Here is a 144,179-nt window from a genome sequence, read left to right as displayed (position 1 = left end):
GGGAACATGTAGCCTGAAGAAGAGGGCAGGGCAGGATTACAGAAGCACCATTTAGATCAGTTTAAACTACGGTGGAGATGCAAACCACACCCACAGCCATCCCCACACACAGCAGTGACACGGAGAATTCAGTAAACTGTCCAGGAAGAGCAGAGGAAAGCATTTAACCGTCTCATTAAAAAAACAAAACAAAAACCCCGAAAGAAATCAGTTGTGCTGGTTTTAAGTCTATAAGTCTTAAATTTGAACAAAAAGAAGCAGGGAATAGAAAGAGAGGGAGAGTGCATGAGCAGGAAAGAGTGAGTGCATGTGAGAGAACGGAAAACAAAGAAGGTTTTAGAGTGGATTAGGCTTTAGTTAACATATTTACTTATAAAAAGAACTTTCATATTTTACATTGGAAACCAAGTACTAATAAGCAAGAGATCACGACTAATAATTCAGAATTACAATATAAAAAAATTAAAACTTTACATTTATTCAATATGAAAGTTTTAAAGCTCTTAATAATCTGTGAAGAATCAATTTCAACAGGACTATTAAAATGTGCAGTTTCTACAGCTGATGTATGTGACTAACTGATAAGCTAAGTTTAGAACCATGGTGTTTAGACCTTATAATGCATGAAACAGAAGTCTCTTTATTCTACTTCACGCATGTCAACTTAATTTTCAGAGCCAGTCATAAATGATGAACTAAAGCAGTGAATTTAAGGCAGCCTATATAACAGACTGGTGCTTCTCCAGCACTGTGCTTTCCTCCCTGCTAACCTGATGAGACAGTGGTGCTGCAACCATCCTCTTTTCACCCAAGATCCCTGAAGTACGGATCACTGTCTTCCCATCTCTTCTTCACCTGCTTCCATCCCAGAAATCTTCAATTGGTCCTACCAGTGCAGCATATCTGCTCTACTTTGGCACTGTGCAAATGGCTCTCCCTCCTTCCCCCAGCTTTGGAGGAGAAGAAAAAGACAAAACAGCACAAAATGAGAATGCAATGCCCAGCAAGTACCAATAATTTGGTATTCCAGCTATACTGAACAGCAGCATCACCACAGCACCCATATACTAGACATCAAGACATACAGCTGCAAAACATCATATATACTTAGAAGCCTGCATAATAGTAGGAAAAACATACCAACAGTTTGAAGCAGTGGAATCATATGAAAGGGAAAATAGATCTTTGCCCATTAAAAACCACATACAACTGTGCCGAGAGGGAAAAAATTTATTGGTCCTTTAGATTTCCAATGATTGCTTGTATTACGTTCAGCAAATTCATTCAAATATTACATACAAAGGATATCTTTTCTTCATTTGCAATGTTAGAGCTAGCTTAACATTCAGTGGAAATGTAAGGAATAAAAGCAAAAAAAGATAATCTTCAAATTATTAGTGAAATACATGATTTTTTTTTTTTTCCTATTTCAGCAAAACACTTGCAAAGAACTGGGTTCTGTGCTCAGTACCCATCTTCCACGAAGACGACTCTCGCATACTCACAGAAGGCACTTGAAATTCCTGGAAGTTAGGGTGTCAGGAAGAGGAGGGATCAGCTATCACTTGGATAACAATAAGCTCATTTTTAATAAGTGCAATACTAGTATAAATTCAAACAGCCACAAAGCATTAAGATACAAAAAACTTAGCTCGACATGCTAACTAAAGGGCTGCAAAGCTGGAGTACAACAAATCCTTCATGTCAGTGTCACCATTAGTCATCATCTCCGCCACAGAGGAGCAGGAGTGCTTTCCTGTAGTCCCCAGATGTATCTTTCTGTTAATATAACAGACCAGTCACCATGAGTCACAACCACAGAAATGTGAAGAAAAGCAGCAGCCAAGGAGGACTCCAACAGATTATACATTTGTCCCACCCACAGGAAATCCACTTGGATGACTCTCCACTCAGGAATGACGCAAGGAAATTCTCTGTCTCTTATGTTAGAGCTATATTTACACAGACAGACTTTCAGAAACACAAAAACCCTCCGAAAGCTTCACTGGGACTGAGCTACCCATTGCATATTAGAATGCATTCGTCTGCAAGTGAGAAAGTCCAAACAAAGGGGAAGCCCAAAGCAGCACCAAAAGCAACAACCTTTAAACGTCCAAAGTGCACCTGCCATCACTTAGAAAGGCCCCAGCCCTGCTCCCTGTAACTAATGGGAAGCTCTGCTACTAATCCCACAGGACAGCTGTATGGACCCGATTGACAGTGTCAAAAGCAACTCCACCCAGCCTAATTAAGAGAGCATAATGTCAGGAATGATAACAGAAATTCATAAAAAGCAGCATTTAAAAATAAAACAAAATATCCCCCAAAAAATTCCTAGGAAAAAGAAGCATTTTGGCTTCCACTTTGCAGCAACAGCTGGCTCTGGATTTCTTGCTGGCTCTTTCCCTTCCTGCTCCTTCCCATCCACTCAAAGGACATTATGATTCAGACTGATTCCACAGCGAAATGCTTTCCACTTTGAAATGGTGCAAAAGGTTCCACACCACAATCCAAGATTTAAACTTCAACCTCGTGATAATTCAGACTCCCAACCCCAATATTATTTCTCTGGAGCCAGCACCCTCTCTGAAGCACTGAAAATCAGAAGGAACCCAGACATGAAAAAGGAAATGAAGCAGTACCTAAAAATGGTGTATGAGTAATTGTAATTTCAGAAAACCACATCTGCTCTCCTAGTGAAGACTGGAAAGAAACCTTTAGCTTTTCATAGGAAGCGTCCCCCACTTAAATGACGCTGTGTGGTACTTCACAAAACTGCAGACCAACCACCACTGCTCTCAGAGCGCACTGTGTTGTCCAGCTCTACTCACATCCACCCCCTCCCATAAAAATAAACAGTGGAAACAAGGACATTACCCCCGTTTTCCCTGACAACAGAACAGTAATTTTACCTGAATCATCTGATGCAATGATTTTGCAAAATTCTTTCTGAATTCTTGTCTAATATCCAACAGATCAATTTCACTTCTTGAAACCATGACTCTGATCAGGGTATCATCATCAGTGCCAGCCCCCTAAAGAGAAAAGTTTAAATAATATTAAAATATGAATTTGTTCTGGACAGATGCTGTAACAAAACAACAAATACAAACAAGCGGGGTGCAACATGAAAGCACCAAGTGCAACAAGTGGTGTCTCAAAACACTTCTGCATTACATTTCTACTCCAAAACAGAGAATATTTGGGACAGTATCACAAGACATTCACACTGCAATGTGGAGAACAGAGGACCGACCATGCAAGGTGCTCTAATCCCTGGACTTCTATGAAGTGCCATATGGTCAGACCTCTTATTTCATGTTTCATCTCACAGGCTTCAACTGTGAATGCCCATATAAATTTAAAATAATCCAGTTCCAAGTTCACACATTAGTATAGCTGATCACCACAATCAGAATCACATGCAAATCACCCTTTCAATGTAGTCTGAGACTGCAGAATTGCAGTCAGTTCTGGAATTGGGTACATAAATCCTAACAATGACTAATACAAAGCATGTAACATGGTACAGCAAGACACAGGCAGAGCAACTCATTCCACAAATTGTCCAGCTGTTCGTTATGAAAGCAAACTTCATAAACCTTTTCCAACCACGCAAACACGCTCCACTCTTTTATCCGTCTTTATTGCTTTAACCATTTTAAGTTCCTGTGCTGGCAAGCTGCGCCAGACTAACATCCTGACCCCTCCTGCTCAGACAAGTCAGACTCCACACAAGCTGAAGCAATACAAATTTTCACATGCTGACCTGCTAATGCACCTCAAGGAAGGACTTGGCAGAGCCCCCACGATCATCTTCAGCCTAACGTCCAGGGTCACTCAATCCTTCGACTGCGTGTAATATTCTTGGATTACATCTAAAAATGCCCTAAAGCTGCTCAAAAGTTATGCCATGAATCCGGTGGTTTCTGAGTAGGATTTGACATTAGAATCCGGTAAAAGCCAGGCTCTGCCCCACCTAATCATGAAAGCAAACTCTGCTCATCGTAGAACTTTGTCATGCCCAACTGATAAATTAGAAGTACAAACTCTTCTGCCAAAGTAATAATTGATGAAGATCCTTCTTATCTGAAGTGCTTAATGATTTTTATTTATATTAAAAAAAGAATAATTGGGGATCTCACCAGCAGACATTAATCAGGCCCCTCGTAATAGAAGCGTACAAGATTCTAAAACCTACAGGAAAAGATTTTCTATTGCATTCTTTACAAAATAAAAATTAATAGATAAATAAGAAAAAAGTAATCCTCCTCATACGGCTCAGCATACTGGTGTAATATTTTTTATTTTCCACCTGAACCTTATTTTACATTGGTATCTATAAAAGCAGTAAAGCAGCTTTTAAAAATTAAGCTATCATTTCATCTCTTTTCACTAATTCTCATGCTGACACCTCATCAATACAACCATCTGGTGACAAACATACTTCAGTGCTTTTCAGCAAGGGGAAGGGAGGAGTTCTTCAGGGGAGCTGCTAACTTGCCTGAAAACAATAGACTACCTACCTCGGTTTTAATTAATATTAGCCATTGTGAGTTAAAAATACAGTTTTCCCTGCTTACCTCTTCCCATCCAAGAGAAGGTGAAGCCACAGAAACACAGCTGTGTCACTAAGGGGATTCCCCTGCAGAATCTTTTGTAGCTGTTTAAGCCTCTTTTTGTCTGATAAGTTTCTTTTCCTTCTCAAAATGGGATGGATAGTCATCAAAACGTGTTTCAAAGCTAACTACACCCTCAGTCTGTAAATACTCATCTCCAAAACAAAGAGCACTAAATCTACACAATCTACATTTTAGTTTTTGGTCATCTTTACTTCCTCAATATATCCACCACCTAAAGACACTGTAGTCTATTTAGCTGAAGGTGCCCAGTGGATCTAGCCAGACATTTTCCAATGTAACCAGACCAAGTCCAAAAACAGCTGATGAGACTGATGTTTCCTGTAAAAGGTTTACGGTCTGACAAACTTACAATGAACTCGAAGTAAAGCTTATGAATCGTTTGTATCCTCTCCCAGATCTGCATTCCCCAAACCTTTTGCAGATGCTTAGTGATACAGTATCCTGTTGGCATTTACAGTGAAAGATGAAATGAAGAACAAGCTAAAGGGAGAGGAATTGTAGCTGGGGGAGATGGAAAGTGATGTATGGAAAAACATGTACATACCTTCATGGAATAATACAGAGTCTCAGCAAAATAGGCAGGCACGCTTCGGATGCATTTCACTGAAAAAAGGCAAAGGATTGAATTACTGATTGTTATTCAATACAGGACAATCTTTCAGTGTCAAGACAAGGCATGTGTTACTGGATCATTCTCTCCAGTGTGGACAATTAAGTATACAGCTGTCCACTAGTCTGTTCCTCTGTTACAACTCTTTAGGTTCTAGGAGCTAGAATGCACCATATATTTCTAATAGAAAAGAGACTTTGCTACTCAAATTCTACTCCCAGTTACAAATCTACTATGACATTGTCCTAAATGAGATGCCAGAAATACAAACAAAGGCAGAGTTTTGGCTCACTTTGATAGAGGTGCACATGACTAAACAGAATGCAGTTCACCACCACCCCTGGCCCAATTCACCCCCCCCACCCCCCATCCCGTCCTCCCCCCCCCATCTATTAAAGGAAGAATAAAGACCTATTCTCTAGATACAAAAGTAGATCCCAGGTGATTAACTTTAAAAAGGAACCATGTTTTCATGCCACTTCCTCTAACAACTGCAATTTAAGGGGGCTGGGGAGTACATGAAGAAGGCCAGTTTTAGATCTATTGAGACTTAATTACCAACTGCCAAAAGCAGCTTCTCCAAATCACCAGAGGTTTCACGGTCAATGGTCTCTTCAATTTGAAAGCCGGAAATAGTCATGTATTTGTCAAACACTGCAAAACAGAAAGTGTGCTTAGTCACTTGTATAGCCAGCATTTCTCCCAGTATCCTCCTCAGTACAGGTTAATGCCATCTGTATCTCATTATCCACAGTTCAAATGCTATTGTCCACTCATTCTTCCCTCTGTGCTATTTTAAATACCTATTTCCTACCAGATTGCAACTATACAGCACATTCCTGTACCTGGGGCGGAACAATGCCATGCACCATGCTGGGGTCAACCAGCTGGAAAGCAGCTGGGCAGAAAAGGAGCTGGGGTCCTGCCGGACACCAGGCTGAACATGAGGCAGCAGCATGCCCTTCTGGCAAAGGTGGCGAATGGTATCCTGGGCTGCATTAGGAGGAGTGTGGCCAGCAGGTCGAGGGAGGTGATCCTTTCCCATCTACCCAGCACTGGTGAGGCCACACCTGGAGTGCAGGGTCCAGTTCTGGGCTCCCCAGTACAAGAGAGATAGGGAGCGACTCAAGCAAGTCAGTGAAGGGCCACTAAGATGATTAAGGGACTGGAGCATCTCTCCTATGAGGAAAGGCTGAGAGAGCTGGGACTGTTCAGCCTGGAGAAAAGAAGGCTCAAGGGAGAATCTCATCAATGTGTACAAATATGTGAAGGGAGGGTGTAAAGAAGACGGAACCCAGGCTCTTTGCAGTGGTGCCCAGTGCCAGGACAAGAGGCAATGGGCACAGAAGGTTCTGTCTGAACATCAGGAAACACTGTTTTCCTGTGCGGGTGACTCAGTACTGGCACAGGTTGTCCAGGGAGGTTGTGGAGTCCTTGGAGATGTGCAAAAGCTGTGTGCATATGGTCCTGGGCAGCCTGCTCTACGTAGCCCTGCTCAAGCAGGGTTGGACAAGATGACCTCCAGAGGTCCCTTCCAACCTCAACCGTTCTGTGATTCTGTGAACACATCCAGTGAAAGGGTGCAGGGAGAAGAGGGAAAGGGAAAGAAGGGAAGTTTTAGGAAATGATAAGCATTTTTCCCAGGGTGCAGCTATCATTTAGCCTGAATCTAAGATCTTGTCTACACTGGGCTACTATATCAAATTAACTTCACACAAACAAACTGTCCGATTGGCAGTCTATTCAAGTCTGTGTTCATAAATATCTGAAAGACCTGAGTTTTCTATGAAATCTTACATTTCTATCATGCTAAGTAAATGTTGGGTGCATCAAAACAAACTTTAGGATTACTTTAATGCAAATAATGGTAAAAAACTAAACAGTAAGATCACAGATCAAATTACCTTTGAAAATCCAAATGAATCCAAAGATTCAAAAAGGAAAACAAAAAGATTGGGGAACCAAAGCAAAACTCACTGGTCATTATTTCCAAGGGCCTAAACAGCTTGGTAAAACAGACTTATGAACAGGTAAGGAGCAGGGAAAAAAATTATTGTCTCTTTATTAACAGCTAATAAAGTATGCACCTATAAAATGGTTGATCTTTTCAGGGCTGGATCTCCATCAGATTAGGATGACTCATAACAGACTCTCAGCATCATTTCTATTGCCATGACCTCTTTAAAAAGGGGGGGGAAAAAAGCACCTGAAAAGAAACACCCCAGCTGTCCCTCAGATCTACAGCACCACTCCTTCAAGAGGAGATCACCACTGCTAGGGAGGAACTGAATTACAGGAAACAAAATTAAATGTATTAAGTAGAGGGAAGAGGTGATTAAAGATTTCTGGGCTTGACAAATGCAGTACCAGAAACAACTTTTCTATCATTTCTACCACCAGCTGGGTAATACTGAGACTTCAGGCAGGAGTTTTCAAGCACACATGAACCATACTACCTACCCCTCCTTAAATGGGAAACGCTTCGGGTTCCCAAAATGGTGATGAACTTTTCTTCATCTGTTCCCCATTTCAGCTCCCCAGCTCTAAACAAAACCTGTTGTAAATTCAAGAGATCAAAACAGCAGCATTTGTTATGTGTCCACACACCCTGTTGAAAAGCTCTATTTGTTTCGCTCTAAGGAGCATTAAACTTACTAACAAGCTATAGTTGGAGGGAAAAAACCAAAATAAAATTGCCAAGTACTGAACTGACCTTAGAAAGAAATAAATGATAAATCCTGAAATTGACTGTGAAAGCATTTACATGAGTAATACTGCTTAAGGCCCTAAAATTGACTGTGCGCATAGTCCTTTTCATAAGCCTGAAATTTTCTGAAGCTGTGATAATACAGGAGAGAAAATCCATTCCCAACACTGCTTTTTCTACCTTTTTTTTTCCTTCCCCTTTTTCAAATCAGACTAGCAAAACTTTATTACATGATGACTCATATCAATGGCAGAATCACGCTAACTTGGCCCAGGAGGAAGTTTTCCAAAAAGGAGGGGAAGATAGATTTAGAAGCTCTCAGAAACAGGATTTGCGGGCTGCTCAATTCTTAGTCATATGAAACCAGATTTTAATCATTGAATCATTTTAGCACATTCATTGCTCTTCAGGCAAGTCTTTCTTCAATGCAGACAGTGATCGAGCCATTAGCAGCATTTAGGAAAGTAAAGCACTTCTAAAAGTTTGAATAAGAAACAAGAGAGGGAAAATGAGAAAGAAAAAAAAATTCAGAAAATGAAATTAGTTCTTTTTACTGACACTCAGAAGTTTTTTTCCAAATTGTGTGCTAAACACCATGTAAGGAGAAAGGTTTGAATATATCGTAGTATATAGTATTTTTTCTCCCTCCTCAGTGAGCAGAGGACAGGCAAACAGGTTACCACCTATATTCAGGCAATCAAATATTTCTTAGAAAAATCCCCACAAACAAATCTGCTGAATAGCAACGCTGTTGGCCATCTGTCTGTCCATATTGTAAAACCTGAATGGGATGTTATGCACTTCCTATTTATGTTTGTCCCACAATCCTATTCAAAACACATTTGTGACTGCTACATGCTCTTTTTAGTATTAATGGTACAGAGTACAAAAGGGTGCGGTAAAAAAAAAAGCTATTAAGGCATTGCAAGGATATTTAGTTCAAATAACATACGCTAAGCTCTTCAAATGAATACCAGCCCTCTCCATCCAGTAGCAAATGTGAAGTCCCAGCACAGCATTTAGAAATGCCAGGAATGCATTTCTTCAGAGATACTAGAAGTTGTGAATGGCATTTTATATGAGCTCTGAGTTTTTACCTGCCTTGCCGCTGTGCAATAGCCAAAATGTACGTCAATTGCATAACTTTAAAAAGTGATACTCACAAAATCCCTCCCAAAAAGTGAAAACTGTCTCCTTCAGGCATTCTCAGAAAAGTCTTGCAAGTTTCCTGCATATTCATACTATCTCATAGTATGAATGCCCATTCCCCAACTGCTTTGAATTAATGTTTAGTAATCATAGACCAAAAAAAATTAAAAATCACCACTGAGTAAAAAGGTTGCCCTCTAATGTATCAAATCCTTCCCAGAATATTTTACTAATCAAGAGAAACATTGGGAAGCCAAAAATAGTCTTACATTTGCACAGTCACATACCTCAATTCTGACCATCTGTACCTGGCAATAATAATTAGAAAATTCTCTGAATCTGTTCCAGCTATGTTAGATGTTGAATGTGAAGATATCAATAAAGAGAAATGTTACAGAACACTTCTCTGTTTGGGTCCCAGCTCAAGCCAAATGTACATAACAAACCACAGAGACCATTTAGAAAACCAGGACTTTTTCAACATTCAGGTATGGTGCCTCCTAAATTTAGATGCTCATTTAAACTCAATTAAAGAGGCCAAAAGGAATCTATCACCTACCAAGGCCTGTGGTTCATGGCTTTCCTCAATTACATAAGCCCAGCTAAAGGCAAGACTGACACAATTTCATGAAACAGTCTAGTTCATGTTTCAAACATTTGCCTCACTAATTTTCAAGCTCCAATTTCCACAGGATTAATTCTAACAGTAGGAGAACAATGCTTTCTGAATTTACATAACAAAGGATAGGCCTGTGCCAGTAAAATACATTTTGCCAGTCTGTCTCTCCATCTTGCCCTGCTATCAGGAGAACGTTTTATTGATCTAGTATTCTGCTTTGCCTCCTTGTCACCTTGAACAATTCATATATTTTCTTTCATCTCTACTGACAATTTATGAGAGGAAAATGTCTAGCCCAGAGTTATTTGAAATAACCAAGAAAAAACATGCATTAAATGAGTTCTGTAATCAAATTGCTGAAATATGGACCATCACTACAACTAAGAAAGCCAACAGCAACCAGCAAGAGACTGCATCAAGGATACCAATTAACTGCTGGTTTTCCTCTTCCTGTCTAGAGCACAGGTTTAGTGATCAGTGACAACGTCATGGACAATACTCACAAAGGGCAATACGTGAGTCCCTAGAAACTCTTTAGAGGCAATCCTTAGACTGTCTTCTGATCACAATAAAGCAGAATATTTGGTGTATTTTCTCTTTTTAGTATTTCACCCTCTATGGAGGTATCACTCACTGAATAGCATTAACATTTCACTACAACATGTATATGACACGTGATACAAAAGGATTGAATTCAGAGAGACTATCAAGCCAGATGTTAAGGAATGAACCGTTAACATCTCTGAGTTTTCCAGCAGTGGGTGTCTCAGCATCACAAAGCCTCAGCAATCATAACTCTCTCTTCCAGTGATCTAATCACTGTTCTAGTCAGGCACCTCATTAAGTAATAAGCAAAACAAGACATGCTTTACACTGAAACGTGAAAGTGCCAAAAATCTTGATCCCAGTGTTTCAGGTTTTGATACTTCTTTTGTCCAGAATGTATAAAAGCACAGGAAAATGTATTGAAAAACACACACACAGAACCTTAACAGTTTCTCTCTCACATTTAAATTCTAGCTGTATACTCTCTTTGCAAGATAACTTGTAGAAATGCCCCAAAACCCAAGTCATTCACCCACCTGAGCATCCTGCTCAACAAGACCCTCATCAACTCTGCCGTCAGGATCTCTATTTGCCTAAAGAGAATTTTGAAAAGTTGTTACACTGAAGAATCAAAAGTTGAATCAAAAAACAACTTATCTGTTATATTGAGCCTGTAAGAGTTACTGCAAGAAGTCAACTCCTAATGCATCTTCTCCAAAATCACCTTGTTTTTTCCCCCTGCTTGCATGTGTCTTTATGAAACAAATGTTCTCTTCTATTGCCTTCACGTAGCAGGCATTCTGCTATACCCATGAGCATCACAGAAGTTTTTCAAATCAGCGATGTGGAAATGACCCATAACAGAGCTCAATACTGACCCTGCAAGTCAGGGGAAGCGACTCAGTTTCAGAACCAATCCTGCCTATCACCAAGTCTATCTAGAATCCCAGCTTAGTAAGCAGACAGTGACAAGTGTACATCAGACAGGAAAACAGAAGTGAAAATTATACACACATGCCTGCACACAAAGAGATACTGACCTGCAGCAGGACTACCAGCAGTCTCTGAAAATAGCCTGATGTTTCTCCTGTGATCTTATCCTCCAAGTTGGCCTCATACTCTGCAAAAGAGCAATACCCATTCACCACCTTACAGACTTCCTCACTATTTGAGGAGAAAGCAAGGAAAAACAAAAAGTTAATTTGACTCACAGACTGTAGAATCATTTATTCATAGAATCACGTATTCTGCTTTCACTTATAACCTAACATTATTGTAAACGAGGTGAAAAGATAGCATCTCACACCTTGTATCAGGTGTGATTATTACTAATTACTAAATTATTACCAATTACTAAAAATCCCCTTTCAGTCAAAGGGAGGAAAATAATGGGTGAAAGAAAGAAATGCATTTGAATGAATTCTAACTATAAAGCATAAAACACCATAACCTGCAGTCATAGCCCCAAAATAAAAACTGTTCTAGTTTACAATCCAAACTCTAGTTTCTTTCAATATGAAGTTTTGCAACCCAGCAGAATGAAATCCCACTTATTGGACACATCCATCAGTTCACAGATAGACCTTATTTGAAAGATGAGCTAAAATCATATTAAGAGAACTGAACAGAGACCCTAGAACTTTATTTTAGACAGAACTTTACCTTGCAGATAAACCTTTTTAATAGTCCGCACTTCCGCAGGTGTTCTGGAGGCAAGAATTTCAGTCAACACTTTCTCATTGGTTCCTGCTCCCTGCAGGGGCACAAGTATAAATCAGTTGATGGAATAACAAAAGGAAAACAAGAATTCCCTTTGACAATCAAAAGCAAGCATCAGCCTATACACTTGGACCAAATAAAGAAAAATTCTTTTCTTCTTTCTGGTATATTGTGGGGGTTTTGGAAAGAATTTCTTCCAGTTCCAGCTTGATCGTTTTCAAAACCAACCCACACCTAATAAGGGCTCACTACTGCAGGATTCAGATGAGCCCTTCCACGTTCAAGAACACCCAGACATGCCTCAGTTCTTCAGTATTACAGTCACTGACATCAAGGTAAGTGAACAAATAGAGTAACAGTTTCCATCTTAGCTCTAGTTCATATACTGTCTTTCATCAACTAGTACACAGATAAACATAGAGCCACCCAGCAATGATCTTTACCCTTCTATGAATCGTGCTATGTTAAACCCACTCTCTCTTTCACGGCAAACAAACACATTTTACAACAGAATTGCTAACCCAGATAGTTTAAGCTGCTGCACTCTAATTACAGCAGGTACAACAGGCACTCTTCCCTTTTACAAGGATAAAATTTACAAAAGCCAAGCCAATATCTTGTTTCCACAAGTCTGAGTCTACTTTGCCTGTAAGAATAAGCCATTGCTCTTTACACTTCCAAAGGAGTCATTTCACAAAAGCAACACTGAAATACAATACTGTGTATTTTTTGCTTCAGCGTGTTATTTACAACCTTTCCTGTAAGGGAAATCCGAATACTAACTGCGTACAAAGATATCCAAAATACAAATCTGCCAGGTTACATGTAATCATTTTCAAAATACAGGTTGTTTCAAGAACATGCCTACTCAACAAGTGAGGCAGGTACAGTTATATTTATTCTAAGTACCAGCAGTGAAAATTGATAGGACAATCTTCAGCACAGACTTAATGCTCTTAGCCAAGTTGTTATCTTGCACTGAAGTCTCTGCTATCGCATCTTCTTTCCTGTTGTTATCCTCCTTAGCTGAACTGCAGCTAGTATCGACATCTTTTCCTGTGCAGACACATTCTTTGAAATCCTATGATCTTGTGTTTAATATCATTTTTCGTGACAAGAACAAAACCACTCTTGTTTCACTATCTCTATTTTCCCTCCTACACCCATCTGTCCTGTCATTTCCCTGTCAGTCTTTGACTCCTAAGTCAATAAAAGGAGCTTGGGAATACATTTTTTTTCTTTTAGTCAGCAAGGCCTTTATCAGTTTCTTTGTCAGGTGCCATCTCCCCTGCCCCCACTGCATATAAAGACATTACAGAAAATTTCCAGGATTAAAGTTTCTGTTGTCCAAGATACTATTTGCTGGGTCATGGGTTCATGAACACTAGCTTGTACAGTTGACTAAAGCCTACACATTAACCAGTTGGTCATCAAGGATCTTGGGAGTTTACGTGTCAGTGTCACCCAACCAAGCACTACCTGACACTAGTCAAGTTCAATGTCCTCTACTTTAATCAACAGGTTCTGTGAATAATCTAGGGACATCCCATTCCTGAATTTCCACAGGCTGATGATATCAGACAGGTGTGACAGAGAAAAAAAAAAATGGACCATACGGAAGAAAACACACTAAAATATCTACACATACAGATTGTAAATTGTTCGTTTATCTGGCCTTCCCAGAAAGGCACTAAATGCATTTAGCTAAAGAGAAATGTTAGAAAGGTAACACTGACGCTATCAAATCTTGCCTCTGTACTACTGGAGGCAGCTTTTAGAACACATTCAGTAATACAGATAATATCCACTCATAATTTTGGTGGACACCAGTTTACAGAAGTACACTAGCCCATCAATTTTGGAGTTGCACTGTAATCCATCAGGGGCAAAACACTCTCTAGCTTAAATAATAAAGAGACATACAAATAACATCACACTTTAATGAAATACCTTGAACTAATTTGCAGCCTATGCATACATCTGTATAGCTATAAAACCTAGGCTGCTCACAGCAGAAAAATCCAGTATCCACCGGACTTCAGCACTGCACTTTAGCAGCAAAAAGAATTTAAAAGCAACATGCACATCTACTCGTACTTCAATCAGAAGGAACAAGTCTTATGCTATGTAGTTTTTAATCTGCATCTACAGTGACACTGTTCTCTTAAGACTACATAGTTTCTCATGAAAATAATTTCACATAAAACGTTATACAGACTAGATTTCTAAACTACCTCTAATGAGTTATTAGGATGAATAAGAAACCAGGCAAAATCATGGCATTAGCAATAATAGCAGGTGCTAGCATAACATTCCTAATTTAAGAAAAAAGAGAAGAAAAAAAGCTACTTCTATTAGCATTCCTCTTACGAACCAAAAGTTCATTCCTAAAAAACAACAAAAGAGCAACAAACATTTCATATAACGTATTAATTCCCTTCCCTCACTCCTCTTACCTTGATGGCATGCTTCAGTGCATGAGCATCAAAAATATATGTTGGTCTCATCAAAGATACCATCAATGTTTCAAATTTGCCGGTAAGTTCTGATTTCAGGTCATCTACAAGATCCTAATGCAGAACAAACAGTGCTGTAATGAACAAGGACTAACCATTTTAAACAGATGCATGTGCGTCTGCAAGCTAGAAGACTCTGGAGACACACCAAAAAGTGCAAGGGACAGGGGGGTTCTTGTTTTAATTGGTACCTGAACTGAAACAAATGTAGCCAAATAAGGCAGAAGAAAAGGATACATGAGCATTTGGAAAACCTGAAATATACTGCAATTTTGATTTTATTTTTTTTTAATATAGAAATTCTTAAAACCCTAGTTGTTCACTGCACTTGCTATTTGAAACAAAGGTTACCCAGCCAGAATATTAAAGGAGCCAACAATGCTGGAAGAAAGAAACAAGCTGTCCTTGCTTTGAACTCACTTATGGCTTTATCTACCAATATATTTGGTTTTGTTCTCTGCTACAGTATTAGGCTGCTTTATTTCTGTCACATTTTCTAGCTCTAGAAAATTCTTTTCCTGCTATCACCTCACCTTGCAGACTTTGCATCAAAATATTTGATAACTCCTTCCATACTGAGAATGAGGTCAGTACTAGAAGCACACTAACAGGAAACTACAGGAGCTTTTGCACAAAAACCCATCTAAGACATATTGGACCGAAATACAGAAAAAGGAAGTAACTTCTTTGTGCTAACCTAAAAGGAATATTCTAACCTAGCCAGCAAGTGAAGATATGGCAGGGTCGGGGAGAGGGGGAGACAGAAGCAAAACCAGATTTTCTTCTAAGGAACCTTTTACAGGGAGCATGATGAATGTGCCTCACAGTTTTAAGTAATCATCATAGGCCACATTCAGCTCATTTCTAGAGGTATTTTTCTTCTTCTCACCCTGCCAAATAAGGTTTTAAAGGCAGATGCAATTTCTTGACGCTGAGCATTGTTTCTGCTGGTAAGGATCTTCAGAATAGTTTCTTCATCAGTCCCTGAAGTTAGAAAGAACAAAGAGTTACAAACACACTCTAAAAAACAAACAGCAGTGGCACAAACTCAAAAGGCAATGAAAGATGCTTTGAAAATAAGTCTACTGACAAACAGCAGAAGCATTTAAATAACAAATGTCACTATACCCCAAGCTGAGCCGCCAGGTTTGGTGTTCTGCTGTTGCAAAAATATGACTGGAGGACCTACGTGTTGCTTGTTCTCCATCAGTGCTCTGTTCTAGACACCACTCCCAGCACCCCAGGCATCAGCTATAACATTTAGTCACAGTCTGTATTCTACATAGAAGCCTTGCCTTTGGGCTCACCAAGGGATTTATTTTAGAATAAACAATCTGCCGACTCCCAGCAAAACTCAGTCCAGTAACCCCAAACACCCCAGAGTACAGAAGTGCGGAGCTATTATCCATTTTATATATGATAGTTTGCAAGGTAGCCCTCACAGCACAGCATCTTACTAGCCCTACTGAATTTGCCAATAGGCTGAGGTGTATCACATTTCCCTTCTTCCCTTCCTTCTGCTTCCTCCTGCAGGTGGTTTCAAAGAAAGTAGCAAATTAGGATTTGTTCTCACAGGGAAGTTTTGGGGCAGAAAGCTACAGTGCGAGTTTAGAGACCACTTGTTAGTCTACATTCATGCTGTGTGCTTGTATTCTTTGTTCACAGTAACTGTAATGTGCTTACACACTTCCAGACTGAGGGGACTGTCGCATATCTTCCAAGCACAGAGCTTCTACTATACTGTCATAACTCTCCACAGTTGTCGCCTGTAAATCCGCAGTCTAGCTTACTGTGCAGTAAAACTCTGCGTGCAGAGAAGCCTGGGGAATATCAATTTTTAATGGGGAATGTGCAAACCACCTTCTTTTTTCCCTTACGCTAACCTAAAAATAACCATCCTTGAGAGCAGCACAGTCAAAACTAGGACACGCCCAGACTTGTGCAGTCCTGCGGTTGTCATTCCATGGCATGTAGACGCACACCCTACCTTCATATGCTAATATAAAAAAATTAGTTCAGAAAGGATGTTTTCAAAGGAGTGAGAGCCCTTTCCTTTTCATAAAATAAATTATTCTTACCCATTCCCTTCATGGCCTTACGAAGAGCTTCTGCATCAGCTCTGGCATCAAAAGGAGAGAAGGCTGTCACGGTGCCTCTCGTGTACTGGAGGGGGAAAAAAGGGGTGGGGGGAAAGGCAAAAAGCCATGAAATAGAAGATAGCATCTTTCAGTTCTCCATACATGAGCTCAGACTAAATTTGAATCCACAATCCAAAAGATGATAGCATTTTTCTTGCAATTGTCTGACTAAATAGCAGTCTGTGGGTATTTAAACACAGCTCACTCAAAAGAAACTACTAAGGTTTTACTCAGCAGTACACCAGCTAAGTTCAGGTATATTTACATAATGGTAGTTTGCAGGATTGGTATTTACAACACTGGAGCCTGAATGCAGGAAAATGACTAAGAAATTATCATTTGTTAAAGTAATTTGGGAAATTATTTGCACAAATCACATATGCTCGAAAAGCTGCACAAAGATCCAAGACACGTTTGGAAATAAGAACTTCCTCTCCTCAAGAAAAACCTACTGGAGCTCTCAACCAGTATCACACTGATTTTTTTCCGTCGTGTTGCAAATGAGACCTACCGAATTCTGCAATGGCTTTCAATTTTTCATCATGTTTCTCTTGACATAAGCAACTTTTTACTCAAGTGATTCAGCTACATTTCTCATAGTAGTTTACAGCTAAAAGGAAGTAACAGTTCAAACATACGGATAAAAGATCAGCCCGTCCAAACAGAAAAATAATTCCACTAGGTTTCCATGGAACATGGCTCTTCAGGGACTTTCTCTCTGGGTCAAACACAAAAGGATATTCATCACCCTTATGGAAAAGTCCTGCCTTTATTTAAACATGACAGTTCAAGAACCTATATGCGTATAGCACAGTAGTTAATTTATAAACTATAAAAAAAAAAAAAAAAAAAAAAAAATCGAGCAATGGCCAAAAGGGGAAACAGCTGGGTTTTGGGAATAGGGAGGTTTTTCTAACAACTGAAAAAGGGAAATTTCTTGTAAGCATCGCTGTACAAAAGTAGTAATCAGTACAGGCAGGGCATTTTTCCACTCTCAAGAAAGAGCATGAAAGGAAGTGCCAAGACACCTACTGAGACTGGCACCAGATTATTTCACAGGCAGCACAGCCATCTGGCCTCTGTGATACAGCCTTTCCCTCAAGTTAGCAATTTCAGCCACACAGTGCTTTGGTTTCAAGTCAATGTACTCATCCAAGAAAGGTCAGCCAGAAGAGCACAGAGAGAAAAGAGCAGGCGAGCACTAACCAGAAACTGCCCTGAAGCACTGCTGCCTCTCAGGCCACCTCTGTGTTACTGCCATCAGAGACTCCCTACCCCTCCCACTGCAGAAGCAATAATGAGTTAGGTTTACCTCTGCTGTATTTCAGCAAATCAGAACACAAAGTATCGTGGTGTTCAATAGCAACAACAAACTTCTTTCTGGTAGACGCTTTTCCAATTGCCATTTCCACGGCAATTCCCCTGAAGCATTCTGCTTTTCCCATTACAAGCAAGTTTTTAGGCAGTACTTTAAATTTAGGCACAGCAATATGTACTTATGCCATTTTCCTAGCTAATTCCAAAGGCTATCGTGAAAAAATCTCAAGGATTGGGACTGAATTTTATAAATTGAATTTAATTTGGTAAAACAGATAAAGACCGAAAAGCCTCTGTATTCCTCCTCCTCCCTTATTACCACGCCAGCCAGCATGGGGTTATTTAAAAGTGTATTTCCTGCTGTTTTGTTTCATATGACCTTAACATAACAATATTACAGAACTACCACAATCCTACTTTGGAAATGACCAACGGTCAACAGGTCTCACAGGCAACAGTTATTGATCTTTAAGGTAAAGTTTTCCTTTGCTTATCTTGTTATAAGCAAGTGGAATTCCCCTTCACAATTCCTAAGTCTTGTGACAACGGCCCAACATTCCTCTGTGGCTGTTTTAGACAACATATGTGTGAACAATAAATGCTAGATTAAATCTACCTCTGCATCATCCTTCTCATTTTTGTTAACTAAGAAGAATCCTTCCGCAATTCTCTTTTCCAAAGCACAGTGTGGAAAGCCTCAACATAGACTAAGCTTGATGAACAGTTCCTGAAACTCTTCTGGTGCAGCTGTAGTCTGAAAGAGTTTTCTTGATCTCTGGGCACCATTTGCATTCCAGGCATTCCCTTCTGACACACAGTGTTGACTGGATTTTGGCCACCTACCTGCCACAATCACCCTCAATCAGTACTTGAGCTGCACCTAGCTTGCAAACCAGAAATATTGCCGCAGCTCTGCCATCCAGCATAATAAAAATCCTTGTCACCTGGGTACCACAAAGACGGCAGCTATAACAGCAGAATCTCCAGCTACATCTGCTGCCCTTGATACTATACGCTGGTGCAAATAGAGCACAACCACCGCAGGGGCTTTTAGTATAAGACAAGCTCGGATACAGCTTTGCAGGCCCGAGTCCAACCTACGGTCTAACTGCCTTCAGAAGCCACATGTGGGCAGATGTGACACTGACAATAGTTGGCCCATCACTGGGAAAGTGTCGAGCCATCCCTAACTTCCACGTCAGAAACCTACTCACCTAGCTTTTTAGAGCACTGCAGTGTGGCCCGGCAATCAGGGTATGGCAGGAAATACTCAGGCACACCATGTTTAACAACCACAAATCCATCTAACACACCCCGCTGTCCAGAAGCACCCTTATCAGTTATTCCAGCCCCAATTTCTCATTTGCAAAATCAATGGACAATGGCAGAGAGCTCTGCAGTGGTAACTAACTCAGTGGCTGTCTCCTCCTTCCCAAACATGGCACCTTTTGGCCAGAGAAAGAGAGGGCAAGCACCTGTTCTAAACCACCACCACTGCCTGAACCACTGAAGTCAACTTTCAGTCACGGAGAATCTGAAATAGGAGCTATGAACCAGACATTTCTAACAAAATAATAGATCCATACAAAAGAGTTTCTGACAAAAGCCAGACACCCGTTTATCAGACAACTCAGCTACAGTTTCAACATTAAGTAGAGTTTAAACTTTATCAAAACAAACTGGTTCTTGCAGTTGGATCACAGCATCACAACTGCTATGCCATCCTGACCTAATACGAAAAACGGTGAACTGAAAGACAACTATTTAACATTTATTTATAAACATCATAACTTTTTATGGAGATAAAATATCTTATTTTTAGTATCTCTAACAATGTTCCTTGCCATTTATGCAAACAGATACACAATAACACTACAGCCTCATAGGTCATTTTTATTTTGGTTAGTAAGTTTCCCACCCAGTAGAACCCAAAGCACATCAATGGAAAGAAGAACATACATAGTCTTTGATATAAATCCTTTTGTAATCTGGAGTGATCCCTTACCAAATAGCAACACCTTACACTGGGCAGTAAAATATAAAGAGAAGCACAACACGCAAGACCTCAACAGAAAGAATATCACAAGATTATAACACCCAAAACCTACCCACATTCTTTTCTTTCTACATTCCCCAATACACTGATTGTTGTTAAGCAATCGTGTAGTGCAAGCGCAATTTGTGATTATACACTAGAAATAAACAGCAGCTTCCATTTTCTCCAGACACCTACCAATGAGACCAACGAAGCTCCTAGACACACAAAATTAGCATGAAGGGGAAAGACAGGCGGGGGGGGGGGGGGGGGGGGGGGGGAAGGAAAAAAAAACCCAAACAACTTCAAAGCAAGAGATGATCTTGCTTTAGAATTTATGCCCCTCTGGATTAGGAAATTAACATTCTCTGTTATTTTTTTAATTCTGCTCTAGCAAAAGTTTGCAGAAGGAGAGGATACAATCTCATCAGGTGAGATGTTTCTAACCAGCACCTCAGAGCTACACTAACTTCTCCCAAGAGACAACTTGGCTTCACAATTTGATGTCATGTGGCCACATATCCTGGCAACAGCATTATCTGTAAGATCAACAATAGCCACTTAACGAGGTTCCTTTTAATTTTTCCCATGAAGCACACAAAACTTCCCACCCACAGGATCCCATGTTTAGCCACTGTTAAATACAATGCATTCATTATCAGCAAACAAAAGACCATACTTGAACTGTTTCAGACTTCTTCTCAGCTACCCTTGCTCCGTACCCACTCACAGCAAGTTCTTACCAGTCAGATATCCCATAGATGAAGAGCTACCCCCTTTCACAATGCTGCTCTGCAGCAACAAAAGTAGCATCTCATCAATTTGCCACTGGAAAGCCCAGTGTCTAGTGCAGAGAAGGTGGTGTGTGAGTTTTGGGTTTTTTTAAGCAGCCATCTGTTTACAAGATGGCACAGGAAAACTGCGGAGTGGTAAGAATGGAAATGGAGAATATTTTCCAACACACAGGTTGACAAACAGAGAAGGTATGCTATTTTCAGAAGGCACAAGAGAGCCCAGAAGGTCACGTGCTAGAATAAGTGAAAGATTGCCTTAAGATTTCTTACACAAGAATAGCCATCTTGCAGATAAAGCACAACACAGTGCTCACTGGTAAACTGAAAGCCTTTGCGGCCATTGAAGACCACACAGAGATCCCAGTTAAAACTGTGCTTTAAACCTAACATCATGTAAGAAATATATAATTATTTCATGACATTCTTACCAAAATTTTAAGGGCAGTAGGATGCAAATTACATTGTGAGTAGATGAATATAGGCACACAGCTGATGCAAATGCACAACTATAAAGACGCCTCTACAAAACACCTCTCTAAGTTTAGTAATGCTTCAGATTGTCCACTTATATGGGAGGAGTAAGCTCTGGTCAGCAGACTATATTCACATCTGCCCCACTAAATTTAAACTCCTGACAAAAAACGGAATTACACAACATCTGCGTTGAACTCTGAGTCAGTACACCATGGAGATACCAAAGATAGGGAGGAGAAAAAGAAAAAAAAAGGAGAGGGGGTGGGACAGAGGGAGAAGAGAAGAGCAAGCAGCAGCAACGCAGGAACCAATGCAGGGACATTTGCAAAAACAGTCAAAAGAACCTGTCCTCACAAGTAACCTCAACAAAGCCAAAGAGCTGCTTAGGACCCTATTCCAAAAAAGCATTTGTACTTTGGAAAGTGAGACACAATCCTCTGAAGCGCTACTGGAGTTGGCGATACTATTCCTGTGCTCCAAGTCACACGTGCACATTGGCAGAACAGGAACTCCAGATACAGCGCACAGTGGCCACACCTTCACCACCAGCAAGCAATCCTTTCCTGGCAGTTTACAAATGGATACACAAAATACTCCCAAATTCAGGAGTAGCAGACCAAAACAGATCAGTCCACAGCACACAAGCACAAAATACTCTTGTTGCTTTCTTTCCAGATTTCTGAATTAGCAAACACAGGGTAGCATTTCCAAGGCATCATCGAGCAGGAAGAGACCGTACCATGTGCATCTATGTGTTAACAAAGACCACTACACAGGCAGACGTGTGAGAAAAGGCAGCTTGTTAGGACAGCAGTGTTCCTCCAAAGAAAGCAGATAAACATGCGCGTGGAGAGACCAGTCTGCACAGCACATTACGGCATGCTGTAGTTTTCCCACAAAATGAATGAACCTTTTTGTCCTGGACGTGGAACACACAAAATCCCTCAGGTCTTTGGGAAGAAAAAACCTTCCTATAACTGAGCCAGAACAAATACTTCAGTGACCAAGACTCCAAAGATAACTTACCTTCCTCAAAGGTTTTATTCTTCAGTGATGTATCTAGACTAAATTGAACTTCAGTACACTGTGCTGTGCAGCCTTTGTGAACTCTGCACCTTTCGTTGTACGTATAAATAACTACTGTCAATTGACACTCGACATTTCATGATTGATAGGCATTTTCATTTCTTACCATTACTTCATGGCGCAACAAAATTTAGAAGAGACACCTGCCATGAAAAGCAGAGCTTACTCTTCAACTTTTTTTTTTATTTTTATAAAATGAATTACAGGCTACAAAGCTTTAATGCTCCCAGTCTTTCATGGCTGCATAATCGCACAGGCAAAGAATACTGCTGAAGTGGAAAGCAGCCCTCTGAACGTGGAAATTGGAGGACAAGGCCTACCTAGTACAAGACCTCATCGTTCCAATGACTTCAACCTACCACCATCCACCACAGTTAGTAACACAGCCCCAAGTGTTACCTCGGGCAGTAGAAAATTCTACTACGTGAAGACAAGAGTATCTGGTTTGCACTAGTGAAGAATGAAATATTCCTTCTACAAAGATCAAGAATTAAAGTTTGTGTCGCTGTGGAATAGACAAGAGAATTGCACATTTCCATGCTTTTACTAAAAGGATGTTACCCTCAAGCCTATAAGCAATGCTACATATACCGTAATAAAAGGCTGTCCAAGCAGATCTGTCTGGTCAGATGCCCTGCACTGGCATGGGGAGGGGTCCCTGTTTTCCTAAGATGCATCCTACAAACCAGGCCTGATGTTTAAAGAAAGAAAAATCCCCTCTTAGTCCCTGAAAAAAAAAAAACCACACCCAAACTTTAAGGATTTAGTGGAATACTATTAAAAACTTTTTTTTTTAAATGAAGTACCCTTTCTTTCTTTTAAAACTATATCCAGACAGAATAGGAGTAAATATTCACAGGAATGTTAAAACACCACTAATCATTCCACCCATTAAGTTAAAATGATGAAACTACTACATTACTGTGCAATGACCCTACCCTTTGTAAAGGCCCTCATACAACTTGATGGCTTTCTCTTCCTACAGCAGTACAAAACCCATAAATAAGCCATTAAACTCTTATTTTACTTTTCAGAGCATATGCATTTGATGCAACTGTAGAAACAAACGCTGGAGTCTGCCCTGTTTTCCAAGCCTTCACCCAGGCTCAAACCACAGTGACAAAAGGGCTGCAAAGGAAAAAAAATACCAGACGAGGTACTTCACAATAGCTTGCAAGGCTTCCAGAAAAATTCAGGTTAGATACGGGAAAGCTGGGGCGAGAGTACCGAGCCCCGAGCCTCCACGGGGCACAGCCACGGCAGTATTTTTTTCTCCTTCCTCTTCCAGTGGAAGAAGCCTCCACCCAGGCACAATATAAACACACGGTACCGAAAACTTGGCCAAATTAGTGGAAACTGGCGGAAAAAAAAAAAAAAAAAAGTTGTGCCTGACGTGCGCCTCACATGATCAGCTGCTTTTCTCGTCCCCCTCCCCTCCGCGTCTCCCCAGGCTTGGGGATGGGTTGATTTAAGGCAGACCGAAAATAAATCACTGAACAGTAAAAGAGACAGATAAGACAAAGATGTCCCGGGACCGGCCGTGGCCGGGCAGGGGCGAGCCCGCCGAGGGGCCGCGGCGGCCGTTAGCCCGTCACGGCGCCCGTTAGCTCGTCACGGCGGCCGTTAGCTCGTCACGGCGGCCGTTAGCTCGTCACGGCGGTGCCGCCGCCCGCCTCACCTTCGCCATCTCTGAGATCCGCCGGGTCGGGGCTGAGTCCGAGTCTGCAAAGAGAGATGCGACAGTGAGCGACAGTGAGCGCCCGCCACGCTCCCCTCCCCGGCGCCCCTCGCTGCGGGGCAGCGCCCTCACCGCAAGCCGGTCCGCCGAGCCGCCGCCGCCGCCCAGAGCTACCGGGAGCACTGAGTAAGGCAGGAGGGAGGGGGCCCCGCTCCGGCTTGCCTCACCCGGGAGCCGGGCCAGGCCCCACCCCAGGCGGGCGGCGAGCCACGGCCGCCTCCCGCGGGCCGCCTGGAGGCCGGACAGGCGGCGGTTTCACCCCGAGGCTTCGAGGCGCACTTAGCGCCGCCGGCCTTCGCGGCCCGGCCGGGGAAGGCAGTACCCGGGCCGAGCTTCTCCTCGCTGGCTACTGAAGGGGCACCCTGCAGGACCGAGCGCGTCTGGTCCCCTACAAGTAAACGCGGCTAGCTCGGAAGGAGCAAAGAGAAAGCCTTCCCTCCAGCCGCTTCACCTCCCTGGGGCTCGTCCCCTTTAGATCATTGCTTTCTCCTCCATCTCTATTATGCCATGGAAGGGTATAATTAGTGCTCTTTTTCTCAGTAATAATAAACCTTTTAAAAGAAAAATTGCATTTGCAGATAGATTGCCTCCAACAGGCGCTCAAGCCCCCTCCTCATGAAATCTGTATAAAAATCAGTTCCCATTAATCTGAGGAGGATCATATCCCATCACTAAAGGACAGTCTGTACTGAATTTTAAAGCAGGCATTTCATTAGCTGATCTAGGTTAGCTTCCACGCAAGCCAGATTAGCAAAATAAGCACAATGTTGGAACAGAATGTAAGGGCTGTAGTTCTAGACTATCAGTACATTTTGGGTGATGATACTCTTTACTTCTCAACATCTTACAGCGGGACCATTTCACTGATCCAGGTATAGAGAAGATACATCCAGTTTGGGAGAGCAATGAGGATGCAGTCTGCATGGCTATTCAACGAGCCTTTTCATCTAAAGCTGAAGACTTGCTCCCCCACCCACACAAATGCAATCCAGCTGCGTGTCAGATGAAAGAAGGAAAAGGGACTGCAACACAAATGGAATTTAGTGTCTTTGCCAAAATAAGACATGAACGTAATCTCGCTACGTGAGCATTTTAACATGTAACGGTCACTTCTGTCTTAAAGTGAGTTGTGTTTACATCAGAAAACACTGACAGAAATGCAGATCGTGATGTAAATTTAAGTATTTAGTCCATCATTTCTTCTTGCCCCAGAAGTGCACATACAGTTCATCAAAAACATGAGATCCACCCAGCTGGCTTCCTTTGCAGGACCGAGGATCAAACAGTTTGCTAAAATGGCCTGATTTACTTATTGAAGTCTAATTTGAATCTAATCCATTGAAGCAGCATTCCACACACGCTCAAAGATGCATGAAGGGAATAGTGAGCTGCTCATAATACACATGTGGAAATGCACATATGGATTAGATGTAGAATAACGATATTTAAGAAAAAATTATGGGTTATGAAATGGTTTAAAAAATAGTGATTGACATTCAAACGGGCTGCTTTTAGTTTAAGCACAGCCTTGCTTACACACACCCACCTCTTTCTGCAAAAGTCAGGTTTTTTTCTCCTTACACATTATATCCAGAGCAGATACAGGCTACGCTGCGATCATGGTTCAAGCTTTACCATCTAGAAAGTGCACACATGCACACACAAAGAAATGCAGTGGGATCTAAATCTGCTCTCTTCAACACACTCCAAAATTCTGTCGATCAGTTTGAGGCACATAAACACAGCGGTAACTGCGTGTTATTGGGTAACATGAAAGCTACAAAAAAGGCTCTATCAGTATCATGTGAACAATTAATAAGGTGTCTAGAAACTAATAAAGCTGTAGTCCTCGTCACTTTGAAATATGTTAATAGAATCTCTCTACTATAGCAAATGGCATACACAAAGATTGGTACATTACCTTTACTGATACAATGTATCTATAAAACTTCACAAATAAAACAAACCCTTGCATAATTTGGAAAAAGGGTGTATATTTGTCTAACACATTATTTAGCAGTTAGCATGTGACCACCCGGAATGCAACTGCACTGCCTCAGAAAGACAGCAGTCCTCCCTCTCCTCATCTCATCTCCCCTCCGCTGCAGCAAGCCCCTCCTGGCTCCCAGCGCTGCAATACAAGCTTTGCATTCTTGGCTTCCTATAATGCCAAGTATAGTTTAAACCAGGCAACGTGACATACAATTTCTGCTAGCTTAATGAAAATGTTGCAAGTGTGTCATGTGTATAATAGCACATTAAGACACAGCGGGGAAAAGCTTGTTTTCTCCCCACCTCTTCTCATACCTTCTGACTTATTAGGATGGATTTTTCTGGATTATAGGATTTTTGTTTCCTATGCCTTATTTAGTAGCCTTACTAATTTCTAGCAACTCTCAAGTTTAAGGAAATTATCCAACAGATGTCTTTAATTCCATTTTTCCCTTTAAACTTTGTGTTGGAGGTTGTGGATTTGGAATCAAAGTAACGCATGCCTTTTGTTCTGCAGTAAGTGTCTCTGTGTACACTTTGCCTCTCATTTCTAGTGGAGGAAGTCTACCTTCTTTCATTTCAAGGTATTTGAAATGGTTTTCCACTCTTCTACCTTTAAGCAGCTTACACACATTAGCTTGTTATTCTAATCTATGTGCACAGTCTTATCCTCAGCCAAACATGAGGTAATGTTCAGTCTATCTAAGGTAACTTGGATTTCTAATCAGTGAAGGACAGGGAAAACAATCTTGGATGTGAGAACAGAGAATATTTTCCTGCTCTGGAGGGGGTCTGAAATATATGATCCAAGATGAACTGCAATGGTAGGAAAAGGTTCAACAGAGGAGAAGAGAACGATCTTGCCAACAGATGAAGTTAGGAGTAAAGTCGACTCTATTCAATCTAAAATGTTATCAATATTTGTTTAAGCAAGCAAATATTTGCATAACTTCATGAAGCAAGGAGGCCTGGGGGGCGAGGGGAAATGTTAGAGTAAAACCATGTGAAAGATTTGCCAGTCCATTTCGCAAGAGCAGATGTTTGAGAATAAAAAAATCTCCTGATCATCACAGAATTTCAGCCTTCACATCGATTTGAATGTAAAGGGAAGAGGTAGAAATAGCTATACCAGCAAATCCAGAATGAACCTGAAGACACAAACATATAACTGGAGGGAAATGCATATTGCACTGACTGCCTTCAGCGGAAACAATTCAAGTTAGGCTAAAACAGTTACAGATGGCGACTCATAAGCATCAGATGCAGGACCTTCATGGTCACCACGGGCAAGTATTTAACCTGACAGCAGCTCTAGTATTCAATAGTGTTCATGCACAAGCCACAAATAAGCCTTCTACATTTAGTATAATTCTTTTTCTCCTTTTTTTTTTTTTTTTAAATGAAGCCAAATTTTCACACAAGGAAAAAAAAACACATTAGGTGAAAGCAGTCCTTCCCCTTTCCAAGCCCCTCCCTGCTCTTTGCATCTTCAAACACTAGCAGAATCATACCAGGATGTAACAGTCTGCTTCCCAGTGCTGCTGCTGGCACAGTGCACTTCCAATCCTTCCTTAACACAGAGCTGCAAACACCTGGAACAATAAAAAGCAATAAAATATGATGAGAAACAGAGTGGCAGTGCCTTAATGATGTATTTAGCTCTGGCACACATTGTGACTTTGCAAGCAGGGCCCTGTCAGTTCCCAATCCGCTTTGAGGCACTGGTCTTGTCCATACAGAGTGAAATTCTGGGGTTGGTCTCAAAGTCACACTTTCAAAGGGAAACAAAACACTGAAATATCACACTGAGGCTGAATGTGCCTTGATTAAGCACTCAGGAAGTGTTCAGCAGCTAGAAAGCCAAGGTAACCTCATAAACACAGATTAGATTAGCAACCTTGCACTTCCTCAGGAGGCAAAGATGGGATTGCATCCATTTGGGGATACACTCTGGGGTCAGTTTTTTGCTCTGGACATACACTGGCTAGTGCTGCTGTGTCACAGCTTACCCCTTCCCTGACCCTAGCGCTTGAAAATGGATTTTAAAGCTACACATCAATCCAAAACTGCATCGTGACAAAAAAATGAGATGATTAATCTGCATCAGGGCTTGCTCACTGTGCATTTCTGTTCCTCCTGACGAGGTGAGGACCTGGGAGACAAGTGGCTAGCCTGAAACCCTACTTTATGGGACTTCACAGCATCTTCCTGCAGAGGAGGTGACAGGAGAGAAGAAAGGAAGACTATCATGGGGACCCATCTCCATTTGTCAAACACTTCTCTACTTTTGGGAGAACACGGGGTTTGTTGCCTCTCAAAGAAGTGCTCCAAAAGCCACCTTTCGTTCTGCAAAGTTATTGCTCTGTATATTGTTTTCCCTTAAAAAAAAAAAGTAATCCAAAACCTCAGTATAACCTGCACCTCTTGGCCTAGGTTCAAGAGCCTGTAGGCAGCATTGCACGTTACATAGGACAAAACTAGTAGGCACACGCTACCCAAAGAAGCATGATCTCAGTAAACCTCACTTCTGTATGAAATTCAGATATGCAAGTAGGTCTAGGCATATTCAGTTAAAATAAATAAGCAAGCAAATTTTCCTTGAGCATGATCACTGTATAAAGTCCAAAATTGCCATCACACCACAGTTACACAACAGAGCTGTTACAGTTGCAGAAGGGAGGCAAAGATTGCATACAAGAATCCTCAGATATGTGAAATAATTAACTTGGTATGGGGTTTCTAACAAGGGCTGGAAAATGTTTTCAGAGTCTGGTTGTAGCACTAAAATGCATCTGCACATTTTTCCAGAAACAATGTAAAAGTCTTAGAGGATTAAAAGTTAGCACAAAAGCAGTTCATTTCAAAAGCATGCCCTCTTGCCGTTGCTGTCAAGAGCAGGCTGCTAGATCACAGAAAGACCAATAACTTCATTTTTTTTTTTTAATTAAATAGAAAGACGGAGGGTTTGCTGTATCAAGACAGTCTTCCAGTGCGTGTCCTCATCTCCTGCCCAAAAGCACCATACATCATTTTGCTACCAATAATATTTCTGAGCTATTATATGACACTACATAGCTACTTTAAGTGCATCACAGAAGAGAAAAAAAGAGCAAGGCCCATATTAAAGGAAAGTTTGCTTCTGCTATGTATCCAACGGCTGCTGAAAAGGGAAAGGTCCTTCAATTTATCTAACAGAGTTGGAGCACAGTAATCACATTAGAGCCCTTTTCACATGATATAGAAAGGCCAAGGACAGTTAGTGTCCTAGTTAAAATATTTTCTCTTAAAAAAAAATCTCATTGCAAAATATTTAGAAAGCATATTGTAGAGGCACTGAAGTGCAATAGGCTTACCAAAGGAGATTTTCAGGCTTGGGAAATTTCACGGAGCAGACAGTTTCCTTATGAAATTATAATGGAAGATCAATCTTAAATGCTTTTCCACACTTTAATGTCTCTTTGGAAGTGAAACAGTCAAAACTGCTTGATGAACCGCAATTCAGAAGCAAAGGTGAGAGAGGAAAAAAAAGAGCAATTTCAAGTTCATGCTTTGATTAATACTGACAGAGAAGAAATCGCTTCTTTTCCAGACTGGGTGCCAGCGGATGGCAATTTCTCAGCGCCTCATTTTGAAGAGAGCTTTGTACTGCACTCTAGCACCTTGGGTGGAAGGTACAAGGCGAACGCTAAGCAGTAACGCTATTAAAATAAGCGAGAAGAGGGGTGGGTGATATTGGTTTACAGGCAGGGTAAAAAGTTCAAATTCTAACACTGACAGAAAGTTTATGAAATTCTTTCGATGCTGCACATGCCAGCATCAGGGGGCTGCTGAAGGACGGGCTAAGACTACCAAGTAGAAGATTTTTTTTTTTTTTTTAAAAGCACTTCGAGACTTGCTTTGGAGACTAAATATTGGCTTATATTCCAGCAAAGACAACTTCCTGTAAGAGACTGATTACTTCTAATCCAGAACCCATTACAGAGCAGTGCTCTGTCAGATTCTTGATTTCTCTTGGGACACCAGTACAATGTGAAAAGGTTAATAGGAGCGAAGAGCATTCATACCAGTTACAGCACGAGGCAGCTGAATTCATCTTACTGGAAAAATATTTTATTTTCTTTTAATCAGAGGAGGTGTAGGTTTCTATGAAATTGTCTTTAGAGTAAGACACGTCACAAGGATGTCATCAATGCCATAATCTCAATTCAAGCAAAGATAAATCACTTCAGCCAGATTCCTGTACTTGTCTCAGGCCCTGGACGCTAATCATGATTACTAGGACAGCTCTACACCACTATGCTAAGGCAGAGCTTGATCTCCAGGCTGCCTAATTCTTCCTGAGAAACAGAATTTCCATCCCTGATGACTCGTGATATGGACTCCTCCTCTGGGGCAGAGGGAGAGAAAAGGAGCCAGGTGCTTAGGTTGTATTTCTGTATTTCCAGCTGTTCTGCACTACAGTTTATCTTGAGCAGATCAGTTGGGCTTTGTGCTCTACACACTTCCACACAGTGATGGTGTATGAGGGGACAGCCCATCAATAATAGCAGAACACTTGTTTTGTCCCCCATCCAGGAACTTGAAGCATTGCGTGAAGAATTTAAGAGCCATCGCAAACCTTTGGAATAGCACTAAGTAACTATCAAGAGTAACCAATGGAAGTTCAGAAAGATATTTCCCTTAACCAGTTAGGCCATTAGTTCTACTTAGGAAAGAGGAGCAGAGAGAAAAATAATTCAGTTCTGTTAGCTTAATAGAAATTTGAAAAATCTGAAGGAAGAAAATAATAATCATCCATGAGTGGTTATCCCCCTCTCTGTGAGGAAGAGAAATAAGAATCAATTTAGCTGAAATGAACTGGCATAATGTCACTAAACAAGTTTGGCCTTTGCATTTATTATTCCCAAACACTTCTAACTGTGGTCCTGTAACAAGACCTCTTTCTCATCAAGGGACCTACCATTAGTATCCCCACGAGAGTCTTGAGATACAGGAACACTATTATCTTCATTTTCAAATGGAGAATAAAGGTAAGCTGAGGCTCAGTGGTTTCCCCAAGGTCACAGCCGGTGACTGGTAACTGAACCCCGGTTTCAAGTCACAAGCTACCGACTTTACACTGCTCTGTTCTTTCTCTCTTTACTTTGCCGAAGAGCCTCGGCGTCACTGAAAATTGCCTCCTTGGTTTACGCATTCACTGATGAAGAAGAAAAGAATCCATAAATTATTCTAAAGGTGCCAGGATAAGAAGCACCCTCCCACCTCTGCACTCTGCACGGCTGTTCTCACCTGAAAAAAGCACAAGCCTTGACTCCCATTAGTAAGACCAGAATCAGGCCCACAAAATTTTAGTTTGATTATGAGGAAATAAGTCTGGAGGCAAAACCAAACAAAGCCTACATCGACTTGTTTTCTCTTCAGCCTTTCATTAAGGTTCTAAAACATGTTGATCTCAATCTTCCAAGCCACTATTCATCAAAACCCCGAATAACAGAGTCCTTCGATTGCAGGCTATGTGCAGCCCACACCACCACCTAGATAACCCAACGGTTTTATCAGGAGGCACTAGCATCTTACAGAGCTTTAATAATTTGTCTGGAACTTAACTTACTTCCATTCTTTCTTTCCATAACTTTTCAGATATTCCCCTGACATTAGATGTTTAGTACTCCTGTAAACACAAGAAACATTTTTAGCACTTAGCTCAAGACCTCTAAAGCCCCTTTTCTGGTTTCTATGATACGTTTTGACACCTGAACTAGGACAAATCTACCTAAACTGCCAGCACATAAGTAAAGTCTGTTTTAATTGCTCCTGATAAGTCATTGCCAATCTGCACACAGACACTCTAGATTAAAAATGCTCCATTTCTTGACTTAATTTTGAAACTTTAAAAGGTGAGCAAGTCACTCAAAGTTTTATGCATGGACAAAGCCACACAAACACGAGGCTTTGGGTGTAGTCCTGTATAGGACAAAATTCCATAAACCTTCTCTCGCTCTCTCTCATACAAAGTTGAAGGGCCTGCCGCATTCTAAACCCCAACCCTTGCCTCAAGAAAAAGTTCAAAGACACTTTTAAATAGCATTTCTTAGCATTCTCCTGTTCCCACCAGCAAGAACACATATTTAGCTGTTATTCAGGTAAAGTATTCTTAAGGGCAAACCTGGTTTTCTTGATCATATTGACAGCTTTTTGTAATGCTAAGTTTTCCAGAGCAGAAGGATGAATTGAAAGTCAGGGGCTGCGAGTCCTTTTCAAGATCCACTGTTAGGCTACTATGAAACTCCGTTTTCCAGGAATGATACGGTTAATATTTATTCTTCATAAAAGCACCTTGATGAAAATCTCTACACAAGAACTAATAACAAGCACTAAATCCTAAACTATAGCTTAGGATTGTTTTCGCAGTGTGCATGTAGCTACTGCCACGTATCCTGATCCGTTACCAGACCGGTGTTTGGCATTCATATACAACAGGATAAGCACATTTGCAAGGGGAACCACAGACTGTCTTACGTTAAATGCCATTCCCTGCCTCCTCCTTGTATACCTTGAGCTCTTCATTTTGTTGCATCTATTTCCAATCAGTGGTTTGAATGACTTCTCGTGGGTTGCCTGCAACACCGCTTACTTGCCCATGTCCCAGGTAATCAAAACCCTACAAATAAAATTGCTATTACATTTCAGGTCTGGAGGTCACTGCTCAAAAAAGCAAACACTCAGATACATGCGTGGAGCTAAGAAGGAATGAGGTGCCATGACTGAGCCAGCCAAATCATCTTCCCAGAATGAGAAAAGAGAAATATCCAGACCTCACTATCCCCTTGCATATTTGCCTGCACTTGTAGCAGCAGATCAGTGAAACTGAGGTTAGAGAGCACTAAAGTTGTGACACACAGCTTTTCTAAACATGGCAAATCTTGCTCCTATATAACTGCACACCTCCCTGCTCTGGACTGGTGAGGCCGAGGAAAAGGGGAGAAATTCCTGCCCTGACCCCTCCAACGCACTTTTAAAACCCTCAGGCCTTGCAGTCCCACTGGCAGAGGCAGGATCTGCAGCAGCAGGCTGTGAGCTGTGGGAAAAGGTGGTGCATTCATATCTGTGCAACAGCACTAGGCGAATCAGCACATTTAAACTTTGCATCCAAACTACCAAACATGAGCAGATGCATCTTATTCTTTTAATACCTAACTTATTTGCTTCCTGGTGTTATATTATTTGCTGAAGACAGCTGCAGACATAAATTACCTTTTTTCCTTCAGCCAAAATAAATAAATATTTATGGCTAATTAGGACTTCCCTTTCTCAGTTGTGAGCATTCACCTGGCTGAACTGCTGCAATAAGAGGCAACGCAGCAAGGCTGAGCTGAGCAAGGCGAGCAGCCATATGTCCCAGAAATGGGTAGCAGCCGCTGTGCCTCTAACCACAGGAGGAAACCAGTAAACACACAAACTTCATAGCAACACCAGCCTCCATCTGCACAGTCACTAAGGGCAAACGACACCTCTCCTGCCCCACACCATGGCTCTGTGAATCAGAGCTGCAGAGAGAGCTTCAGCACTCACTACAAGGGGTCTCGGGACAAACTTTCAGGGGCTTACAGCAAGAGGATCAAGAAACAGTCCTTTGGGATCTAGAGGCCAGAAACCCGTATTGGTTGTGCCTGCGTAGTTTTGGAGCCCTAACGTATATAATCTGCATGAAGGCAGTGGTGAATGTCACCATCTGAATGTGCACTGGTAGTATTTCACGGTATAATTCGTATACTGCTGCACAGAGGCACAAACCCTCTGCTCAGACCTGCACACGGATGCGACACACAGCACAATTCATGCATAGCTTTGCCTCAAAACTATTTTTAAATCAAAGGAACCCACAAAAAAAGTACTTTACGCCAAATACTTCCCACTGTTAGCTACAGAGCCAAGAGCTTGCATTCTGTACAAGTATTTCATTAAGACGTATATCCCAGTATAGCAACGCTGCTATACAGCAATTCAAAACCAAGTTATCACAAGTTATTCTGCTGAATACAGTGACAGAGAAGGATGCCTGCATTTTGTCAGACCTACATTCCCAGTCTCAGCTGCTGTAGGAATTTTAGTTAAACCACGTTAAATCACTCTTAGCGGCAAATTTTTCAAAAATAGCTATGGTAATAGTCAAAGGGGAAGTGAAAACATGAATAATGTAAATGCTGACTTGCTGAAATCCCTTCCCGTATTTCAATATTTCAAACACAAAATAATACCAGCGATTTTGAAGGCAGCATAAACCTTATAGAAAACGGGACATCTAGTGGCATTGCACGGGAATTGCGGCACGGAGGAGAGACGATGTCTCCTCAAACCCTCTTCCATGAAGACTGTGACAAAGTAGAGGAATAACAGTGACGGTACATAAAAGTCCTCCAAAATCCTGAAACATGGCAAAATTTTATTCCAGGAGTTCATGCAAGAATTTCCCTTTCTAAATAATTGAAAAAAACCACCCCACCAAGTGATCAGGATTCCACTTGATGGGTTTTTCTTTTATCACACACTTGCTCTTTGCTTCCCTTTCTCCCACAAAAACAGTCAAAAGGTTTACATGATGCCATCCCGCTGCATCTGAATTATGGATTCACACTTCGAAATACCATGGTTTTGCCATTATTTGTAATAAGTTAAAGCGGAGAGCTCTGGTGTTGGGGAAAAAGAAAGGCTTTGTTTACCTACACTATCCCTGACACATCCTAGTTTTTGATCCCAGAATACTTTTGTTTCTTCAGCATTCCCAGCAGCTGTAGGCAGATCCCTCGCTAGCTCTGCTCTTTTCAGGATGAAACCGTGAGCAGGTTTCTCTAAGTACAATGCTCCATACTGATAGATAACCTCATGCCAAGATTTTGTCTTTAACACAGGAAAGCTAATTTCTGAGCTGGAAATGGGCCCAATACAGATGCAATAGGGTCAATGGAGAAAAAAATAAAAGGTCCTGAGGTTTGCAATTTTTTTGTCATCAGTCCTTAATAAGACTTTGCATTTAAGTTTGGATTATATGTTACACATTGAGAAAATGGATTTCATGCCAGAGAAACTGCATACTAGCAAATCCCACAGTAGTGATCAACAAATCAGGAGAAAACAGTAAAGCCTATAGATCAGTCAGGTTACTTCAGTACAGACTGCAACCAAAACCGTCACAATTCATAAAAGCGTTTCACTTCTCCCTCTGCACTAGCACTGAATAGAGTTTCAGTACTTTCTAGCACTCAAATAACTTCCTTCAAAGGAAAGCTGAAGGGGGAAGGATTGTCACAACAGTGAGCTGTCTGTACAGTTGAGTCAGATTTCAGTCAAGCAAACCTTTTTTAATTTGATATTCATAAAAGATGTCAAGCAAAACAGCTTTCAAATGGTGAATGAGAAATCCGGTCATGCATTGGCTATGCTCAAAAGATTGGACTAAACTAGACATACCAGATTTAAAAAAAAAAAAAAAAAAAGAAAAAAAGACTATTTTTAATTTCATTTCTCTAAATTAACATTGCACAGTTCCAGGATTATGCATTTACTTTAACAGTTGAAGTATTTCTACAGAAGCTCCCAGGTAACGTTTGTTTCTCAGAGCTGCAGGCTGAGACAAGCAAACAGATTAGTTTGTTACACCTCTTCTCACATCAAACAGCTCTGCTCTGTCACAAGCATTTGTTGATGCTTGAGGTTTTTTACTTTCTAAAACGCTGTCATCTTCAAGTTTTCCATGGAGCCTGCCCTTACTTACGGTGCTGGAGGCAGAAATGGGAGGTTGAAAAGGAAATTTGTTTGGGGGCTTAGTGCTACCAAAGCCCCCAATTTGCTATCAAAGGGGGGAACTTTTGTGGGTTCATTAAGCAAGTTTCCTCAACGCATCTCCTAGTAACCAGCCACCCACGTGGCAAAACATGCCTGCATCACCATAAACACTCCTTTCCTCCTAAGCAGTTTCACCTGCCTTTCACACAGCAACAGGACAGGGGGAAAAAATGCTGCGTTTTCCCCGAGCTGAACATCAAATTGCAAGCTTTGTTTACCTGGCATTGTAACACACTTTCTGGCAGTCTTTGGGGTTTCTGACCAGCATTTAAGTGGCAGATAACAGTGCATCCAGGCATAGCTCTGAGCCGACTTGGATTCGGCTCCAGGGAGCCAAAATTTTGGCTTCAGCCACCAAGGGGCTCGAGGCAGGTGGGTCACCTCAGCCCATGCTCAGGTTTTGGGAGGCACACAAGCTCCCCACTGGTGATCCCCACCAGTGGCTTGCGTTATATTCCTGCCAGTAACTCTGACTTCCTGCATGCTCAGAGCTAGTTTATGCCTCAGTTTCCCCATCTGAGGGATTAGGATAACATGGTTTTGCCAAACACGGCAGCCAGAAGACGAGCAGTGCGCACACAGACTAGGTGCAGCACATTTCCCTCCCAGCTTTTTTAGCCATGTACAAAGTGATTGAATTCAGCTGAGTTTGAATGAGTTACTTGAATATAGGGCTGGTGTAGAGCCGTGGTGAATCATCTTTTCCTCCATGCTCATTCTTTGCACAATAATGTATTGCAGACCTCTAATTCCTCTGCTAAACATCCATAATTTTCTGACAGCTGAAGAGTCTCCAGGGATTTCATATTTGATTCAGGGCAACAGGCACAGACAGGTCAGTTAAAGCAGACTTCAGTAAGTCAGAGATAGAAAATTTAAAGGCTTCTATTTTAACCAAACTGTGCATTTTAACATGGACATGGTTTACACGTCAATTACTGACAAATTACCATAAGTCACTCTTAACAAGATCATTTTGTTAGGGGCTTATGAAAAGACCATAAAGATATACTCTTTTTTTCCTCAGTTTTAAAGTGAAAGAGGGCACCTCACCCTAAAGCGAGGTGTGCCTCCCTCCAGCAGGAGGGTGCTATCCTGTGCTTGCAGACAGAAAAACCTCTGCACAGACACCAAAACGCCTATAGAGGTGCTGGGGAGTGTATTAACAGACCCCTGCATATCTCCCCATGTGCTGGCTTGGGGTCCCCCTGCTACATACACGGGTGTCGAGGGCCTCCCCTCCCATGCCTGGCACGAGGTAGCTGATTCCTCTTCAAGGGTCCGGAGGTGAAGATGAAGGCAGCAAGTCTCCTGCACAGCCCCAGGGTCTGTCTCATGCCCAGATTTGGCAAAGGAAAGCATGAGAGGTCTCATTATCTAATGCTTTGTAAAATCTCGCTATTTTCCCAGAAATTATTTGGCTGAAGACAAAAAAAACCCCACAAACACATTTCCCTTCCCTCCATAGAGGTACCTCACCATACAAGGCCTCAGCTCTTTCCTACACATCAGAAACCAAGTATAGCAAAATACATATATATGTCATCTGCTTTTCCTAGGTCTCCTCTGCCCTGGGCCCCTCCATCTCCCTGCATCCTTACCTGCTTCTCTTGACAGACACCCACCAAGGCGCTCCAGAGGGCATCACTACTGCCCAGGTCAGCAAGCAAGACCTGGGACACCCCTCCCCAGCCCTCATCTCTCTCCAGGAAACCCACACAGGTGCCTGTCCTGCTCCTCTTAACCTCTCTGTTTCCACCCTCCCCTGCAAGTAAACAAGCCAGCTCCCCTCTCTACTGGAAACACCTGTATTTTGTCCTGCTCCCCACCCCTCACTCCCCACACGGCTCCCTCTGCCTGACAGCATCTTGCAGGGCTCAGAAGCAGCCCTGGTCTATCCCAAAGAGCCAGCAAGCTGGCAACACTGTCATAATATGAAGGTCTGAGCTGGGTTTTGGGAGGCTTTTATCAATTTCAGCATGGGAATATCGAGTTTTCATCACATGTCTGATGTTACATGGCATTCACGTCATGTAGAAAGGACCAGTTTGAGTACATCAATCACCCCAAAGAAAGAGAAAACAAAAGAGGAAAAGTATACACCAGCAATCCTTCCTCAGCAAGCAGAGTAGCTAAACTTGTCTTCAGCAATCAATCAAGGCTCCACCAAAACCTGTTCTACCAAAGATAGATGATCTTTTGCGAAAGAACGGATACCTCTGAAAACTTCATTACCATTTGTTAAGACAAAGAGTTGTCTCTTGACAGTCTCCTTAATGCAGCATAAATTTTAATAAGGCGTGCACAAATGACCAGCTACAGTGCAGCTCACAGACTCTGCTGAGCTTTAGGAAAACAATTCTCTATGGCTCCTTTTCACCTCCTGTCCTGGTATTGCTGAAAATCTCTCCTGCTAATCACACGCGGGAGAAACAGCAGCATGCGTGTGCAGGCTCCAGGTCTGGTTTTAAGTTTACATCCATCACGCTCTTTCTAATAATCACTTGTCTCACATCAGCTGCTACAAAGTCGCTTAGACAATCCAAATTGCTTTTTTGAATCATTAACTGCATACCCAAAACACTATTAAAAGGGGACAGTATTAAGGTCAGAAGCAATGGATAATTTTTTTCTACAGGTACTTGGTAGAATAAGGAGACAAGGAAAAAAACTCTAGGTCATTCTGTGCTTCTTAGGTCAATACACAGATATTGCAGCCAAGCTATGGAATTAATTCTTAGCATTACATTTCTCTTTGTTTTTTTTAATCTTGGTGTATTGCGTGTTATGGATCACTTTGTGCAAAAGTTTTGATATAGCTGACATGCTTTGAAATTTTCTACAAATGTTAGTACTATACCAATTGTAAAATTAGGACTTGTACTATGTTATCAGGCACATTGATTATTAAATTCTGGTATCTTGATAACACTGATAAAGAAACAGCTCACAGTAACATTCATCTGTATGAAGGATATCCAGGCATGTGAAGGCTCACTTCATTTGGAAGGAGAGCACAATAAAACCTAAGTTCAAAATGAAAAATAGATAAGTAAGAGTGTGACTAACAGAAACGTCTCACCTTAGTGCTAGAATTTCCCTTGGATTCAGCCTCCACCACTGCCTTACACTAACACAGTTCCTCTTTAACAAACCAAAATAAGGTTCATTGCTTTTAGTCACTGTGGCTTGGAGGACTGCCTGCACCCTTGGAAGATCATTAAGCAGCCTCTGCATGACCCCCGAGGTACTAGGAGAAAGTGGCCTCCCAGCGCAGCGGGTACGGCTCACGTGGCACGCATCTCTCACCCCAATTCAGCAGTCCACGCCATTTCAGCATATACAGGTCTCCAGTCTGAACCGAGGAGACTCGTGTCCCAGGTCAGACACAGTCTGGGGTCATGAAAAGCTAAAGATGAGAGAAAGACCCTTGGATGAGATCAGTCCAAAGCACCAAGCAGGTGGTGGGAGACAGGCAACGAAACAAGTCCTCATGTTTGCTGTTATCATCTTTTAACAACCTTTCCAGTTCATATTCTGTCTCCTGACTGTGCTATTGAAAATGAAATCAAAGGCAGGCAACTGAGTACTTTTTACTCTACATCATTTATCTTAAACAGAGCATCCTCGCTGGCATGGGAATACACCAAGCTTGTGATCACCCCATTCCAGCAGTCTGGAGAGAGAGGTTGAGTTAGGAGGTATTTCACTAACTGCTCTAGAAAATATAAGCACAAGGAAAATAATATTTACAGCAAGGAAAGCGACGTTTAATGTTCAGCAGGAGATGCATGCTAGCACACACCAATTCCCAGGTGTTAGATAGGTGTGAGTATGCCTTGGTGATCACAGCAGACTCGCAATTCAGCATTTAAAGATATTGAAAACATTGTATCGAATCTTCTTGGAAGAGCAGAATGGCTATTTACTAACAGAGAGATTAAGTAAAGCCTTGTGCACAAAGACTGGAATGAAAAGTAATTTGTTTTTCTCTGTCATCTGATATCTTCAGCAACCAGGGTCTCGGTCTTTTAACCCTTTTTGCAGAGTGCTGTTTCTGTCAAGACAGGTTCAGAAAAAGAGTAAAAAATTTCTAAAAAACACACATAAAGACAGAGATAATAAACTAAGCAGAACAAGGACATACGTTTTATCCTTGACTATTAAAAAAAAAAATCCAGAAAAAGTGGAATATCATTTTAGGACCATTGTTATTGACATGTTTTGTTCTGAAGAAGTTTATTTATCTGAAATCAAAAATAAAGTACATGCATTTTCAGAGAGAAGTCACCTGAAGCATATGCTGCTGAATTTCACTAGAAGTCACACTGAAAATATATAACATTTGGATTTGTGAGGCTTTCCTTAAACAATTCCTCCAACAATTTTCTAGGTCTCTCATAGAATTGAATCATACTTCAATTTTTGTAACTACATCAAGTAACATATTCCCCATTTTCTACAACTTTCAGTCATTACCATGAGGGAAGCTAAAATATCAATCTAACAAAAAAAAAAATATTTTCTTCTGTAAGCCCAAATCAGATGGACCACTATATTCTGTATTGAAAGCTCTGTGCATTCAGAGTCCTTCCCAGCTATCTGAAAAAAGGATCAGGTCTTTTCTGCACGAGGAGTAAGATGCAACTGCAAGACCTTGACTGATGACCTTCTTCCCTTTCAAACTTCTTCCTTGCATCATGGGATCTAGAGAGCTTTCTGAAAATGGAAACTTATTTGTATCCACCCGCCCAAGTCCAGGAGCTGGGACTCTCAAACCAGCACCGAGTCTTCTGAGCGTGACACAAGCCGCAGGAGTGGGTGGCTCAGCTCAGATGTGCCAGTACGCCTGAACGGAAAACCTTTTTGGCTGAAGTCCCACCAAGGCACCTCAAAACAGGTCTTAAATGACTGTCAGAGTTTTGAGAGCCCTCCACAGAGGCGGATTTTCAAGGTAAAATTTGAGAGATGCACCAACATTTGAAGGGAAGCAAAAGAATAAAGTTTCTCGGGAATGCCGAGAAATTAAAGCTACTGAGCAGGTCTTACACAGCTGTGACTGTGAGTAGAGCTATGCTACATGTCACTGTGAAAATACTCATACCAGATTAACCATCAGAAAAAGAAATAGGTTGTTTTATTTGTTTTAGAGTATCTGCAAATGCCCAAAGTAGGATATTTCTGGCAAAATTCTTCAGGCCTCACCGGAAACTATTTTGGTCCACTGAGCCTTTGCGTCTTTTAATCTAGAGATGGGAAAAGAGGTGATTACACAGTCAGTGCCTCTTCATAAAAGCACAGCTTTATTCCCTCTTGTGCACTGTCTAGTTTTTAACACACAAAAATTGAGCTTTATATGTTTTCCTTGGGAGATTATTTCTTGACTTAACACACCTTATCATCAAGTACTCCTACTATTACTTTTACTAGTCCCTAATCTGTACTCTGTATCGTTATGCCTAGTTACAGATTACGCTAAATAAGTCATCTTCCTCAGCATTTATATCTTTCAAGTATTTGCAGATGATTACGTTCCCCTATAGCTGCCAGCTAGCAAAAGCATATTTAACTATTTTATTCTTTCCTTCTGAATTCCCCAAAGGCTTTTCATTGCTTTTATCTGAATTCCCTCTGGTTGTCAACAACGACCTAGTAATGAAGTGTCCTGACAGCGCCCTGCACATTAGGGCTGAACAGAAAGGAGAACTTACCTTCTCCAAGGACAGGATACCTATGCCTATGCAGTTCAGCAACACACAGGACATTTTCACTGCTTTGCAAACTCAGGATTAATTTACTACTAATGATCACATCTTGTATTTCTCTCGCCCTGCGGTTTATTTGTTTACGTCTTCCCAAGATGATTCATCTGGCTAATCTTTTAGAGCCTTCGGCTTACTTCTGACTCTGGTCACTGATTAAACAAAATGATGCACGTCTTTTGTTGTGAAGTTGGACACTGGGAATTTAGAAGCTTCCCAGAAGAGCTCTGGACAGTGGGACAAGCACTTTTTGCGCAAGAGGTGCCCTGCCCTCCTCTCTGAGCAAAAGGACAAGGGCCTATCGGCAGCATCAATCCTCATTTGGAAAAATAATCAGATACAACATCAGCACAGAAGAGCTTGACCTCCATTCACCTTTCCGCCCTGTGACCATACCACCAGACAGGAAGGTGTTGCCTCCACAGCTGTGTCCTAAAATCTGTATCAAGAAATGGAAATGCGTTTGAATGGTGCAGATGTTTGATGCCCCTTGAGTGTGTGATGTCAAACAACTCCCCTGGTTGTCCTTCGAAATTACGCCGCGGGTGACAGCATTGAAATACGGAGATTACTTACAAGGAGTGCTCATTGCATTGCCAGTTTGGGGTATTTATTCCTACACTGCAGGTATTTGTGAAATTAGGACATTTGAGATGCAATACTAGAACGAAAACAAGACAAAACAAAGAACTGGTAATCGTCCAACTTCTAAATGTTTAGCTGAGTAACCCCCCCAAACTTTTCTATTGCATTGCGTTGGTCTAAAATGCATATATGTCAGAGGAAAATCATCTATTAGTTTCCATTTTCCAAATAAAGGTAACTCAGCCTGTGCCCGGTCAGTCACACCTGTGAAGAGTCATTAGAAAAATCAGATTATCTCTATTTCATGCAATACAGTAAGTATGAAGTGCTTCTGCAAATCAAGTTATTAAAAGTGACCCAACCATTCACATGATTTGAAATACTTCAGGGCTACTTATCTGCAAAGTCAGCTGTGTATAAAGGTAATCTCTTTGTGCTCATGTAGAATATGCTTTACAGTTTTATGGCTACTTATATTAATTAAGCAAAACCATTAGCCACTCTTCTTTCTAATCACGAGCGTGAGGCCAAAGTCATTCCCACCTTTTTCACAGAGGAAGAACAAGAAAACTGTATAGATATGAGGCTGACTGGTCACAGGCAGGAAAACCTACACAGTACTGTTTTCTCACCATTTTCCCATGACTTTGAAAAAGCCCACCCAAGCGTGCAGAAAAGCAACTGGGGCACCAGGCACTAGGAGGAGGCATGGCAGGACTAAAGAGAATTAAGGCTCTGGCCCTCGCCCGTGCACCTGCTCTGTGGGAATTTGACAGATACAGTTTCCTTCAACGAAGCTGAATTTGTCCTTGTCACCCTGTGTGCTGAAATCCTCCTGGTGCAGGAGCACGCTGGGCATGGGGGAGCGCTGCCGTTCTTGCCTGTGTGGCCTGGTTACGGCCCTGGGGTCCAAGAACCACAGAAGGGCTGCCATGGGCAGTGGAAGCCACAGTCCTGACTTCACCAGCTCCTACCAGCTGGCTACAGACAGCAAATCCTCGTGGCCTGAGGTGTGTGAGGCAGCATGGCATCAGCTCCAAGCCTCCCATACTAGTAGCCCAGATAAACTGTCCTATGTCTTGCAAAGCCCCTGGCAAGCAGGGCTGCATGTTGGGACAGTCTGTATAGGAGATGATGCGGTCTATAATGATGCAAATAAGAGACTGACATAAATCACAGAGTGTGCAACAATTTCAAAAGCTTGCAATGAAAAGCCAGGGCCAGCCAGATGGAGGAAGAGCCAGAGCAATGCCAACACCCTCTGGAGGAGGGCCTCTCGCACTTGCTTTTAACATTACCCTCGCACCCTCGACAGATTCTTCCCCCCATGCCAAGTTACCCAGCAGTGAGTAGAAGAAGAGGGCTCAGATTCACTGCAGCAAGGGCTGGGGAGCTGGAATATCGTACAGGCGCTGTGGCCTCTAACCGTGGCCTCGTTCTTGCAGCACGCTGCCTTGCAACAGAGAAATGCACAGCAGGCGTGAATAAGGCAGACCGTGTTCTGAGAGGCACTTGAGTTAGTAGCATTCTGCCCTGTAAAATACACCCCACGGCAACACTGGAGACCCAGCTGCCTGCTCTTCCGCAGCCTGACCACCCCCAACAGCTGCCATCTAATATGACCTAAAAAAGAACCCCCAAACCCCACGCATTTAAACAAGAACACCAGCTCTATACTACTTCTAAAATATTTTCCTTTTGCCAAGCTTACTGCACAGCTGTTAGCACCCATCCTTAACTTCTCCACGTGTCCCTCCTGTAAGGACAAATCTGTGTCCACCCTTTGCCATGGAGCAGAAACTCACTGAAGAGCTTTACCTCCTTGGCCTGCATAAGTGCAAGGTGGTTCACTTTGGTGTGCCAGTTGGCACCCTGATGGCTCAGTAACCTCAAGCCTAACATAGTACATTACCGAGCAGTTTCCCTTTGCCTTACGGACCCAGCAGGTATATAAAAAGCCATTTTAAAAGGTGTCTTCTTCTGCGTTGGAAAACATTAAATTTAAAAAAATGCTCTAATTGGGTTAAATTCAGATCTCCGTCTGCCAAAGTAAAGCCAACATAATCTCTTCCGCAAAGAGGGCCCGAGGGGAGTTTTATAATACTTTGTTACAGAGTAAAAGCTGCAGGGCGAGCTCACCTTCAAATTTCCCCTGAATTTTGCGTGGCAACCGTAGCCACTCCAGAGAGAGCGGGGGACCAGAGGGCGGCCGGGGGGCAGCGCTTCAGCGGGGGAAGCGGGCAGAGCAGGAGTCGCGGAGCGCGCCCGGCCGGTGCCTTTCCAGGGGACGCGGTGAACCGCCGGCGGCCCCCGGGGGCGGCCCCCCGTCCCTCCCTGCCTCTCGCCGCCTGGAGAAGCGGCGGACTCACCTACGGGGCAGCCCGAGGCGGCGGCGACAGGCGGCTCACAGCTCCCGGCACGCACCCCAGGGCTGCCGCGGCGGCGGGCGGCGGCGCGGGGGGGCGCCGGGGGTGCTGCCCGCCGAGCCCCGCAGCTGCCGGAGAAGCAGGCAGAGCAGCAGCAGCAGGAGCAGCAGCAGCAGGAGGAAGAGCGCCAGGTAGAGGAGGAGGTTGAGCTCCCACTCCATGCCGCCCGCGGCTCGGCACGGCACGACACGGCACGGCTCCCCGCGGACCACCCGGTGCTGATGCCGGTGCCGGTGGCGGCGAGCCGCCGCTCCTCTCGCCGCCCGGAGCCTCCTCCCCTGCGGCCGGGCGCCAGCAGAGCCAGTCCTGCCTTCAACCCCCGCCTCTGCGGCACCTCCCGGTGCCGGGCAGGGCAGGACGGGGCAGCAGCAGGAGGGCACCGGGGCGCGGGGCGGTGGGTGCAGCTGGGTCCAGCCCGTGGTCCGAGCTGGGGCGCGTTGGCCGTGCTCCTTGGGCACAGGTCCCCTATTACAGCAACGATGCTCCGAGACCACCTGTCACCGCCAAGCGAAGCTCGTTGGGGTGACTCGCTTCGAAACTCAGCGTCCCATCCAAACTGAAATGCCCACATCACGGTACCCACAGGCAGCATCCATCCTCCCTACCTCCCCACCCCGCATTTCACACAGATCCACCGGCACAGGCCAACCACCTCTGAACTTCACGGGTATCAGAAAATGTCTCTCTCCTTGAAGACATTTGAGAACCATCCCCTTGGCCAGGAGTGAAAACACTTGTCAGATATTGCCCTGGGAATAGAGAAGTTGATCGGATTTTTGGCTGCTTGACTCAGATTTTGGTGAACAATATAATTGTGATGGACCCGCCATAACTTTAGCTTTGAACACAATGAAAAATAATTTTTTAATCATAAAAAAAATTTAAAAATACCAGATGTCCTTTGTCGTACCGTATCGCTAACATCTGGCTATTGGTCAGGTAACAGAGCCACTGCCCCTAGAGCCGAGGGACACACCAGGGTTAGATCTGGCATGACCTGGTGGCTCCCACACCCGCTTTCGGAAACGCTCTGCTCAGTGCATGAGTCTCCAGACTTAACAGAGGTGACTGAGGAGCGCAATCGCAGCGGTGGCTCACCGGCCCCCTCGGGACAGCGGCACCAATCGGAAAAAAAAATCACACATATTTCACCCTCTCAAACTATTGCATCTGATCTCCCTCTACTTCTCCATGCTCCCCAAAGACCGCTAGTGCACTGAGGCCGCAGGAGAGCAGATGAGGCGAAGGGGGTGGAAGGATGTCAGCTTGCTGCTATCCTCAGGGAAAACCCTACTTGCATTTTTTGGGTACTATCTGTCTGCTTGCCCACGTGATTCGTCCCGGCTCAAGTCACATCCCCAATGCCTCCACGGATTTATGAGCATCGGAACTGAAATTTCACAGAGTGAACATAAGCACTGCTGCATATATTGCAAATTTTGTCAGGGCCATAGAAAGTGTGTTACTTCCTGAAGAAATATATCCAAAAAATGCGTAAATTGTACTTCATAAAGCCTCCCAAATTCTCCACGTAAGTACAGCATCAAGGCAAGTTTGAGCTAAGGAGATAACTACATACTGAGTTGCCATTTTACACCGAATCTTCTATCCTTATTGGACCCCTAGAATAATACTTCATACTAACGCTCAATAAACAATTTGAAGCAATTTGGGAAAATGATCATTCACCTTTTCTTGAAGTAGCAAAACTTCACTGACATCTTCATCAATACTGCAGAAAACATTTTCTGGTAGAAGAAGGAAAGACCAGCATCCATCATTATCCAGTGCTCACACATCCCGGCTCTGTAATCTCTCAGGCACAACGATTAGCATGTTCCCATTTTGCTTGTATTATTAGTGAGGAATTGAACTACTCAAAACACAGTTTTCTTATCAGCATTGATTCACGAGGAATTGAGAGTTAGGATCTTTCGGAAATACGGCAAGATTAACACTTGCACTTGATATGCACAGAATATTGATCAGAAGCTCCATGAGAGACAGTCTGCTCTTGTGCAAGAGACGCTGGTGATACAGTGCCTTGTGAGTGGCTGTTGTACATGACAGCAGGTACTTCTAAACCATGCTTTTAACCTTTAATAATGACTGCGTTTTAAGATACAACTGTAAATGTGAAATTGTATTTAAAATCAGCTGAATCAACAAAAAGATACACCGTTTTTGGGGTTGTTTGTGGTTTTTATGACCAAAACAGAATTCTGAAATTTCTTAAAGCTGTATGGAAGAGAAATAGTTCATCTTCTTTTACTATTAAAATGTTTTGCTTAATCCTATAACTACATAATGCAGGCTGTTTCTTACAGTCTGAGCAGGAAAGTGTAACACACAACCTAAATAAGTAGGAATGCTAGAATTCCTCCCCAGTCCTTACTCCTCACATAAAGAAGCAGTAAGGCTCTACAGAACAATGGCAACAGAATTACTCAGAAGAGGCATACGCATAAATTTTCTAAAATGTATCTCCTGATTTAAAAGAAATATTTTATTATCAAGATTTATTAGTCTCAAAAGAACATATAGAACAACAAAAAGACTTGCTTGGAAAAGATTATGACTTTCAGCATTTCAAGTAACCAGGAGGTCAAGATTAATTTCTGGTTTGTAACAGATACTTTGAAGCTGAATAAGCAGGAGAAATAATTGAAAAGAGCCGTTCTGATTTAATGGCTTAATTCAATCATTTATTATTTATCCTGCTTATCCTGGGGCTGATACCACCTCTCCTGTAATTGCATCAAGACACTATGTTCTAACATGGTTACAGCTGGCGATGCTGCGCATGCACAGTCAGATTTTCCTCGTACGTTTGTAACCAAACATACGTATTCATTCAGTTATCACTCTGAGTCACGATGGTGCTTTGGAGAATCTGGGAATGGGGATGATAGTGGTTAGTCAGAGCTGCAAAGCTGGGCAGATTCAATTCATAGGCAGCAGAAATCCAGATCACATTATCCAAGCACTCTGTAGATACTTCTTCCACCAGTACACCAGCAGCAGCGTGATCTGGCATTCAAGACTAACAGAACTGTGGACTGCGAGAAGGGTGGCACAACATTGAACTGAATTATTCAAAATAATTCAGGTTTCAAAAGAGAAAATTATCCTCCAATTTTATTAAATGTGCTACCATCTCTTACGGATCGGATGTGACCTATAAGCCTTTCAGTACTCTGGATTTCCTCTGTGTTGTAGGAGTATCAATATGTGGGATGAGATCACACGTATGTGGTACCAGTAAACATTTTCTGTCTTCTTTTCCAATAGAAAAAAATAAGTTTCCAAATCGATATTCACTTCAGTTTCACACTCTTGATTTCTTGTATCAAGCCAGTATTTAACCTGTCTGCCAAGTAATATTTAAGATCCGGATATGAGAAAGTGCTTTTTTTTTTTTTACAACAATTTTGATTTATTTTTGCCTACTCTACATGAAAGCAAACTATAGTTTGTACTTTAACATGAACACTTGTTACTTTTTAAGAGAATTTGAAGACGCTTCTAAAAGGTCTGAAAAATCTTAAACAACACTAAAATCTTAATCCAGACATTGGTTTTGTATGTTCAGAGCCTTCAACTCTAGCTGTAACAATTTTGGCTTAACATGACACTTTGCTCGGCAACTCTTTTAACTTGAATCAACAAAAATCATGAATGCACTTTGTCTGGAGACAGAGAAATTGCAGGATGTGGAGACAGCAGACCTCTCGGTATTTAGCTACTGTGCTGAGACTCAAAGCAGCAGATTGACTAATTGCACTCACACAGTGGCAGGACAGCACTTCGGCCACTTCAGTAGCTCTTCGGAAGACTACAGAGCGAAACATGCAGCAGCAGCAAAAAAAGAAGTGTAATTTATTTTCCACCAACTTTGTTGCTTGTCTAGAATCCAGCCTTGCAAATACTTCCCACTTTCCCAAAAGGAATCCTGAGAGCTGGGAAGTGCTGAATGCAGCACAGTCTACAGGATCAGAACTTTTGGCGGGACTCTTTGGTGCAAAAAAACTTCTTTCACAAGAATAATAAAACCCAGGAGATTATGTGAAGGTTAAGTATGGGTGGAAACAGCAAGAATATTTTGGAGTTTACTCAGAAATCTAGCCTATGAAAGATGATCAAACAAACATCCAGCGAGTAAACGAAGCAGAAGTTATTACCAACTTGTTTGGAGCTGGTATTTGGATGATTTGCTGACAGTTCCAGGTCCCTTTTTTGGAATAAAATTACTTTAGCATATATATTAGGCAACTACTTTTCTAAATTTTAGCCGTGCAAGCTGTGACGCCTTCCTTCCAATAAGTAAGGGACAAAGGCGCTTACGGCTGTGCTTCAGGTAAAGAGCTTGTTTAAGGGCTTCTCTGGATAAGGGCCAGAATATCCTGCACCTCACTGCATCAAGCTGGTATGCAAGCTGTACTGTTCATGCTTTATTTCTGCCAGCTGCATTGCTTGCGATGATTACCTATCCTCCCACCCGCATGGAACCGTATCCGTTTCAAAGCCTCAGAGGCTCTCATAAAAACAAATTATAAATGATATTATTACATCTCTGCGGAGCCTTTCTTCCGACATAATCTTAGAAGCTGAAATACTGTATACATCATGTTGTGCAAGCATGTGTAAATGTGTATACTGGAGGCACTGGAGAGCAGGACTTGCAGCTAACCAGCAAAAGCACATTACAGTTAAGGCTACAATGAAAAGAGAAGATCAATTTTTTATTTATTTTTATTAGGCCATAAAACGTGGTTGCTGGAAGCTTGCTGTCAAGATGCTGAGATTCTGATGCAGTTTGTTTTTTTTCTTCAGTCCTCAAATGTGATTTTCCCTTATGGCTCAGTTCGGTGAGATAATCCAATTCAAGCATTTCAGCCTACAGAGCATTCATCTCAAATGAAGAAACGCTTCTATGTGGGCACAATAGATCATTAGGCTCTTCTTTCTGACAATTCCTGCTTTAGCCTAAGTGCCTGTGATTTATTCACTCATTTATTCACTCTGCAGTGTAAAACACTCATTCCTTTTCTTTCTGGTTTTGAACACCCAGAGTATTTCTATTACTTGATTACAATTGTAACTCTACCTTTCACTGTACAGAAATGTAGTAATTGCTCAACTTCTATTTCATTAACTTATTATATTGACCTTATTTTCCATGTAGCCTGCTTCAGATTTCCAGTGCTGTGATTTTATGCCTCCTTAATTTGTGCACAAAATTCTTCACCCTTCCTAGCACATGTGCACGCACAAAATCTGCAAAGTAGACTTTGTGCAAAGAAGATGGCATGAATCAAAGCAGACAGCTGATTTCCAGCCCCCCCCCCCCCGACTTGGTTCCCCTGGAATCACATCCAGCTCCTCCTGAAGTTCACCGTCAACTTCTCTGTGTACTAATCTTGTACAGGACTAGCATCAGAAGCAAAAATCCACCACACCTGCCTCCCCAGCAATAAAGGTATAATTAGCACTTCTCAAAATGTTTCTGACAGAACATGCATTAGTGCAAGAAAACCTAATGCAAATGACTGACAACACTGTTGAATGTTCTAGTTTAGTGTCAAAAATATGACTCCTTTGAAAATACGATTTCATTGAAGCTGTTATAAAACTTCTTTTGCAAAAAAGGTGTTGCTGTCATTTGCGAAGCAACAAGACTGTAACTCCTCACCAGCCTAAACACTCAGTCGCTCACTTCTGTCACGAGGAGTGATGCCAAAGGGCGCTTTACCACCAGCCTGACAGATCAAGGCACATGACGGTTCACCGGGAGAGCTGGGACAGGAATTCTTCCCACTCTAGCCCCAAGCACAAATCTCAGCATATGTCCAAGCTGACGTTTTTGTAATTGATGGAGGGTAACATAGGTTAGAGGGCTCCTACAAACAATACAAACCCTTCCACGGTTGTTGATAGTAACAGAAGAGTTTCAGAATTTAACCCCAAGCCTTCATTAATGAATATTATCACTGAATTTAAACAATAAAAAAAGCAAAACCAGATAATTTCTACCTAAAGACTGCCAGTTAAACTCCAAGGAAAATACCCAATCAACCATATAGCTGCGATGAGAGAGAACCTTACGCCAAATGTTATCATATTCATGGCTAGAGAAAAACTTGCAAGTGCTGCATCATTTTGTTCCTTACTGTTGCTTCAGATGTAGTGCCATTTGGGAAAACCATTTGTTTATTTTTGTCCCTACAGAAAGAGGGTCTTTCTGTAATCTCATCAATATTCTTTTACACTGAATATTTGTGATGATATACCTTTATCCTAATCTGAAAATATAAAACCAGCATGGAAAAATCAGGCAGCACTTGTCCTCACTCGCACAAACTGGAAGTTTCTGAAATGTGACTCACTTTTTAGTTTGCACTAGAACTTCAGTGTGTTAACGAGGTTTAAAAAGACAGTATAGCTAAGATATTTCAGAACTTCGGTGTGTTACCAAGATTTAAAAAGACAGTATAACTGAGATATTTCAACAATTTTGTGTGAGAAAAGTCAGAGTGTCTGGGGTTTAACATTGGTGGGAAGATGACAGAGTAATCGATTTTCTTGTTTCAACTCACACTAAGCATAAAAGCCACTTGTAAAGGCCTTGAGTTTTTACTTACAGGTAACACTTCAGAACAACAGGAAACGATGTTCCTCTGACAAATCTGAAGTTTTGTTGCATTTTTGTCTACAGCACTAACTGCCTTGCTCGCGCTACCAGCTTAGCTGTTTTCTAGGGGCTGCAGGAACATGCACTTCTTGAAGACCGGACACTACAACGGCGTTAACCACTCGAAATGCCTGCGACGCGGTTTTTTTTTTTAATTCCAGACGGTTTCCCCGACGACCGGCACTTTGGCACAAGCCCACGCGGCCTCTGTCCTTTCGGCGGCTGAAGACGCCCGGAGAGCCGCGACGGGGCGGCTACTGCAACAACCCCGTCCCAGGCCCCGCACCTCCGAGCCGCGGCTTAAGTTGCACCCGCGGTGAAGCACGCCCCTGTGCCCACCATTTCGCGGGCTGTAACGGACGACGACCGATGGCGGCAGGCTCTCCCGGTGGGCAGCCGCGCCTCAGCGCCGGGCAACCGGCCGCGCCGCCCTCCCTGAGGAGAGCCGCCTGTGGGCGAGGGCGGCGGCGGCGGGAGCTCAGCGCCTGCGCATTGGCACCCACCGCGCCGCGCGGTGATGACGCGAGCGCGGCGCGCGGCCGCCGGCTCCCGCGCGCGCTGAGCCTTACGGCCCGCCATGAAGGCGACGCCGCTCTCCAACTGCGAGCGGCGCTTCCTCCTGCGCGCCGTCGAGGAGAAGAAGGTGCGGCGCCGGTCTCCTCTTCCCCGTCCCCTTCCTCTTCCCCTTCCCCGCCTCGGGGAGGGAGCGGGGAGGCTAGCGCGGCTCTCCCCTGCCGCCGCCCGGTGGTAGGCCAGGGTCGGCCCCCCCGCCCGGGGATGGCGCATTAACCTGCTGTGTGTGTGTGTGTGTCTCTGGTTCCGCAGCGCCTGGACGGGCGGCAGTGCTATGACTACCGGAACGTACGGATCTCCTTCGGCACCGACTACGGCTGCTGCATCGTGGAGCTGGGGAAGACCAGGTAGATGCGGGGGGAAGCGGGGGCTCGGCCGGCGCCGCGGCCTCTCGGCTGCGGGCAGACCGTGCTGCGCTTCGCGGCCTGAGGAAAGCCTTGCAGGCGCCGCGGTGGCTCTTCGCTTTGAAGCGTTGCGTCTCCAAACCTGCGGAAGCAAACGGAGTGCATAGCGTTGAATGTTAGCTGTCTGAAAGGCCGCTGGGATCACAGTAAACAGACTTTAAGGACTGAAGCCTAAAAGTCGTAGCAATTCAGGGATAGGACCATAGAGGGAGGAGAAGTGGGAAGGGAAGGGATGGGGTTTCCGTGTTGATTGTAGATTACAAATAATTTATAAAATACAAAATTATTATAATTGTTCATCCCTTTATTCACTGATCTCACGTTACATTTTGTGTTCTTCCACAAATCAAACGGCCAGTTTTTATATGTGGAAAAGTAGAATATAGGCACTTATGTAAACATTTAGTTATAGATTCCCATGTGTTTGAGTTTATTTTTAATCCTAAAGGACAGGAGAATGTTCTGATTTCTACATTTGGCTCTCTCGGTTGTTGATCAGAGTTTAAATATGTATGACAGGCATTGAATGAGAAACTGTCGGGAGTGAGCAATACAAACGAAAAGCCTAAACACATGCTTTTTCAAAGTATGTATTTTGTTTCTAGTAGTAGGAGTTTTTTCCTGCTAAATTCCATGACTTCGTGGTTTATTTACCTTTGCAGAGTTCTTGCACAAGTCTCATGTGAACTTGTTGCCCCCAAGCCAAATCGGCCTACAGAAGGTATACTTTTCTTTAATCTTGAGCTCTCACCGATGGCTGCACCTGGTTTTGAGCCTGGCAGGTACGTAACTTTCTTAAAAAGACTAAATAAGGATGACATAAGAGCCACTGTTTTGATACATGTAAGTATATAGCGTAATCATATTCAATTTGGGTTAATTTTGTTTTAACAGGCAATCTGAGTTACTGGTGAAACTGAACAGACTAATAGAACGATGCCTGAGAAATTCCAAATGTGTAGATACTGAATCTCTCTGCATTGTTGCTGGTGAAAAGGTATGAAAACCTACTAATTTCAAGTGGTTTTAAACTAGAAGATACATATAGTCTGTTTTTAAGGTGGTCTCTGTCTTGTTTTGGAAACTAGAAATTCTGATTTTAGGTTAATGTACAGATCCACGCATCTGATTTTACAGATATTTTTAACTTGCATATCTACATAGGCTTTCTGAAGTAGCTGGGACCCTGCACACTCGAATATTTCTTTGCAGAATAAAGTTTAAATTGTACTTAAGCGTTACGTATTTTGTCATAATTAAATCTAGCACACTGGGTATCTTGGAATATACCGAGCTCTTTCATCTTCTTAAGCCAAGACCTGAAGAATATATGCTGGTTCTTTTTATAGTTCAAAAAATGAAATTGTTTTGAAAAACAATAACTTCCGTGGAATCACGTCGCACAAATTACCAAGCAGTTTTGTATGCTTTTTCTCAGGTTTGGCAAATTCGTCTGGACCTGCACCTGTTAAATCATGATGGTAACATTATTGATGCTGCCAGCATAGCAGGAATTGTAGCTCTGTGTCATTTTCGCAGACCAGATGTGTCTGTGCAAGGAGAGGAAGTGACTGTGGTAAGTTGTACCAGATTATAATGAATGTTGTGGCATCGCAGGTAGCTGTTTCTGTCTGTCTAAAAGGGAGAATTAAATGTTTGTGTAAGCAGATAAACTCCAAGATACGTAAGTTTTAGGATAGATGTGTTGCTATTCGAAATGTGAAAGGATAGTAAGGAAGCCTGCTGAATACAGAATTTTATCGACCTCAGTTTATGGGAATATTACTTGTAAAAGATAAGTATTTTACAGTATTTCAACCAAATCAAGCATAAGACTGATGAATGTGCTATATTCACCTATGTAGGTAGTAAACTAAGAATTGCACAAGAAGAGTAAAAAGAATTTTTTTAATATTTAGATGACTAAATATTTGTTAGCCTTTTTTCTTTGTTTTTTATTTCTTTAAAATTACGTACTGTACAAAGATATTTAAAATTAAATGTGTTTCATAAATAATTGTCTTCTGGGCCAATTCTTTTCAAAGTACACTCCTGAGGAACGTGATCCTGTCCCCTTGAGTATCCACCACATGCCTATTTGTGTCAGTTTTGCCTTCTTCCAGCAAGGGTAAGATTTTTTTTTTTTTTTAAGTCTTTTGACAGCAACAGCTTATTGTCAATTCTGCAGAATTGATTTTAAACATAGAAGAGTCCTAAAAATATTTGTATTGACAAGCCGATTTCTTAAAACATTTTATCTGAAGTGAGATGCCGTGGGGAGATATTTACGTGTTCTGCGTAGTGTAACTAACTAGCAGCTTTCCACAGATGATGTAAAAAGACTTTCTGGGGGGAGTATACCCATAATTACTAATACGTAAACCAATTCCTTTGTTTAATTGTTTTAAGGGTAGTAACTCACCTCAAACTTTTACTGTTGCCTTATATTCAAAAACTTGATTCTAGGACCTATTTATTGGTGGATCCAAGTGAACGCGAGGAACGTGTAATGGACGGCCTCCTTGTAATTGCCATGAATAAACATCGTGAAATTTGTACCATCCAGTCCAGTGGAGGGATTATGCTAGTAAAGGATCAGGTAAGTCTTTGCCTTGACCAGTCTTTCTCTTGTACGTAAACTAGTTCCTGTGCTGTAATCTTGGTACTGAAATATCCTTGACATTTGGAAGCTAAAAGAAATCAATTACCTGTCTGATTTAATTGGAAAAGATTACGTATTTTTAGTCTAGCGGCAGAGTATAGTACTGTGTATCACGCTGAAGAAGAGACGTAGAAAAGGCATATTGGTTGGGCAGATACACATCTTTTTTTTTCCCTGTGATTTGGCTGAGGGAGTCCGTAAATGAATTCAGACTGCACTGTCATGAATAGCTAGAAGCTGTTGTCTTCACCTTTTGCATCAACTCGTAGTGTATCCAGTCCCTCATACTAAGGTGCCGTATTTTAAGTGTTTGTGACTCCTATGATGTTCTGCAGTTTTAGTTAAAAACTTCTTGCTTTCATGATTGTAAACTGTTGTTGTATGTGTAACAAACAGGTTCTGAGATGCAGTAAAATAACAGCTGTTAAGGTTGCAGAAATAACAGAACTAATTCAAAAAGCCTTGGAGAACGACCAGAAAGTTAGGTGAGTGTTTTGGGAAGGAAGGGAAATGGGTATTTTTAAGAAACGGACTAGAAAGTAATGTCAACCTGGAGTTTGAACAGCAAATTGTATTTGTTTTAAATAGCAAGTATTTGTATACTTGAACTTGAAAAGAGAAAGCATTTTTAAGCGTGAAACATCCTGAAATAATGTCTGTCACTGAATGACTAGGAAAGAAGGTGGGAAGTTTGGCTTTGCAGAATCTATACCGAATCAAAAGATCACTGCCTTCAAAATGGAAAGCGCTGCTGTTGATACTAACAATGTGGAAGAACAAGCAGAAGAAATCATCACTAAAGCTGACCCTCCTTCAGAAGTGTATCTTTTCTGTTGTATTATTCAGGGGAAAACTAGGCTTCCTATCCCCTGCATTAGCACTACTAGAAGCTAAACACGCATCCAGATTTCCTCACAGCTTAGGTAGCCTTATAGCCTTCAGAGGAAACATCAACATCATATTAGTTTTGGTTCTAATTGCCTTTAGGTAACTTAATTCCTAGCATAAAGTGCCAAACTGAGGTCTGAAGTGACTGATTGTTATAGTAACTGGAGTACTCTCTCTCAACTCCCCTTTAAGGATGTTCTCCCCTGGGGAGAAAAGATACAGCTTAAAAACCAACTGGTTTGCTCTCAGAATACAAAGAGTTTACCAGCAAACACCAGAATTTTTCTTAACTACTTCAGTTTTGCCAAACCAATATTGCATACTCCTGGGACAGCCCAAATTGGGGAAGGAATAGAGAACTCCTGGGGAGACCTTGAAGAATCTGAGAGGGAGGAAGCAGCGGAAGAGGAAGGTGAAAGTGAGGCTACTGCTTTTGAATGTCACAAAATGGAAACTGAGGATACAAGTACGATGAGGGAAACTACGAAGGGTAAGTATTTAATTATCTTGATATCAGATATGCTTATTATATCACTTTATTAACAGTCTGGAATTAAAATGTGGAGGAGGTCCTTAGCAAGAAAGGAGACCATCATAGCCACTTTCCACTTGAGGGTTACACCTGTTTGCTACTTTCACTTCACCTGGTCACTTCTGTTTTCTTCAAAAGAAAACTTGATTTCTGTAGTATATGGAGGGCTCCAAATTAAGCACTAGCCACTCTGAATGTTTCTTCAAAAATGGTGTGGTTATTAGTTACAGAAGTTGTTTGTACAAAACTGATCACCAGTTTGTGGTTGCTTGGTTGGTTGGTTTGTTTTAGATGAACCCATTGTGCTGTCCGACAGCGAAGAGGAAGAAGTTGTCATTCTGGAACCACAGGAACTACCAAAGAAAACAAGGTAACCATCATGTGAAATTAAGAGGGGAAAGGAGTTTGTAAGGAGTATTTTCAGGAAGCACAGGATTTTGGCAAGGCCAAGAAAGGTCTTAGTTGATCAAGGGGACTACATAGATAGCCAAGAGCGAGGAAGTTTAAATTTAGGCTAGTTTGCTCCTGTTCTAGGAGGCCAGTCATCCTGGCTGCCCTGCAGCTGTCTGAAACGGTTATAGATATTTGACTAATCATCGTCATTCCAAAGGGAGTGAGAGCATAAAAGGGGATTTGAACAGCAACCTTAGAGGTGCTGCAGAGATTTGACATGCTACACTACAGCTAAGCTTAAGTTTTGTCTCCAAGAAGTGAGATTTATTGCTGTATCCCTGCACTAGGCATGGAAACCCTCATCGTCGTGTGTAGTACACTTTCTAGAAGCTAAGTTTGAGCTTTGCGCTGAGCATGGTGGATGGTTGCCCTGTTACAGATGATCAACCTGTGTTCTTTTGAAATAAAACTATTCAGTACATTTCATTGATACAAATGTTGTTTGCTCACAGAACACAGACCAACTCGAAACAAGAAAATACAACTAAGAAAGCATTTAACAAAAGGAGAAAAAAGAAGAGAGCGGCTCATTAAAGCCATCATCCCTCTTTCAGAAATGCTGTATAATACATCATCTGGTCTATCATTACTGAACTTATTTTTGTAGATAACTTTATTTCCTCCCACCCCATATCTGGTCCTGCTTTTATGTATATTTTATAAAACTGTTGTACACAGCTTTAAATAAAAAAATTTTGCATGTAAGTGGAATTCCATGGTCAGCATCCAGCTGCAGCAGAAAACTCACTAGTTCAACTTGAACTGACTCAAGTTCTACAACTTGAATTGCAGAGGTAAGATGCTTAGTTTTCTTAACAAAACAACCTCTGCCGTTACTGAAGTGAGCTGTATATTGTCAGAGTTCGGGTGGTAAAAGGAACTATGGCTCAAGTTTAATACCAGAAAAAGAGTCTTTTAATTTATGGTAGCTATTACCACGCCTTGGAAATGTTTCATACCTCGGAATGTTCTTCACAGGGGGAAGTGGTGTGCTGTGACTGAGACCTTGCCCACGTCACTCCACATCTTAGCTTTCACTGAAACTGCTTTGTATAAAAATCAACAGAAGGGCATGTACTTAACAAAATAGCATAGAACTTCTGGAAAACTTTCATAGAGAAAGCAACTCGTACTTCAGCGATGGAGTTTCTTAAAAAGTTTAATTAAATATTACATGCAACAGACAGGAATGCCTCTTGAACTATATTCCAAGAATTATGCTTTGAATTTAGAATCGGGCAAAACAAAGAGATGGAGTTTCCAAAATATCTGACCTAGCCGCTTTGTTCAAAAAACAAGTCACATCATTGGAAACACGCACATATGTACAAGAGCAAAGTAGGACTATTTTACACGTGACCTTAGTATTTCATGAAATATGAACAGGAGAGAAGTTACTGTTGCAGATACTACATTCCCCCAATCAGGTTTAGAATTCAATGTAAAAAAAAATAATAAAAATTGCTCCCAGCCAAGCAAAGCTTTAATCAAGTTGTGCTCTTTCAGAAAGGGACAAACACAGAAAGCCCCATTCCTCCAGTGCATTTTCTTAGTGTCAGTTCTTCCAACCCAAAGTCACTGTCCGGAGTACAAGAATGAGTGAAGATTCAGTTTCTTCTTACTTCCGCAGTACCATGAGACCTTAAACTTCTTCAGGAAAAAGAACGGTATTCTTTGCACTGGTATTTCTCTCTTCGCACGTAACATCTCATACCCTACGTTCCTTAGAGGCTTTATTTTGCAAGGACTAGAAGTTAAACTGGATAGGCAAACCAGGGGTGCAGCACAACCTGGGATATTTTGTTCAAAGCTTAGTAGCAAGAGCTGGAATCATCCCATACTAACTGGAAAAATGAGAAGGTGGAAAAAGATGGTACTTACTGCAGCAGCAAGAGCCATCAGCAAGGAAGGAGGAACATGGTCAGACTGGGCAGAGATGCCAGTCCATGACTAAAACCATTTTTTTAGGCTGTAGAGAAAGTTGTATCAGTATGTTGAAAGTAAAGCTTGGGGAGCAAGGGAGAATTTTTCTCTGTGCTATGGGAACAGTAACACAACAACTTCCCTTGAAAATAGAGCAAGGAGACATTTCATTAAGCAGTAAATTAATACTATAAACCACCAAAGTCCTTTCACTTAAGTACTGCTACTTGCTCTTTTCTGGGGAAAATAATTCATAAGCTTCCTTTAAATTAAGGAATCCTCTTCCAATGTTCATATTTCTCAGTGGTCTTGGAAAGTTTCCGGCATACACCACAAAAAAAGATGGGGAAGGCAGAACCCAGTTTCTCAGGAAGAGCACTGTGCTCTATTGTCTTCAAAGAATAATTGCCAGTCAGCATTTTGAGTTGCCCTTCCAAGGTCACAAACTGATGTCGCCACTGTGGCAAACGTGTTCCCGTATATACAAACTCCCTCTCCTGCAAGGTTAGAGCATTTCCAGTACTAAGCACCAGACATGATACACCGCACAGTTTTTTCCCCAACTAGTTGTAGCTTTTCAGTGGCAACCTACTGAAATTAAGCTAAATAAAGGCTAGTGGAGAACATGGTAGACCAATGAAATATGGTTCTTCATTAAACATTAGAACATGTATAAAAGTCAAAGTGCATCCTAAAAAGCTCAGGTTGGCCAAAAAAAGGCTGCCTCTACTGCATACTTTTGTCTTGACTGGATAAGCCACCACCACTTGACTCCATCAGTTTTGTGACTGATCGGTTCATGGAGGGCTCAGACTGCAGAGCAGGGGTGGGGGCAGAACAGCAAGTTTTTAGTTACTGAGTCGAGACATGCAAGTTGTCTCACTATAATGCATGCTTGCCAGGTTGGGTGGTTTTTTTTTTTAATTTATTTTAAATAGCCCACACCATAACAGCTGTTCGACATCTGTGAAGAATTTATAATGCTCCCTGCTGGGTGTCCAGATAACTGGACAGACAGTGTTGAATCAACTTCAAGTTGAAGTGGCACAGGTTTCACAGGGCAGCCCTTGCCAAAAAGCTTTAGAAATGAATGCCAGTTTAAGATGGCAGTACTACTCCTCAGTGGTTTTAAGGTATTGGCAAGACCACTAACATCAGATGTAAAAATTGTTTATTAGCCAACCTGGAAATGGCTTAATTAAACCCACTTCCATGCACTCACTGCTTTACATGCAAAGAACAGCAGGTACAGGGCAGCATCACTCCATTTACACAGGTTGAAGGTACACATCCACTTGATCTAATGCCGATTATGTCCTAGTTTGCTCGTGTAACAGTTCTAGAACTAAGGAAGAAATAAGACCAGTTGGTCTACATTTTTGCTGCACGCTGCAGAGGAACCCTTTCCAAGCAAGAGGGATGTACAGAATTCATACCATTCTGCCTATAGCCCATCCACGCCAGAAGACATTCCTTCCTCTTGAGGGCACAGAGCAGTAGTTCACCCTCCTGCAGTTTAATCCCTTTACCGGCCCTAAAGAGATACTAGGTAAGCAGGCTGATGACTGTGGGTTTTTGAGCAGGTATCGATGAGCTTTCGGGACAGCTAACACATCTGTGGGAACTCCGTGGGTTTAAATTAGTATCAGTTTTACACTTTGACTAGCAAATACCTATAGCAAGACCATTTTCTATGTACTGGAAGAGAGAAGTATGACCTGGTATACTAGTTTTAGCCGTGCAGTCCTTGCAGCAGAGTGTTCAATCTTTAAGGTGATGGAGATCTGGCAAGACAGTACATAGCAATCCAGGCTTCCAGTCACTGGCCCATCCTAAAAGAGCCTCACAAGAGTCAATTCCAGCAAGGTGTTCTCATAGCTATATAGTTTCTTCCAGTATTATAGCCATTAAGCCACATTTTGGATCTATACTAAGTCTCAGTTTAAACTAGACAGTATAAAAATGCTACAAATACTGCTGTGGAATCCAAGTCATTCTTACTTGGAAGGAGAAAAAGCCCTACTATAATAATGCACTGCTAATATTAATGTTTCGTCTATAATTAGATAAGCAGTCTCAGACTTCACTTGGTCTGCATGGTTAATTCTGTGCTTGAAGAGAACATTTTTATAAAAACCCAGCTAAATATTTTAACAAGATTGCATGTACAAAAGATTTACATTAAAACCACATAAAACTAACTTCATAATTAAGCTCATCAAAACCTGTATTAATATTCTGAGTGATCACATCTAGAATTTTGAACCATGTTTAAAACTGTACATCATTTTCTTGTAATATACATCTCTTTAAAAGATCAGTCTCTTGATTATTACAATAAGTTTAGTGTCTCTGGTGGGTCAATAAGCGATACTCCATGGTACCTAGAGAGGGAAAAAAAGACGCAGGATGTCATCTTGCTCAAGTGCTCTCTGCCGTGAAGAACAGCATAGATACTGCAGCGAAGCACATTTGTCACAAGGCAGGAAACATTTTGGGGCTTGACAGCTGCCATGCCGACACAGATTTTCAGGAGCATTAGGTACCATCTCCTGCTTACCAACTGTAGGAATGTCAAGAAAATTCCTCCAGTTTCTACCTGACAGTTCAGGTAGTGATAGCAGGCCTGGTGGTGAACACCAAGTATGGCTCAAGAAACCATTGTGCAAAAACCTGGGGAGCCTTGTCACCATTTCACTTACATGGTAGATGTGGTTCGTTGAGTCTGACTGAAGACTCAAGATACACCCCCCCACCACACCCCGTTAAGCAGTTACGTGCTAGGACAACTCGGGCGTAACATACCAGCTTATCATCCGTCTCTACAGATACTCACTTTGTACTCTTGTACTTTTCCCTTATGGACTGCTGTATGTGCTGTGCTGCTTTGAGGTAGGTCTGGTGTAGGTCCATGAGGCAAGGCTTGATGTCTTCAAGCGTGTAGCCTGTTACTTTGCGCAGGGATTCAGGCTGAGGGAAAAAGGAAAGGAAGAGGGACATTGAAGTTTTTCTGTTCGCTTATGCTGACGACCACTGGGGGAGTTTTTAGCTTCCTGTTGAAACTCTGTTGTTCTAGTAGGTTGGCAGTGTCGTTTTCTCAAGCACAAACTAGTTTAATACTCACTGCTCAGATTTTAGCAGTTCATGTAGATTTGCAGTAATCCTGAAAACTGTAATATTCTAAACAAGTATTCCTTGCCTCCAGTGCTTAGGCTTTCTTACCACCCACTTCCTCATCACAAGGAAGCTGCTTAAAGCTGTAAGGAAGGTCACCAGAACAGAGTGCATCAGTAGGTGCCTCTTCCTTCCGAGAAAAGGTGTCGTCCCCCCCATTTTTCAAATACCGTAGGGAGCAATCCCTAATTAACAGCCTAGGAGTGTGGAGGGGCTGCGATTCCTGCAGCCCAGGCCCCAGCATTCAGAACGGCATACAAATACACTAAACATGCATAAAGGTGCGTGAAGGCTCAAGTTTTAGTGCTACATACCCAAGTTTGTCCAGTGATCGTATAGTCTGCTAGATGAAATGCTGCAGCAGCAATAACTGATGGCAAATATTTCAGGTAAGGATCAGCATCAATTAGACTCAGCTCCCCAAGGTACTGCAAGGGAAATGAGAGAAAGGGAATCATCTGCTTCCAAAAGGCAGTAGAAGAGCATTTAACAGTTGCACTAGAACCCTAATTTAAGCTTCCAATCCTGCCATCAGTTGGAGGAACAGCTTTTACTGGTTTCCACTTACTTTCTCTTTTAGCATCTACTGTTAGCTACTGTCAAACAGCGTTCCCAACGCATGCTTTTTCAACACCACATTTTATATTTAGAGGTATTTAAGATCTAGAGGGAAGAGTGTAGTTGGGTCTGACCTCTGCACAATGAGACAAAGGCTTCTATTTAGCAGCTCTGGTACCTGCCATACAGTTAGGATTTAATATAACTTTAGCTGAAACGTTATCTCTGCTCTGCTTTAGAAATTAGCCTCTAGATTTAGAGCTCACTGCTTGTTGAGGGGAAAACCAAAACAAAAGTCCTTTTCAGCCAAAGTGGGTGGGTAGATGTGGCAGTTCTAGATAAGAAAGAGGGAGACATCTAGCAGTGAAACAAACCCCAAATTAAAGTTCATCAATCTCCGCCTGCTCTGAATGCATGCTTGAGCCAGGCAGAGCGCCAGCCTGCGATAGGAATGGAGTATCTCAAACAGTAAGTGGCAATAGGGGTGTTAGTTTCCAGTGGTGCGGCATCACTTTTGGAGGAGCACGCGTCATACTGTATGCACTCTCCAGAACTCTCCCAGAGGGACTACGCATTTAAAAATGGGAGGAGGCAGGAAAGCCTGGACTGAAGAATCCTTTGGCATTTCTTTTCTACTGGGACCAGGAAACAGAGCTTGTGAAGTGTGTTAATAGTAACAGAACTCTCTAGTTACACGGGCCGAGCTAGTAATTCTTACTTACCATTGATAGGCTCTCCACTTTAGCGTTTGTCTGCTGATGTAAGAAATACTGAGTGAGGAACTGGTTGATTGTTGGAGCTGCCAAGTCAAACGACAAAACCTTCAAGATTAAGTGCTCCATCCTTAGAACCTGCTTCTTGGTATAGGTGTCATCTGTGATGTAGACAAACTCTGCTACTTCAGGAGGGTAGATTTCTTCAAACTTTCTGCCAGGAGAAATAGTTATGAGCAAATAATTGAGTCCTAGAAAACCAAATAACCAGCAACATTTAATGAAAGCCAGCATGCTAATTTAAATTCTAACTTGTGAAGTACCTGGGCACTGCTACCGAACAAGCTTGCTGCACTTGGTTCAGTAGCTCTTGAATCAGCAGAATTTGAAATTACAGAGCTACAATAGCCTGATATTTTAGCACTAAGCAATTTGGGACTCAGAGTTACTGAAATTCCACAAGAACCCACTAAACCAATAATTGGTGCAAGCAAAACTTTCTTTTCACGTGCCTTGTGCATATTCCCTCAAATACTGTTTGGAAGCCTGCTGCTGCTGCAGCTAGAAATAACGAATCCTCACATTAGGGCGATCTACAAAGATAGCCTAGAACCTTGCTTGCAGAGTTTCATACAAAGTGCGAAGCTTTTAGGTGGATAACTCCCAATTTTTCTTCTAGTGTGAAGCCCTCCCGAGTCAGTCTGGCTACAGGCAACAGAAATGTGATAGCCACAAGATTTCCATCTGTATGAGACCAGCAAGTGGAATTTTAAATTAAGCCATTTCACTTACGATGCAAGCAGCATAGCTGCAGTACCCACAAGCTGAAGTTTTCCTCTCAAAACAGACATTGAAGAAAGAAACCTATCAATGTAATTTACAGCTAAGTGCAGGGTTTCATTCTGTAATTTGTATTCTTCTCCAACTTCCACCAGCCAGTCCACAAGAATAGCCCGCATGTTGTTTGTGATATCAGGTTGCTTCTTCATGTAACCTATTTTAGGCTTGCATTTCACCTGTAGGTTTAGATGACAGATAAGATTGAGTTTGGACTAAGTGCCGGTAGGGAAGCAACTGCTTAAGCTCCATTTACCACAGTTTAAACAGATGAGAAGTAAACAATGGTAAGTCTAGGATCAGTAAGTTATATTTCCATAATCTTGCTTTCCAGCTTCTGTTCAGTGCATGGCACAATCAGTTTTATCACAAGAAACCAGTCGTGTGTTCACAGCAGTGGACACAGCATCTTATTTCTCTATTTCTAGCAAGCTTTAATTTAGTCACTGTAGTAGTAACTAATGTTTAGATGCATTTCTCAACCCCAAATTTCTCCCCCATAAGCTGTATGCAAATAAGAAAAGAGACAGCAGCTCACCTCCATTTCCCTAAGGTACGTATGGATATCGCTGATATAGTCTGGCACGTTATTAACGTTTGGTTTTTTCTCTTCTGCTTCTGAGGTTATTGAAATATCCATAATACTTGGAGATCTAAGCAGAAGATAATAGCCATGTTAAAACGGGCGCCATCAGACCACTCCTGCGCGGCGCAGGGCACTACCCTATTCTGTAGTATGTTGATGGTGGCTCTCCAGGACTGCTGGGTCTCTTGCCTCCTAGGCAGGCAGAGAGGGCAGACTATCGCTCAACTAGACCGGGAGTTGAGGAGGCTCTAGAGAAGCCAAAGTGTTACTGCAACAGGGAAGCTTCCCGTTCCCCTTTCTCTTCTTCCCCCTAAGAATAAAGGGATGGAAAGCTCTTCTGCAATTATGTAGTGCTCAGCGCAGCCTGTGTTACCTTGTTACATAGAAGCGAATCCTGTAAGCTTAGCTATTGCGGCTTAAAACAAGGCTGGAGTACCAGAGCGTTTTGCAGACTGCAGAAGTGGACCATGATGAAATCAGCCCTCAGATATTCATGCACGTGTTACAGAAGATGGATCTAACAGCTCCCGTTTCTTATGTACTGGGAAGAGCTCAAAACACTTGCACCAGTACAGGCTATTACCTGGGAGAAAAGTCTATTAAGCCTGAGGACCTGCCTGAGCGAAGTCCCATTCTAACTCTATAGCGGTAGCAAAGGGTGATGCTTTAAGGGCCGCTCTTGTCTGTAATCTGGTTTCTCTCATGAAGTACCGATAGTTAAGGTTAAAAGCATAAAACTACTACAAAGAGCAGCAGAGCTCAAGTAATTGATAGCTCAGCTAGACTGAAAAGCTGTTGTACGGTAATGGCAGGCTCAAAGGAACCAAATGGGTTTCAGCAACTGAAAAGGTATCTTCTCAGTCGAACCAAACCGGTCTATGTCCCAAACAGCTTCAGGATCTACAGTCCTCCTCCAGTTTGCTCTGGAAATCATTCCAGAGGTAACACCTCGGCACAACCCTGCTCATCTCCATGCTTCCTGGGGAAGGGCCCTGCAGACTCGGGCGAGGCCCGGGGCCGCTGCAGCGGGAGCAGGTGGGACGGGGCCCACAAGAGCGCACCCAGAGCCCGGGGCAGCACTGCCCTCCCAGCGGGCGTGCAGCTCGGCTGGCGGGACACCAGCCGAGCCCTGGGCATGAGGTACTCGGGGGCTGCCGAAGCACCGGGGGCGGGGGGTGTCACGTACCGAAGCTCAGCTCCATGGCGTTACCCAGGGGTGCCAGGGGCCGCCGCTCCCCCAGGGCGCAGACGGCCGCGCACAGCCCCAGCGCCGCCGCCTCGTCCTTCTGGGTCGCCGGGCCGCCCCGCCGCCGCTGCTCCCCATCCGGCTCGTCCACATGGATGGCGAAGGCCTGCTGCCCGCCGACCGGCCGCCCCGCCGCTGCCGCCGCCGCGCCATGGCCCTCACCGCAGCTCCGCGCCGCCTGTGGGGAGAGCGGCCCGTCAGCGCCGCCGAGAGCCCGGCCCGGCCCCGCCGCTGACAGCCACCGCTGACAGCTCCCGGCGCCCCAAGATGGCGCCCCCCTCCTCCCGCGCCCCCCCCCCAGGCCCGCTGTCGTCCCCCGCCCCCCTCACCTGTGGCGGGAGCCCGGGCCGCTGCTGGGCGCCCCGCAGCAGCCCCAGCGCCACGCGGGTGCCGGCGGCGGCGGGCGGCGGCGCTTTGCCGCCCGGGGGAACGTTCTCCTGGTTCTCCTGCCCCGCCAACATGGTCGCGGCCGCGGGTGGCGCCGCCGGAGAACGGGGACGAACGGGGACGGGGGGGGGGGGGGGGAAGGGGGGGAAGGAAGGGGGGCGCCGCCGGGCGGGGGATGGGCGCGACTCGTGCCGGCGGCCGCCGAGTCTCGCGCCGCGGCGCCGCTCTCTCCGTTCAAGTAGCCCGCGACTATTGAATCGGCCAATGAGAGGGCGCGGGGCGGCGGCGCGTCACGGGACCTACGGGCGGCGGCAGGGGCCAAAGCGGACGGGGCGAAGGGCAGGAGGGGCCTGAGGCGAGGGGGGCGGGGCCTGGCGGGCGGGAGGCCGCGAGGGGCGGGGGGGCGGGGCGGGTCCCTCCGGAGGCGGGAGCCCGGCGGGGAGCGGCCCCAGGGGGCCGGGGCAGAGCTGCTGGCCCCGGCGGAGCGAAGGCCGGAGCGCAGTCCGGGGATGGGAAGGGAAGGGAATGGAATGCTCCTCTCGGTGATAGGGTGCCGGTAACGGGGCTGGGGCTGCGTCAGGCCCGGGGCACCTCCGGCCGCGCTGCTGCACCTGGCTCCTGCCCAGCGGCGGTAGGGAAGCGCCTCGCCCTTTCCCCACTGGAGAACGTCTCTTCCCGTTCATGGTGTAAGCTACTCTTTCTCACTTCACTTGTGAACAAACCTCTCTATCCACAAGCTGGTTCATCTCTTCTAATTTTAAATGAGCGAGAAGCAAGGTGGAGTTTCGAAATGAAGAACAGAGACATCGGAGAAGCAGGGAGGAAGTTTAATGCCATCGGCTAAACAAGAGTTAACGTGGAGCTTTAAAAGCAGCTGTCTTCAGTCCAATATTCAAAGAGAGTTCTCCCCCTTCTATGCGCACACCCGCTACCTCAAGTCCGGCGAGATTCTCCTAGGGCCTTCTCAGTGCGGCAGGCAAATACCATAGTTAGGCGTAGTTTAACACACAAATTTCTTCTAAATCTGGTTAAGTCTCTCAAAACCAGTTTCTTCATATATTCTTACAACTGGAGAGCAGACTACTGCATGTAGTCTTTAACAGCACTGAAAACATTTTTGCAAAAAGGGTGTTTGGTATTTACATCTGATTCTAAGTTTTCTTTGGCTATGAAGAACATTGTGTACATAGAAACTCTGCGCGCATTTAACATACACAACAGTCTATAGGAACTGAAGTTGACTGCTGTATTCAGTATGATAATAAATATGAATAAAACCTAAGAGCTGACAGTACAACAAAAGAGTAAAAGTGTTTTTCTTAAAAAGTGTTTTGGACTTGATATTGAACTGCCTTGACTAACAAAAAGAAGAAAAGAGAGAAAAAAAGAGAGAAAAATTACTCTGCTTATTCCTTGTCAGGCTGCAGCCTCAAAAAAAGCAGTTAGTCCATCTTGATCACAGCCATCCAGAATTTCCAGAAGAAGAGGAACTTTAGTTTTCACATTGGTGCCTTTAAATTTAAATTTATCTATGAAGAGATCTGTGATCATACCTGCAAAGGTAAAATCCCAGGACTTATTATTTGCCTTGTTTTCATTATGAGATACCTCTACCTTTAACTCGTTATTATGTACCAACTATTCCAGTCGATTCTGGGTTTAGAGACAAGACTCTTTTTAAACTTCACATTTTAAACAATGATTTACTTTTAAACAAACCCAAAACGCTGTTAGAACAGCCCAGATTCCAGCTTCATTCCAAAGTGTGTATTTCTGCCTTAGAATTACCCACATCTGAAACACTAAAGAGAGAGGAACTATCACAGGATGGGTATCAAGGACTCTGCTTATGCTGTAAACACATAGGCTTATTAAAGCTGGTGTCTGGCAGAGATTCTCCAAGCTGAAAGCTGCACGGGGAACTCCAGAGAAGGTTACAGAATTTCCTTCACTAAATTAGATCATCTTCTACGAGTCTCCCTTCCCACCCCACGTGCATTTTTCCGTTTTTCTGACATTTTGCAAAAAACTGAACCACTCAGAACTTAATCACTCGTTTAACTTGTACACGTTCTTAAATGCCATCCTGAATTTGAATACGATCCTTAATCATGTCCATAAAGACAAGGATCATCCGAATATAAGAAACTGTCTATTAAACAAAAAGTAGAAAGTCACTTGCAAATAATCGTCGTATTTTCATTCTCAGTGATATGCTTGTGATGCCAAATCAATTTTAGAAGTTCTCAGGTGAACAATTCTTGAGAACCTTTAGTGAGTTACTCAAAGTTTGTAGTAGCAGACAAGGCATTTTCAGTATGTGCTAGGTTTTACTGCCTCACCTTTAACTTCAGATTTTTACGATCAACACCACTGTGTGAATATGCAGCCTTGGCTGTATGACCAGACAGACATATATACTTACATACCTATTGTTGTCCTGAAGCTACCCAAGTGTACCCACTTACCAAATTATTTCGATTCTGCTAATACTGACTTCATAACTATTTCAATCATGTCCAGCGTGCCCTCTGGACATTAAGTTGCATTTAAATAAAAAGTTGAATTGATCAACAAACCATAAAGTCTCTCGAGATGTGCAGGTTGTCTCTTGTATTCCTCAAGCAGCTGATCTGCCTCTTCCAAAATGCTGCGGTATTTTGGTAGCAGGAAGTCCACATTTCCTTCGTGAACTTGTAATTCCTCAAAGATATTTTAAATTGTAAGAATTACCAGCAGTTAAGTATCGTAAGAGCATAAAAGTAAGAAGAAATTAAGCTTGGGTCTGACAGGAGGAAGTACTTCAGAGACATGACAATCCCTTTCTAAACTAGCAACAGTTATTTTCAAAGTGCCTCATTTTCTACTCTTCTAATGAAATGCCAGATGTTACTTGTCACTTCATAGACTAGACTCTCAAAATCCTGTGTATTACAGCTTCCAGCTCTGAGTACTGCCAGAAAAGGATCACGCCACAGCCCAGCCCCTACAGAATCAAGCCTAATGAAGGCTCAAAGTCTTCACCATGTCTTCATTTTAGAGTAAGTAAATTCCTAGAAAGTGTAGCACATGCTAAAGTCTGAAGGTGAAAGTATCACTCAATTCGTGACAGCAAAAAGTTTTAAAGATCTCTTCTAAAATGCCCTAGTCTACCATCAGACCAATTTAAGATGGTCAATAGCATAGATCTTTTTATCCTCCACAGAAAGACTGTTCTTTTCTACACAGAAGGTAATTATGCTATGCATCGTGAGTCTGCTGGGATAACAGCTTTCATCAATCATCAGATTATTTTCCTGCCTATGAATAAGTTATTATCCAAAAAATGAGTGACAAAAAAATTTGTCAAGATTCGTCAAAGAAGATTTGCTGCCTAAAAAAAGCCTAAACCAAGCAAGATGTGCAACATCATTATTATTGCACAAATATAACATGCATTAAGAATAAATGCTCTATTATTCTCTATCTCCCTGGTTTGCCAAATCAAGCCCAAGTAAAATACTTTTAGTGATAATAAAGATACACACTTTTCTCATTGGTAGTCAGTTTTTCTACTAACTAAAGAGTTTTGACAACTAGTATTTGATTCCCCCAAAGGACAAGAGAGAATTGGTTGTCCATTTTCATCTCTCCTCCCCCTCAAAAAAAATACCAAAAGAGATGACGGCAAGTTTTTGACAGTAAAATCCTGGTTGTTGGAAAAAGTCCAAGAACTGAGACAAGCTGCCTAACTGGTACCTCCCAAAGACTAACCGTTGAGGAGGGTATTAAGCAAAAGATTAAAAAGCAGATAATTCAGAAATTATGACACACTGGGATGAAGTTCCAAAGCAAGGAAGTTGCATCTGGCCTGGATGATCATCCCCAGATCTAAAAAACTTTTAAAGGTTAGTGGAAAGAGACAAAGAAGAAACAGGAAAATAACAGCAGGCAAAAAGAGAACGTTAGATGACAAAGCTGGCTGCCTTCTACTGTCCGATTTAAGCATCCTCAACATCAGTCAGTAATCCTACATATTATTCACTAGTTACATAGTACAAATGGGAATTTTACTTGAAGAAGTCTGTCTCCTAGGTAATTAAAATACATGTCCTGGGAATAGAAACGCAACAGATACCAGTATGACACACATCTGACGTGAGCCCTACAGCTTGGTATCTGACAACATAATCCCCCATAAAAATCCTTCCACGGGAGTTCAGATACTTACTCTCAAAGCATCTATTAAGTGAACCTTCTTGGCCAACAGCTGCTGATACTCTAATTTAGGGTGGATAAGCTTTAATGTGTGCCTCACAGATTCTTCATTTATGTCTAGTAGGGAGTAAAAAAAACCCAACAAGCAAATGAATACTACATATTCCATTTATAAGAATATAAAATGAAGTCAAGGACAAGAAAATAGAGAAGAAAGTTTTACCATACGATATGTTGAGATTAATCTTCCTTTTAGTAGCCTCTTTGGAAAGCACATCTTTTAGGATGGATATTGTAGAAATGTTGTCAGACTTAAAACATCCCTCACCTTTTCTATAAAGGAAGAAAAACTTTAAATGAACAAACTTAAACACACATGCATGCATTAGATTTGTCCCTACGTTAAAATAGAAGGCCTATAAAAACGATTCTCCGTAGATCAGGTGCCTGTATACACACCTATGCTATTCCCTCCTTCCCTATTCCCAGTGTAATCTTGTCAGAGAACAGTTTGTGGCAGTAAATCAGACAAAGCAGTATACACAAATCTCAGGTACACACAAAGCAGTTCTCTTTATTGTATGGCAAAAAGGTTATACAAGTAAGATCTCTGACTGTAGTCATTCCTCCTAAGTTTTATCATTGCAATACCTTGAAGCCAAACAGCAAGCTTCAATACCAGAAGGGAGAAAAAAAAAAACACTCTCCCCTTCCCCCTGAAAAAACACCACCCAATAACTTTCTGTATTACGAGTAGACAACACGTATGGTAGGCTGGGAGCAGGCTGGAATCTGTACAATTACAAAAATTAATTTTTCCCCACTTTACAGTTCCATTTTCAAGTGGACGTACATAACTTGCTGAAGAAAGATGTAATTAATTAATTTGAGAACAGAGTATTAAACACAGAAATAATATTTGCCTAATAGAAGTTGCAGAAAAAGAAGGTTTTCAGCTTAATGCTTATTCACATTTTTGTTTGCATGAGTATTAAATGCCTTTTAAGATTTTTTTGTATTGAGGAGCAGAAATAAGGAAGCTAGAAAACAATAAGCGTTACAAAATAATTTCACAATATTAGTTAGCTAGGTTCTTTAAATTCCAAAAGCAAGCCATCATCCTAAAAAATATATCAAGGCTTTCCTCCCTGGCAATTTTGGTTTTTTGGACGAACTTCAAGAAAAACCCTATTCAAGTTACAGATTGCATCACTACTGGATACTGCTCACCCCTAGTAATGTTTGACAATCCTTTTTAAGCAAGATTCCTGTTCTCTTTAATGGGAGTTTTGATGGGGCCGCGGGTGCAGAGGTGAACAGTAGTATGTGCATGAAATGGTACTCGCAGACTGGTCAAGAATGAAAAAGACAAAGCAGCGTAGTCACATCGTGCTTTAGTAATTGTATTTTACCTGTAAGTACTTTCAAGCTGTGTACCCAGGAAGGTGTTCTGAAAATAAAAGGTGATGCTCTCTCCAGCAGGAGTCTTTTCAGGCACCTCAGGCAAGCAAAACACAACCCACGAGTGAATTTCAGCAAAACTGAACTGGCCTTTGAGCGTCAGTGTATTCATGGGTCTATGACATTATGAAATAAAAACAAACAAACAAACAAAAATAGTTAATAGTTATGAAGGAGGGGCACTGTCAGTGCACTGGTTATCCATATGAATAAAGTTTAGTTCCACACAGTGGTTTCCTTTTAATCAACACCCCGTAAAAAGTCAGGTATCTTGCTAAGTAGTTACGTATTGCAGATGACAGCTACTTTTCTGTATTTCAAGACAAAAAGCTAGGCGTACATTCAAGTTTTATCTCAGAGTAGGCATGTCACAACTGGATAAGAAACTAGTTGGAAATTTTTGACATATCCCTTTTCAAGTTGTTAAACTTGAAACTTATGACAGAGGTAAATATGACTAAGAGCCTCAAGTCTCCCATGCTGTAAACCACAGACATAGCACTTATATCAAGAACGAGGCATAATGGAGCTCATTTGCACATTGAAGCATTTGCACATTGAAGCATTTGGTATCGTTCCTTCAATCTTTCAGTTTTGTTTTGAAGCAAGCAATACCTTAGTGGCAGTATAAGATGATAACAGGGTGGGGAAAAATCAAGTAGAAATTGCATAAAATACTAGGTTCCTAACAGAGAGATAAGAGGAAAAAAAGTCTTGGCTCAGTTTTGGAGCCAAATTAGCTATGGGAAAGAATTGCATTAAAAGGGTGGAGGAGTGAATGAGGCTGAAACTGAAAAGACTGCTGTTACTAACACAGGAGAGCTTCCTTTCTACCACACCCTCAGCTCTACTAACACATGAGGCTGCACTATAACCCAGGTCAGTAAAATGAAAAATAACCTGAAAACAAGGATAAAGAATGGCAAGGAAAGCAGGAACCCATTAAATCCGCGTTTTCTGTCAGAAAACCCATAAAACGGAACTACAGGCTCAAAATTGTAGGTTAGGGGTTAGAAATGACATACTTAGGTTTATACAGTAAACGTCGTTTCAACTGGATTGTGTCAGTTTTTCAAGAGAAAAACGCATTGATTTTTCTTTGCAAATACCTGTCATGGTCAACAGAATGAGTTCTCTGATGAAGCGAAAGTGGTTTAATTTGATATTGATGAACTTGGCAGGTTTTTGGTTGAATTCTTGGAGTTACATATGCTTGAAGTGTCCCGTACTGTCCTTCAATCGATCGAACCTGCAGAAATAAAAGCAGAACCCACAAAAAAGAACAAAAGGGAAAAGATTAATTTACCACAGTTTGGAAAATTGGTGGGTATTCAAAATATGTTAGACTGTAGTACTTCAACAATATTTAGAGTACTATATTTACTTGATAGTGCCACTATAAATAGAGCAGATCAAGAATGTTTTAAAACTAGATGAAGTAGTGTCCAATGAAGTGCTGCTATATTAGATGAATGAAATATTAAGAAAATAAAACCTGCTAACTTACTTTCTGATGAGTTAAAATAAAAAGTCTGTAACTTGCTTCTAATTCTTCAGTGGCCCCATTACTTTTTTTTTTTTTTAAATTAAGGAAAAAATACGTTCTGTAGCAGTTGGCAGCAAAGAATAGATCAAAGAATTTAAGAGTAAACTGAATTTCAAAATATGTGTTCACCTCTTCGTAACAATCAAAGTTCTTCCTGAGCTATTTTTGGAAAAGTAAGAGGCCAGATTTAAGTTCCAGTCTCAGAATATCCAACAAGCAGGATGTACACATTCAAGACACAGTACGCACTCTCCACACCTCTGAGGTGCACACAGCAACGCATCAATCACTTCTCTGCTGAGACCAGTTACACAGACTGCACTGAAGAGTCTGCCACTCACACAGAATTGACAAGAAACAGGAGTGTCCCCCCTATAACACCACCACAGCCGTGAAAGTAGGTGGAAGAGCTACTGAAACAGCTTTATACAAACAAAAGAGCAGACTGGAGTTCAAGTACAGGCTTGCTTTATAACCTTGATTATGTCCCCTATTTTATAGGGTCTCAGAACTCAAAAAGCAGTGGTTTGCAGGAAGACATCCCTTCAACGTTTTTAATAAAAATAAGTTAGTAAAGAGTTCCCTTTGGAAATAACATCACGAAGACTTAAAAGTTGTATGGTCTGCGTGTGCATAGACAAAATACAAAAAGAGAATGAACTCCACATGGCAGGTGTGAGTCACTGGAGTTCCTCAATGTATTGCAGAGAGGTGGCAGTAGAACCTGTGCAGATCGAATCCATCACATCAGGATCCAAATATAAGACTGATAGTACAGAGTTTTGATGACACACTGCACTATGATGACACACAACAGCAAGTTTATAAATGTTTTTAGTGGGAGAGTAAAAAAACCCTCTCTTTGTATATCATGAATGCATTTGATTCATTTTTCTTGTGTTACTCTTTACCTAGTATTTTCAATATTAAAGATGGCCAAGCCATATCCCTAAATTAAAACAAGAGAATGTATTGGGTTTGTGTGGCAAGGTTTTGGTAGCAGGGGGGGAGCTACAGAGGTGGCTTCTGTGAGAAGCTGCCAGAAGTTTCCCCTATGTCCGATGGAGCCAATGCCAGCCAGCTCCAAGACGGACCCACCGCTTGCCAAGGCCGAGCCCATCAGCGATGGTGCTAGCGCCTCTGGGATAACAGATTTAAGAAGGGGAAAAAGTTACTGCCCAGCTGCAATTGCAGCCGGAGAGAGGAGTGAGAATACATGAGAGAAACAGCTCTGCAGACACCGAGGTCAGTGAAGAAGGAAGGGGAGGAGGTGCTCCAGGCACCAGAGCAGAGATTCCCCTGCAGCCTGTGGTGAAGACCATGGTGAGGCAGGCTGTCCCCCTGCAGCCCATGGAGGTCCACGGTGGAGCAGATATCCACCTGCAGCCCGTGGAGGACCCCATGCCGGAGAAGGTGGAGACCCGAAGGAGGCTGTGACTCCGTGGGAAGCCCACGCTGGAGGAGGCTCCTGGCAGGACCCGTGGAGAGAGGAGCCCACGCTGGAGCAGGTTTGCTGGCAGGACTTGTGACCCCACGGGGGACCCACGCTGGAGCAGTCTGTTCCTGAAGGACTGCGCCCTGTGGAAGGGACCCACACTGGAGCAGGTCGTGAAGAACTGCAGCCTGTGGGAAGGACGCACATTGGAGAAGTTCGTGGAGGGCTGTCTCCCATGGGAGGGACCCCATGCTGGAGCAGGGGAAGAGTGTGAGGAGTCCTCCCCAAGGAGGAAGGAGCGGCAGAGACAACGTGTGATCAACTGATCGCAACCCCTATTCCCTGTCCCCCTGTGCCACTCGGGGGAAGGAGGCAGAGAATTTGGGAGTAAAGTTAAGCCCAGGAAGAAGGGAGGGGTGGGGGGAATGTGTTCTTAAGATTTGGTTTTATTTCTCATTATCCTACTCTGATTTGATTGGTAATAAATTAAACTAATTTCCCCAAGTCGAGTCTGTTTTGCCCATGACGGTAATTAGTAAATGATCTCTTCCCGTCCTTATCTCAATCCACAACCTTTTCATTTTATTTTTTCTCCCCTGTCCAGCTGAGGAGGGGGAGTGACAGAGTGGCTTTGGTGGGCACCTGGCATTTAGCCAGGGTCAACCCACCACACTTAAGAAGGGGACCTAGCAAATAAGTCTTAATTCTGCACACTAGGTCTATTATTGCGACCTCACCAGAAAACAGATAACCACCCCCAACTTCCCCACATTTGATGCATCTTACACAGGCTTAAATTTCTAATTATAATCTTTTGACTGAAGAGTTTTACATAAATAAATACATATCAGATTAGGAGGCCGCAGTGTTAGGCAACTACATAAAGAGAAAACCTAGAGCCTGTGTGCATGTTGCAGATTTTCCTAATCATGATTTCCTTCATTATTTCCCCTGGTAGTAGCCACAAAATGTGTGAATTTGGTGGATCGTTAAAAATAAACCCCCAAACACCTACATGTCTTTAGTATAATAAGCATGGAATGACTGGATTTGCTTCCTCTCCAAAATACAAATCCAGTCTATATTCCCCAGTTACTTCCCAGTGTAACTTCCTTCAAACAATTCCGAGGACAAACGATGCCAGAGCTTTCTTTCCCACGCCTCCCTCCACCTTAAGTTCCGCACACTGTCTCCAGAATCAAGTATTTTCACAATGTGTGATTTCCCCACTGCTTTCATCTTAGGGACGCTCGAGAAGGACCCCAGGCTCTCCTCTGAAGTAACACATTTTTAGAAGCCTTTAGAAACCCTACAGACAAATACAAAGGAACAACAAGCCCCAGATTAGAACGTTCTCAGGAAACAACCAGCAGTAGAAATTGGACTGATCATTCACTCAGGCTGAGCAGTCAGTCCAGGCAGAGATCTCTCCATTCCTAAGCAGACATCTACATAACCATTAATTTATTATGGAAAATAGTTTGGAGCATTTTACCTTAAGTTCAAGTCTCGTAGTATTTGCTTGGCATCGGTAAGTTGCGAGAAGAAAGTTGCTATTTGGCTGCAAACAGCAAAAAAACCAGAAAAATAATACAAAACAGGTCTGTGGATTCACAAAAGTTCTACTGGTTTGTTTTAACTGTAGACATGTACAGTAAAGTTTTTGCTATTTATGTACAACTATTTTACAGAGATTAAATACAAAAAAGTAATCTTTGGCTCCCTTGAATATTCCAATTAATTTTAATTATGGTAGAATTTAAAAAATTCTCTATATAAGGAGAAATCAACTGAAGCCTCTTATACTCTTTAATACCACCATAAAAATTACATGGATATCTACTTTTCATCTGAAGAATGCATGTCAGCCTGCCCCACTCAGCTGCAATATTAGTCCAACATCCAAAAACTAAAGTAAGATCAGTACGAAAACACACCAAAAAAAAGCTACATTAATCATCATAAAGGACAAGAAACTTAAAATAAAAAGTTGATTTCTGAAAGCTCCAGGGTAGACCAATGATGTGCAAATTTAGTTCTTAAACTAAAATACTTAGAGGAGCGTTACAAGGAAAAAGACTTCACAGAAGATTTTCATGATGCTGAGGTAGTTTCTGGATTTTCCCCCTGGCCCTAAGCATCATTAGTAATTCTATAAGTATTTAAGTTTATAATTATTATATAAAAAATGCACTTAAACATGTGACTCCCCACACGTCAGAATTTTCACGTTCTAAAGTCATTTTTAAGAGGCGAACTAAGTAAGAAATACAATGTTCTTCACCTAAATTACTTTGAAGTAAATATATGTGATACTGGCAAATCCAGAGAAGACAGCAATACTGAATGTGTCTTTCACATTCCTGATCAGGCAGGAAAAAAAGAAAGAGAGCAGTTGGCTCCTAGATCCTTTTGTTCATATTTAGTTTTGCCTTATGTCAGGACCTGCCACTAACTCCTAATTCTGCAGTACCTCTAACGAAGCTGAGCTCTCCAAAATTATCAAATGAGTAGTTTAACTCAATATATTTAAAATTACAAATACATAAATCCAAATTCTATTTTTAATACACAGTATTAAAAGCTTTCATCATGCAATCGCTAGAAATAGCATCTCTTTTGTTTTACTTACCTCAGAATCACAGCTGCTAAAACTAACAACAGCAGAATTTTTATCCACATCCAGCAAGTCTATTGGGACATCACTCTGCAGAACATATGAGGAAGGAAAAATAAAGAGCTTAAGTTCCTGTGCAGCTTCTAATGCATTTATCCTCTAACTGTCATCAATTATTTTAATAAGGGAGAGGCAATGATTGCTCCATCCAAGAGGTAAGAGCCTAACAGACACACAGCTTACTACTTAATCCCGGACTAACATGATGATTTTTCTCTTATTCTCTTATGGAGTCCTGAACTCTGTGTGGCTGGCTTACAACAACTTCAGTATAAGATGTGTAACTATCTTTCAGACATGAAAGTATATTCACATCTTTCAGACATGAAAGTATACTTCATTCATATGCATGAAGTATATTCATGATTGAAGTGTTTCCCTATTTTAATAGATGGATTACAATATTCATTCAGGAAACCAAGGATCATATTACATAATTATTAATGATCCTTTTACTTACAATAGCGCTTCTGACACAGACCACTTATCATCTAGATGTGTTTTCACTGGAATTAAAATTAAATCTAACACTGTTTTAAAAATGAGATCAAAGGGTATTAGAATGATTAATTACTTGATTTGGTACTGCTTTATAACTTCACAGAAGTGTCAGGAAACATTGACAAATATGCAACATACTTCCTAAAAAAATATTTTTAAAACAGTTTTATTGTCTTCTCACAGCAGAGGAATACCAGATACTGCTTTGTATTTCTGTAAAGAAAAAGCCTTAAGTTCTAAACGCTACATTAAGTTCAGGGCTAGATTAAACAATTTCATTATTCCTCACTTAGCTATGGAAACAGCAGATACTACAGAGCAGCATATTAGCTGTAGCTTAGCATTGCTCCAATAACGTCCTTAATAAAAATGAGATTTTTATTAAGGAGTGAAAAATAAAATCCTACAGTAATTATCTGCCATTTATTATGGCAAATTCACCTCACAAATTCCTCCTTGTCAAATTTTTCTCCCCAAAAGAAGGTAATTCAGTACCACTACTCTTTCTGACTACCAAAGATAACAATTTCAGCTGATGCAGTAGGAGGAATAACTAATTAAGGCTGCTCTACTTGACAGGAGTATTTATCACCAATTGCACACAAATCAGATGCTGTTCCACACTGAAAGTGCACAGGTGGCCCATACCATTCTAAAATTAATTTTCCACTACAGAGGGTACTCAACTGGCAAGCGAGAATCTGCACCTCATTTAAGATCTACCGAGTTAACTGCTGCTTAAATAAGGAGGGACATGCAAAAGCAAACACAAAAGTTACGTAGAAACCTTCTAGTACAGCAGGCATTTTGGTCTATTTTGGTAGTGTAATGTCGCTCTGTTCAATAAAGGTTTAAATTGTATTTGCTCCCTAACAAGCATTTACAGCCGTTACTTCAACATTGCAAGGCTATACACTTCAATTCCATCTTATAACAATTCAGACACTTAAAAACTCATATACTTCCGATATTATTACTCAGCTTTTCAACCTAGAAAGTCTCTGAATGTTTTATTTAGATACCAAGAAAGCCGACAAGAATAAAACCACACTCACCTGTACTAGGACATTATCTATAGCTGTCTGCACCTCCAAGATGAGGCTGTAGCTAGCATCATCCTTATTTAATGTAAACTTATCATTCACACTAAATGCAGGTACTGATGAAACAGCAGTACTGGATTGAGAAGACTGCTGGTATTTTTCACGTTCCTGAAGTACTTTCATCTGTAGGTGTTCCAATTCACTCCTAGAAAAGGGAAACCACATATAATATCTTAAAAAAAAAACCCAAGAACAACATAAAAGCTACCCTAGAAATTAAGTAGATTAAGCTTGCAAGGCACTCATGTTTATCGTCTGTCCATAATTTTCCAACCAGAAGTGACTGGTGACTCCCCTTCCACATACGTAACGAAGATAAAATATAAACTATATCACATGAAAATGTAGATTCTACTGTACCTTGCCAAAAGAGATTTCTATGAGTGACAGGAAAGGACAACTTTTTTCCTTCAAGAGTACAATGCATTTTGAATTATATGCTAGTGACTACTTTCCTCCCATCATTTAGAAGCTATAAGCAGCAGGGAAGAAGGGAATCTTATCTTGCTGATACTGAGGAAGAAGACATTAAGACATCATCATGTGAAGGCAAGACAGAAAGAGACTGTGAAATGAGGCTGCTATTCATTTCTACTTTAAAAAGGCTTGATTCTACTTCTAGATACATTAATGATACAGAAAATCCAGTGAGATAGGAAGGAAAGATGACATTTCAGCTTTTAACATTTCATTTCTTCCATTTGAATTTCTTTTTAGTGCAATTACCTTAAGGATGAAATCTTGCTCTGCATTTCTTGACTTAATTTTAGTTCTTCACCTGATCCACCTTCTCTATGGACAGGTTCTGTAGTCAGTCCTGTCAGCCAACCTAAACCAATATATGAAGTTTACATTCCTTATAGGCTAGAAAGAAAAGTCTACACTCAGCTTTTGTATGTGTGGAGCGATGTTTGTTCCAGATACTGGCTAGAGAGAATTGAGACTTTAATTTAATCCTTTCTTTGGAGGATTAATCCAGACACTGAGCATGATTTTTTATGGGTTTTGTTCTTAACTTACAGACTGGAAAACATTAGTTATTCTTTTCCATGCAGTACTTCGAGCAATAAATCTCTCTGCGGCAGTTTTTAAACAAAGTGCTTAACTTTTTTCCCACCTATGTTTCTCTGACAAAACCTTGAATAATTGGCAGTACTATAGTTGAAAACAAAACCAAAAAAAGCTGTGCAATGTATTAATAGCAAACTGTATGTTGCACAGTGTGCTTTGAGATTGAATGCTGCTAGCTGAAGTGGGGAAAAAAAAAAATCTTTTTGTTTACTTAATTGCATTTACTTATAAAAGTAAATACTAATTGATTATATCCTGACACCTCAGGTATGATATGCAGACTTGAATGGGTGTTTATAGCTCTAGTTACCTCATCTAATGCATGCAAACAGTAAGATAGCATTACTATAAAATGCACCATAAAAGCTGACATGTCCACAATCTTTCACATTCCTTAGCTATCTACTTCAAGTACCAAGGAAGCCCAATAATGGAGCATGAACTTTAAAAAAATCCACAGAATTCCTACGCTGCCATGCTTCAAGAGTAACTTTTACTGCTCTAAGCACTACTTTTCCTGATTTGCCAAAATCTGCCAAACTCAGTCTACTGCACTTCCTACCAGAGTTTACCTTTGAAAACCCACAGGTGAACATGGGCTTTCGCTTTTTTATTTCTTCTATGATTCACGGATCTTTATAACATTCCCACTAAAAGAAGCCACAAAGGACTTTGGCCACAGTATTGTTGCAGCCTATGATACTAAAACAATTCATATGAGGTGAGGTATAAGGGTCTTTCAATCATCCAGAGACTATTTAAAAGAGGTACTTGAACACCATTACTTCTCAATAACTGACTGAGAATTATATCTTGCCAAAATACATGATTTTGAATATGAGAGGTTCCAGTAGGCTAATTTTTTAGCACTGAAGATAACCGAAGATAGAGAATAAGCAGTATTTTAGCTCCCAGCAGTTAACATATGCAGCATGTTTATCACGGCCTCTGTGACAGTCAGGCCAATAGCTCGAATCCTACAGAGAGGCTGCTGAGATGCCTCACATGGGGAAGCTTTATTTTCTACTAAAAGCAAAATCAACCCCATTTAAAGCCCTATGAAGCTGAAAAGGAAGGAAATTATGTAAAAGATGGGAAAATAAAAAAAAGAGAGATGCATGTCTATCAATATTTTAATAAAAAAAAATCATAAATAATTCCTTCGGACATAACATATTCATTATTTCATCACAGTTAGGCAGCAGTCTACACCAGAGAATAACCAGCCACTGTGTTACACAGCAGACACATTATGAATATATTAAAATAAAAAAACATAGCTTAAGTGTAGGAAACATTTTTTTGAAGTGTAAACATTAAATTAGAAGAGATCTTTTCAACAAAACATTATCCTGGTTCCAATCAGAACAAAAATTTTAAGAGGTGTGAGCTGCACTAACAACATAGCCTGCTTCATTTTTATTACATCACCATATGTGACATTTATTGAGTAAATGATGTGGAGCTTACCTGAATATGTGGATGCTAAAATTTCATCATACCCATCTTTTCCTACACAGCCACCCTGGATTGATGCAATGCTCTCTGATAAAGCCTTCAAATAAATACATTAAAGCAGAGGGAAATATCACTGCACTCATTTTAGAAGTTTGGGGGGTTTTGTGGGGGTTTAAGGGTTTCGCTCCTCCTTTTACCTGCATCACAAAATACCTACATAGATGGACAACATCTAGACCTACAAAAGAGTAAGCTAGCTGATGACTATCACAGCTAAATCAGGGTGTTTTAACAAATGCATTCCGATTCTACTCTGCATAACAAAGACATTAAAAAGCAGTTTAAAGCAAAACACTGATGGACAATATTTTTCCAGCAGGAATTAGCAATCTGACTGAAGGCTGAAATAATCACTATGGATCAAATCCACTATTTTAAACAATTCATAACCAAAGTAATTATGCTCAGTGAAGTCCTGACAGCTTACATTTATTACTTTGCATGTAAAACACAGACTACACACAACATGGGGTTGTTTTTTCACTGAGAGAGAAGCACTGTATTAGGTTTCACCCAGGTCAGACTTCAGTAGTCAACAGAGCCAGAACTTTAACATACCCTCTATGCTATTTTGATTTTTGCTCAAATCAGGACTATTTCACTTTCTGGTTCTTAAATATTAGGATACCGCTTTGAAGTTCATATTGTCAACATTACAGAGCTCATCAAATTAAAAACAAAACACACATTTTAGTAGTAATGATCTCATAAATAAAGTTTAAGTTTTGAAATACAGATTTTTTTAAAAAAATCATTTTTCCAGCAAAGAAGAATATGATGAATGTGGGCTTACATGATCATATCGAAGGACAGGATCATCTGCACTCTCAAAGTTATAGACTTCTAGCACTCCATCATCTCGTCCAACGAGTAATTCTTTAACTCCATCTCCCAGAATGTCAAAACTATCAATACATAAGATACCTAAAGAAAAAGAAAACAAAACCGTTTACTTCATCTTTATTCGTTTATGACACAATGATACACCGGCCACATTCAATTACATAGAAAGAGATTCTTGGTCGGCTTTTAAGGTTTTATTAATGCTATTTCTGGATGAGCCCACCAGAGGGCTGAAGCCTCTCACCTGTGCCTGAGGTTCAAGATTGTACAGTGGGTTTTACAGTAACCGATTCCAAATCAAACCCACTACAGTTCCCTTGGTGAAAACCACTGAACAGAGACCCCTTCCGATGTTCAAATAGCTTACTTTTGAGGGGTTTAACCCTCCCTCGTCAAACATTTCCCCAGATTTACTATTTGTCTGTCCACACTACTGTAACTTTGCCAGTTGAAGAAGCAAGCATTCTTTGTTTCCTGTAATTGACTTAAAGCTACTGGTAAATGGACTACTATGAATTCTGGCTAAGGTGACAGAAAGAGGGTTCTGACTTGTGCCAGACCTGGACTAGGTACTGCTACTTGACACGGTAGTGGACAAACCCACTACTAGCGCTTGTGGAACCAGCCTATGAAAACTAATCCTGTCTGGAGAGGAAAGAGTTAAGGTCTGAAAGAAGGAAACAGCAGTGAGAGAGTTTGTACAAGAATTAATATGAAAAACGAGACCAAATTTAACTTTTACGACTCCTTCATATTTCACATGAAGAGAAAGGACATGCTAGGAAGCATTTTAAGAAAATAATTTAGCGATAGCTTTTATGAGATAATTAAATTAACACATAGATATACGCTATTCCTGGTCTTCTTTACAAAGGAGTATGGGCTAACAGATGCTGCAGAAGCAGCACACCAAGGCTAAAAGAGGGAAAATGTCATACTATGCTCTGATCAGTTAACCCTCGTTGTGGAGCTTTAATGAAAGCCTTATTCCATCTTCGGACAAAAACCCTTATAATGGCTTTTTTAAAAAAAAAGAAGAAAAAAAAAGTCTTGCAGGGAAGATGCTAACATTTCCTCTGAAGACACTTTAAGACCACTGAACATCTGAAAAATCTGCCATGTATATTTGCACTTAGAAATAGTCACCAAAATGATAAAAACCTCAAGTAATCTTATGTGAACTGACACTGTTTTACAAACGCCACTTTAAAAATACTGTAAAAACAAAAGTATACTAAAGTACTGGAAATAATATGAACAGAAAACCCAAAGCAAGACAAACTGATTAGAATTATTTATAAGAAAATCAGAAGAATGAAAGAGAGCTTACTCATATTAACATCACATACTGACATAATTACAATATGCCTCCAAAGTATCTATGAATAAGATTTCCTGATTATTATACTTGTAATAAAGCCTCAGGTACGCTGGAAAGCTAAAGAGCACGAGATTGACACACATACCTCCTCTCTTTTTTTCATTTCCAATTTCCCACTTAGGTATAGGCTTGGAACCAGTAATCTGGATAAGACCCAGTTTACCATCAGAAGTTCCATATACAATTTCTTCTCCAGAATCACCTAAACACATAAACTGAATTTAGAACCAATAAAATCAAGTACACCAATTAAAAAAATTTGAAAGTATTGTGTAGTTACACTCTACAGCCCAAGGGAAAAACACAACACTACCATTAGTGTTGTGTAACAGAACTGTCATGCTTTAAAAACAAATACATGAAAACTGCACCTGTTCTGATAATTTCTTCACAGCTATCACTCTTCTGTGTATGAATGCGCCCTGCACTGGAGTTCTGCCTAAAAACCATTCATAATCCAATCCTTTAAATTTCGGCAAACATAGGCTATTAAATTGCCTTTACAGAAGAGAAACAGAGTCATTCAGAACACGCATCCCATAGTGAATGTTGTGCCAAGACTTAAGCAAGTAACAACTACTTTTCCAAACCAGCTCTGAATGTCATTGTCACACAATCTAACTGCAACTAAATTAAGCACCAGATTAACACACTGAAGCGATTTCTATTAGGTTAAAACAGATTAGCAAGAAGGATGATCAAACTATTTTAAGCTTGATCCTTCCACAGTCTTAGTTTATGTAAGCTCTACTCAATGTTCTCATCCATCCACGGACGCATGCAACTAGCGATTCTAGTTATGGAAATCCATGTGTGAGAGAAACCCAAACCCAGAACTTTGACTAGGCCCCAGAAGTCCAGTTCATATTTACACAATGAGACCACCTTGTATCTCACTGCTCTTGTAAGAGGCTTTCAATTAAATGTGAATATAATTTAGAACTGTCTAAAACAGTCATATGTGTGTGTATATATTTATTTGTATGTAAGAAATGACTTCACGTAGACAGTCTTCTGCTGCATTTTTAACATCAGCTTAAAAATCAAGGCAAAATGTAATTAACAAATACAAGCAATAAAATCTTAAAAATATAGTAAAATAACATTATTTAGTTATGTGTATATTCAAAATCTTGTTACCCCCATTTCCATTGTTTAGAGCAAGAACAGTAGGTGGTCCAGGAACTTCTACTTCATACAGTAAATCAGATCCCTAAAGACAAAGAGAACTATCTTGAATGAATTTTGTTAAAAAAACAAACAAACAAAAAAAAACCAACCACAACCAAAACCACACCAACCAAAAAAAAAACCCAACCCCAAAACACCAACCACAAACCAAACCAAGCCAAAACCCCACATGCATAGGGACAAAATTATTATGGATAATAGTAACGGATATGCTTCACTTATACAAACTCCCAATATCTATGGGAGAACCATTTCTAAGCCAAAATAGAGTGAAGTTTATATAAATAGAACATAGGACTCTTGAAGTGTGTTATTATTAAAAATAATCTGCGAATTTGTCCTGCAAATAAATTTGTTAAACCACTTAATATCACGCAGACTTGTCGCAACAGTAATTTGTGAGAGCAAGAATTTCCAAACTGATAAAGACTTACACATTTAATTCCCTTATGTGAGCACTTTTAGTTAGAAGGGACTGATTTGTTATCTACTTCCAGCTATGAATTCGAAAACCTATTTATAGTGGTTTTATTAATCCTCATTTTGCAAGTTTATAATCATGATTTTCCTTTAAAAAAAAAAAAAAAAGTAAATGTACCGCACTATAGACAGTAACACTGCCAAGTAAGACACAATATGCTTATCCTTATGATGTTTAAGCCATGCTGATATGCTGATTCCCTTAAGAATTGGTCCAAGTCTATGTCATCAATACATAAAACATAAACAAGCAAGTATTTTAACCTGTAAAACTCTGAGGACTCTATCCTGACATGCAAGTACCGGTGTAATGCAATTCACTTTATCTACAGGAAGGCAGAGAACATCATTGATTTTATCTCCCGATAGGTAGTAGTGCTGGTCTTTGCAGTCGCAGTAATGGTTATAGATATAGCTTGCACAAAGAAAGAGATCTGCTCCTGAAATATGCCTGAGAAAAAGAAAATACTTCCTGTAGCATCTTCCCAGTACAGTTGCAGTGATAGTCTTTTAGCCCTACTATATGCATGCACTACCACTTGCAGATTCAAGGCATTAGTAGGCCCCGCAAGCTGTTCCAGCTATTAGAAAAGAAGTTTCTTACGAATGCTAAAACCACATGATTTCTGTGGCTCTCAAATTTCCTATTTTGTCTTCACATAAGATCCTAAGAATATCTTTATAGAAATTTCATTAATATATTCTGATGATATTAATTCTTCTCAAGCTGTTTATATATGGCAGCATCTTACAACACAATCCAAAAAGAAAAAGAAAAAATTTGTTCCTGTTCTGCGACAGGAAGGGGATATGGACATGATACAGTATGGCAATAACCCCAGCTCCGTTCACCTGCATTTGCACTGATGTGAGTGCCTCCAGACCCCTCCCAAACCCCCTTACACTTCCTAAACTTCACCATGATTTTCTAAGTTCCTTCCTACGTGTCATGGCACAAGCTAAAGCTGGACTAGCACTTAGTGTTACCTACCAGCACACAATACAGTAAAAAATTATTTCATAAAATCATAAACTAACAATCTGCTATGGCTATGAAAAAAATGCAAAATATCATACATACATAGCTTTGATGCTTTCAGTAAGGTTAGTTTCAAATGAAAGAAACTGCTTCCCTCTTTTTGTGAAACCTCTAACTTCTGATCCTGTAGCCACAAAAATTTTCTCTTGTGGTGTATTAAGAGCTCCTCCCAACTCCAGTCTTGCAATTTTTTGGCCTGGCAGCGTCTTGAACACTGGCTGTAAATAGAAAAGCAATTTTCATCATCACAATATCGTATTTATGGTAATCTTTTAACATAAAGGATAATAAATTTGCTTTACAATTTCTGGCAAAGCTAAGATACTATGGATTATATGCAGACAAAAATAATCTGTACATTTCTCTTCAGAATTACAAAGCAATCAAGCGTTTTATAAGTCAATAAATACAAAAAGCTGTAAAATATAATAAATTAAGACTTTATCATTTCAGTGTTATTCATCCATAGGAAAATTTCAGCACTGCTAGTAGCTGGAAGGTTTTTGTTTGTTTGTGGGTTTGTTTTTTTTTTTTAAAAGAACAACACACACACTCACTCACTCCCTCTTACATGTTACATTCTTATTCCAGAAGACTACATAGATTTCTTTGTATTGCTATAGAGTCCTTATGAGCTGGCTATGAGCTTCCTCAAGGGGAAAAAAAATAAAATAAAATGATAAATTTTTATTAAGCTGGGCATAAGTTTGTCTAGGCTCATAAAAAGCAATCAGGTTGCCAAAATCCCCTAAGGTGACTGACTTAGTGAATCACTGCAGGTTTTTGTCCAGTCAGAGTAACTGAGTATGTGTACAGGCTTAAGCCCAACTGAACTGCAGAGCAAAAGGTGTTAAACGGACCTTCTTTGCGATGACATACACTAGTGTCTGACTCTACAACTGCGGAGGACCATGTGCTTGTCCAGGCATGAAATCAGCATGCCCTCATCACAGCTAGGTATCAGCCCACAGCTCTACCTAGACACCTTCCACAGGTATCTTATTTCCCATGTCAATACAAACAGACTTTCAAAGTTCATTAGGAAGAATATTTTTAAAATAAAATTTTAAATGGAACATTTCCACTTACCACAGCTTCCCCTTTTTTTATGCCAAAACATGTAATGACCCCATCCTGATCTCCAACCACCACCTTCAAAAGTATAAATACATGGTTATTTTTTATTACATGCATAAATATTTTTTAAATAATGCTTTTCCTATATTAATCATATTTTCCTGTATTTAAGTACTTTAAATTCTGCAGTACTTAATTTACATAGCTGTATGTAGAAAAGCTAGATAAACCGCTATAGATAGGACATTAAAGCCTAAGAACAATAATTTAAGTGATAGCATTTAGAATCCTTTTTCTGCTTCTAGTTGTAAATGCCAGCAACCATCAGGTGGAACACTCCAGAAAGGCATACTTGGCAATAGTTGTATTTTCATATTGAGAATTTATTATTAAAACAATGCACTGTTATTTCTATTGAGTTTTCACAACTAAGTTTCCTTAGCTTGAACTCATATTAAGGAAAACTAAAAAAGAAATAGTTCATCTACATTAAGTGTTAGCAAAACAGAAATAGAGAAATATGCAAGAACTTCCTTGCAGTTTCAGCAATGCCTTAAGTTTTGAAAATTCCTTATTGGTTCTGAAAGTTTTCCAGAAACAAATTCACACTTTTTTCCTCTATTTTTTCAGAAGTTTTCCAAAAAGTTCCAAGAATTCGGTTCCGAAGTTTTTCCCTATGACGTAGTAACTAAAGAAACTCAAAAGATGATTAATAATATTATCACGGTACGCTCCGCAGCCAGAAAATAAGTTAGCGGGAGCCAGCAGAACAAGCCGTGCGTTGCCGACAGCCACTACCTTCTGCGTCGTCTTTCGCCCCGACGCGGGAAGAAGCCTCATAGTCTTCTGAGCTGTCACTCCCACCTGTGGGAAGACACACTCTTTAACCGAGCACGTTTCGGCGCCGGTAGCCCAGCGGACGGCAGCGGGAGCGGTAGGGGCCGGGAGCAGGGCTGAAGGCTTAGGGGAGGCGCGACGCTGCGGGGCTCGTCGGTGCGCGGCCCAGGGAGGGGCGTCCCGGCCCTGCTGAGGCGGCTCTGGAGCCGCACACCCACCGGCCTCCGGGGCCGAAGCGGGAGGCCTGCCCGGCCCCGGCCCCACAGGGAAGCGCTTCCCGACCCGACCCAGACCCGTCGCCGAGAGCACCGGGACCCTCCTTCGGACTTCTCACCGGCCCCACCGGACAGCTCCCCCTCACCGGCCGGCCAGCCGCCTCGCCCCGCGGCCCCCGGCCGCCCCCGCTGGCCCAGGCCGTTCGCCAACGATCCGGCCCGCTCCCCCGGGATAACGGCACGGCGGTGCCGCCGGCAGCCCGGGCCCACCTGCAGGTAGTCCACGCGGGCCAGGCTCAGCTCCATAGCGCCGGCGGGGCGCGGATCCCGCCCGCGGCCGCTACTCCAGCGCTCCCACAGCTCCCGTTACCGCGGCAACCTCGGCCGCGGCCGACATCGCCCCGAGCCGGCTTCCCATTGGCTAGCCCTGACGGCGAGGGGGCGGGCCCGCAGCGAGGCGCGCGCCGCGATTGGGCAGAGCGCGCCGGAGCGGGCGGGGTCCTGGGCGGGCCGCCCGCCGCCGGCCTCTCGGCGGAGAACGCCCGGAGGAGGGGCGGGCGCTGGCTGCTCCCCCCGGCCTGGCCTGCGGGCGGGCGGGCGGCGGGCCCGAGCTCCCCCGGTGCCGAGGCCCGGCCCAGGCAGTCGGGAACCGTCTGGCGGGCACGGCTCTGCCCGCAAAACGGCAGCTGGCCCTGGCCTAGCGGTCGCTGGCTGGCCGGCCTGTCTGGTACCGGGTCCCACTGGGTAATCCAGACTTTGGTGCCAAACTACCGGGACGACATGGAGTATCAGTAAAGTAGGAATATTTTATTTAACAATGAAGCGTCGGAGGCATTGTTTAGAACAGTGTAACAAAATACCAGCCCTGCACGGAGTCTGAATTTTAAAAAAATCATTTCTACCACATCAAGAGTAGCTTTGGACTGAGTTCACATTAACTTCCAAAGTTGTTTTTTAAAAAAAAATTCTAGTCCTTCCTCTTGTAAGTAAGTATGCTGAATTAAGAAACAGTAGTTGTAGGTACGTGTATATACATACATGTGAAACAGTGCTAGTACAATTACATTCACACTTACCTGATTTTCATTAATTCCTTGTAATCGTACCATGAGTTCTCAGCTTATACACATTACTAGCATCACTAATAAAGAACAAAGATTTCAAGTAATCCTCCACTGATCTCTAGTTGATTTATGGTATTATGAAACATCCTACTCGTACCCGGTTGCTGCAAGGAAGAGTACTACACTGTGTCTGTTAATTTTTTTCTTGCAAAATTTAGTGCAAAGAATTCTCAATATGTATTCATAAACCTGTTAAAATATCAGCAATTCATACCATTATACCTTTTTAATGCAGAAATGCAAAAAAAAATTATGATAGTTCTTGCTTTTAGAGAACTAAAATGAAGAGAGCGATCTTTTTGTGGTGAGTTAATAAAATTTCCTAAGACTAAATTCCAGAGAAGCTGTACATAAAGTTATTTAAGTGCTAAAAATCTACAATACATTTTTCAAGTATAAGATACTGAAATATTATTGCCAATAAATAGTTGTGCTGTAGTCAAAGCCGTGGTTCCTTTGTTGAATCATTCACATCTCAACATATTAGGATTTAGTTTCTCACTGAGTTTATGTATCAAAATTGCTAACTCTTCTGTTGCTTGGGACTTATCCTCCAGAAGTTCGTAGCGAAGACTGGAGATATCCTGTTTGATTTCCTTTAATTCACCTGTATTAATCATTGAAAGAAATACTTGTTAGCAAAGTTTAACATTCATTCAGTACTGTTAAGTCACATCAGCGCGTATTTCAGATTATTATCTCAAAATGTTCATGAGAGCAGGTACAGGGGTGGGGCAGGAGGCTTTACCTCTTCTTCAGTCTCAAGGAGATGTGAGTGTGTCCCCACCCCTAAATAGTACCAAAGGTATTTTAATAGTCCATTGAACTCTAATGTTGTGCTCCACGTGTATACAGAACATCAAAGATTCAAAAAGCGCTTTACATAGGTTAATGAATTAATCACAGCAACACTGCTGAACAGCTGGTAAATATTAGTATCCCCCTTTGAGAGAGAAAAGGCAAAGAGATTTTTTCTGAAGTGATGTGCCAAGATCACACAGGAAAAGTGTGGCAGAGCTGGCAGTAAAACTCACAGCTTCTGAGTCTCTCTCCTCTTCCTTACCAACATCCTTTGAATTAGAAAAAGTCAACCAATTTAAAATTATGTTACAATTTGACACAAAGTACAAAAAACGCATTTAAAAGAAAACAATTGTCAAGGCCAGGCTCATAACAAGCAACAGCATGTTTTCCATTATAGGATATTCAGTTCAAGAGCAGAAGCTTTTTAAAATACTCAGATACTATTCTTCCAGCAAGTGTGAGGTATGCGAATTCTTACATAGTAGCCACCGCAGGAAATTATTTGTCACGTGTGAAATAAAGACTACGAGAAGAATACCTAAATTCTCTAGTGATGCAAAACAGGGAAAAATCCCTAGACTTACATTTAAAATAGCTGCAGTACATAAGAATGCAGACGTTTTCTATTGAGAATATAGCAGACTTCAAAAATTCTATCTTCAAAGGCTGGATCTATACTTCAGGTACCAATGAGATGGGCACGACACAAAGAGCACTACCTTTGCTATGCAGCTGAAGACTGAGGTTCAGGGGTTAGCTGACTTGCTCAAAGTGGACTTTGCTCTACAAAAATTGGTGATAAAGCAAGAAGCATGATGTCCACAAACCATGAGTCTTCGGCACTGTCTTGCTTATCTAAACACATATATGCCAATACCAAACAGGCATCAGGGAAGTGGAAAGGCTTGTACACCCCTGGCGCTGTTGGTGACAGAACAGTCTTGTCATCAATCACTAGGTAGATGATTTCCCCCATCACAGAGCAGGAACAGGAGGAAAGCAATGGGAATTCAGGAGAGGGGCACAAGCGGCACACTGAGAGGAAGACACTTTTAGGAGCTTCTCTGCTTTTGTCACTCAGGAGCTCAGCTCTGTACAGCCATATAGGATGGGGAAGAATCAGGATAACAGTCAATGCACAATGCTGCCTTTTGAAGGCACAGAATGGGATTCAATTTGTATCCTCTTTTCTGCTCCCTGTTTCTCACTGCAGAGAGTTACAGGTAAGCAGAGAGTAACTAACAAGCAAAATAAAAGCTATGCTGCCTTAGCTGAGAGAGCAGCCCGTTCAGGCCCCTCACATCATATACGCACGCAGCCGCCTGAGGCTTCCAGGCCAGTAAAAGCTGTTCTGATCCCAAGTTGTTCATGGCCGCACACCAGCTGGAGAGCACAAGGCTGCCAGCAGAGTGGCTTGGGTAAGCGCTGCCACTGAAACCAACTAGACTATCCCAGACCAGAACTACTCATGCTAGGCAGGTATGTTTTTCTGGTGGCGGTCACACAGATTACAGGCTGAACCATGACGGTTATAACCTCCAGCCTATGGGGAACAAAACCATCGCTGAGGTGTTACATTCCCAAGAGCAGAGCCAGCCCTGGAAGGGACATCAATCCATCGCCTGATAATCTTGTAGCTAGAGTGCAGAGTAAATACGCCCCATGTTGCACACACACCTATTATTTTGTTTGGCGACCTGCCTAGACCCCAAGAGCTTCTTTTCTGGCCTTCAAGCCTGTGTTTCATTCCCAGAAGGCTGGAGGAAGGAGGACAGCATTCGTCTCAGTCTCATCCCAATGGGGAGTCGGGGTGTGCGCCTGGAGCATGCACCCCTCACTGCTAGCAGGGAAGTTCTGCACTGTCACCAGATACCAAGCTCAGATCCATTGTTTCTCAAAAGATCTCCGGTCGCACACTAAAATAGTGGCTGCAGTTATCATTTTTCTCACCATGCAGGTAACTCTATGCAGCTTTGTTTAATGATGTGCAACTTCACAGATGAATATTCTGCATAGCTTTATGAAGGAAGGTAATACAAGTAGTTCATGGTGTAAAGTGGTAAATTGTGTGTTCAGTGGAATAAAACAGAGAGAAAGATGTCCTGCAGCTCTGACTAGGACTCTGGAAGTGTGAATACAGTTAGTGGCTTCCTCACAAATTTCCTCTGTAACTGTGCGTCATGTCTGTGCTCTTGTTTTCCACCTGTAAAACGGGGCCCATAATATTTCTCAGTTCTACTTCTTTGGTCCCGCTCATCCATTTTTGTTGTCACAGGCATACTTCCACTACTATCTGAGTTCAGTGCATTTGAAGTAGAAATAAACCCTCTTTTTACCTGAAGCTCCGTGCACCACTGTAATACCGATTCCTAATACAACGTGACAAAAATTGTCTGAATATTGCAAATGCAGTCTCTTTCTTACCTTCATTTACTTCATCATTTTCTCTGTCCACTTGTGCTTTCAGAACATAACGTTTTATCAATCTTTTCATTATTTGCTGCCAGATTAAAACAGTTATATAATCAGGTGAGCATATATAATGCAACACAATTCACTTTTCTTTCTTAACTATCTCCCTCACATCTGTGTACGTGAAAGAATGAACAGCCCCAGATCAAGCAGTTGCCTCATATGGGCTTTTCTGGTGGCATTCTGAGATTCATCATTACAATAAAGCACCGTTCTCATCTAGTTACCTCTTATTTACAGAGCACCACAACTTTTTGTAGGGAACAGGACAACAGGAAAATATGTCTAAACACACCTAATTTAGGCTTTAAGTGGCTTCAGAATAGGTCTACTCTTTGTTAAACTCAGTTCACATCTGAAAGGATGTGTAGTAGTAAGAGATAAATATTTACATTTTAAAAAGAAAGAAAGAAAAGTAGAGATTTTACAGTATGACAGTGCAATGTCAGCTGTAAAGGATTCATTAAGATTATATCTGTATTTTTATACCATAACTGCCAGGGTTCCTTGTATGTACTAATATTTTTGTACTGTGTTACCATACCTAATCTAACGTAGCTCATCTAACAGAATTTGCACAGGTGGATTACATACCTTCAACATTTTCACTAGCGGAAAAAGAGCTTCTATTTACTCTTTTATTTCTGAGCTGGAAAGAAGACAGCAAGGTACTATCTGACAGACTCCTTTTACCAGAAAGGAGCATTCCCATCTGCAGGAATGTTGAATGTCACATCTCAGATCATAGGAAGAAAGGAAGGGAAAGTCATGCTAACCTAGTCAGCTCAATGCTTTCACATCCCTTCCCCAGAAATCAGTTTCGTATGTTTGCTTCTCACACTTTCCAAACTGGGACATCAAAGGAAAATCTAAGTTTTGTATGGGCTAGTTTTTAAACGCCTCAAATAATGGGGCTTGAACAATAACTGTCTTTTTTTCCAGTAGCACCCTGGAGTTTGATTTCTGAAGGAGGTTTTCTTTATCTGGTGAAGGCAAAACGTACTTGAAACACAAAATTCTGCTAGTACCTTCACATAGTTCTATTACTTAAAACAGTGACCACTGTATGTACTTACCTGATAGCGTGTCGGCTGATTGAGAATGCTGTTAAAACCGTGTGATTCAAAAACTCTGGAGTTCGACTGAGTGAAAAGGTTTAACTAGGAAGAAATGAGACAAAATTAAAATATATTATGGAATTTACAGTTAGAATTCGGCTCCATTTTTTTTTCTTGGAGACATCTTGGGGATGTCTCCATAGTCACTATATCAGAATATTATTTCCAAAAAAACCTTGAGATTGCCTTGACTTATTTGTTGGTGTGGGTTTGTTTTTTTTTTTTTAAACACTGATAATTTTAGCCATCCTGTTCACAGCACAGCTTCAAAGCAAATGTGCTTGCACAGCTGAGGATATAATGAATTATGACTTGGAGGCAGGGATGAGTGGCCAGAGAAAGGAGAGACTCTCTAAACTGGCTTTAACAAAGAGCTGTTGTGGATCTGCACTCTCAAGCATACTTTTAACTACAAATACATGCTCAAAACCATTTCTGCTTAGTTCAAAGTGTTTTTCCAAAGCACCATTTTCAGGAATAGCAATATATTTAGAAAAATGGTCATTGTTATATTATTCGAGGATCACAAAGCCATCAGATCCCAAATCATTTAAGATTTTTGTAGCAGTGGGCTAGAAACAGAAGGGAAAAAACCCACCTTGGACAAGATGCCTTTGTGACCAATGCAGGAGGTTTGTTACTACCAAATCAGGGACCTAACTCTTCTCTCAGATACACTGGTGAGGGTGAAGTAAAAACCGTGTATCCATAGAAGGTTCAACCCCCTAATCTGCATCTGTCATTAATGTTGTGTGTGGCCAACTAAAAGTCACTGAACCAATGATAGCTGACCTCTCTGGTGGGGTAGGGGAGCAAACTGAAGTAAGCCTGCATCTATATAGTAAGTTTGATGCTTTCCGTAACTATCGTGGGTTTTGTGACTATACTGCATATGGCCTGTCACTTAAGCAGGGCCACTAGTGGGCTATTTTTACCTACTCCAGGTTGCCCACCTTCTTGTGGGCAATGAGACATCAGCTCAGCCACCATTTTTATTAGGGAGTGGGACAGGGTTTATCTTTGTACAGTGTAATACATAGTGTGCCAGCCCAGCCTGACACAGAGGAGGCTGTGGGCTGCCTTTTGCAGAGAAAAATAGTTTGTAGTTGAAGAAAACTAGCTCTACCTGACCTGTCTCAACAGTGACTCAGACAGGATTTTAGTTCTTTAGTGACTTACATTCTAAGTATGACAGTAAGTACTCCTGTATGAGATGTAAGCACTACTGAATGTTTTGTTATGAAAGCGTAGCTTAGGGTGTTGATGTTTCTTTGTTTTGTTTTGAAAACACATCTTCTGTACAGTGACTGGAGAGAACTAATGAAGTTCAGGCTTTCGGAGCAGTAGAGAGCAAAAGATGAGCAGTTAGTACCAAAAAAGTGCTTCTAGCTAAACTGATTTAAATCGACATTTTTATAAACGTGTATGTACTTTCACTGCCTACAGAAAACTGGAAAAAATATTTTCTTTACTGAAGATTCAGTACCACCAACAGCTCAAAAGTCCTAGGCTCCAGTGAGATCTTTCAGAAAAGATGACCAGACTTGACACTTCTGATCATTTACAGTAAAACAAATAAAAATTATTTTCAAAGTATTGCTTTCAGTCTTTGTAATACACAGGGCCTTGAGCCTAACTTATAAAAAAGGCCACATGTATCCTCTTTAACCCGTCTGTGCCCCAGTTTGCCATCAGTAAAACAAGGGGAATTGTTATCTAATTCTCACAAGAGCATTGTGACACTGCATTCCATTAATATTTGTAAAGAACATTTAGATACTCAAATTTAGAATGTCATGGAAGTGCTGAAGATTATTACCACCAATCTCCCCTCTTTCCTGTTGTTTTCTGTTGAGAACATAGCTTTTGACAGTGGGAAGTGAATATCATACTGACCACACTATCCTTTTCCTGTCCTAGTGAAAGGAAAAGTTTTCTCTCCTTATCCCCCCCCCCTTTTTTTTTTTACTCTGAACTAAAAATCTTTCTAATGGAGGCTGACAGCATCTTTATGCAATATTTAGGTCATTCCTTGTGGGAATTACTTGCATCTTTGAATACTCAGTTATTTTTGTCTTAATTGTGTTTTTCCAGTCATTGGACCTTGTTGTCCTAAGAAAATTTATAGCTATTTTTTGGTTTTATGCAGTACGTTTAGGCAGTCTGAAATACAGATCTATGAATATAAATGCTTGACTAATTACTGTACTATCATCAGAAGCACAGATTATACCCTAAAACTTAAAGAAAAGCAGAATGCTGGAATGAACACACAATTCTTCACTGCAAAGAAAAGATTTCAGCACCTACCCTAGATTTGGAATTGCCCATTCCCATTTCAATGTCCTTCTGTAGCCGTCTCCTCCTGCACTTAGAAAAGTTAATGATCCTCATGATGAAATAGAAAAAAGACTTGGGGCTTGGTACAAGACTGAACGGTGGAGGTAACGTTTTTCCATCATCAAAATACGATAACCAAAGTTTAGAACGAGCGAACTTCCACTCTACATCACTGTCATCCTGTGTTAAGATATAAAAACAGGTATGTGCTTTGTTTTTATGAAATGCAAAATTTCTTCCAAATGAAACTTCTTTTAAATATCGACCCTTTCTGGTTTTACATAAAGTGTTATTTGCTTGCTAGTAAGACTCCCAGTAGTTCTGCAAAAATGCAACCACTTTATCAAGTCTATTTTAACTAAATTTCAGTTGTCTCTTTATGGCAACATCTCATTGACAATACTTAGTTAAAGCATGTGAACCATTTAAACAAGTGTTATTTTTGCACTGAGTGAAAGCCAACATATAAACTCCTTGCTATTTAAAGTGGAACTTCTTTGTTTTTTTTAAAGTCTTGTTTTTCTCATTAAAGTGGTCACATGAATTTGGTACTCGCATAAGTGATGAAGTATTAAGCTTCAAGGCAGACGTGGTTTAAAATGGTAATACTCACAGCTTTTTACATAACCATGAAAAGTAACTCTGATTTATAATGGAGTACAGAAAATACAAACTTTGTTGTCATGAAGAAACTGTATTAAAAAACTGACAAACTGATCTTGTCCTAATACATTCTTAGTGAAGCATTCCAAGGCTGGACTTGGTTTGCTCCGAAGGTGAAAAGTTTGTTTATTATAACTAGTTTTCTCCTGCTGAATTCCCTAACATTTCCCAGAAGTCACTGAAAATACTGGAAATGACATATCCATTTGTACACTATGTCTTAGATAATCTTTTTTTCCTGCTAATGTGGGTCTGCGCCCATGCCTATCTGAATGTAATACTCTTCAAATAATATCAGAACTCATGGTCTGGAAAATTGGCACTATAAATATACTTTTACTTTCATTTCAGCAACTTGGGATTTATTTTTAAAACCCAAGTATGTTCTCTACTTTCAATTTTCTGATTTTTTTTTATTGGAGTTGGATGCTAAATACTCTAATTAATTACCTTTAAAAATGAAGATACTTTGTCATCATAATGAAATTCAAATAAAAATATATCTCTCTTAATAAGCAATGCAGCCAATAACTTTGTGTGAAATTCAAGTATTCATTCAACTGAGCCATTTGGCAGATTTGGAGAAATACTGCCACTGTGTTTTCAGGGCATATGGCAAAGCTCAGTAAACCTAGAATCAAGTTTTAAGACTGTACCTAAAGTGGAAAAAAGCACATATTACAAACAAAGCGTGTAAACATTGCAAAGTGTGACTCAGTCACAACAATCTTGAAGATAAGCACCTGTATCATACTCCACGTACAGAGGCATATAAACGTAATAAAGTATGTCCATGTATCACTGCTGTGCCTAAGTGTCTAACTCCTGCACATTTAGCTAAAAAGTTTGAGGATTGGAACTAAAAACCAGATTTCCATTAAAGAACACATCAAAATACATTTAATCCGTATCCTAATGATCTGTCAAATATTGAATTGCACTACATTAAGGAAACATGCAATAAGCATCCTAAGGAAACTGGGAATGAACCACCCCTATCTAAAATGTTAGGCCCAGTAACTTTGTTTTCTACTTCGCAGCAGTCTTCATTTGAATATTACTTCAGATTTTAAGATTTCTGGATGGATGACATCTCCTTAAGATGCGTATACGTGGCACAAGATGAACTACTTGATCAGATCCTGTAAGGTTCTGCAGCTTGGCTGGGTTGTTAGATAAAGTCAGTCCTAGGAACATGGTATTTTTTGTGATCTCCTTTACTGAGGTAATCTCTCCACTGTACTTTTGCATATCAAGATGTGCTCATTAAAATAATTCCTAATAATTCTGCCCTTTTTCAACATAACAAAAGAGAACAACTTGAGAACAGAGCCCACCTCAATTTCTTGATATGAACTGTTGATCATAGCAATCAGCATGTTGAGCAGAACTACCACCATCGTTACATTGTATATGCCATAAAGAACATAACCAATGTTCTCTATGAACTTATGATCATATTTGAGGACAACAGAGGTTACTTCAGACAAGCCAAATATTGACCAAAATAAGGTTTTGAAACTTTCTTCCACTCTGTAGGAAAAAAAGAGGAAGGCATTATTACTAACTACTCAAATAAATATATTAAGTTGTGTTTACAGTAAGTGATAAACAATCTCAAGTAATTTGTCAGTGAACCAGGTTTGTAGAGCACTGATCAAAACAACAAACATGCAAGAAAATATTTTTCACAGTATGTTCAGTTTCTCCACTGTGCTCCACCTATCCATCATAGGTAATATAGGTGTAACAATACATGCAAAACAACAGTCCAGGAATTAGAAAGGTATTCTGTTTCCAGGTTTTGAGATGAAGCATATTCTCATCTCATTATTTTCCAGTCTAACTCTGCAGAGGGCAGACCTTCCCTGTCCTAAAGCTAAAAATGGGGCTGATGGGAAGGAAACTGCTGCACTCCTTTATTTTAGACTGCAATGAAAGTTTTTGTTATACAAGTAGGAAAGAATTGGTCTTTTGTATTCTGCTTTCTAAGGTTCTGAGATACCTGACTTCCAGCTGACTTCACCTGTCTTCAGTTTTATTTTAATGGTAGGAGAGAGCATACAATATCTTGCAGACTTTGTTACCTTAGTGAAAAACCTGAAAGTTTCGTATCGTTTTTTTACTTAAACATAACTTCATACTTACGTTGTAAAGGCTGGGTTTAGTTTAGCTCCAAGGTAGTAGGAATACAGTATGAACATTCCAATCATAAATGCAAGAAATACCATAATAAAAAGGACCATAAACTTGAAGATGTCCTTAACAGTCCTTCCAAGTGAAATCTGCAAGGGCCCAAAACTCTCATTTGCAGGCAGGATATATGCAATCCGAGAAAAGCTAAGAACGACAGCAATTGCATAAAGGCCTTCAGATATTATCTGAGGATCAGATGGAAGCCATTTATCTCTAGCTGGAAGATATGAAATATAGGGGTAAATATAAGGAGTTACTCATTTATCACAATGTTGAAAAATAAATCTTGATAGGATTTTTCCATGAACATGTCTGAATTTACTTGAGACAAATACTTGAAGAGTCTAGTAGTTGCTACTCTATTACTATTTCCTTTAAGTCACAAATGATAAAGATAAGTTACATTACCTTTTGCTAGAAGAAAAACTGTACTTGAAGAAACATGACATTTTCTTCTACAGTTTGCATTTTAACCTGAACTACGTAACAATAAATAATTCCTTATTGCCTTTCTTAACACAACTGTATTATTAGCTATCTTAATAAGCACTATGCTAAAGGCAGAAATTTATTCATATTTAGTGTTTTATTGATGGGCAGTTAACAGTGTTGGCTGATGAACAATTTCATTTATTAATCACACCAAGCTTTTGCCATTGTTACAAGTTGACGATATAACCTAATTTCCATTGAAATCATGAAGATTTTTGCCATTTACCTCAATGGAAGTAAGATTGTGGTTTTTACACACAATATGCACAGAAACAATTGAATTATATATAAATTCATGAATTGTTTATTACGTGAATTAATGCACCATTTTAGCAAAATAACACTGAATTAAAATGTGTTTCATATCAAAATACCATGTGTTTCTAAATGTGTATTTACATATGTACAAATTCAGATTGATTATATAGCAATTAACGTAAATAACAAAACCAAGTCTGCTATTATAATATATTGAGGTTCATAAAGCATATGCTAAAATACACCGTTAGCAGCAAATACAGCCTTTGCTGATGTTGCAAACAGAGATTCATCACACCTTTAATTACAATTTCTGCACTGCAATAACTATTTAGTACTTTTATTCTATACGAGCAGATCTTTACTGGGCCAGCATCCTTCCTTCAGCAAGAAATGCTGACAGATCTTTGTGAATATGAATAACTGTATCAAACCACTGAACCAAACAAAAAAAAAAAAAATCACATAAAAATTTTATCTGTTGTGCACTAAGCCAAGAATAAAATATAGCTTGCAAATGTTTAAAATCAAGAGGGTCAAATTTAGCTCTAGGATAAACAGTTACAACAAAATTATGGACAGCTACATTTGAACTGATTTTGTCCTTATGCCTATTGTTTGAATATATTAGCAAACATATTTGTCAAATTAGCATCATAACAACTATTGTTTAAATAGCACAGAAACAAAAATATTGAGGCAGAAATAGTTAGACAATGCTATGAACACAAACCCATGGAAATGTTCATCTTAAGGCTTTGAAATACTAGTGCATCCTACCAGTTTTTCTATGTTCAGATCTGTGTTGCAGAAAAGTTAAACTCACCATAAGTAAAATATTCTATTTCTGGAGGAAGTGTAACCTCAGAGAGGTCATTCTCCTCAATGTAGTTGTCCACATATTGTTGTGCTTTTGTGGCCTGTAGGAATGCCAGAAGCCTCGCTGTGAAAGCAGCAATGAAAATGGACAGCATCCCAAAATCCAAAACATTCCATAACTGCAAAATATACTCCCTGGGTCCTTCCAGCCACAGCTCTTTGCATTCTGACCACATCATACCTGCAACAAGAAATGAAAAAAAGAAAGCAACGTTGGCCAAACTCTTTTCATTTAAACTCTCTGCATTCTCCCATTTCATGAAACCAGGTGGTACCCGTGGAGCAAAAATTCACTTATTTGCAGTGTCACAGCATCATCATACACCTTGAGTAAGGCTCTCTTGGTTTCAACAGGATTGATCAAATGGCAAGGTATTAATTGATACGCCGGGATAAAACCTCAGACATCTCCACAAAGGGTAGCGTAGAGCTATGACTTTGCAGTGAAAGTATTATGGCCCAACAACGTAACAGTATGCTGTACTTCTAGAGAAGGAAAAATGTTAAATGTGGAAAAAGAACTCCTCTCATTTCCTTATCATTTACATTCATAAAACACTTCTGAATCAGAACGATTAATTTTTACAGAGGAGCACAACTATCCAACTACACAGATGACCAAATATAGCTGGCACAATTATACTACTGGTTCTCCACTTTACAGAATAAGATGCTTTTCAGCATAGAAAGTGGAATTTGGTTATGTGTAATTCAGTTTTCTTACTCAAACTTCTCCTGAGAAATTCATTTACGTGGAATTAATCCAGATCGCAGCCTCATCAAAACCTAGAGATGTAGTTGTTGGGAATCAAGACTTTTTCTTACTTCAAAAGTTTCTTAGGGGGGAGAAAAAAAAAACAAAAAACAAACAACAAAACCACAACCCCACAACTTTTTTTCTTGTTTTCCTGGCTGGGTAATTCAGAGGGGTACTGCTGCCATCCCAACCATACACACAGCAGCCACGCACTGGATTGGCTTGAGGCTGGTTGTCTCTGAGTGCCCAAGAAATTTCTCACAGTGACTGAGTCCTAGAGACCACCAAAATCTCAGTCCTTGCCTTCTGTCAAATAAAGAAGCTGCTCCCCACAAGTATATGCTGGGACTACCAAAAGGCAGCATACAAAGGATATGCATCTTCCTACCCTAACATAGTTTAAGATAAAGCAGTGCTTAAACCAGGAGATACAGGTGATTCAAAAGGCAGAGCGAGGCACCTTCATGTAGCAGCCACAGTAACACTTCCTTTCTCTTCCACAGCCTGTAAAAGCTAAGAACACTACATTATCATGTGGCTGACTGACATTTTGCTACGTAAAGCACCTGACTTTGATGGAAGCGCTAGAAGATAGCATTTTCTGCCATATAGAGTTTCAAACAGGCTGACAGCTGATCAGGTTTTGTGAAGAAAACTGAGTAATGAAAACTGAATCATTAGCCCTTTGACACTGGTAGAAACTGTGATTTCCCCAAATGCTACCTAGGCAGCAATGCCACATAAGCACTGATGTGCTAGCACATTAACACCGAGCAGTAGGAACTCCTGACCTTCTGGCACATACAGCAGCGTAGGCTTCCTGATACTATTTAAGAAAACCACTTCAGTAAAGTATAATTTCTGTGGCGTTCTCTTCAGCAAACCTGCACTCCTCTTACAAAAGCCAGAATTACCAAACAGTGCGGCAAATCAGCAAACAAAATTTTACCCCGTGCTGCAAGAAGGGGCAGCACAGAGATGCTCTGATGCTCTCACCAGTTCTAATGCACTGTTATCTGCCCTAAGGGTTTATTCTAACCACGCAGCAGCTGGAGCAAAGGTTTGGGACCTGGGCTTCTCTCCTTTCTTTTAGAATTTATGTCTGCCAGGAAAACAGTTGACATAAAGATGAAGGGGCAATATACCTACCAAGTACCCATACCATGATCAGCATTTCTGTCCAGGTGAACTGGGTAGTCTTCACCCTAAAGATCTGCTTAGGGTAATCAGTAACAGTAACATTCGGTAGCGTTGTTATACCTTCAAATCTGTCTGAAGCATTGAACACCAGCAGGCCTAGGAAAATAATGAAGGATGCTGCATGTGCCACAAATTTCATAAATGGGCTTCGAAGAATTCTTCCAAGCTGCAAAGGCAGAACGAAAGCAGTCACTTAGTTTTCTCAAAGAAACAAACTCTTTCATCAGGCATTCCAGAAGCATAAATGGGCACTCAGAGCTCAGGACAGTCTGAAGCCTCATTTTTAAAGGACACTCTTCCAAGCGCACTGAACTGTGATGCTTTACCATTTCAGACAAAAGTCTCCCAAAGGCAGCCTCATGGAGTACACTGTCCTGTTAGTGAGTGTTCATGTTATTCCATAAACTCTAGATGGCAATGTTTGAGGGGAAACACTCCAAGGAATTACGAACGCACAATGGCTGTGACTGGAAAAGATTTGATCTAATGCCCACAGATACCAACGGGAGGCAGAAGCAAGTCCATGGAAAATAAATAAATAAATAAAATCTCCAAGTAGCAAAATGCTTTCCCTACCAACAAGAGCATACTATTAGCTTGTCTATGACTATAGCGCTAGGAAAAATTACAGACTCATCTTCTCATCTCTGGCTACTGTATTCCATCCACAGAATATACGTTCAGAGCTATAAGTGCCAAATAAATAACCTGTGTCTACTAAAAATAATGACTGTTCCATCACAATGTACTAAGAAGGACAAGATCAGAAATATTACTATTTTCAAATAAATTCACAGCTGATTTCATTCACATCTGCACCTGGTAGAAGGACAAAACAGTAACAGCAGAGGCAGTCCATCTGCACCAGAAGAGAGGACTGGCTGCCTCCAGAAGACCACACTGGAAAGGGCAATGGGCCTGTCACTGTTACTCACTGTATGAAGAGGAGTCTGTGATCTCATCAGTACTAGCCCTATCCTGCAAGCCAGCGTCAGAAGTGCCAAGCTATAAGCCCACTCGTCTGAGGGCAACACTGCCAGTATCCTTTATTTAGGCAGTGAAGGTCTCGTGTGGCCAGTGCTGCTGCAACTCCCCATCCTGTACTCAAAAAATGCAGGTATCAGTGAGGCTGCACCACAGACAGCAATTTGTGCATTGGCTCAAGCGCAGAGATGGCACTGAGATTCCCTAACGATGCTCTTTGGAGACCTGTTGGGGGCAATGCACATGTAGGTTTAACTTGTCCTTCCCAGCCTACTTCCCTTTGGGAGGAGTAGTACCTTTGGAATACACCTTCTTTCTGTGGCCTGAGCGGGACAACGTTTGTCCCATCTCTGCACAAGGTGTGACAAGGTAGATGCTAGACAGACGACTTCATCTTAGCTGCTGCACACCTCTTAAGGCCAAAGGTCTCCTGTCTCCTTCAGTACACTAGAAATATATACTGTTCCGCACATAATGCCTGATCTTTTTTAATGTTAATATACAGTTCTAATGTGATAAACTATCACATACATCACCAGTATTATGCAATATTCCAAAATCCCCTGTGAAGAGCTGCATTATCAGAAGTATCATATAAGAAGAAAAAACCAAGTTCAGCAGATGGGGAACTGGAAGTAGCTTTCTTATTTCAAGGAATGGTTTTCCTCAAACTGGGGTCAGCTACTATGAACTAAGCAGACCAGCACACACTACACAGCATTTACTACCTGTGCAAACAATCTCAGGTTCCCTTCCTGCTCCTGACCTTTAGAAAGCATTTTGAAATTACAATATCAAACAACTGATCTGAATGTACAGTACTTTTATTTGACATGAGCACTAGGAAAAATGTCAGGTGTTTCTGGTACTGGGAATTAAAGCTCAAGGGCAAATGTCAGTTTTCCATATTAGACACCAGCTAAAAATATATTAATACATTTCTATGATAGGGAGCTCTGAGGGAGGAATATCTTTACTACAGATATTCAGAGAAAGTGACATTTCAGGGAATAATGAAAGTAACAATTATACTATTTTCATAGAGGTTTATCTTTAAAGTAAATAAATATTTAACCCAGAGAAAACATCAGGTTCCCTTGAAATAGGCAGGAGATGAGCAAAATCTTATCCTTTTTGAGGTGAACTACAACAGCAAAATATAAATGAGTGAAACTCACTTTTCTTTGCTGTACACTTGTTAAGGAAATAAAACTGAAAGACCACATTCAGCACAGAAGTAAATTTACGTTAACTTTTTTTAAAAATTTTAAGTAACAGAGAAATCTTCCTTCTTCTGATTTACCAAAGATCTACCAACATGCTTCATTTGCAGACAATTCACATGCTACAGACTGTAAGGATTTCAAAGAAACTGCTGTTATTTTCATTGTGAGATCATCAGGAAAGCTGGAAGTACCCATATATTTTCATATAATTTTTAAAGATGTAACAGTTTACAGTTGCACTCTTTTACAACTACACCCTACCACATGGCTGGAATACTGTGTTTAGTTTAATTTCTGCTCTATGGTTCACCTGGTAAACAGACCTCCTAGGGCAGGAATAACAAATATTTTACTTAAGATTAAGTTCTGCATCAGTGAAGTCAACAGATGTTCTGCTAATGGTTTATATGGGAACAGCATCAGATCTTAAGATGCCATCAGAGCAGACCTAATACAGAATCTGAGTGGTGACTTTCAAAAAATCCATGTAACTAATACAAATACAGTTACACAGCAGGGATTGTGAGGTGAGCACGATCTATAGAAATTTAAAAAAGAAAAAAAAGCTCTCAGAGAAGGGGTTTTTTTCTTTCTTTAAACTTAACAACGATTTATTTTCACACTTCATCACTGTGGTCCCCTCTTTACCATGCAAATAAAACAAATAGCATCTTTTGGCTCAAGACTAGAGATTACTAAAAATATCATTAATTAGTTAAAATTTGGAAGCAGCAGAATTAGAGGTACAATATTGCATTTTGAATACCAGAAATAGAAAAACAGCTCCCAGAATAGTACAAGATATGTAATTTATAAAATTCAGTACCCTGCTACATGGTGCAATCCAATAACCAATGGCTAGAAATGGAAGGCCCAATGCCACAACCAGCACAACCAGACACTTGATAGCTATGGTCTGCTCCCGTAATCCTGAGAGATTTTCATACCAGATAGTCAGTAGCTGTTGCTGACAGTTTGGATGGGCCACAAACTGTAAAGAAAAAGAAAGAAAACCAAGACATATTATAATTAATAAGAAGAGTTATATAACTGCTACATACATGATCATGATCACCTTAAATATCTGGTGTTAATTTAGACCTTAAGAACCATGGTTTTTCTCCTTTCCTTTAAAATAAAGGTTAATAAATAAAGAAGAAACTGCTGAGCTGATTTAAAACAGCACTTTGAGGAAAAGGCTGCACACGCGGACAGCCATCGCTGATAGAAGCCTTTTATGCATTATTAGAACAGCTTCGCGTATCCGTCTGGATCCTGTCGGAGTTGAACATGAGCCCTAACTTCCAATAATTTTTCAGCAAATCAGGCTGATCCAAGGTACATGCAGAATTTCTGTGGAGACTGAAAATTCTGGTCTGACCATAATCCACCATTAGCCTCTCCCCTTGCTGCACACGCTCTGCACAGACCTCCTCAAATATCATTGCCATTTGATTTGGTTTTTTGACAAAGGCTCCAAATACCTCCCTTAACCATCTATACATTTGCAGTCTAAAACTTACTGAGACAAGAAATAAATGAAGCAATAGCACAGCACATAATTTTAAACCTCAGCAGAACACACAGAGATGAATATTGAAAGGGTTTCTTCTCTCTTACTACCATCACCGGTTCTAGCTATCACCTCTACTTAGATGTACTTGGGATTTGAAAAATCATCAGAAGCCACTTACTACAAACACATTTTTATGTTTTGTGGAAAACAAAATTTAGCATTCAGTAATACAAGGAAACTCCATTTTGTGAGCCAGATGAAAAGATGACCTTATGGTTTTGATGATGCTCTAAGGACTCTGTAATAGATTGTATTTTGCTGTACAGTTCTGTATTTTCTCTAAGTTCATGCCTTTGATACTATCTCAGCTGAAAAATATTAAATCCCCAAATTTGACAGTTTTCAAAAATAACTTTTCCTTTTTCACTATTTTAGGATTTAAAGGACCCTGAACGTACAGATTGTTATCACTATACAGTCTTATGCTATTCTTTGTGTTTTAATGAGTTAACAGCTTAACAACACACTGCAGAAGGCTCAGATAAGATCTGAACTGTATACTTTAACTAAAAATATAAACATTTCAGTGATTTCTGAGCAAGATAGTTTTATTTTTAATGAATTCTTTTATGAGATGTTCCTTTTATCTTTGCTGATTAGTTTACATTATTATTTATCAAGTATTTGCTCATTTATTTCTATAGCAGAAGGACTAAAAGGTATCAAACATAATAGAGGAAACCACAAGAGCAGATATGTACAAATATCTGAACAAATATAGTCTCTGATAAAATGACCAAAAGTTGACATTTTCAAATTTGAGCACTTAGTTCTATAAGATAATATTCAGGCATTTAAACAAGAATGTCCTGATTGTCAGTCGTCTAAGCATACACAGATACCACTGAATTTCAATTCATTGAATGTCGGGCCATTTTTGGACTGTTCAACCCTACATCCAAATTTTGGTACTTACTTTTCTTGTACCCAGACATGGACACGTGAAAGACTATTTTCAAATATACTTACTCTCTTTTGACCTAATTCTGATGCCCACTGAAGTCAATGGTAAAATGTCCATTGACCTTAACTAAGCAGAGCCAAGACATCATCAAGGACTTCTGTAACCAAGTGCTTTAAAGCAGGGTGGAGGAAGCCAGACAAACATCAAGACAAAGAAATAGGGCATCAAGTGAATTTATTGGGATCTAGTCATGAAGAGACAATCAGACAAATGGAAAAATAGGCTTAGGATTAATGCTCAACCTCTCCTCAGACAGTTATTACAACACAAACTTGCTCTCCTGAGCCTTTTGTATAAGTTTCGTTCGTCCCTAGCTTCCACAAATTCTTCCTTAAGTGTCCCAAAATTGAAACGGAGCAGAGATTGAAATGTTAAGATACTAAACTGGCACATATTAAGGATCCAGTACCCTCTTAAAAAAACAAAACAAACAAAAAAAAACCCCACCAGTCAACTTCCATCTTTCTCCTATGCAGCAAATACATGCAAATGTTATTTTCCTAGCTTCAATAAGATTTCAGTGTGTTCACAGGGAAAGGGAATGATTCCCAAATTAATTATGGAACGATAAAACAAGCTGCTGCCAACAACTGCATTTGTTTAGATATGCTTTAAGTTTTATTTTAGTAAAATCACTTTTGGTCGAGTTTGTTGAAGGGTGAGCATGTATTGCTCTACTTTTAAAGCACTGCTGTATTTCTTTAGGATGAAGCAATGTGGACAAAGGAGACTGTGCAGCCACTCCGTCAGGATCATGTCGTGTAACCAGGAGCGTGTAGCCCATGTTGGGTGCTGCTACTGAAGAAACATAAGGGGTGGGAGGGAAGAAGAATTCTATAGTTCCCTATGTGTTTTGCCTGTTATATTTACATTTCTGGTTAAGTCCATTTCTAAAGTGTTATCATACTCATCATTATCACTATTACTATTACACTGTGTCCTGTGAGACTGCCACATCACAAGAGCATGTGGGACATCAGTTAACTAGGCTGTTTACCCTTGTGCTTATCACAGCAATTTGAAGAAATCTGGTAATATACTTGTCAGATTGGTTGACAATAACTAGTAAATTGGAGCAAAGAATGCTAGGCAGTTTCACAAAAAGGATTCTGATAACTCTGATAATCCATATTGGATTAAGAGTGAGATTTGATCTGAGTTGCTTATACTTTAAAACAAAAAAACAAAACAAAACTGTAAACCTTGGATATCCATTTTATTATCCTCTGTACTCTGTTGAGATCATAATGTACTATATACACTGTCTGCCAGGTCTTGCCTGCAAAACTCCATTTATATTCCAAATCTCATTAAAAAGTGCATAGAGTAGTACAATAGGGCAGACTTCTTAAAAAAATCAAATTAAATCATTGGCAATGAAAACAGGGAACCTTAAAACTCTCAAGAGGAGGAATCTGAAGCTGTTGCATGAACTTTAAAAAGGGAAGCAATCTTCATATTTTAATCTACTTTACGCTAAAACCAAAGTCCCAAAGTATTTTGGTGTGTGATTCATTAACCAGTTAGATCACAAATTAAGGCAGTTTGTACCTATAGTGGAATGGCCAACAGAAATAAATAAGAAGATGTAAAAAGTCTTTTAAGAAATTAATGTCAACTTGAACTATGTTTGTATTCTTTTTATTAGGCTATCAGCTTTGAAGCTTATGCACCATAAAAACTGCCAGCCTGGCTTATTTGAAAAAAAGAGACTGGTTTTTGTGTGTTTGTGCATTCTAACATATGCCCCCAGACTCTTCTTTTGCTAAGATAAATTTCATTCTCAACTCAGGACATCGAGGGACAAATCCCACAGCAGATTAACTGTGGCCAAAGACAGGAAAGTAAATAATTATTTGAAATTACAAAGGCATTTTTAAAAAGCAGGCTTAAAACTGTAGGGAAGAGGAAAGAGAAGAAACACGCACATCATTCCTCCTATTACCAGAAGGAACGGGAAGAAAAGCAAAGCTGCTTTAAGGGAGCTCATCTAGGGCTATGAATCAGCCCACAGACTCTCTTGCATCTCATCCAGAGCTGTGTGCTGGTTTATTCCTCCTGGTCCATCAACATTTTGATCTGACGCTAAGAGGAGATCTGCCTGTGCTATAATTTTCCCCAGAAAAGGGAGGAGTTAGTGAATAAGATGCCAATGGTTATAGCAAGTTCTTCTCTGGCAGAAAGTCTAAGAGCTCTCAAGAAGATCTTAGCAACTTATTTAACTGTTGGCAACTGCACAATATGCACCACTTCCAAACGCTCAGAGCAACTTGTGTCACTTCTCCCATCCATAAAAGCTCTGAAATTCATCCTTCTCTTCAGCTCTGCTGAAATATCTGAATTTATGATTTTGTTGTTTTCATTTTCAGCAACTGCAACCTCTTCTATGTTCCGTTCCCCCCCCCCCCCCCCCCCCCCCCCCCCCCGTATATCTGTCTCCCCCCAGCTTCATCTCCTCTGAGGACAGTAGATTCACATCATATTTCACCTACCAATCACATCATCTTACAACCTCGTTCCTTCTGCATTTCTCTTCTCTCATCCTACTTTCCATGCAGTTTCTTACTTTTCATTACATGTTGATCTTATTATCACATTTATCTAAAATTTTAGGATTCAATCCAAACCTCAGTGAACAACAAGTATGCATGAGGAGAGTATCTGGTCACTAAAAAAATCCCAATTTTAAGTTAGCTGCTTTTCCGGGCATAGTTGACTGTAACACTTCAGATGCATTCAGCTTCATGACCTTGAACCAAGTCATCAGTATGTAAATATTTCTCTGTATGACTAAGAGTGATTATAATGTTATTTATTCCTAACATCCTAATGATTGAGTTTAGACATAGCAGGAACAGATCCTGGCACACTCTGATACACAAACGCACAACATATAAAGAGAATTTTGAATATTCTTTCTTATCTATCGATTTGAAACTTTAGTGTTTGAAAATTAAATCCTATGATTTTACTCAAACTCTTATTGATTTCACTTGGAAATTCCACTCTGATTTTTATCTCAGCAAGAACTGCAGAACTTGGCCCAGTGTCTGCAACTTCTCTGAAATTTTGTTGGCAATCTAAAGAGAGTTAAGATACAATACTAAAAGCACTACTGCAACAGCAATTCAGCATACAGAGCGAGACTACTCGTTCTAACTAGTTTTTTCCTGGCTTTTTAATTCCCTTAGTCCTTCACTATTGGGGCTGCAGTTTCAGTCTGAACCTTAGCTTCAAAATCATATCCTGTTTACAAGATGGGCTACACTTTAATGCACTGCCTATGGTACTAAGTGCAAGAGTTTCATTACTAATAGAATTAAAAACTCCATTTCCCTAGCAGTGAACTTCTGAGCACATTTGCTCACTTGTCATGTGCTTTGCTTTTTCCTGTCTCTCCTCCCTCTGAAAAGGGCATACAGCTCATTAACCACTTCATGGACCTGCAGTTCTGTTTGGCTGTGCCATCTGTCTTGCAACAGTGAACTGACCTTAATGTAGCTGACTCAGAAGTGCAACTAGAAATACTGAAAGCTAAGAAATATAAGCCACATCCTTGTCTTCTTCCTCCAGTTACAGGGTTAAAAGCATCCCGTGTGGTGTTCCCACATCTGAATCTGTTCTACAGTCAGAATATCACTATAATCTGCCACAGTTGTAATGGAGCCAATCCCAGCATCAAAGGACCACCACGGCAGAGACATTTCCTGGCTCAATCCTTATCATGCCCTCTATAATGGCCATTTACAGGGAACAGCACACGTATGAATATGGTAACAACTCTGCACCATCTATTTATCTCCTTCCACCAGGTCACTAGTCTTGTAGGTTCTGAACTGTATTTGTCATGAATCAAAACCTTCAGTTTATCTACAGATAATTAATCTCTTGCAAGAGAAGAGAACAAGTTTGCTACATGGAATTGTCTTTTTTTTCCACTATGTAGGTTTTAGTTATTCTTAACAGACCTGTGTGGCTCTTTGCTCAGCAATGAATTTAATAAGTGACAATGACCTCTTAGAAGAAAACCAGTCTTCAGCAACAAAGCTGAGACACAAGTCTCCGCAAAGGTTTGGTAACATTAATATGCAACAGCATAAAGAATTCATATGTTATTTAGATATGATAACATGCTTAAGTACTTTGATTCTTTCCCTGTTCCATTCTTTTTAATTAAATACCTGTATATATTTACCTTGAATTTTGGTAATTGATATGCATTTATCTGCTGTAGACCAATTCTATACTGGAAACAATGATTTGCTGTTTGGGATCTGCATTTACAATTTTTGTTAGCGATCTTCTGGGAACATAATAAACACCAATATTTCCCAGTTGTTCTGGCAGGTTGCTTACAATTCATTTTATATGGCAGATTGGCTCAACAGGTGGCCACAGAATACAGTGTTATTTATTCTGAAAGACACAAGACTTCTCGCAGAGATGATGAAACTATAATAGCTGTTAAGAATGGTAATGATGCTAACCATGTAAATAGGGAGCTGTAAATAATACATAGGCATTGCTGTATTTCTTGAGTTCTCTCACAGTAGGACACAGTATTAACTATTTTCTGTGCTAGGGTAGTGGGATCTTGAAAACAACAACATAGCTATATATTGAAAAGTTCTACGATAAACGGATATGCATTATGTCAAATGTCATACACGGCTCAATTTTTCAACACATAACATTCATTCACAAAATAACTGTTCATTAAAAATTACTTTGAGAAAGGCATCAACTGAAAACACATTGTACTTTACAAAACACCAATAAATACAGGTGCAAAGATGAAGAACTGAAATGAACCGATTAACTAGCCACAAATATATTTGATACTTTCAGGACTGAATTTTACAATATTTTTTTTAAGGAACATGCACAGTAAATCATGTAGAATTTCTCACTACAACCCAAACAGTTGCAGATGAGCTCTTTGATCTACTGTCATATTTTAAAATAAATTGAAAAATAATATACTTAATGACAACTTAGATGCTCTCTTCTTTTTTAAAGTAGTAAAAGGAAGACCTTTTTTTCAATAAAAGACCTATGTGTTGATAGGATCACTAGTAGAAAGCTGCAAGACTTACTTCCCAGAATTTACTTGCCCGATTAAGTTACTTAAGGTAGCGAGCAAAGGTAATAAAAAGAAATAATGAACAAACCAGTCCTTTCATTGGTTGAAACCAACGCTTTCACAAGTACAGCCTTCTCTTTGGATTAGATATTATCACACACACTGGCAGGAAGACACATCCTTACTTTCACTGAGTGAAAATCTAGCTCCACTGAAATCTCTTCTTTTGGCTTAATCAGGAGAAGGATCTAACCAACTGTGTATAACCTTGCTAGTACAGCTGATTTATGTCATTAAAATCTCCTGCCAATTCTCAGCTGTGGAAAGTAGATTAAACTAAACTCCTTCACTGTAGTCCCCTTCTGACAGCTTCTGCCTTGTGAGAATCTTGATTACACACACTATGTCTCAGTAACACATCTGACCACCGGTTCATGACACCTGTGGAATAATGAGATGACACTGCGTTCCTGTTACACTGTCTGAAAGCACTGGCTATGAGGAGTTACCTTTTTGACTTCATACTTAATGGCCAGCTTCACACGGCTCAGTGATGCTCTGTGTCTCTGTGTTTCAACTGGCTCAGAGTTTAAATCCCCGTTCAGAATGGCCTCCACTTCTTCCGAGTCTCGGCAGAGATCAAGAACACCAACCACAAAATCCTTGCACTGCATAGACAGCTTGCGATAGTCATTCTGAAACAGAAAGGTTAGAGAAAATGGCCCATGACAAACATGCTTAAGAATCAATGGCAAAGAAAAAAGAACATGTACAAGTTGCTAAAAATTAATAGCGTTTGACTTTTACATACTATGTCAAGTTAGGAGCGTATCAGACATTACAGAATTTTTGTACAGTGGAATCATTTCTTCTCTGACACAAGGTAGCCACTTGAACAGAAGATGATGACAGCTGTTTAACAGAGCATGGGAACATTACATAATAGCGTGATGAAAATAACTCAGATGGGCAGCAAGGGGAAGTTGAATGGACAAATAAGAATTGCACAAACAAACCAGGACCAGAACTCTTGAAATACTAAGCTCACTCTTGCAAAAACTTTGCAGACAATTAATGAAATAATTCTTAAAGGGTTGCCTCCCAAGCTACGAATATATTTCTGCTCTTTCTACACTGCTAAAATGGCTGCTTACTCTTTACTCTGATGCATACTGTATTCATTGCCCCCGTCTTTTTTCTCCCCTCTGCTTCCCACTTATCCATGGAACCGCTTCACACCCAACAATGTGTACAGTAGGTTACAAAGTAACTGCATAGAATAACTGTGGCATGAACATGGACATGTGTGTGGGCAAAATACCCCAAATTTCCTGTATAGGCAACACAGAACCCAGCTTCTTCAAGGACAGTTCAAAGATACTAGGCTCCTGAGTCATTCTCTGAGATGACCTTTCCACTGGCAACACAGCTGAACTACAGAGAGACATTTCTGAAAACCTCAACCCTTTTATTTAAGAGCTCTGTCCACCTTTCCCTTTCTCTCCCTCTCTCCTTCACTTCCCTGTCTATATCTGTCACAAGCCATTCCTTTTTAAAAAATCACCTATTACCTATCTCTGTCTTGTTTGTTCTCGCTCCATCAGCTTTCCCTTCCATTACTGCTGGAGTCAACAGCTCTGCTTGCGTTACCTTCTGAAAGTATATAAAGCCAACATTTGTTTTCTGTTATTAAAAACATCCCCCCTCCTCCTATTCAGATTCTTTTCAGAACTTAATCTTTAGGTAAAGCATTTCTTCTTTTTCTCCCTCACTACTTCCATTTTTGCACAGTATCATTGGCCATTTCCAGACTTGTAGCTTGTCGACTATAGCTGTGAAGTCTTACTGTGTCACGTAGAAAAAAAACAAACTACTTTTTGCTGGTCCTTACTCTTTCTATCTTTCCTCAGCCTCCTTCAACCCTTCAACACTTTGGGACCGTGTCCTGAGTTACACCCATATGCTGTGATCCTTTCCGTGCAGCTGTTAAAGTACTGCATCTAGGGTTCAGTGGTACTGCTTTTCGCTATGTTCATACCTTGTGAGCAGCATGCTGCTCACAAGTTTCATGCTCTTCATCCTTACTCTTTTTGCTGCGTTCTTACAAGCAAGCTTATGTCTATCCGAGGGGCTACCTTTAAACTTCTCAGTTGCTCGTATATGTCAACATGGGAAAGATTTCCATCTATCTAATCTCCTGTCTCTTCTGACAAAACATTTGTGGCTACATTTCAAAATTTTAAGATAACTCTGTAAAGCATGCACATGTGAACCTTTGCTTGCACTTCTGTTTATGCTTGTATACGTCTTCCACCACCTCTGTGACATTACCTATAAGCTCTTATCTGATATGTACTTCAGCAGAAACCTTGGTCTTCATTTATGTGTCCATGCCCTCTCAGCTAGATTTCTAGGACTTCTTTATCTGAGATGCAGCCTCTGATTTCATCACATGAGGCTATAGTTGGAGGAGGAAACTTGACTGAACCTGCCAATTTTACCTTGTTGTATCAAGTGTTTCAGTGCCCAACTGAAAATAGCGTAGCCTTCTTTTTCAATTACTCCACAGCTTTTCTTCATGTTTTTTTTCCCCCACTAGGCCATCAAAAGACTAGTCTGAGTCCTCTGTCTCTCCATTTTTGTGTGTTTACTGTTCATTTTCAGACACTGTCTTTTTTAAATCACTTTTGGGGAGTACAGATTTTTCCTTTGTGATTCGTGCCTTCTCAAAAATGCTTCCTTACTGCTTCTGCCCTCAATTTTCTCACTTAATCTCAATTTTTTTTCCTGAAACGCTCACTTTTTCCCCCTTGCCTAAGTAACTTTTACTTCCTTGTACTGCTAGTTTTGTTAAATTTTAAACTTAGCATCTATAAAACAGGATAGAGAAACTAACATGGTCTCAGTAGTTTCAAATTATTTTGGGAAAAGATGGGAAAAGAGGCTGCATAGGATAATTGCAAGAATCAGCTATCAATCCCATAGGTCAGATTCAGATACAAATCAAAATGAAACATTACTGGAGACAAACAAATACTACTAGGAATTGTGTTATTATGGAAGACTAACATCCCAGATACAGACTTGGAAACAACCAGTCCTAATCATAGACCCAAACAGGACCCAGTTATTTCCTTTGGTCATAGATGACAAATTAATTCAGTTGTCAGTGAACCAACAGGATGTAAGGTTATTTTAGATTTGTTTTTGGTAACCAAGGAGAACAGTACAGAAGAGCCAATTATAAAAATAACACTGGGATGCGTGATCAAATTCAGTGAAAGGATAAGCAAGCATATGTATGACTAAGATTAGGACTTCTAAAAAGGCAAAGCCTCGTAAGAAAGCTAGTCAAGGGAGTGAAACGTGCTTACAAGCACAGAGGTCTGAATGCAGAGAGGGCTTTTAAGTAAAAGATGTGAAAGTGATTAGACATCAGATCCTACAAAGATAAAAATCTTGCAGGGGAAGACTCCAGAATGGTGGCTAGAATAGCAGTCTTAAAAAAGACAAAGGGGAACAGTCCTTCTTGACAGTCTAGTCAAGAAAGTTTCATCATAGAGACCAAGAACTGTAAGTATAAACTAAAAAAAGAAGATGGAGACTTTCTTCAGTGAAGACAAAGTAGAGACTAAAGACAACTCTAGTAAAGCCAAAACCAATACTGTGCCTTCAGTTTACTGAAGTCCTATGTTCTTAATACTGTTTATATTGTTTTCACAACAGAATTATTATGTATCTGTGAGAACTTGAACACTCTCCCTTAAATTTCCAATTTCAAGCAAGAGTTGCTTACACATTTCACTACAGCTAAAGAAAGGCATTTACTGAGATGGCTGAGCAAAACCCACAATAATAATCACATACAGCGTAATACTAATTCAACAGGAGTAAGACTGGTAATCAATTTTTCTTTAACACTATAAAGTAGCTGTAAATCCGCTATTTGCGGCGCATGGGAGGATACACTAACTTTACCGACTTCAGTAGTAGTACTACGTAGCTAAAAGAGAAACTACATTCTTTCTCACTTGAATTTGCAGGCACTTGTAACTTCACAAGAAAAAAAGAAGTCTTTGTTTTAGTATTATTTCTGTCTACCCTATGCTCAAAGGTGACATCTCATTAAGGTTTATTAAAGTTTAGTTTAGATGGTTTTGTATTATTCAAGTGCTTTATGACATATCACAACCCAAATTTTGTCCTTGCATGAATGAACATGGGCTGTCCAATTGCGGGGAGTGGCTTCATTTACAATGTCTTTTCTCGTTCCTTTGCTAACTGTGAAGAAAGAGAAGGAGAAATAGTGGACTTCTAATAGTTAGGAAATAACAATAGTTAACTCTTGCTAAAGGTTCACTCCATTTCCTTTACCATTTAACTATTCTCTTTTTCCTTAAAATAACACAGAAATGTAGTATCAAAAGTTACATTAACAATAAGTTACTTCTTAACAACTTCCAATATAGAAGTCAGGAAAATCTCTTTCCTTGGGTTTAAGCTATAACCAAGTCTCTCACACATGCAAATACACAAGTACAGCCTAGCATCAGGTTCATAAAATGTAAACATTCAAGTAAGTTTCTGCTATAGTCACACACACAGTTACAACAAAAGATCAATTAACACAGTTTTCTCAATCAGTACAAACTAAGCAAGAAGAATACATTTTCACAGGCAGTTACAATTGTGAAATACTGCCTACAAATGTCAAAGTGGTGTAAAATCACCTTACTTCAGCAAAAGGGGGACAAATTGCGATTGCAGTAGTATCACATGAAGACTGCTATTTCAATAGACTACCGATTGTTTCATTCCGCTGTTCTCTCATGAATGGAGACTCATCCCCACAAGTGTGTCAGAGCGCCTGACTGATCCTGGCAGAGGATGCAAAGCTCCTGCCCTCACAGCTCACACTGTATTAACTGGCATCCTGAAAAATACACCCGTCCACTCTGTGAATAGCCCTGCCGGTTCCTGAAGGACACACTGCTTTGCCTGGACTATTTGCCTACTACACAAGAGTTACCCGCATTTCTGCTGAAAAATTAACAGTGCTACATGTTTCTTGATAGGTGGATAGACCACTTGCTTATAAAAGTTATGCTTATTGCCAGATAAGATTAAAGATATGATGGATTAAGTTTTATTCTGTCAAATTTAAGGATTAAATACAGGCTTCATTACTTACAAATGCTGTTACAAGAACTGAAAACCGGTATGTGCATTGTTAGTATCTGACTCAGCCTTTGAATCTTACACTAGGAAAACTTGTCAGATTTCCCTCTCCAGGTCTTTACTTACTTATGTATTAGCAAATTAAATTTATCTCAGTCTGATTGCTTTACAGAATTAAATGAACACTACCCACATTGTAACCATGGGACCCAATTCTCAAACAATCTTCTACCTCTAGGGTGTTGTGCGAATAGCAAAAACCAGAATCTGTGGTCTTGGTCATCCACATACACCTCTGCTTCTCTTGAGAAGGTACAAATGAGAAGGTACAAATGAAGCCACCAGATCACTCATCTCTTCCCTGTCCTAAACAAGGCTACCAGAACTCCCCATGTGAAGCATACATGTTCGAAAAGCCCTGCTACATACTGTGCAAGTTGCCAACTCATTAACATGAAGCTACTCTTCAGGGGAACACCAAACAGAGTAAGGCACCAATAGACCTGCTTATACAGTGGGGTTCTTCGCCTATTTTTCATCATAATACAGGGACTCTGCTTCCTTGATCAACAAAGTGCTTCTTCAATTAATTTACAGCCTAACTCAGCTGGTTTTACTAGCTGTATCATCTTAAATGATATCTCTCTCAAAGAAAAAAATTAATGGTTACACAGACATCTTTGTAACATCAAAAATATCAGCCTGTATTCTGCATTTCACAGATACCATAGCTGACACTGGTACATAATGGACAACTGATGATGACTGGAATTGCAGAACTGTCTCTCACGAGCAGTTTCGGAGGACTCTGGCACACATCAACGGTTGGATCTCAGCCTGCCCAACTCTGCATATTCTGTTCTCACTCATAACATTAAAGACTACCTTGTGAGTTTATCTAGAATTTTTACAAAGAACATAACAATTTGTGTGCAAAGAATAGAGCATATGAACAAAAAATCTTCAGCTGATTTCACCCATAAGATTTTTAACTATACCAGAGAAAATTTATACTGAGCAATCACATGCAGTCAAACAAAATGTATATATCTGTTTTCTATGAGAGCCACATTCCTGTAAGCTCCAGAGTTTGTGACTATGCACAACTGCGTAACTAGTTCACACACATTATCTGTAATCATAGATTTCTGTTGAGTATTATGTATTAAATGGCCATTTTGAGATCACGTATATAGTCAGTTTGCATATATAACTGCAGGAACTGTATATGCAAATCAAGCACATAATTGCACTAACGATTATGGATCTGGGCCCTGTCCTTTTAAAAGTTGGACCTAAACGTAGATCAAGCTTGAACACTCTTTGTTAGTTCAGCTGAGATAACACTATGTAAATTTACTTGGAGCAGTGACAGATTCCGCTTTTAGATGCACGTCCACATCTTCCGTTGGTTTCAGTAGGAGCTTTTAGCAAAACTGGGAACGGGGATTTATCCTATATAAAGCAGGACTACAATCTTTTTGATCCTTGCTATGAGGGACCAAATTCTGACATATCAGCTAGCGCAATTTCCACTGGTAGAATTCAGCTTGCTTACACAGGACAGTATTTAGTTGAAAGCTGGCAGGACAGTATTTAGTTGAAAGCTGGTATACAGAGACTATCATGTGGCTTTTTAGCTACCTTGTCCTGCTTTTTTCTATGGTGACGCCAAAGGAAAGTTCCATCAGCTGTTCTGACTGCTAGAAATTCTCCCATCACTGTGCAGTAACAGTTTTAAAGTTCTCAGGGAGGAGGGTAAATATCAATTAACTTTAGTAACCCACAGCAGCCGCAGTGGCCAGGGTCTGCTAAAAATAGAAGAACAAGAAAACATAAAAATTGGGAATATTTGTATTGCAAAGTATTTTATGGTGCTACTGGGATTGGAAAACATGATTCTCTAACTATGGTAATGAACACTTTTTTTACATTAAGACAAGATACAGGTCCAGACTGAGCTTCCCTAGCCAGTCTATCAGGTACAAAGCAGTACACCTCAGAGATCTCTAACCACTCAAAGACAGATGCCAGTAGAACGCCACTCCATAACTTTTTCTAACTTAACAGGTTTTGTCCTTTTCAAACGAAAGGAATTGAACAGCAGATTTGATACACTTTAAAAACACTTTCTGATCAGGCACATTGGTTATAAAAGCCCTTATAAATATCAAAATTGGTGAAGAAGCCCAGAGTGAAGCAGAATTCTGGTTTTGCATCTTAGATACAGAACTTCATCAACAATGCTGCTTTATTTCTAATTATCTCTACTACTTATAAAACACCACTAAAAAGCTGACAGGAGAGAATCTAATCAGTCGCTTTAAGAGACTGAAATTTGGTGTGATAGATGTACGTACGGAAGAGTGAAGGGTTTTTTTACGATTTGGTAGCAGTCTTGACTCAGATAAAACAAACTGGAATTTCTGACATCATCTGAAATCCTGCTGTCAATCCCTGGAATGGGAACTAGGATCACCACGGAAGGTAAGAGAAATACTGTAGTTCCTGCCCTGGCCACAGGGATGATATGCGGCTATACTTGCCACTAAAATGATGTCTTGCTGCTTTGACAGCCAGGCACTGATAATCTCTACTGTTCCTTTAGCTGGTTTCCAGACCTAAAGAGGAGTCACCAGCATGTTCAGACAAGCCAGCCATGCTTTACCAGGATTAGAAAAATGCAATAAAGAACCTAAAGGCAGGAAGACAGAGAGTAAAAAAAGAAAGAAAGAAAGAAAATTAGGCAAGCACTTAGAAGGGAGACAAGAAAAAAGGAAATCCAAAGAGGGAACTGAATAGAACAAAGTAGGGGAAGAAGACAAGTGGATGCAAAGAACAAAAAGGAGTAACAGTGTCAAGAAGAAACTACAGTAAAACAGATGACGAAGAGCAAAAGGAGCACAGGAGCTTGGAACAAGGATTTCACAAAGGAGTAGGAAGTAAGGAAGCTTGAGGATGAAAGAAGTAGAGTGAAATGGTCTTTAAGGCTCCGGTTTCCCCATCTATTTTTACTCATTTTCAGTACTTATTTTTGGCTACGTGTCCTGTATCTTCCAGGAAAAATGAGGGTTCACTGGTTTCTTTGAATACTTTCTCCTTACTTCTGAAGGGAAAATAAAAAAAATTAAAAATCAGTGTAATTAATAAGTTTGTTTAATATTCACAGGGAACTGACTGTCATGAATGAAGTCCTAAGCCACTTTCCCACATTTCTAATACACTTGTGCAAACTCTGGTTTGCACACAAACATCAGAATTTGTTAGTGTAAATCATAAGTGATAGAGGCAGACTGGACTTTGCATACACAAAAGATGTGAGGTTCAATTTAGCAAGCGTTTACTACGAAGCTTTGCCCTCAGGTGTTTTTAAACAGGTTCACTATATATTCTTTCTCTGTGGGAAAACCACCTAGAAAAGTATTTTCTGTATGAGTGCTCCACATCCAGGAAGTGCATTGCTGCGAGCGTGCACAGGAAATAGTATGGGCCTTAATGTACCATAGATACTAAGAATAAATCATGAGTATCATCAAAAGTCCCTTTAAACAGATTTGTCCATTTTTTGTGGGAGATGAACCATTTTGTCCGTTTTTCTTTACCCTGAAACAATTCTGCTCAGTGTTGTGCATTAGATTGAATTTGATTGGAATACTTAAGCATTTCCAGTGATGATCCTAAAGGACAGCGCACCAGAAGTCTATCAGTCATTCTGCCTCATCGGCAGTGTGAATGTTGGACTAGAAGCCTTCTCCTCTGGGACATGACAAAGCACACAATTATTAGCAAAACACATTCAGATGACATATGTATAGAAAAGAAAGCACTGAACAGACAGTTACAAATTGGACTTACATCAAATGTGGCAAGGTCTCACAACAGGCTTCTATAAGACACAGAAGCACTGCTTGTTTTCTCCTTGATCTACCTCTACAGCTCTCAGTGCAGCATCTCATATTACATCCATGCCACGAGCAGTCGCATCATACCTGCCCACAGCCCCAGTGGAATACACAGTCTTCTCATTAGCCGTGCAATTACAGCCCTTCCTGGACTTGGTTTAATGGTGATGCTAAAAAATTCCTTGCCTCTTCTTTTTACCCCTCCCTCCCTCCCTCCCTCCCTCCCTTTTCCACTACCTCTTCTGCCCAGGAAGGGCAGCCAACCATCGACTCCAGAGGAAAACCAGCAACTCTCCTACCAGGCTTGGTAGAAACAGAAAGAACACCGAGCCACATAAGAATCAGAAGGAAGAGAGATAGATGCAAGGTCAGTGAGGAGAATAATTATTTCACTGGAATGTTTTGATGTTGATGAGAAGCTGGAATTTCCATGCTAGCAAGGAGCCAGGAACAATTTTTACTGTAGGTGCCAAAACTGAATTATCTTATACACCTGGCAAGGTTAGCAACCACGTAAGGGCTATCCACAAATACTGAAATCTGTGAAAACAGTGGATTTCTTGGGTTCTTAGGCATCCCAAAATATCAATGAATAGAGGCTAAACAGTTGAGAAAAAGAAAAAAAAGAAAAAAGAAAAAATTGAAAACCGGAATATTTTATTCTGTGACAATTTAATATTTTAAAAACTGAAGTAATTTTTAAGGTGCCAATCCAGAAACTGCAGGAGAAAAAAGGGGAAGGGCGGGGGGGGGAAGTTTGTATCCACAACCACCGAAGCGTTATTCAGAAAACCCATAAATCTCCATCCTGGGCACATGATTCTGGAGACCCTGTGGCTCTCAGGTTGTTGGCCTAGTTGAAAAGGAATAATAAATAGGACTGAGTTATACACATCAGAGATTTAATCTTCTATAATGGTCTCTAAATATGAGGCACATAACTGTAATTCATTGTGTGAAGCACACAAGCCAACAGGCTCTGTGCATATGATAAAATTCTCTAATTCTTCAATTTTATGTTCACAAAGAGCTTTCCCAGTTCAGTACTTTTTCAGCAGAGGAAAAAGAAAAATCTGACATTTTTCCTATACTCCTGAAAAAATACATTGAGGAAGTACCCAACCCATTTGACAAATTACACAATACTCAGCATGGTATGAGGGGGTTCCCTCAGCAAAGGAAGGAGAGGAAAGGTTTAAGCTGACTTTTACACTTTATTAGTGCATGGTATAATACATGAATCCTTCGCAGCACTGAAACCTTATTTTTCAATTATATTTTAAACTCACTCAGCTATATCTGGAGCTATTCTTTCTCAGGAGTCTAAAACCGTTTCTTCCTCTTCTGGTAAAGTTCACTGTATTAATTTCTGCCTGTATTTCTCCAGGTTGTTGTATATTTCTTCTGAGTACTCCACAGTGTTAGCAATGCTTGCTGTTGTTTGAAAAGGTTTTGTCTCTCTCAGATCATTGATGAAGATATTAAACAAATAAGTGTTACCCAACACTGACCCTGCAGAATCTCATTCATTTTTTTGTTAGAACTAGATACAATGCTGTTAATATCACTACTCACTGTGAACAATCTGTCATTCCCCAAGCCGAGCTTTTCTTACTACACACAGTCTACTGGGGTTTGTTTTTTTGGTGGGGTTTGGTTGGGGGGGAGGGGTCGGGCAAGGGGGAAGGTAGGTGCTACTGTACTTTTCAAGGTATTCAACAGAACTGCAAAATCATTAAAAAAAGCACTGGGCAACAGTTAAGTCATTAATTGCCTGATGGAGAAGCTGAAATATATAGAAAAGTCAGGGCACTGACATACTAAACCAGATACAGCTCAAAAACAGGTAACAGGACCTACATCTGTAATCAGTCTAACAGATGGTTTTGAACAAGTGACATTTCTAAAAGGTGTGTCAAAAAAACCCACTTTCTGTATTCTCAACAATTTGGAGACATAATTCAAAATTAGTACAAATAAAAAAAGAGAGAATAATGTCAATGCTGCAGTATGCTCAAGAAAAGCGTAACGTTTCTGCTTTCTGCACTTATATTACTCAGCATTTGTAACTAAAAACAATCTTTGCCTGCTACAGCAACCAAAATTGTTTTCCATCTGGTGCAAGGTTATCAGAATACACGCTGTCCCTTTTTCCAATTTTCTCCGTACACAGTAGGTGCAAAAGCAATTTCATTTCATTAAAAATTCTTTTTTAAAGGCTTATGTACTGAAAATTCAAAAATCAAGAACAAGAGAGAGAGTAAATATCATGAAAGCATTTGCAATTGAAAAAGTAAAGACATAGGAAATAATTTCAAGCATCTAAGGACACAATGAAGTAGCAGCAACTTTAAAACAATAATAAAGACAGAGAGAAACACCAAAACACCATTACCTTGAATTCTTTTTCAATGTTGGCCAACTTGGCAAGTTCATTGCTGAGTTCTAGAGCAGTGAGTACTGGATCTTCACTGGAGAGGGACAGATAAGCCGGACTAGCCAATCCTTTGTATGCATTTATTCTTGACCTAGAGTGACTGAAAGAATCATGCTTTTGCTTCTCTGTACAGTCGTTACATTTGCAGAAATAATCATGAGGTCTTTCTATCCTTGCTCCTTTCATCAACAGCATGTGCACGACTTCGTATTTTTGGCAGTGGGCAGCTAAAATTATGGGAGTGATATCTGGAGAAAAGCGGGTACCGTCTTCATCATAGGAATAAAAATCATCATCCTGGAGCTCCTGCTCACAAGGGCTCAGAGTCAGTCGTTTATTTACTGAAAACCCAGGATGATTCAAAATTGCTTCCACTATCCTAATGTAGCCCTTGCTGATTGCAAGCAGCAGGGCATCTCCAATCCGTGCCAAGTTCTCTTTTTTTAACAGAAGTTCTGTCACTTCCAAATGTTCATTCCCTACAGCAAGCTGCAAGGCGTTTTGGCCCATGTAGTCAACACAGTTGACATTCAGTGTTTTTGACTCCTCCAGCATTTTGCGCACCACAGGTATGTTCCCATACTCTGCTGCATCTAGAAAGCGCTCTTCTTCAGCCGTAAGACTGGTGCCCCTGTTGTTGAACATGAATGCTGGGCCTCTAATGGCCTGTCGCCTTCCCTTTTCCCTCATCATAGTCATACGTCTCAGAGATGGACTTTCTTCAATATACCTAATGAGAAAACAAAAAGGTAACAATTAATTTCACTATGTTGGTTATTTGTAGCTTCCAATTCTCCTGTGGCTACAAAAATTATAACTTATTTTGTCCCTCACCATTTGCCCATCTATTGTCAAGAAGTATTCTTTATTGTGATCTTTCTGCCTTCATGCTTGCTTGTCTGCAATCTGAAGCCACTTACAGGTTCAATGCCACAGGCCATTTCTGTTTTGCTAGCATGGTCAAGAGTTGGTTTGTTTTTTTCTCTTTACGTAAGACATCACTTCTCTTCAGAAATCCCTCCCAACTCACTTCAGCATATATATAAAATGAAAACACATCTACTATACTACTTTCAGTAGTAATTAATACTATCCACCATAGGCATTCAAGCTGATGGTTTAAGAAGGGCAATATTTATGCTTACCATATTGTAGTTCACATAAATGAGAGGTGAAAACAAGTTCTCTTCCCGATGTCTTGCCAAGCAATGCACAGTGAAGCCTGATCTCATGCCTTCTAGTGTTACTACTAGAAACATTAACCAAATCTGGAAGATTCTACACACGAGTCAATTTGGTCAAATTATAAGTCTTTGAAAAACAACAGTTCATACATGTTCAACAAACTTTCTGGATGCTAGCAACTAAACTGCTCACAGATTCCAGACACCAGGCATGATGCAGCATAGACTGGGATCAGCTCTCACTCCAGCTGGACTTCTGCAATACTCTGGGTTATGTTGGGCCTATTTCTACTACACATCTGCCATTCCAGGAGCTGAAAGGAAGAAGCTATCTAATGTCATTACATGAATATATATATATAGTTTTAAAGCCCTCATGCATTCTTGTAATACAATCAAGAAAAATGGGAAAGTCAAAGAGCTACTGAACAAAAATGAAAATTGGGATGCCAGGCTGCACTGGAAAGAGGAAACCTGGGTGCAGGAAAGTGAGATTGTTTAGGAAAGGGAACTGAGAACCAGGGAGGCTGCGAACTCCCCTCAAAAACTGGTTGCAAAAGCAGAAAGAGGGAGAAAAGAGAATGGGAACAGGAGAAAAGAAAGAGTGAGCAAGCTAATTCAGAAATCACAGAAACTAGAATTATGAACCAGTGAAGACACTGGTTGAGAGCAGTGGGGAGCAAACAGGAATGGGCTGATAGAACAGACAGATCAGATGCTGAGCTGGATCTATCTAGGTAAGGAAGCCAGAGAGGGGAGAAGAGGTTCAGAGAAGTGAAACTAGGAGTTGCAAAGAAAACGGACTTAGGACAAGAGGTTGAGGAGCAGACGCTACCTAGCTGGAGAAAGCAACAACAGGAAACAACTGCCTGGCAAGGTCGGAAACAACAGAATCGATGGGATCAGGCTAAAGTGGTCACAGCTGGGGGAAGAACAGAAGCATGTATGCCTGCCAGAGCAGAGGCCAAAGGCGTGAAAAGGTACTCGGGATACCATAACCTTCCTCCACTACCATCTGCAAACAAATGTGAAACCCATCAGCAATCTCCCTTTCCTTTCTAGTCCAGCTCAATATTGAGAAAGACAGCCTCCAGCTGCTATCAGTTAATCCACTAGCTCAAGGGATAGAGATCACTTGAGCTGATTTGATGGGCACAGAGACACCAGTGCAGCTGATAAACAATATATGAGTTAATGGAGGGTGTGCTTTGAATACATATAACACTATATATATGCTACCTAGAGAGAAACAGGCCTCACAAATTTCAAATTTGGTCCTTAAGTCCTATGTGCCTCTGTTCCTCATCTATAGAAAAAGAACAGTTGGCTCCCATTTTACAGGAGCATTGTGCAAATTAATTTATTCACTTCAGCGAAAAACTCAGATACAAGAGTAAAAGGCCGGACAGAAGAACTGAAGAGGAAATTAATCCTTCTACCCTCAGTGCAAAAGCCAGGTAATGTGCATTAGGAGAGATGTGGGTCCACATAATGAATGCTGAGGGCAAAACAAAATATTAAACAGTCCTTTTTAAGCAAACTCCGTCAGTCTGCGAAAGAACAGAACCAAGGGAAAAACACCACACACACCTTTGACGCACACAAAGACTACACATTTAAGTGAACATAGTGGAACCTGCATGGGCAGCTTCAAAAGCTGCATATCCTAATTGCTGCAGGTTCAAATCCACAACCAGAGCGACAGCCTCTTAAACACAGGTGGGGTTTTTTGTGTGTGTGTGTGATCTTTCAACAATGAGCTTAGCTATATTACCACTGCACAAAATATGCCCGTTGACGTCACTGGATTTCCCCGTATGCAGCAATATCAGCCCTAACAGTTTTCATTAGGCATAACTAATTCCATTCAGGTTATAAGAATATGTCTAGCCTTCCAGCTATCTGCATCAGTTGTAATAAACTCAGCAAAACATAAAATCTTAATCGCTTTATCACAGCTACAAATATGATAAAAGCTAGTCCGTGCTCTGAACATTTCAGTTAACACAAACGGGCAGTTCCATTGCAGACCAAGTGAAGAGATTGTAATACTCATTACCAAGGGCAGGTCTCTCCTGGGATGAAGCATTTGATCTTTTTACATTTTCATCTGTGGTTGGTATTTCTGGACTACCAGAAATGACCTGGATGGCACTGCAGTATAAGCAATGCTAACTGGTATTTACTTTTTGAAATATGTGCCAAAACTGCTTTGCCAAACATGACAGGATCCATTTTTTTCACTTCTGTACCACTTTCTTTAAGTCTATGAAAAAGGCTGCATAACAGAGAGGATTTGTGATTCTGTTAAACACAGAATTGATTTAATGTCTTAAAGCTCAGGCATATTTCACATTTGGGAGTACTCGGATATAAAGATTTGAGCCTAGAGTGCACGTGGTGAACAGCCACAGTATGCTACTACCTTATTCCCCAACAAAATCAGAAGTAAAACCAGAAATACTGTCTTTTCACAGCTACCTTTTAAACAAGATCTTATTGTCTGCTATGCTGTTACATTTCTATTCTTCTTCCACATCTAAAAACATACAGCTACAGAAATGTAGTTGTTTACTGTAATGTTATGAAGAAAAAAATACGGGTATTAAAAAAGTAAAAAAGACAGAACAACTTGACTCATGCTGACTTCTTGATTTAAGAAGACCCTAAACTGCCACCCTGAATCTCATTTATCTTTTATGATAACATAACAATACATTTTCCCCTATATATTCAGTTTAATTTTTCAGAATATTTTGATATATGACACTTATTTTCTGTTTTATCTATCTTTCTTTCAAAACCCACTGTCTGACTGAAGTTACTCATGTGACTTCTGTAAAAAGAGATATATCCTTCCACAGGTGTTGCATTAGAATATCTTCCCAATAAGGAAGATATCCTTAGCTATAAAACTTGTGACAGAAACGATATATTTGAAGTGACTGCAGTATCTTCTCAAAATAAAGATGAAAGTTGCTTGGTATTTTAATGACTAAAATATTGTCAAGACCTCCCCAAAAAAATAAAAAGCAAAAAATCTTGTACAGCACCACACAGCCAGAAGACTGTTAGGTTCATCCATACCTCTCTCCTCTTTTCTTCCTCTCTTCCCTCAGCAAATTCAAAGACCTTGAAGCCAGCACAGCTTTGGTCAGAGTACTGAACGCAAGAAGCATCAGGTACAAGGTCTCCTATTCCATTTTCTGCTCTCCTGTTCTTATATCAAATATTTTTAAGCTATCCCAAAGCATGAAGAAGATGGTTAAAATTTTACTTTTAACTATTTAGTCATTTTCAGCACATTTTATATGTAATATTTGCCAACTGAAATAATCAAAACAGCAAAATCTCAAGTCGCATCTCTAAATATCATTAGACTGGCTTAAAAATATGATTAAAATAGAACTAAGCGTGCATTAATTATTTGTGTTCTATTTCCTAAAGCCTTTAAAGTTCATATTCTCAACCTTGTCTCTGTAAGGAGCTGACAAATTAAAAGAGGGAAGGAGAGATGGAAATTGTGATGCTCCTCTTCCCAGCTGTTCCCAATAGTTGAAAGAACACAAAAAATTAAAAATCTGTAGAACGCATGGCAAAAAACCCACTAGAATACCAAGAAAAAAAAATGCCCAGTTATTTTATGTTAATTCTTCAGCAGAGATACACCACGACATTAAGTAAGTTCTAGTCCTAGTACACAGGTTGCATAATTACACTACATGGTATGCAGCAGGAAGGTGAGAGGACAAAATTCAGTCCCCTTTTGCTGACAAGAAGCAGCAGCGGAGCCCCTCCATTTTTTCCACAACTATTTTTCACATTTCACAGCAGAATAAATGGCCAAGAGGTCTATAAAGCCTCAAGCCTCTGTTTGCTGCTCAGCACAAATAAGAAGGCTGGAATTGAAGAAGAGCAATCATGTTAACTGAAGTACACCAGTTCCACCACATCTGGACATGTTTCACTTGGCCCTAAGCGTGCATCAGTTAGGCAGCTGTTTCGAGGAACCGAAGAGCTTCACTGGCAAGAAGGAAGAACTTCAGAAACTGTACACCAACCTTCCGAATCATTCATTCATCAGTATAAAAAAAGGATGGTCTCAAGTTACAAGTTTTATTTCCTAACTATACTGCTACCATCAACCATTTGCCAGCTTAAGTCTAGTTCATTGCTTCCTATTTAGGTAAACTCTCAATAACTTCAGTGATAGCTGTAAATGAACATAACTCACTACAAGACAATTAACAATTAACCAAGATGTGACAGGACCCTAAGTCAGCCCCTTATTGAATAATACGAAAGCAGGACACCTCCATTTCAGCGTTGCAGCAGAACTCTTGCATTAGTGAGGCCACAGCTCCTAAAGGAGTATACCACCTTTCAAGACCCTTACCTAATGATAAGTATCACAAGCTTTCAGATAGAGCAACATTATGTACACTCTGAACAACTAACTACTATGTTACATACCAGGTAATGTCATAAGACACAAAAACCTACCCTACGTTGTATTTATGTTTACCTTAAATATTTTAATCTAAAATGTATGACCTTCATATGTGCAATAAAAAAATATTTTTCAAAAAAAAATTCCACTAAACAAGCAATGGCCACTTGTCTCTTGTGTTTTGCATGCATCACATTTACTGTGACCTTACATTGCATCATATTGTTGCCTGGGCAGAGTTACTCCTACGTACAAGGCTAGAAATTTGAGCAGCACAGCAACTGCAAAGGACTGGAATAAGCATCATGATTCCTCTGCTTCTACCATGGATTGTTTCAATTACAGATTTCTACTCTGTTAGCCTACCTATCCCTTTTCATGTTCAAACTTTCAGAATGTAGCAGAAGGACAGAAATGTGGGACAAACAGTTGACCCGAGAATTCCTTGTGTTCTGCTGTTCATTATCTCATCAACAGCAATGCAAAAGATTTATAATCTTGTTTCTAAGTCTATTTTTTAACACTGCAAACTGCATGAGCAATTTTAAAACAAAAAGAGAGAAGTTGGAGAAACAGAGGTTTCATTCCGGGCCTTCCCAGATCCATAGAGCAATTTTCTAACATTTGTACTGTTATTCTCCCTGAACTATTAGATGCAATAAAAGATGGCATCAACAATTTACAAGCAGTTTACCCCACTGCTAAACTGCAGTACAACATTAGTGATCTTGATTCTATTCCAGCCCTGAAAAGGAAATGCAGTCCCCCAATTATAGACAGATCAGATAAGTACATCACGGAAACAGCGATGCGCACGCACATTTAAAAGCAACACCAGAGTCAGCCGCACAGGAGGTGCGGACTGTGCCTCTTGTTCTGCCAAAAGTAACCTCTGAGGTCCCAGTTTTAAAATTAAAGAATGGTAACTGCCTTACAAAAGTATGTGCTCAGACATGCCCATACATATGAGCAGCATTTTAGCTCATGACTCCTGAGATCTCTTAAACTAAGCGATCTCAAATGTTTGCTTTGTTACCATCACAGGAAAAGACTGTGCTGTTCCATGTGAGGTAGCGGCTCCTGGCTCTGTGCAGGGCCACAGGCAGTGTTACAGGGGCAATCCCCCCTCACTGCCTCTCCCAAATGAAGGCTTTGCCATCCCTCCAAGCTCTGCTACAGCTATGTGCCAGAAGAGGCTGCTGGTAAATTTGTTTCTTCACCAGTAAAAATAGTGTCACATTCATGTATGGAAGTCACACGTATTCATGTATGGAAGTCACATTCAAGCGTGGAAGCTTGTACGTGTTCCACACAATTTGGGAATCCCTGCACCAAATCTAAAATGTATTAAATGAGAGCTTCCTTCTCCCTTCTGTGAACTACTGCCTGGGCTTTCCAGAAGAGGGAGGCTAATTCAGCTGAACAGCAGAACATAAATCAGGCCAGCTGCAAGATCGGACTCAGGTCTGTACTCTCCCACTGGTCTGAAATGACATAATCCATCATCCAAAATGCCCTCATGTCAGCTCACAGAAGTTCTGGCTCCAAACTGGAAAGAATTAGTAAAAAAAAGGAACAAAACACAATAAGGTATCAGGAGGTGTAGACACACTTTGTTCCTTCTCCTCCCGCCCCACAAACTATGCAGAGCTTTTCCCTACCATTACTCTTCACTAACTCCTCAACAGAAAATACCAACCATCTGAATTCCTGTGGGGAAAAAAGGACTATATTTTGATGACAGGAGTGCATCTATGCACACACAGAAAAAGGCAAACATCTCCCCAGGAAAGAACCAAGTTAACAGGGCTGCAGCAACAAAGAATTTTAAAGCTCCTTTTACACTAAGTCCTTTGTGTTCGGTCATTTCACTCAGGAAACTAAGCTACGATTTTCAAAGAGGCTCAGGAAATCAGGCATCCGATGCCTACTACATTTAATTTACAGATTTTGTCCACATTTTTCCCACTGGGACACGTAGTACCTTGTGAAACAAGTATTACATCCAGTCTGCAGTCTTAGTGGGAACCTGAGGTTAATTACTTTTTCCAGCAATATTTGGCACATGAGGGAACCAGCTGTACATTGACAGGTAGCTTGCACAGGTTACAGCTTTCAGAGTGAAGACATTTCAAATACCAACTAAGTGCATCTTCTTGTGCAAACTACTTCACATCTTCCTGCCTCTTTCTCCTTACACTGTTTGTCAGTACTGAATATTTAGACCACAAATTCTTCCAGTCAAGGATTCTCATACTCACTCTGTGCACGCTGAAGCCTGACATGTGTCAATCTGAGCGCATTATGAGCAAACTGATACTCATATTTATTTCATTAACATATGCTGATTTTAGGCATTAGCACCAAACGCAAAATGTTACTCCACAAGGAAAATCCCACTGCTATGCGGAGGATGACTATGGGCACATAACAGGGGAAATAGTAATTGTGGGTCTTTTGCCTCTATGCCCTGTCAGTTCAATACACTCCTATTACATTGATTAATGTCAGCCCTTTTGTCAGTCCACCGGGCAGTGGCTCGCAATCACTGCTGCCATAGACTCCCAGGACAGGATCACAAGAATTATATACCAGGAAGCCAAGTCCAACAGACAGAGCTCACTGCAGGCTCAAATGCCTATAGCTGTGCAAACTGAGCTCCAGTTTTATTCCCTGGCGGCATAATACCCATTTCTTAAAGAAAGGAATATGCCAACAGTTCTAGGAGGACACTAACCTAAAAGGGATCCAGAAGTTTAGGACTCACAGCTTACAATTCATCTGAGCTAGCTTCAACTGTCTAAAAACAAAGTGTCTGAGTCTAAACTAATCCTCGAGGCTCTTTTTATGGTGAATGGAGAAAGACAGGCACCTCAAGAAAGAAGATAAATGACTACACTGCTTTGCCCGCTGCTATTTCCTCTCTCATCCCACCGACTACAGAGGGAGCCTAGACAACCAACTTAAGCGCAACTAACTTTCAGACAGCTAAAGGCATGTGAAAGACTCCTTAACTTGAAGTCTGGAGTGCTGGGTACAGGGTATTTGTGAAGAATTTCTGCACTGGGATGGTAAAAACCACTTTTATTTGTGGTTATCCCATTCAAACCGCTACTCTAATTACTTCTGTACTTTACAGTTGTTCTAGGGTGATTTTAATTAAGGCTTCTTCTATAAATGCTGAATATGTTATCTTAAAACTCAAAATAAAGTGTTTGTCATTTGCTAATTAAAATATTTAATTAAGAACTAAATATTGTCCTGAAAGTAAAAAATACTCAAGTAATCCTCAGAGGTAAGTCTATCTAAACTGCAGCGTGTTATAAAAATAAGTGAATAATTCATGGACAACCTACATTTTGTAAGTCAGAGAAAAGAAAGTTGACATCCCTATTAGTAAAACTGAATTTATTTCTCTTGCAGTAAGTCTAATCATGGTCGGTATTTTTTTATATATATATATATATATATGATTGCATCTTAAAAAACAACAAATTGAAATTTTCAAAGACAACATCAAACAGGATAAGACGCATCTCAAGAACTGAGGCTTTTCTGCACAGGTGTCCTAGATTTCTGTGGGGAGTCTGGTTTTACCACAGCCTAGATTTTAAAAAAATATAGAAGGGATGCATTAGCACTCCTAGTACAAAAGGGTGCAATGGGTTCTCTAAACCCTAGCTGAGCCAATAATTAGGTTTTCTCGGGAGCTATGCTAGTAGCCAGGGGAAAAAAAAAAACAACACCACAACCAAAAAAAGAAAAAAAAGAGATTAAATCTCTTATGCCCCAGCACACCTGCCTGCCTTCTGCTACGTGCTGCCCCCGCCTCACTCTGAAGGAGCAAAGCCGAGGGACTGGGGAGGAGAGAGCGGCGGCGGCGGGGGGGGACCGAGGGTAGGTAGCGACCGGACTATCCCCTCAAGGCACTTTCTCCGAAGTCTCCGCACCTCAGCCATTGCAAAACCGGCCCCGTCTCCCGCTCGCTGCACCGGTCACACCCGTTTGCTGCCAGGCCGGGCGGGCTGCGCTCCCGCCGCCGGGCCCGGGTCGGCGGGACGGAGCGGGGCGCCCCGCAGCCGGCGGCGTTTCCCAGGGCCGAGCGCCACAACTTGCCGGGGATACGGCGGCCGGCCCCCCGCGGCTGCTCCAGGGAAGTTACCGGCCAGCACCCTCTTAAACTCCCCCGGGCCCGACTTACATGGTGCTGGCAAAAGGAGGGGGCGGGTAGTAGCCGTAGGGCTCCCGGAGGGTTTTAACGGCTCTTTGAGGCGGCGGAGGGGGCTCCAGCCCCCCATTAACGCCTCTCCAGCCGCGGCGCCGGCGCTGCTGCTCCTCTTCCTCTGCCCCCTCCTCCTCCTCCTCCTGCTGCGCGGGGAAGGTCACTCTCCCCTGCTCCTTGCTCTTCCTGCTCTTACTCGACATGGTCAGGGTCCCCTCAGGCGGTGGCAACGGCGGCGGCTGGTGGCGGCGGCGGCTGCTCCCGCTGCTCCCGCTCCCGGCCGGCCTCGTCCGGCCGCGCGTGTGGCGGGGAAGGAGGCAGGAGAAAGAGGAAAGCCCTGCCCGGCGGGGGACAGAGCACCTGGAGAGGACAAACCCCTCACCATAAAACCACCGCCGCCCCTCCGCCCTCTCCTCCTGCCGCCCGTCAGGAAGGCGGCGCGATGCGCAGCCCGGCAGCGGGAGCCGGGAAGTGCCGGGGAGGCGAGCAAGAGACAGGGCTCCCGGCAGCGGCGGCTCTGCCCCTCTCCTCTCCCTGTCATCATCCCTCGCTAGGACAGCATCGTTACTGAGGCAGAGGGGGCGAGCCGCAGCGGAGAGGAGCTGCCGCCTACCGCAGCGGGCGCTCCGGAGAGGAGGGGACGCCTCCCCCCGCCCCACACCTCCGCCCGCCCAACGGCCGTCTCGGCCCGGGCGGGGGGTGGAGGGTGAGGGGGAGGCGCCGTTGCCACACGGCCGTTACAAGTGTCCCTCAACCGCCCCCGGGCCGCCGCTGAGGTAAATCCTTCTCCCGACACGCCTGGTCTTCAGGTACGGGTATCGCCGGTGCTGTAGGGAGTCCTCGGGAGGTCCCCGCCGGCGTACGGTCCCTGCAAAGACGGTGCTGTAGCCCTTCCAACGGTTCCCGCCGTGGTACGAGCTCCGAGGGAAGCCGGGGCTGGTTTGCTGAAGTAGTAACGGCGTGAGGCGGTGGGCTGCCACCAGCGAGGTAGTTTTTGCTGAAGTGGCCCAACCACCAAAGCGGTGCACAGCCCGCATAAAGCTCGGTCATTATTTTGAGAAATATTCAGCCCTACACTGGAAACAGTTGAAGTTAAAATTGTCAGGTAAAAAGAGTCTCTTTTTGACTGGCTTACCGATGATAAAAGCAAGTCAAGATTTTCAAAGTGTTCCAGACTGCCTTAGACTTGACTGGTTTAATTCTGCATGGTGTCAAACTAAAAAACAGTGGGAGGATGTTAAGGTGCCCGTTGCCTGTAATCAGAGCTAATTATACTCTGTAGATAAGAGTCACAAAGATTCTGGCTGTACAGAGATGTATTACATCTTTTCTTATGATGAGATTTTTGGTACGTTATGCCATAGGGAAAATTATTCTATGACAAAACTGCAACCCATTAAAATTGAGGCAGAGGACGTGTGGTTTTATACGCAGAGTATGTAGAACAGTAGGTACACAGAGAATACGTGTCGATTTATATATACAATAAAGCTATTCCTTGTCTACATACTGCTGAGATGCCATTTTTCTCTTGCTTCAAACTTTTTCGAAGCATTATGTGGCTATCAGTATAAATTTGCATGAATTGGTATTCAAAAACGCAGGTCCTACTGAAATGGAAATTCATGTAAGTTTTCCAGTTACTTCAGAGAAAGTGTACTTTAAATCCAGATATGACTGCTTAGATAGAATTCTCACTGCTGAGCATCATGAAGTAGTCTCTTAGTATAAAATGCTCATTACCTCACACTGCACACTGTTTTCAGTATCAGCCATGGTTTTGCCTTTGTTGTTTTCCATATGTACAAAATTTGTACTCATGAAGCACAGGAAAAGCCAACCAAGAGTTTCACAGAGATAATTCACTCAGCTACAGCTTTGAAGGAAGAATTGGGGTTTGTTTTCATCAGTTCAATTAGTTTGCATCTTGAACTATTTAGGGAAGTGGTTTTTTATGTCTTTCATTACATGCAAAAACCCCTTGAGCTTCAGTGGGATTACATACGTGGTAGAGCAAATTTTGCTCTCTAAGAAACTAATATATTGTGTAGCTACAGTAACTTTGAAGTCCTTGGGGTTATTCATTTAGGACAGTCTAGGTGTCTAACCGAATTATACATACTGTATCAATGTTACATATTTTAGAGCATAGCCATGCAACAATCTGTTTGCATGAAAACTTGTATTCTTGCAGGGGCTGTTTGACTTAGAAAATGATACTGCCCATATTGTGTTCCTTTGTCAAAAAAAATCCTCTGTTATTACAGTGGGCTACAGGAATGGACTTTCAATTGCCTTTAGAATTTCCCTTGAGAACAAAACATAAAAGTACAGCTGAAAGTAGATGAGAAATGCTCTTGCTTCCCAAATGTATGCTCAGAGCAAGGCTTCCACATATCAAGGTTTATTTTCTTTTCAGAAATAGATAAAAGAGGGGTTTAATATTGGTTCTTAGTTTTAAGAAAGTCACATTCTTGCTTTTTCTGTTGTGCTTCCCATCACTAATTTGAATTACGTGTTCTATGGGCTGTGTTTTTCATTATTTGAATATTGTCTAAATAGAGATCGGTTTGCTGTTTCTACAATGAAAGGTAATGACTACTATCTATTCAGTTATCCAAGTCACTGATAATACTTGACTTGGAAGTCATCCTTGCAGAAGACTTCGTGATACATCTCTCCATTTTGAGGGGTAAAATGATGATAACTCTCCAAGTAATTACAATACTATATATTACAGTATATATTTCATGCCACAGAACTTTCACCTAAACTGTTTCTGTAGTTTGCTTCTGAGAATGCCATGTGAGACAGTGGCAAAAAACCCCCTTATTAAGTCATGGTATAGCACTATAAGCGCTGTGTAGAAGGCCTACTACACAATACCCCTGCAACATGGAATTCTGACAAATCTGATTCCCCTCACTGCCTATGTTAGAGAGGAAATGCCAGTGAAATTTTTCAGGGAAGTGAGCATTCCTTCTTCATACTGAGGGAAAAGGATAACGTACGAAAAATTGACCAAATCCTTTTCTCTTTCTCACCATACTGTTACAAAGCCACCAAGCCGAAATACATGATTCCTAATGTGCAATTAGATTAAGTGCTTTTCTTCATCCTGCCCTTCCTGTTTTACTTGCTTTCTGGTCAATTTTGGCCAGCACTTGCTTGCATTTGAACTCTACAGCACAATAATAGTGGAGAAATTTCCCCCTTTGTTTATTTGAAGGAGATCCTATCTGAAAAACAGCCAGGATGGCAACGAAAGAATCCATTAAAAATCTCAAGTGTACTTTGTATGGTTAGTCTTAGAAATATTTTGTATTTCCAACTGAAATGTATAGGGAAACAATCTCAGTCACAGTAAAATTATGTATAGAAAACTTAACACAGTTTGAAGTATCAGGCTGCTACCAGAACATGGTAACGGAACAGGGATACTCCTTGTCTGATTAAACTTCAGCCATCACTGCCTTACCTGACAGAATTTAAAAATCATTGCTGTGTCTTGGTGGTATGGTTGAGGCTCCGAAGTGCTATATTTGGACAAAAAAAAAAAGCATGGAGCTACACTTCTGAAACACCAGAACAAGCAAGAAACCTAATAGTAGTGAAATTGCACCTACAAAATCCTGGGCATGGCCAAATGTTCTTGAAAAGGGATTTCTGTTCATGAGTAATTTACACATTTTTTAAGACATTAATAATGTCAATAATGCCAACGTTCCAAAATCATTATTCTTCTCAAAAATATTTAATGTTATCAAAGTATCAGATAGATGTCAACATAGCCAAACTGCAGAAAGCGAGGGAGAAACAATGAGTAGATTTGAAATACCAGGCAGAGCAATACAGGGAACCTTGTGCCGTCTGTTGTTTCAGCTGGTTAAAGACTTTACAGTCAAAGGCTGCCAATCTAGTACATTTTGTGAATGCTGACTTGAATTTACAGGGTTTTGAAGTGATGTCATTTTAATTTAGAAAACCGTTTCCTGGAAGTTGCTTAGACAGGAGTAAAATAATGAAATGTATACTACTATAAGGACAGAGACTGAACAGAAAAGCCTGAAAGATTTACAGCAAATAGTGAAACATAGCAGATACGGTATTATATTACTGAAGGTGCTAGATTATTCTTCATGCTCTTTTTTTTTAGGACATGGATTTAATGCCGTAACTATTTCAATTTCGAGTTGGAATTGCAGGCAGAATACAGTCCCTCATTCTTTTCATTGGACTGGCTTGATCAAGACAGGGTGGAATTAGATTGGAACAGGGTTTTGTTTATATGGATTGACTACTCTCTGGTGGAACTTTTCTGTCCTCCTCAAAATTATGAGAAATACATGATTCAGATTTTAAAATTTCTATTGGGAGTATTCTTCAGCTGGAAGGGAGTGATCAAAAAATAGCTTTTCTAAATTGAAATAAGATGTCTAAAGAACCCACAGCAATAAATTTCCTTGAGATATTGTCAAAAACATGAGTTCCGTATTTCTCTCTCCCATTTTTTTCAGCTTAAGTTAGGCAAATGAATGGAGTAAAGATCTGAAATATGAAGACAGCACAGCTGGCATTCAGTATACAAAAATATCAGGAAATATATTCAGATTCTTAGACTGAGCTAGCATAGCAGTAATACCTTCCAGATCTATGAGGCACCTAACTGAGTGGATATGCAAATCAGTAAGTCTGAGACAAGCGATGGGGAAAAAGGTCATTTAATGAATATGCTCTGGAGCTTTCTCTTACCAGAATTTCTCTGAGAGGTACATTTCAACAGTGTTAATTTGAACATAAATCTAACTTGCTTGTTGAAAATTGGATTGTTGACACTAAGACCTTCTTGTTGAAACTAAGCGATTTAGATGTAAGAATCAGCAAGATCCAAGAAACTTCCAGTAACAACTTCCCTTGCAGAACAACCTTGTATGTCATATGATTATGCCAAATGATTATTTTCCTGCTTTATAAAAAAGTAAGAGTATCTTTTCTCAAGAGACAAAACTGGTTTTTATTTGCTTGAAGTGACAGGTGAAGAGAAGCAAAAAGACACTCTTGGTAATGCTACAAATAGAATCCAGGTCGTGCAGTACACTGAACTGTTCTCTAACGTGTGTGTGTGTACTACTTTCATGAAAATTGGGAAGTTGGTGGGAATAGCAACAGTGTAATGAAAGCAAAATTGGCCTTCTTTGCCTCATACTGGGAATTTGCCTACTTGCCAAGAACCCAGTGTTTTCAAGGACATTTAGCTCCTATATCAAGGACTTCTATGAAAGTCTAAACAGGTTAATCAGTGTGGAAAAAAAAGGAGGAGTGATGTGATGTCACTGATCTGTAAGCAGATCTCAGGCTCAGAACTAATATTATGGTTTAAGGCTTTTAAAAGAGATGAAAAGAAATTCTTGAGACTTGAGCCTGTAATTTCATGCACGCTGTGCAGCCGTTCAGGCCCATGCGAAGTGAGTGGGCATAAAATACTGTCAAATCACCTACTGGAAACCAGGCCCTCAGAGCTGTGTGTTGCAGTTGTATTACATGGTCTGCTTTATGATATTAAAAGGCTACTGAAGTCTCCTGCCAATAAAACCATTAGATAGATACTAGCTACATTTTCAAAGGTCTGCAAAATGTCTATCCAGACAAAAATGGACAAATACTTTTTTTTTTTGCATTAAGTGGCAACTGTGTGTACATTTACATATTTGCACCTGTTATTTCCTTTTTTCTAAGGCGAGCCAGATATGTCTTTAAACAAATCCAATGTCTTTGCACACTTTTGAACAAATCCACAGGATCCTGAGCCTATGCCAATTAAGTTTTATTCCTCTCTTTTCACTCTTACTAGTAGAAATTAGAAGTTAACAGAAGTGCTACTAGGAAAGGGACTAGGAAAGAATCAATTCCCTTATCTGTACATTGCCCTGGGGAGTGTATGTAGCTTATAAACTTTAAAAAGTATACTTTCATAAGATTTGCTTTACTTATCATTTATATATAAGGCTGGATTTTCTTCCTTAAATTAGTTTCCCTGTCCCTGTGTCAGTCAATACTCCTTGAAAATGTAAACATGAATCAGCCTATTGCTGAGTGCTAGCAATCATGTAATAAGTAAATTTATTGTCACAAGACAACATCTTTAACAACTAAGTTTTCTTTTTGACAGTGCTTCACATATGGGTGGATGAATGCAATGCACCCTGCTGTCCCCTTGCTGGTTGATAGAAAAATTTATCGCATGGATATATTCAGTGTTTCAGCTAATGAGATTGAGAGTTGCAATGGATGTACAGAGTGTAGAGTAGCTCTTTCTTTAGCAAATTAGCAATGATTTCAGTCCTGTGCAAGTAATTAAGTCTGAATATATTTGGACACAGTTCGATCTTTCTCTAATTGGGGGAGCAGGATTTGAGTCACTGTGGGGATCAGAATAGGGGAAGCAGGACATAATAAAAATGATAGCAAGAGACAAACAGGTCATGTGATGAATTAAAACAGTTCACAATGATTTTTAAAACCAGAAACAAGTGGATTTTTCACTGTTTTGTGAATTGATATTGTAATATATTTTAATTTGTGGACACATTCTCCCTTGTGACACCTTAGCAGAAAGAAATATAAACAGCAGCTTACCATTATAAAAGACAAATCTGAGGAACAAGCATGGCTTCCTGAGGAGGAGAAAATCCTTCATCCTGGTTTGCACCATTCAAAGTTCTGTTGTCCAGGATGTCTGGTGATTTTGACTGAAAGATTACCTGATTCCGTCATACTTCAGAGCCTAATTTTCTTAAATCACATCAGAACCCTTGGATAAATACCGTCTGGTACTTACTACTTGCCATACCTCAAAGCATTACCTTCCTCTTGTTGGAAGAGGAGCAAATACCACAGCACACAGTGTTGACAGAAAATGTAATCTTTCCTTCCATGGGCTGCTGTGGAATAGGTGGTAACACTCAGCCACAGGTGCTAACTATTTGAGTGACAGCAACTCAGTGGGTCATCCAAAACCACTTCTTTGCTATATTGGAGGAATGGGCAACTACAAGGGGAGGAGATTAGAAAAAGATCGTGCTAGGTAGTGTAGCTATGCATCCTCCTGCAGAGCTCCAAAGTCATTTGTGGCCAAGTGAAAAAATGGTTCAGTATCTGGTATGGCAAAAATCATGTTTCCAGCTCTACCAAATAATTCTTACCGTTGAAATGTTTTGCTGTTCAGTGCACAGTGAAGCACTGAGCACTTTGAATATCATCATTCCCAAGTGACCAGGAGATAATATTGGCAACTGGTGGATTAGTCTTAAGCCTCTTGGTAATAAACTTCTTATGAAGAGGCCACATCTTATCTCTGAAATAAGATGCGCTCAGAGACATTCATTAGGAATTAATCAGAATCGATATAAGAGACACAGTGAAGCTATATACTTGTCTGATTAAAGCAGCCACAAGATGCCAACAGCCTGCTTTTGCACAGCACACAACGCATTTAACTTGTGCCAAGTTCAGGTGTCCTACAAGGTTGGGGATCCCATATTTGTGTTATGAAATAAAAAAATTCCTATGTATACTTTTGTTACAGTTTTTCTGCCTTGTATGTAAGAAAAGCCACTTTTGAGAAAAGGGAGTGAGGAAATGCCAAAGTTTCTAGCAGTTGAGAGGTGCTCAATAACAGAAAGAAAGAAAAAAACAAACAGGATGTTTCTGTGAGAAGAGGCTACACTTATTGGTAGCAATCTTCAAAGTGACTGACAGGGAAAATGGGAAAGTGTGGAAAAAGGGAGACAAGACAGTACTTGTAAATTATTCCCTGAAGCCAATTTAAAATACAGGGAAGATGCAATATCTTTTGCCATGAAAATTAGAATACTGTTGTCAGTAACAGGTAGATGTCCCATTCAATTAATATGTGTTTTGGGGAGGAAGGTGGTTGTGGAGGTGAAAGTAAGGTTAAAGAACCTCAGCACTCCTGTCTTTCAGCAGTCCCTGTGGTACCCTGGCATGTGTGACCGGGTGCTGACACAGAGGTATGGAGGTCAGATTTCCAACTTCACTTTCTGACTTCAGGAAAGCAAAAACCTTTAAGGATATTGTCACTTTTTTGGTGAGTTCAGGTCAATGGAAACGTTGCAATCGCTTTCAGTGGAGTTTGAATTTCATATTTGGCTTTTAATAAAAACAGTAACCCATGTTCATGAAAAGCTGGAAGAAATTTTCCCCGGGTTTCAGAACACAGCCAAATCCGGCTGGACTGGTACCTCAGACAAATTAAGGAGAAAAAGTAAATCTCAGGAGACCCTCATAGGTTGCATTAATTTTTAAAACACCTATGTCCTGGTTTTTAGGAGTAAACAGCAACTACAGTTCCCATTAAAACTCAGAAAATGAGACCAGTGATGCTTATTTAGCAGAAGAGCAGCAGAAGGCAAACTATTCTCCAATAACATGACAGACAGACATAAGGAAATGTCTTTCATGCAGAAAGCATTTATATGCCCATAATAGAGGTATTTCCATCTCCCTCAACATTTTTCATTACATTACCACAGCTGCTGTGTGGAAACTGCCTGCAACAATGAAGTCTTTGTCTAGGAATCCCCCCTCCCAGAATTCTAGATTCAACTCACAGGGATTTGATACTGATAGAGAGCTCAAATAAAATTTCATCTTAATAGCGAGAGGTAAACACTGAAAAATTGGAATACCGAGCATCAAAATTAGTCTACAAGGGAAAAGTGATACAAACTGTTTCCTTATCAGATGAAACAGCTGTTGACAGAAATATGTGCCTGGCAAGTCAGAGATTTTTGAAAATTAGGAATCTGCACATTCTGGACTTTGATGTGGGCATGGAATTCATTTGAAGAGATCCAAAGATTATTCAAGGGCTTGTTAAAAACACACATGTAAATATATATCCTGGGTGTAAAAACAGTATGTTAAGAGACATACAAGAGTATTTTAAAAAATTGCAAAAATAAAAATGTGGCCAAAATTGGATTCTGAAATTAATAAAATCTCTTTTACATATGTAATCATCAAAAAATAACTAACCTGCAGTGTTAGATAAAAAAATTTCAAGAGCCTCACATACTCAAACTTTCTATTTTTGAAATTATATCATAAGCCATCAAAGGGGAACCTTTTAACTTCTTAACAGTCAAGGCACTTTCACTTTAAAACAGGCTATTAGCTTTGTCCATTTTTTAACAGTTCATTTTCAGATTCAGATAGTGCTTAACATAATTCTGTATAATTTCAGCAAACCTTTTAGCAAGAGTGAATCTGTTATGTTACCCATTCTGTCTGACACTCAGCAATGGAAACGACTGATTGCACATGAGTATATGACTATCTGATAGAAATGGTGTCTCAGTCATACATGAGTGACAGAAATGTATCTTGACTTCTCTGTTCTTTCTTCATGACACTTTGTAATGAAGAACCTTGTATCAGATAAAACACACCCAAAATTACATACATTTGCATTATAAAAAGGGGAGGGTGAAAATTATTGTGAACACAAGCAAAGTTCTAAAAAGGCCAGCAATGATACACTGACTTGTCCAAAACCAGTGAGATACACAGGAGAAAATGAAAAAGATTTTGGGGAGGAGGCAACAGTTTGTTTCAGTCGTCTTCCCAGATGACATCACCACAGAAATGAGGTAGATATTGAGATGGAGTGGAAGGAAGAAAGCATGAGTGTATCGGCATTTTCATCCTTTTCTCCCCATGACAGCCCCACAATTAATACAACACAGCTCAT

The 144,179-nt window shown here is 40.8% G+C and overlaps 5 protein-coding genes across 11 annotated transcripts; 1 reads left to right on the top strand and 4 right to left on the bottom strand.

Annotated features, from left to right (window-relative positions):
- Window positions 1-1,214: 1,214 nt before the first annotated feature.
- Window positions 1,215-37,582, bottom strand: ANXA5 (annexin A5). 3 transcript variants are annotated; one of them, XM_050896184.1, is made up of 14 exons: window positions 37,528-37,582; window positions 27,595-27,675; window positions 24,032-24,075; window positions 16,588-16,672; window positions 15,399-15,493; window positions 14,450-14,563; window positions 11,937-12,027; window positions 11,315-11,394; window positions 10,811-10,867; window positions 7,714-7,807; window positions 5,812-5,907; window positions 5,188-5,246; window positions 2,913-3,035; window positions 1,215-1,779 (listed from the first exon to the last, which is right to left on the bottom strand). In XM_050896184.1, exons 3-14 carry the CDS (start codon window positions 24,038-24,040, stop codon window positions 1,717-1,719), a joined length of 966 nt encoding a protein of 321 aa, XP_050752141.1. In that variant the 5' UTR covers window positions 24,041-24,075; window positions 27,595-27,675; window positions 37,528-37,582; the 3' UTR covers window positions 1,215-1,716. The 3 variants fall into 3 exon arrangements, with proteins under 3 accessions (XP_050752141.1, XP_050752143.1, XP_050752142.1); XM_050896186.1 differs by lacking the exons at window positions 27,595-27,675; window positions 37,528-37,582 and adding exons at window positions 20,207-20,214; window positions 20,976-21,027 and having other exon boundaries at window positions 24,032-24,040; XM_050896185.1 differs by lacking the exons at window positions 27,595-27,675; window positions 37,528-37,582 and adding an exon at window positions 24,164-24,213.
- Window positions 37,583-51,967: 14,385 nt separating this feature from the next.
- Window positions 51,968-58,375, top strand: EXOSC9 (exosome component 9). The gene is made up of 12 exons (XM_050895628.1): window positions 51,968-52,033; window positions 52,216-52,310; window positions 53,030-53,149; window positions 53,262-53,364; window positions 53,806-53,943; window positions 54,413-54,495; window positions 54,834-54,966; window positions 55,426-55,514; window positions 55,704-55,850; window positions 56,217-56,407; window positions 56,741-56,819; window positions 57,355-58,375. The coding sequence occupies exons 1-12, from the start codon at window positions 51,968-51,970 to the stop codon at window positions 57,434-57,436; spliced, it is 1,326 nt and encodes a 441-aa protein (XP_050751585.1). The 3' UTR covers window positions 57,437-58,375.
- A 1,604-nt stretch (window positions 58,376-59,979) lies between these two features.
- On the bottom strand, window positions 59,980-66,400 carry CCNA2 (cyclin A2). The gene is made up of 8 exons (XM_050895629.1): window positions 66,269-66,400; window positions 65,876-66,117; window positions 64,646-64,760; window positions 64,063-64,286; window positions 63,280-63,484; window positions 62,314-62,427; window positions 61,662-61,795; window positions 59,980-61,209 (listed from the first exon to the last, which is right to left on the bottom strand). Exons 1-8 carry the CDS (start codon window positions 66,398-66,400, stop codon window positions 61,158-61,160), a joined length of 1,218 nt encoding a protein of 405 aa, XP_050751586.1. The 3' UTR covers window positions 59,980-61,157.
- A 732-nt stretch (window positions 66,401-67,132) lies between these two features.
- Window positions 67,133-89,214, bottom strand: BBS7 (Bardet-Biedl syndrome 7). The gene is made up of 19 exons (XM_050895789.1): window positions 89,169-89,214; window positions 88,645-88,710; window positions 87,859-87,921; window positions 86,812-86,987; window positions 85,995-86,181; window positions 85,200-85,272; window positions 84,145-84,261; window positions 82,629-82,759; window positions 81,788-81,872; window positions 79,973-80,075; window positions 79,199-79,391; window positions 77,598-77,672; window positions 76,461-76,526; window positions 73,094-73,233; window positions 71,936-72,100; window positions 70,747-70,856; window positions 70,537-70,640; window positions 68,906-69,029; window positions 67,133-67,879 (listed from the first exon to the last, which is right to left on the bottom strand). Exons 1-19 carry the CDS (start codon window positions 89,202-89,204, stop codon window positions 67,743-67,745), a joined length of 2,151 nt encoding a protein of 716 aa, XP_050751746.1. The 5' UTR covers window positions 89,205-89,214; the 3' UTR covers window positions 67,133-67,742.
- A 476-nt stretch (window positions 89,215-89,690) lies between these two features.
- TRPC3 (transient receptor potential cation channel subfamily C member 3) lies at window positions 89,691-134,667 on the bottom strand. 5 transcript variants are annotated; one of them, XM_050895491.1, is made up of 13 exons: window positions 134,446-134,667; window positions 131,569-131,594; window positions 124,510-125,281; window positions 113,544-113,729; window positions 106,238-106,402; window positions 103,151-103,367; window positions 101,192-101,425; window positions 99,568-99,832; window positions 98,757-98,952; window positions 96,727-96,936; window positions 94,375-94,458; window positions 93,251-93,326; window positions 89,691-90,629 (listed from the first exon to the last, which is right to left on the bottom strand). In XM_050895491.1, the coding sequence occupies exons 1-13, from the start codon at window positions 134,608-134,610 to the stop codon at window positions 90,487-90,489; spliced, it is 2,739 nt and encodes a 912-aa protein (XP_050751448.1). In that variant the 5' UTR covers window positions 134,611-134,667; the 3' UTR covers window positions 89,691-90,486. The 5 variants fall into 5 exon arrangements, with proteins under 5 accessions (XP_050751448.1, XP_050751447.1, XP_050751450.1 ...); XM_050895490.1 differs by lacking the exon at window positions 131,569-131,594 and having other exon boundaries at window positions 134,387-134,667; XM_050895493.1 differs by lacking the exons at window positions 131,569-131,594; window positions 134,446-134,667 and adding an exon at window positions 125,697-125,722.
- Window positions 134,668-144,179: the final 9,512 nt, after the last annotated feature.

Source organism: Gymnogyps californianus, chromosome 4, assembly GCF_018139145.2.
Source record: "Gymnogyps californianus isolate 813 chromosome 4, ASM1813914v2, whole genome shotgun sequence".
NCBI classification, from domain to species: domain Eukaryota; kingdom Metazoa; phylum Chordata; class Aves; order Accipitriformes; family Cathartidae; genus Gymnogyps; species Gymnogyps californianus.
This window is presented reverse-complemented; position numbering and strand designations above follow the sequence as displayed.

Coding starts and splice junctions, on each gene's coding strand:
- ANXA5 (XM_050896186.1), bottom strand. Junction 7,808..10,810: donor TTGTTGAGCAGGATGCTCAG/GTGGGTGAATGA, acceptor AATTTACAACAG/GTTTTGTTTAGAGCTGGGGA. Junction 5,908..7,713: donor CGTTTCCCATTTAAGGAGGG/GTAGGTAGTATG, acceptor TCTGTTTTGCAG/TGTTTGACAAATACATGACT.
- EXOSC9 (XM_050895628.1), top strand. CDS start 51,968: ATGAAGGCGACGCCGCTCTCCAACTGCGAGCGGCGCTTCCTCCTGCGC. Junction 52,311..53,029: donor GTGGAGCTGGGGAAGACCAG/GTAGATGCGGGG, acceptor TTACCTTTGCAG/AGTTCTTGCACAAGTCTCAT. Junction 54,967..55,425: donor TTATGCTAGTAAAGGATCAG/GTAAGTCTTTGC, acceptor TGTAACAAACAG/GTTCTGAGATGCAGTAAAAT.
- CCNA2 (XM_050895629.1), bottom strand. CDS start 66,400: ATGTTGGCGGGGCAGGAGAACCAGGAGAACGTTCCCCCGGGCGGCAAA. Junction 64,287..64,645: donor CGTACCTTAGGGAAATGGAG/GTGAGCTGCTGT, acceptor CTAAACCTACAG/GTGAAATGCAAGCCTAAAAT. Junction 61,210..61,661: donor GAAAAGTACAAGAGTACAAA/GTGAGTATCTGT, acceptor TTCCCTCTCTAG/GTACCATGGAGTATCGCTTA.
- BBS7 (XM_050895789.1), bottom strand. CDS start 89,204: ATGGAGCTGAGCCTGGCCCGCGTGGACTACCTGCAG. Junction 70,857..71,935: donor CAGCTTGAAAGTACTTACAG/GTAAAATACAAT, acceptor CTTCCTTTATAG/AAAAGGTGAGGGATGTTTTA. Junction 70,641..70,746: donor TAATCTCAACATATCGTATG/GTAAAACTTTCT, acceptor ACTCCCTACTAG/ACATAAATGAAGAATCTGTG.
- TRPC3 (XM_050895490.1), bottom strand. CDS start 134,610: ATGTCGAGTAAGAGCAGGAAGAGCAAGGAGCAGGGGAGAGTGACCTTC. Junction 106,403..113,543: donor TTAAGTATGAAGTCAAAAAG/GTAACTCCTCAT, acceptor TTTTCTTTACAG/TTTGTGGCCCATCCAAACTG. Junction 99,833..101,191: donor AATAGAATATTTTACTTATG/GTGAGTTTAACT, acceptor CATATCTTCCAG/CTAGAGATAAATGGCTTCCA.